Source organism: Carcharhinus amblyrhynchos, chromosome 9 (assembly GCF_965287045.1).
Source record: "Carcharhinus amblyrhynchos chromosome 9, sCarAmb.v2.hapA, whole genome shotgun sequence".
In the NCBI taxonomy this organism is placed as follows: Eukaryota; Metazoa; Chordata; class Chondrichthyes; order Carcharhiniformes; family Carcharhinidae; genus Carcharhinus; species Carcharhinus amblyrhynchos.
The window spans coordinates 72769442-72906387 of NC_137332.1; the positions used below are offsets into that span (position 1 = coordinate 72769442).

General features: G+C 42.9%; 1 protein-coding gene and 1 long non-coding RNA gene across 2 annotated transcripts; both read right to left on the reverse strand.

The window, feature by feature from the left end:
* Positions 1-1230: 1230 nt before the first annotated feature.
* Positions 1231-89656, reverse strand: LOC145347936 (ral guanine nucleotide dissociation stimulator-like 1). Its single transcript, XM_080195924.1, has 32 exons — positions 89529-89656; positions 75963-76076; positions 64631-64839; positions 61538-61615; positions 58305-58379; positions 57878-57949; positions 56662-56736; positions 55785-55859; positions 55350-55421; positions 52631-52705; positions 51757-51831; positions 51322-51393; positions 48722-48796; positions 47841-47915; positions 47414-47485; positions 46465-46539; positions 44351-44434; positions 43686-43763; positions 39279-39472; positions 34818-34951; positions 32118-32333; positions 29901-30004; positions 28865-28949; positions 24702-24791; positions 23249-23335; positions 20518-20550; positions 19824-19945; positions 17473-17562; positions 11852-12041; positions 9955-10356; positions 4659-4773; positions 1231-3938 (listed from the first exon to the last, which is right to left on the reverse strand). Exons 1-32 carry the CDS (start codon positions 89640-89642, stop codon positions 3844-3846), a joined length of 3522 nt encoding a protein of 1173 aa, XP_080052050.1. The 5' UTR covers positions 89643-89656; the 3' UTR covers positions 1231-3843.
* Positions 89657-97765: 8109 nt separating this feature from the next.
* LOC145348413 (uncharacterized) lies at positions 97766-101683 on the reverse strand. The gene is made up of 3 exons (XR_013887936.1): positions 101612-101683; positions 98594-98667; positions 97766-97839 (listed from the first exon to the last, which is right to left on the reverse strand). It is a non-coding gene; the product is annotated as an uncharacterized LOC145348413 (long non-coding RNA).
* Positions 101684-136946: the final 35263 nt, after the last annotated feature.

Below are 136946 nucleotides of genomic sequence, written 5' to 3' on the forward strand. Positions count from 1 at the left end.
TCTAGTTTTACGACCATCTTGTCTTGGCCAGATTAATTCTCCCTTTCCACAGTCTATCAAAATCTTATTCTTTCATCATATCATTTCCCATTATTATATCCATGTTATTTTTGCACACATAAAGCCTCATTGGTGTATACAGATTATTTATCTTTACTAACGTGGTCTCGCTTAGGTAGGTGGATGTGTTTCCTCCTATCACGGTTAGGTAAATCATTTTATTTGTAGTCGGTAAGGGTAGGTCGGTGACAGATATGGATGCTCCCCTGTCCACTAACATCTCACAGTGCCTGTCCCCTATTAGTTCAGACACGAGGAGAATGTGCAAACTCCACACAGACACCGTCCCAAGCCAGGAATCGAACCCAGGTCCCTGGAGTTGTGAAGCAGCAGTGCTAACCACTGTGCTACTATGCTGCCCACAGTATGTTTAGTTCTTTGTGTCATAAGTAAGTTTACATTAACACTGCAGTAAAGATCCCCTCGTCACCATACTCCGGCACCTGTTCAACTGTACTAATGGAGAGTATGACATATCCAATCCACCTAACCAGCATGTCTTTCAGGCCGTGGGAGGAAACCAGAGCATCCAGAAGAAACCTGCACAGACACAATGAGAACGTGCACGTTCCACACAGTGACCCAAGCCAGGAGTCGAACCCAGGACCCTGGTACTGTGAGGCAGCAATGCTAACTAACTGCTATGGATAGTCCGCTAAAAGTCAGTGCTTGCTTAATGTCTCTCTCCCCAAGTAACTTTATGTGCCAGATAGCCATCTTTGTGATTTTTCCCCTACACATGGCAACCCACTTTAAATCTGAACTACCTAGCAGTGATAAAAAGATGGAGCTGGGAAGGAGAGATTGAGAATATACCAAAGGCAACAACAAATCAAAAAGTTAAAGATTTCAGCACGGGATGGGGCAAGATATTAGAAAAATGGGAAATGCCGAAGCTGGCCATTCAGTGTTCACACCACAACTTGTACATGATTAATGCAGAAGGTTAGCCATTTTGCTTTTCAATCGACCACTGGATCATGATCGGCTGTTGCAAAAACATGAGAACACTGCAGTTATCAGTCATTGCCCTTGGTTTCTAGAATAGGACTGTCCATAATGCCAGATGGCATGGTTCACATTAAGGTAAACTCTCAACTGAAGTAGATACATAACATATCTGGTCTTATCAGGTCCTGCCTTCCATTTCAAAAGAAAGAAGCATGAAGGTTTTGAAATTTTAGAAACATTTTATTTAAAACAAATTATGTGAGGAATACAGAAAATATTTAAGTGTGCACTTAGAAAAATATACAAATAACGCAGATGATTTCCTCTAATACCTGTTGCTGGCACAGATGTTGAACCTTTTTAGTGACAAGTGGTCTTGTGTAATTGTGCCTGATTAGTGAATCCTATTTCAGGGCAGCAAGTGATTGATGGGAGGCAACAAGAAAAATACATGGACCTCCAAAAATTAAGTGGTGAGTTCCCTAAAGCCCCCCCTCACCACAACTCATAGGCACGTCAATTCATGCTGGGGGAAGGATACTGGAGCATCATGTGTGGAAGATGCTTGAAATGTTAAAGTGCTTCAGCACTTGCCTTTTCTGGTGGTTAATTTATACATGTGCAAATCTGAATTTGATAGAAACCCAAAGACTGTTAAGACATTCTTGGCATTTGTTGCTACTTTCAAGGGTTTTTTTTGGGGTAAATCTAATGAGTGAACATATATAGTCAGTGCTGTCCTATACCTGAGAAGTGATTACATAAAAATGAAGCGGTCAATGAATTAGTGTCTAATTTATGCTCTGACTACTAAGGTCTGTAGATTCACACAGAAAGGATATTGCTTATTCTTTTAGTATTGTAGGCTAGCCCACAAAATAATGGCAGTTCTAAGTAATTGAATACAAGATAAATGAGGGACAAAAAGAAACAAGTATTCATATCTCAGGTGATCTGGTCCCTTCTGCAGCTTTTAAAGATTTTTTCCCAAAAAGGTTTACATTTACAATTACATATACACAAAATAATAATTCAGTATAAATCTAGTATAAAGCTGAACATCAATTCAAAACAAGTGCAATATCATTGGTAGTACAAACAAAGAACAAAGAACAGTACAGCACAGGAAACAGGCCCTTCTCTGACAACCCTTTTGTTCCTACCGTATGAATAAAATACCTTGGGATTCTCCTTTATCCTGTCTGCCAAGAACATTTTGTGACCTCTTTTTGCCCTTCTAACTTCCCGTTTGAGTTCTTTCCTACTTTCTCTGTATTCCTTCAGCGCTCTGTCTGTTTTCAGTTGCCTGGACCTAACGTACGCCTCTCTTTTCCTTTTGATCAGATCCTCAATTTCCCTGGTTATCCACGGCTCTCGAATCCTACCTTTCCTATCCTTCCTTTTTATAGGCGCGTGCCTGTTCTGCACCCTTATCAACTGTTCCTTAAAAGACTCCCACATGCCCGACGTGGACTTACCCTTGAACAGCCTCTCCCAATCAACGGCCACTAATTCCTGCCTTATCCAGCTATAGTTAACCTTTCCCCAGTTTAGCACCCTACCCCAAAGGATAACACTCATCCTTGTCCATTACTTTCCTGAAGTCAACAGAATCGTGGTCACTATTTGCCACATGTTCCCCTACTGACCTGACCGGGCTCATTTCCCAGTACTAGATCCAGTATAGCCCCCTCTCTAGTTGGGCTATCTACATATTGTTCCAAAGAACTTCCCTGTGTGCATTTTACAAATTTCTCCCCATCCAGACCCTCAGCCCTAAGCACTTTCCAGTCTGTATCAGGGAAATTAAAGTCTCCCACTACAACAATCCTATTTTCTTCTGCACCTATCCAGAATCTCCTTGCATATCCGTTCCTCCACTTCCCGTGGGCTGTTGGGTGGCCTGTAGTATACCCCCAGCATAGTGATTGCACCCTTCCTGTTTCTGAGCTCCACCCGCAGTGACTCATTACATGACCCCTCTAAATTGTCCACCCTCTGCACCGCTGTAATATGCTCCCTAACTAATATTGCTACTCCCCCACCTCTTTTAGCCCCTCCTCTGGTTGGCACAACATCGAGGGCCGAGGGCATTTAACATTTACTGCGCTGTAATGTTCTATGTTCTATGTTCTAATACCCTGGCACCAGGGAGGCAGACTACCATCCTGGAGTCTCATTAATAATAAACTATTCCATAATTTCTTGCAGTTGTCTTCGTTGAAGGCAAGTTGATGCTGTATATTCCAGAAGGTGGATAAGCTGCTGGAAAAATAAAGAGGGAAGGCAGGAAACGTGTGCTGAAGAGCTCAAGGGCCAATCCAACTACTTTCATTGAAGTAGTCATCATTCGGCCAATTAACTAGATGGCAGTTGGTTCACTGGTTACAAAGTGATTGTGGAGGAACCCCAGGCCAGCTCATTTGCAAATAGTCACACAATTCATATATAACAAAAACATTTTCCTCTTCCACCAATTCCAACAAGCATATGATCTTCATCAAGTCTGTAGCTCTCCAACAGACTCTGGTGACAGGATCCAATCTGACAGTCTTCTTTCAAAAGGGCTGATGTACAAAATGTTTCAAAAGCAGACAAGCATGCGTTCAAGTGTTTGGACAATGCTATCCATAGTGTCCAATAATTTAAGTAAAATACTGTCAGGTAATTTATTCACATATATTGCAGGGTTTTTCAGTACTAAGTGGTGTTTTGTTTAAGCTTCGACAGGTATAGCTGTGTGAAAAGTGGCACTCCTTACAGAGTAACCTTGCTTAGTCTATGCGCTGATTTGGGTAGTGTCAAGCATGACCGGATTTGTAGCTTAACCTGTTATCTGCAGGAGTACCGGTTTCTCAGAATAAAGTAAAATTTCCCAGAAGGGTCCAGAGCAGAAAACACATTGGCAGTGTCTGGAATCACAAGCTCTGAAAAGCAAAGGAAATGTATAAGGTTATTTACACATGCATTTTGATAGTGCTGATTGGCTCAGTAGAAAACTAGAAGAAACCCCATTCAATTTTCTTGTTTCATTGCTAAATTGCCAGAGGGCCAAGAAAAGGCAGGTAAAAAGGCTTTCAGTTTCAAAATAATGATTCTTGCATCTTTTCTCCCCCCACAGAATACAAAGCTTGAATTAGAATGAATAAACCAGAATAATGTCGACTATTTGCAACCAACTCCAGCTGTGCATCCTTCAACACAATATTGCTTTCAGAGAATTGGTTGATATTCGTTGCTTTCATTAGGTCCAGGCAATTGTTACTTATTGAGGAATGTAAAGTCAAATTCCTCCAAGTTGGATAGAAAGCAAAATACTGCAGATGCCGTAAGTCTGAAATAGAAACACAAAATGCTGGAAAAAACTCAGCAAGTTCGGCAGAATCTGTGGAGAAAGAAAAAGAGTCAACATCAAGTCTGTATCACTTTAACTCATTTTTCTCTCTCTACAGATGCTGCCAGACCTGCTGAGTTTTTCAAGCACTATTTTTGTTTCTCCAAGTTGGATCCAGCTGAGTGAAACTGGATCTATTCAATAATAGGAATATGGTTTTTCCAAGCTTTTTGGTGAAACATAAAGAAAACACCAATCTGCTGCCAAAAGGTGGCTACTTATCATAAATTGAGATACAATTCCCATCTCTCACCTTCATCTTTTGAGATGATCTGTACGAGCTGATAATCATCCATCAGTTCTGGTTCAAGGTTGTGCTTGGACATGGCTCTCTGGATAATCACAGGTGTCCTATCTCCATTTGTCACCTAAATAGAAAAAATATTTACTTTTCTTTAGGAATAATGAAAAAAGTGCAAGCCCTTAAAAAATGGCTGTTTTCACTCAGTAGATATATAGTGGCATTGTATTGAATACTGTACAAATTACAGAGAAATAATATCCATCTCTACAACTGTAATGTCTTAGGACTGGTATTGCAAAAACTTGCCTTCAATGCACCAAAATCCATTTGTGAGGAAACATGCTTAAATATCTAAGAGAAACAGAGCCCAGTGTTTCACCACAAAGATTCCTGGGCAAACTTACCTATATTTGTAGTTTAAAGCAAATAAATTTGTCCAAAACAAAATCAATTTAAATGCTCCATTCTTTTCCCCTATACCATTTGCTTACTTTTGACATTTATTGCTCATAGAGCTAAAAGCTCAATACTCAATCTGACATATAATATTAGTTCATGTTTATCTAAAAGTGATTCATAAAAATGATTGCGACATTAAGCAACATTTAGTCCCTGAATGGAGTTCAGAAACTTAATATTCACCTCAAATTTTGAATCACTGGACTTGCGTAGGTAAACAGGATATTGAAGTGACCAAAATGTACCGCAGTGTTATTTTTTTAAAAACAACCTCCTTTCGGTTTTTGTTCAGTCCTATGTTACATCTGGAGCTCATTTCTCCCAGCTCAAGTTTGAGCAGTCCAGCAAATGGCTGATCCCATGAGATGAAGTACACTGGCAGATCTGGGTATTTGTTTGAGAGAATTGGGGAGTTTTCCCAATTGAGAGACTGTGCACGCTTTTCTTCTTTTAAGCTGCAGGCCATGGTTTACAAATTCAATTTTTCCAGCCCCTCAGAAACAAAGCTCTTCGTAAACATATAAAAGAGCAACAATGTTACAGTACAAGATCCCATCAATTTGCAGTTGTCGATACCAAGGTTGACTTATCCGAGAATTACAACCTTTTGTATCTCTTAATCTGCAGATTCAGTGGAATCATTAAAGATCCTCCCATTCCGGGATGAATTGCAAGACATTCAAGATATTGTAAATTGACAAACTTGCACTTCTGATTAATGATAATATCCTCTAGCATAAGAAAGGGATGATCTACCATTCATAAGAATGAATTTCATGCTGTCATTTAGTAGCAGAACCCTTGGGGATGGTCAGTTGCCCAAGGGCAAGTCCAGTGACTGGTGCAGACTTTGATCTCACGCACCACTCTGATTAACCTGTCAGGATGCATATCAGTGAAGATGTGCTTGGTCTCCTGAGATTGCTCCATATCTACCTTAGCAGCTCCATCCTCATGACAGACTATCAATTTGAACACTGAAAAGAATTTACTTGTGTCAGTTTCAAACATAGCAATGTTATGTTATGAATTCACAAGCTGGATCTCTGTCAGTTGGCATCACACTTACAGCATAGTCAGAGTGTAATCTGGTGAAGACAGATAGAACAGAGAAACATATGTTTCATACATTCCAAGATTCCTGTTATTCTTGGTGGGATTGGTACCTTATGATAGAAAAGTTTCTGCATACATCTTTGGAATCAGAAAGCCTCTCCCCCATTATGAAAGACTATCACAATATATTCTGAATGCTTCTGTAGAAAATGATTAAACTTGTGTGGATCTTTCTGATGCAGTTGGAGGATGAGAAAGTAGGATCCTGAACCTGTGTCCTCTGTTTGAACAGAGGGGAGCATGATAGGATGAGAGCAAAATTGGCAAATGTAGATTGGGGGTGCAGATCGGCTGGTAGGACGGCTGAAGAACAGTGGAGGATTTTTAAGGAGATCTTTTTCGGTACTCAGCAGAAATATATTCCAATGGTCAAGAAGGACTGTAGGAGAAGGGATAACCAGCCGTGGTTATCGAAGGAAATAAAGGAGAGTATTAAATTAAAAGCTGATGTGTTCAGAGTGGCTAAAAATAGTGGGCGATTAGACGATTGGGAAAGATTTAAAAATCAACAAAGAATGACTAAGTAGGTGATAAAGAAAGGAAAGATAGAGTATGAAGCTAAACTGGCACTAAATATAAAAAATGACAGTAAAAGTTTTTACAAATATATAAAGAAGAGGAGGCTGGCTAGAGTGACTGTTGGACCCTTGGAGGACGAGAGGGGGGATTTAGCGGTGGGCAATGAGGAAATGGCTGAGGCTTTAAATAAGTTTTTTGCCTCGGTCTTCACGGAGGAGGACACGAATAGTTTGCCGGATATTAAAGATAGAAGGATGAGGAGTTGAGGGCCTGAATGCAATTACTATCACTAGAGAGGTAGTGCTTGATAGACTAATGGGACTGAAGGTGGACAAGTCCCCAGGACCGGATGGAATGCATCCCAGGGTCCTGAAAGAAATGGCAGAGGTGATAATGGATGCCTTAGTAATTATTTATCAAAATTCGCGGGACTCCGGGAAAGTGCCGGAAGATTGGAAAATGGCTCATGATACTCAGTTGTTTAAAAAAGGTAGCAGACAAAAGGCAGGGAATTATAGGCTGTTAGTTTAACATCTATGGTTGGAAAAATGCTAGAATCTGTCATCAAAGAAGAAATAGTGAGGCACCTAGAAAATAATGGTTTGATCAAGCAGACGCAGCATGGATTCGTTAAGGGGAAGTCGTGTTTGACGAATTTGTTGGATTTCTATGCGGACGTGACTAGTGTGGTAGACAGAGGGGAACTGGTGGATGTGGTGTTTTTAGATTTCCAAAAGATGTTTGATAATGTGCCCCACAAAAGGTTGCTACAGAAGGTTAAGGTGCACGGAGTTGGGGGTAAGGTGTTAGTGTGGATAGAAGATTGGCTGTCTAATAGGAAGCAGAGAGTTGGTATCAATGGGTGCTATTCTGGTTGGCAGTTGGTGACTAGTGGAGTGCCATAGGGATCGGTGCTGGGGCCTCAACTATTTACCATTTATATAGATGATCAGGAGGAGGGGGCTGAGTGTAGGGTGACAAAATTTGCTGATGACACAAAGATGAGTGGAAAAGCAAATTGCGTGGAGGGTGTGGAAAGTCTGCAGAGGGATCTGGATAGGCTGAGCGAGTGGGCGAGGACCTGGCAGATGGAGTATAATGTTAGCAAGTGTGAGGTTATCCACTTTGGCAGAAATAATAGTAGAAGGGATTATTATTTAAAATGTGAAAAGCTGCAGCATGCTACGGTGCAGAGGGACCTGGGGGTCCTTGTGCACGAGTCGCAAAAACCCAGTCTGCAGGTGCAGCAGGTGATCAAGAAGGCGAATGGAATGTTGGCCTTTATACGGAGGGGGCTAGAATATAAAAGTAGGGAGGTCTTGCTGCAACTGTACAGGGTACTGGTGAGGCCGCAGCTGGAGTACTGTGCGCAGTTTTGGTCGCCGCACTTGTGCAAGGATATATTGGCCTTGGAGGGAGTGCAGAGGAGGTTCACTAGGCTGATAACAGAGATGAGGGGGTTGGCCTATGTAGAGAGACGAAATAGACTGGGTCTGTACTCGTTGGAGTTTAGAAGGCTGAGGGGGGATTTTATAGAGATGAATAAGATAATGAAGGGGATGGATAGGGTAGAGGTAGAAAGATTCTTCCCGCTTAGAAAGGATAACAGGACTAGAGGACCTCAAGATAAGGGGGGGAGCAGTTTAGATCAGAGTTGAGGAGGAACTTCTTCACTCAAAGGGCGGTGAATCTCTGGAATTCTCTGCCCGTTGAAGTGGTGGAGGCTACCTTGCTAAATATATTTAAGTCACGGGTAGATAGGTTTCTGATAGACAGGGGAATTAAGGGTTATGGGGAGAAAGCAGGAAAGTGGAACTGATCCACTTCAGATCAGCCGTGATCTTATTGAATGGCGGGGCAGGCTTGAAGGGCGAGATGGCCTACTCCTGCTCCTATTTCTTATGTTCTTATGTTCTTTCTCAAAGGAAGTAGATTTTAACTAACCCAGTCTCTGTACATTTATGGCAATACTGATTACAAGTCCAATCTAGTAAACCTTAAATGGGGCAATTCCTTTCAGCATTCATGAGGCATGCTGCATTGCAAATTTTCAGTTTGAAACAATAATTTAATTTGTTGACTTTATTCAATCTCAAGTGAAAAATAATTTCTACAATAGCTCAACCAAACTGGGTCAGGAAGACTGCCCTGAACAGCAGCAGAATTGAAATAGTTTCAACTTCTAATGGTTGTCTCGTCTTGGGTGCAATATCAGACACGAGGTATGTCTACAACTAATATGTATAATTAATTGTTTGTACACACCCGAAATGTCTCAGTCCAAATGAAGATGATAGGCTAAATTCCTCCAATCAGATCTGGAGATTGCATATCTGTTTGATATAGTTAATTGCCATCTTCATCGTTTAGGAAAAAATGTGTCAAATGACAGCTGCATGTATCTGTTTGACTAACTTCACTAAATTATTTGAGTGACTAGAGGATTAGTACAAAGATAGGTGAGGTACTTCAGATTTTCAAAAAGATGTTTGCTAAAGTACTGCACAGTACAAGCAACATTGAAGCCACTGGGATGAAAGAAGCAGTGGCAACATGGATACAAAATCGGTTAAGAGATAAAAGCAGTGTGATTAAACAATTATCATTGGTAATTAAATTGTACCCTTTCACCACCTCCATTTTTGCTTTGCTCTCTTCTATTCTCTATCCTTTTAAATTCCATGCAAGCCCCAAAGGAATGCCTGGCAAAAATTAGTCAATTAGCCAACAGGAGGACCAGAGCTACCCATAGTTAGTCATGCGGTAATCAAGTGACTTAGATTTCAATTTGTATCTCTTAACTGCATTGTTGCACAAGGGGTGAGGAAATAGTACAAATTAATCACAGCTCACCCCTTAAATAAACATATTAAAGTGCTACATCTTGTTGTGTTCTGTATTGTTAATGAATAAGGACATTTAAAAAAAGGCTCCAAACTCACACAAAATGCGACAACATTCTATGAAAAAGCTGAAATGGTCAGAGCGCACAGGAATCAAAAGCTTCAGTGACATGGAAAGTAGACAGTGAAGTAGCACTGGTCACAGTCACACAAGTCATCTTGAGTATGACTGTGCGGTAACAAATGGTTCCGAGGCCAGTTTTTGCCCTCAAAGATAAATGTCCTTTTGCATTTCTGTCTATACTGGCAGAAATTAACAACCTTTATACAGCATGAACATGAATAAAGAAAACAATCCACATACTTACCAAAACGCTTTTGTATAGATTTCCATCGTCATTCTCTAGGCTGACCCAGATGATACAGCTGTCTTCATTCGGCTTGTCGAGCATGGGACCTGCATTGTAGGAAGTGACTGAGGCAAAATGGTTGTGAACCATGGTAGGGTTGGGAAGTGGCGGTGATACTGAGGACCATGCTACTGGTAGCCACAATCCTGGCGGCCACGATCCTGGCAGCCGCCATCCTGGTAGCCACAATCCTGGCAGCCGCGATCCTGGTAGCTGTAATACTGCCGGCAGCGATTCCGGCGATGGCGATACTGACGATGCTGGCGATGGTGGCGGCGGCGATACTGGCGGCGGCGATACTCGGAATGTAATTCCCGAGGAGGAGGAGGTGTCCGCAGAAGAGAGGGATTCAGATGATTGCTGAATTATTTTAGAAAAAAATTGCCAATGATTATATTTCAGACAGGTCCTTCTTCCCCGTTACATCTATTTGGACACAAACTTTCTGCCATTCCCTCAGAAGAGGGGGCATTGCGGACACAACAGTTTGGCCTTGAGGAATGCACAATTTCGAGGTAGTTATACTGAAATCCTTGTGATTCTTCCCAGCTAAAAATCAATGCTGATGAATGATACCATCTAATGTCTACTAGTCGCCAAGCCAACATTGGCAGTTATCATTTAGCACATATGTATAAGTGCCCGGTGGGCCATTACATTCAGATATTTAAGCTATGCTTAAATCGTCAAATAGTCCCTTTGGGATTTTGGTTTACACACTGTTGAGCACTCCCATACTCACAGGAATGTTATCCTGCCTGCCTCACCTGGTTCCTCACTTGCAGCACCCACTGACACTGATTGAAATGAAATACATCCAGTGGTGATGCTTTGTGCAGGTGGGGCAAAGCACCAGAAAAGGAGACAAGAAGGCACAGAAAGATAGAAGGGAATTAAAAGCCAAATCACTCTAATGCAGATCTTGAGATGCAGGGTACTGGCAATGCAGTAACATTATTGGAGAGATGGAATACAAGGACTGAAAAAGGAGAATCTATAAAGAGGGAGGGTATTTTAAAACTTCTGAATTACTGAAATTTCCAAGGAACAAGTCATCAACATATTCTACTAAAAGTGACGATCCAGGTCATTGATAATCTCCCAAGAAATATCACTCACCATTGGAGAATATGCTGAAGAATAACTAAAGGTCAAGTGCAGAAAAGAAACAAAGCAGGCAGTCAGGAGGGACTCTGATGTACAAGCAGAGCTGCATTGCTTTGTTGCTATTGGTGGAGTAGTTTGTTAGATTTTGATCCAAAGTGCTGTTTTTGTGGACTACACACTTGAAGTTGTTATGGTCACAACAGCCCGTGTGTTAACTTTACCATAAAAATCAGCCTGCGCTATCAAAGATGTTTCAAACTTAAATTCATGATATTGGTTATTACTGTGACGTGGATCTGCCTCTGTACATATTTAATAAAATCAATGCAAAAGAAGCTCGTATTTCATATGAACAAAATCAGTTTGCATTCCATGCAGTTAATTATAAATCTTCTGGCATCTGATGGCTTTATAAACAACATGGGTTGAATTTTGTTGAGACTGAAGTCTCACCTGCAGATCTGAAACTTTGACCAGTGCTGTAATCTGGGGTTGCATATTGCAGGCAGAAGCCAATTATGAGGCTGTCACCTTAAATACATTCAAATTAAGGACGATAGCTTGTTCCCAAGAGGTGTGTTAGCTCAATCAGATATTATGTGCCCATGAAGAAAGGCATGCTGCGTTTGGGCAGGCAGAACCAGTGATCAGGTTAGGTGTTGGTGAGCACCCTTGTATCCCATTGATAATCAAAGTACAAAGTACAAAGAACTCCCACAATATGTTTTGTGAGAAATGCCTCTGTCACCTTTTTCTGGGGTCCTTCTTGAGCGTAAGCGTACGAAGTGCAGGGCTCTTCACTTTCCAAACTGCTGGAATCTGATGAAACGCTGACCGACTTGATGCTCTCTGCTGAATTCCCACTCTCGGGGGGTTTAGGCTGGTCGGAGCACTTAGTTGAAGTGCCATTCTCATTAACATCTCCTCCTAGAAATAGGCTGCACAAAGGAAAAGGATCGGTCAGTAAAAATACTAAAAGACTATTAAAAGTCATTGCATTCTACAGAAAGAGTTTACAGCTGATTAAAGTGGCACTTGGTTACCCAACAATGGCCCAATACATGGACATATTTTGAAGTAGTGGTACATACTCTTTCCCACCCCATGGTTGATTATGCAACTTATTGAAATAAGAACAGATGAATGGCATGTTGCAGTGGTCACTGCTGCCTCAGCACTGTTGACACTGACAGTGGTGGCAGGGCATACATCAGAGAATTCTGGCCTGAGTTGTCCTTTGAAACCTAGAAAAATTCTTCCAAACAGGGTTGACTTGTATGGTAAAGCTAAAGGTGAACAGTGCGGCCTCAGTGGTCGCCTTCTTTGTCATTAACCACATGGGGTCTACTACATTATAAACCCGCATAAAATCTTCACAACACAGCCCATATTGCCTGTCTGATTTCTTGTGCAGCACTATATGTATCGGAGGGAGAAAAAATGCATTTATGAGGTGAAAAATTGAGGCCACTAATATAAGCATAGCACAATAGGACTGAAAGTACAAGCGTTATGGAAAAACCATGACTTTTGAAGCCAGAAAATAGGGTTGTCTTATATGCAATGTACAGCAAAGGGCTTGTTTTGTCATATTTAAACAACAGATTTTGGATGGAGAGCAAAACAGAATCCAGTCACTGAAGCTGACAAATCTCAGTGTAGAATACCCAGGAATTGCCTGTCACCCTATGTTCTCCATTGGTTCTGCAAGATTGCAGTGTTATCTATATGCAAATTAGTGAACTTCATACTATTAGTCTGTGCAAAAACTCCGGAAAAGTTTATTTGTTGAATGAGTTTTTTTTAATGATAATCTCAATAATTACTGCTAAATATCCTCAGACCCCAAAAAGCTGGTTATTTTTTGCAGAATGTCTGGTTTCGTGTGGGGGGTGGTGGTGGTGGGGAGAGAGGAGTTTGCAGTGTGGATCTGATGCATAATTAATTCCTCACTGAGATGGAGGTAGGAGAATTGCTCCCTGAAGTCCCTGGGCAGTAATTGCTTCCTGCGGAGATCTTCCCTCTTTTGCTGGAAAAATCCATGAGGTTTTTTGTTTTGTGTGTTCAGATGACACGGCAGCCTAGACTTTTCAGTGTATTATTCCAACCCTGCTATTACTCTCTTGTGTGAAAATCTGGTATTAAATATTTAGTGCACAAAATTTCCCAATGTGTACTTAATAAAATTCATCTTTCAGAAAAAAATAAGGGCAAATCACTTACTTGATAGAAACTGCACAAAAAACTTTTACAAGGATGTACACAGGAACTTGCATTTACATCCCATCTTTATGGTGGTTAAATGTTTCAAAGCACTTCATTGTAGTCGGGCAGATGGCAGATAAGATTTCTGGAGGCTCATGGTGGGCACACACAGAACAATTTAGGATGAAGGATCTAACATGCCGAGGAGTCTTTTGCCAATTGTTATGTGGAGGGGAGGATGGAATTCAAAGATGATCAGAAACAAATCAGCAGAATCTCTGTACAGGTCCCCCAGGGCCAGAGAAAATTACAGAGCTAGGTATGGGCAAAGGAACAGAAGGATTCCGGGAAGTAGGATAGGAAACCAGTGGAGGTTGGTGAGGGTATGATTCAAAAGGAATCAGAAAACAAGCAACAGATTTTGAATGAGATAAAGTTCAGGGATCACATAGTACAAGGGGTTAAGGCATCTGAAAAAGTGACAAAAGCATGAATGAGGACTTCAGTGGTAGAGGAGGCACATTTTACATGTAATGTTGGTGACAGTTGTAGTGATGCAAACATGTGTAAATATAAAACTTGGAACAGACTCAAGCCAAATGGTCTCCTTCTGTACCATAAGTGGCTAACTCAAAATGAGCCTTAATGCCTGGTGTCCTCATATTTGCAATTATAAAAACCAGGGCTATATTTCCTTGTATTTAGACAATCAAATGATTTGATCAAAGTTTAAAGGGGAACTGTGAGGTAGACAAAGTAGTATTTTTGTTGGCTGAAGAAGTTCAGACTGCCTAAAAATTAGAGTCAGATCTGTCAGGAGTGAAATTAGGAAACACTTTCATATGGAAAGGAAGACAAAATTTGGAAATCTCATTCAAACAGAGACATAGAAGATAGGAGCAGGAAGAGGCCATTTGGCCCTTCATGCCTGCTCTGCCATTCATCACAATCATGGCTGATCAACCTAATCCTTTTTTCTCCCCAGAAGCTTTGACCCCACTCATCTCAAAATGAGGGTTGATGCTGGATCATGCCAAAGGTGAGGGGGGTGGGGGAGGGAAGAGTTTGATCACAAATCAGCAATGACCTTACTAAACAGCAGAACTCAGGCTCAAGTAGTTAATTGCTTAATTGTAGCGGATCCTATAGTTTAATGTCTAGGAGGTGAAACTGGGTTCTGTGATATTGTGGATCTGAGTTCAACCTGAATTAGCAGTGGATCAGCATGATGGGAGTCACAGTTGAAGTGCAGGATGTAGACAGTCAGATGTAGTCAAGCTTTAAGAGGCTCTCTCTCATCTGTGAACTCATGTCAAATAAGCAATTAGACTGTATAGTCAGTGTCACACTGTGCAAAACATGGCAGTGTACAGGATCCCAAGGACATCAATTAATATCGTTTATGTTGGAGGAAGGATATATGTTGATAAAAAGTCCTCAGCTGCTCTTTGAAGAGTACCATTGGATCCTTCACATTTGAGAGAGTAGATGGGGACCTCCTGTGGAAAAGTCTCATCTGAAACTGCACTTCTGACAGAGCAGCACCTTGTCGAGCATTGCACTGAGAAAAATCAGCGAGATTATACGCTTAAATCTTTTGAATGAAACTTGAATTTAGTTCTCTGACTGGGCTGAGTCAAGGCTAACAAATAAGCCACATGAATGCAATTAATTTTAATAGGAATCAATGCCATCTGCCATTAGACAATCAGAGAAATAAAATTGTCACTATAAGTAGCATGTTCTTACTAGAGCCAGATGAAGCAGAACAAAAATGAGACCCATTCCTAAAAGGTTCCAAATGCAATATTGTGAAAAGCTCAACGACAACAGTTATGGCAGTGTTCTGGCATGATAGGACCAAATAGGCAAAACACAAAACATCTAACTGACAGTTAATGCTGTTGCACAAAACTGTTGGCAAATGTAGTGGGCCATGTTCAGTATGTCATTAGTTAAAGAAAGCAACAGCCAAAATTGTTCAGAACTTCTGAACAGGCACTCACAGCATTAGTCAATAATTTGCTTCAAGGATCTGCAACAGTGGGAATGACTGAATATGCCCACTGGCTGCTCCAATTTTTCATTCCCTGCAGCTTGGTCCATGGAAATAAGTATAAATACCAAAATAGCTGCTGTGTGACACAGATGGCTGGATGCAAACAAAAATGATTTAGCACTACAGGTGCCTGGAGTTGACAATAGGCATTAAGTATTATAGGGGAAGCAAGAAAAGACAGTTTAGAACCTGTGACATCAAATAAAGAGTGTTCATTCTGGTTCTTGGAGCGTGACAACAACTAAGCTACAATAACCAACATAATACAGGCATCAAAAACTCAATAGCCGAATTTGCAGATGACACAAAAATAGGTGTGACAGTAAATTGCAATGAGGAAGAAAGAACCTTAAATGGTTACAGATGGGTTAGGAGAGTGGGCTAAAATGTGGCACATGGAGTTGAATGTGTACAAGTGCGAGGTCGTGCATTTTGGTCAGAAAAACAGGAAGGTAACTTATGACCTAAATGGGGAGAGACTTCAGGATGCTCTGATGCAGAGAGATCTGGGATATCCCATTCATGAATCACAGAAAATTAGCATGCAGGTACAGCAGATAATAAAGAAAGCAAATGGAATGTTGCCATTTATAGCTAAAGGAATAGAATAAAGACAAGGAAGTGTTGTTGCAACTATACAAGGCATTGGTGAAACTGCACCTGGAGTACTCTGCACTGTTTTGGTCTCCTTATTGGAGGAAAGATGTAGTGGCATTGGAGGCAGTTCAGAGGTTGTTCACTAGATCGATTCTAGAGACGAGGGGCTTGCTGAATGAAGAGAGATTAAACAGTTTAGGCCTATACTCTCTGGAATTTAGAAGAATGAGGAGAGGTTGAGAGGAATGAGGGGAGGTCAAGAGGAAGGGCTAGATGGCCTACTCCTGCTCCTATTTCTTATGTTCTTATGTATACAAGATGATAAAAGGTTTGGATAAAGTAGATATGGAAGAGATGCTTCCTCTTGTGGGGCATTCTAGGATGAGAGGTTACAGTCTTAGGATAAGAGGTAGCAAATTTAAAACAGTTGAAGAGAAACTACTTCTCACAAAGGGTTGTGAATCTGTGGAATTTGCTACCCCAAAGTGCAGTGAATGCTGGGACAGTGAGTAAATTTGAGGAGTTAGACAGATTTTTAATTGGCGATGGGTTGAAGGGTGATTGAATGGCGGAGCAGACTCAATGGGCCGAAGAGTCTAATTCTGCTCTGATATCTTATGAACTTATAACATGCAACTAAAGCCAACCCAATTATATAGAAAGATGATATACCAGGCAATCAATATATGTTTCTCTGCCTTGACTTCAATATTCTCTATGACCAAAACAATCACAATTTGCAATACAGACAATTTGCAAGGTACAACACAGTAGGAAGGAATGATTCTCCCTCAACCTCCACATTGTTTAGTCCTTGCCCATGTGGAGATAAATAAAAGATGGTGCTTTACTACGACAGGGACAATCTGAGAACAAAATATCTTTGTAATCTTGATGCACACACACTTGCATGTTAATTTGTACATTTGATCTTCAAACATGAATCACCAGTGATAGAGTTGCAGATTGATTTGTTTTGCTGTTTGCTGATCCGCATAACAGTAAACTTTAAAGAACATGGAATGTAGATTGGATTTGCATTCAAATAATCAACTAAATTCAGTTTTTATTATGTAGGCATACAACTATGCTCAAAGCCGTTTCATTTTAATCCATTTTTGAGATTCCTCCTCTCAGTGCAAATTTGAAAAGGTCTAGCCATTTATACACTGGCTATCATTTGATACATAGGAATTGCTAGGCAAGACTATCTGGTCCAATCAAATGATACAATGATAATGAAGTCATTGATTAGTCATTAGCAATCAGCCTATGTCAATTAATCGACAACAGATATAGGCTCGAGGCGAAAACAACCCCCAACGGTTATCACATTATCTCAAACTAAATTTTATCAACCACCGAATCTTCACACTCCAGTAAAACAATATTGGCCACAAATTAAAATATACATTCATGGTGTAGCTGATGCACATCATGTCTGTCTATTGGTGCTTATTTCAAAGAAAGCAACCAGATGAGATACCTTCTCTGTTTATGATACTTACAGGCTGAGGCATTTCGCTATACGCTTTCTGAGTTTTGGTGATGTGGATCTAACATCAGGAGTTGCCTCTGGCTCACAGGACACACGATAGCTGCAGGATGGCAGATAAACATATTTCACACAAGGTCCATTTAAAAAAAGTGATGTCTTTGCTTAATATTCAATATTCATTAACTTAATATTTTGAAAAACTCATTTGTACAAACAAAATAATTGCACAAATGATTAATTTGCTTCCAAAAGGCACTTATTTTCAGGCAGGAGAACACTGCACTTTGATTAATGATTAACTGCTGGTTCTCGCTACTGGAACTGCAGTCTTTTGTACTGCATGAAATGCAGATGGAAATGAATTTAACTTCATGTGTCAGACATTCTTAGAAGACAGCCACCATTACCATCGTAGCCTTTTTGTGGGACACACTGAAGGGAACAAAATCTTCCAACCTGAACATGAGGTACAGGAAAATAAAGCAATAGTAAGTGCACTAGTTAGCATTAGGCTGCAAAATCGCCAGCAGTTCCTGGCCTTATCTGTATTTTCACATGAAGGTAAAGTCGACATAGTCCCAGATGACCAAAGACTACTTTCCCCTTGGATGGAGAGTATTGAGTGGTGGTGATTTAACCAGAGGATTACCACACCTCGGGCAACAGGCAAGGTTGAGAAGGCAAGGACTTCATTACTGACCTCAGCTAATATCGGAATTGGACCTGATCTGTTGCTGTTGCTCTGCATCACTAACCAGCCATCTAGCCAACTGAGTTAAACTGACCCATGAGTGCACACAGCTGATGGTGGGCAGCTACCCATTGTTAATGCAAGGAGTTGGTCCATCATTCACTGAGTGACTAACACTCATGTGCTAGGAGTACAGATACCAAAATGAGGAGCAGATCTTGTTGACTGGCAATGATGGGAACAGACAAAACATTAAAAGGGCAAAAGTTTGTGCTGCCAATGTTTCGAGTGCAATCTTCCCAAAATCAACCAATCCATTCCAAAAAGGAAAATAGTAAAAGCTTCCCCCACCCACAAAATGGCCATACTCCCAGCTCAAATGAATCATTCCAGGTAATGGCTCAGCAGGTCTGTCTGCAGCCTGAGGTGGTGTAAAAGGTGCAAGAATATTTAAGCTCATTTTTTGTTCATTTACTAAGAAGCCAACTGTTGCAATTCAATGCAACTATATAAAAGCTTTCTACAAGTCCATTTCAATTATTTCAAATCCCAGGAAGAGGATGAGATATTGATTAAACTTTGGGGTTTTTGAGATAATTAATAAAACAGCAGTACATCAAGGAATACTTTGAGGCAAATATTTTGTATAAATTTAAACAAAAAAATCACTTTCCAAAATGCTGGCCAATTGTGTGCGATAAAAGTCAGTGGTGCACAAACATGTTTGAGCAGAAACTTCAGAAAGTAGCACAGTTTACATCTGGACCAGCAGATGTGTTCAAAGTAGAAACTCAAAACATGGTTTCTGAATCAGGGTCTCATTTTTTCCTATAACTATTGGCTTATTCGTTTGGTGCATGTTACTATATACTGATATAAAGACATGAATATGATAGCAGTGTTTGTGCATCTACCCAAAATGATTTGGTTGAGTGAGTGGAAAAACTGGCAAATGGAATTGAACCTGAAGTGCAAGTTGATGCAAGGGAATAGGAAATAAACGGGAGGGGTAGATGAAATGCAATACCTCGGAGTCCATCCCACGGGTCGCTGAAGGTGGCAATACAGATGGTTATGATACAGAAGGCATATGGAATATTTCTGTTATTGGACAAGATATAGATTGCAAAAGCAGGGATGTAATGCTGGAACCCATATAAAACACCAGTTAGGCCACAACTCGAATTATGTACCGTCCTGGCTGCCATGTTACAGGAACAACATAATTCCTCTGGAGTAGAGGAGATTTACAAGAATGTTGTCAGAGCTTGAAAATTGAGGCTATGAGGAAAGTCCAGCTCCCCCTAACGGAGAGGTCAATTACCAGGGGGCACAGATTTAAGGTGATTGATAGATGGACTTCTCCACCCAGAGCATGGTGAGTGTCTGAATTCTTTTTGGTAGAGGCAGATACTTTCAGGTTATAAGCCTGGTACCTTTTTAAATTAGTTAGGCTACGGACCAGTTGCTAAAATGTGGGATTAGAACAGGCGGCTATTTTTTTAAAAAATCTTTGAGCAGGCACAAACAAGATGGGCTGAATGAACTTGTGTGCTGTATGGTTCCCATCACAAAAATATTTATAACAGGGAACTGTCAAGCTCACTAATGGTGGAAGATTATACAATCATTGATGGTTTGATCAGCACATGCTTGCAATACCCTCTTACCTTTCTTTGTCAGTCAAGTATTGTTGACCGTGAAAGCATTTTAAAAACTTCTGGACTGGATTGATGCTGTAATTGTTGCAAGCAGACTGCAACAGTTTAATTTGTGATATTACCTCAAATTCCTAAAAAGAACATGGAAAGAAACATTGGAAGTTGAGATTTAAAGCTACTATAATTGCTGCTGCTTTACCGGAGTCATTGATTTTAGAATAGTGCCAAAACTATTTTAAAACATTTTGTTTGCTAGATTTGATGCATAGTGAAACTGTGCGTGCCTTTTATATGCTCTGTTTGAGACCAGTACTTTCTACTCACCTGACGAAGGGGCAAACCCCAAAAACTTGTGGGTTTACTGTCAAATAAACTGGTTGGACTTTAACCTGGTGTTGTGAGACTTCTTACTCAAATTAACAGCACAGACATAGGCTATTTGGCCCAACTGGTTGTGCGCTGGCATTTATGCCTCTCCTGTCTTCATCAGACTGCAAACATTCTCTTATTCCTTTTCCATGCATTTAGCTTTCTCGGAAAGACAACCATGTCAAGTTCCTCCTTCATCCAATTTTTAGTGACTTTTATGTTTCAGACCTGGAGTTTTGGATTTCTGCTTCCAAACCCAATAACAGAGGCATGCTCCCCATCCCCCCCAAATACAACTGTCGAAGTTTTGCTTGGTGCAATAATTTATACTAACCTTCCGTCTCTTCTCAAAGTTGATCAAACCATTCTATATGAGACAAACAAGAACAGCAAAAATTAATTTGACTTGTCGAACAGTCAGATCACACTACAAGATTGTGAACTTGAAAGGATACTTAGGAGTGAAATCCAAGTCCTGTAAACCTGGCTCCAAATTAAAATGTAGCTGTGTACAACACAAATAAATGCATTGCACTGACAGGTCATTATTTTGCAAAATTATACAGAATCCTCTACTGCAGTCAAATTTGTAAACACCAAGTTTATTATACAAGTAGGCAAGCTAGGGGAGATAGTGGCAAGCGCTGCTGTCTCATAGCAACAGGGACCTGGGTTTAATTCCCGGCTTGGGTCACTGTGGGGAGTCTGCATGTTCTCCCCCTCTCTGCATGGGTCTCCTCCAGGTGCTCTGGTTTTCTCCCAGAGTCTGAAAGACATGCTGGTTAGCTGCTTGGGTCAAGTTAAATTCTCCCTCAGTGGAACCGAACAGGTGCCAGAGTGTGGCGATTGGGGGATTTTCACAGTAACTTTATTGCCGTATTATCGTAAGCCTATTTGTGACATTAATAAACTTAAAGTTTAGAATGCAATGGAAAACAATGTCCAATTAACAGAATCTTACCTGCGCAAATAAAAAGTGTGCAATTTATATAACATTTTTAGGCTACAAAATAAATCGGGCTACACACAACTGGCTGCTTTGTGAATAAGCTGCATGCAAATCACCAAGTGATTGATCCATAGTACAAAGCATCAAATCAAAGCCGTGCATGTACTGTCTTTAATGTGCTTCATTCATTTGTCTCATTAATTCTTTCATTGTCTTTTTGATTCCCATCTCCAAGCAACTTGCACTACAACTGTAATCATAGCAAAGAAAAAATCTCAACATGTTGTAAAGGAGGCTGGCTAGAGTGAATGTTCGACCCTTAGAGGATGAGAGGGGGGACTTAGTGGTGGGAGATGAGGAAATGGCTGAGGCCTTAAATAAGTTTTTTGCCTCGGTCTTCACGGAGGAGGACGCGAATAGTTTGCCGGATATTAAAGATAGAAGGATGGTAGGAGTTAAGGCCTGAATGCGATTACTGTCACTAGAGAGATAGTGCTTGATAGACTAACGGGACTGATGGTGGACAAGTCCCCAGGACTGGATGGAATGCATCCCAAAGTTCTGAAGGAAATGGCAGAGGTGATAGTGGGTGCCTTAGTGATTATTTACCAAAATTTGCTGGATTCCGGGGAAGTGCTGGAAGATTGGAAAACGGCGAATGTTACGCCGCTATTTAAAAAAGGTAGCAGACAAAAGGCAGGGAATTATAGGCCGGTTAGTTTAACGTCTGTAATTGGAAAAATGCTTGAATCTGTCATCAAAGAAGAAATAGCAAGGCACCTGGAAAGGAGTGGTTTGATAGAGCAGACGCAGCACGGATTCGTTAAGGGAAAGTCATGTTTGACGAGTTTATTGGATTTCTATGAGGATGTGACTAGTGAGGTAGACAGAGGGTAACCAGTGGATGTGGTGTTTCAAAAGGCGTTTGATAAGGTGCCTCACAAAAAGTTGCTTCAGAAGGTTAGGGTGCATGGAGTTGGGGGTAAGGTGTTAGCGTGGATAGAGGATTGGTTGTCTAATAGGAGGCAGAGAGTTGGTATCAATGGGTGCTATTCTGATTGGCGGTTGGTGACTAGTGCAGTGCCGCAGGGATCGGTGCTGGGGCCTCAGCTATTTACCATTTATATAGATGATCTGGAGGAGGGGGCTGAGTGTAGGGTGACGAAATTTGCTGATGACATGAAGATGAGTGGAAAAGCAAATTGCGCGGAGGGTGTGGAAAGGCTGCAGAGGGATCTGGATAGGCTGAGCGAGTGGGCAAGGACCTGGCAGATGGAGTACAATGTTAGCAAGTGTGAGGTTATCCACTTTGGCAGAAATAATAGTAGGAGGGATTACTATTTAAAGGGTGAAAAGCTGCAGCATGCTATGGTGCAGAGGGACCTGGGGGTCCTTGTGCATGAGTCACAAAAACCCAGTCTGCAGGTGCAGCAGGTGATCAAAGAGGCAGATGGAATGCTGGCCTTTATAGCGAGGGGGATAGAATATAAAAGCAGGGAGGTCTTGCTGCAACTGTACAGGGCACTGGTGAGGCCGCAGCTGGAGTACAGTGTGCAGTTTTGGTCGCCGCATTTGCGCAAGGATACTTTGGCCTTGGAGAGAGTGCAGAGGAGGTTCACTAGGCTGATACCGGAGATGAAGGGGTTGGACTATGAAGAGAGACTAAATACACTGGGTCTGTACTCGTTGGAGTTTAGAAGGATGAAGGGGGATCTTACAGAGACGTATAAGATAATGAAGGGGATGGATAGGGTAGAGGTAGAGAGATTCTTCCCGCTTAGAAAGGATAGCAGGACTAGAGGGCACAGCCTCAAGATAAGTCGGGGGGAGCAGTTTAGATCAGAGTTGAGGAGGAACTTCTTCACTCAAAGGGTGGTGAATCTCTGGAATTCTCTGCCCGTTGAAGTGGTGGAGGCTACCTCGCTAAATATATTTAAGACACGGGAAGATAGGTTTTTGACAGACAAGGGAATTAAGGGTTATGGGAAGAGAGCGGGAAAGTGGAACTGATCCACTTCAGATCAGCCATGATCTTATTGAATGGCGGGGCAGGCTCGAGGGGCTAGATGGCCTACTCCTGCTCCTATTTCTTATGTTCTTATGTAAAGAGACTTACATCAATATAATCTGGAAGAGCAGTGTCCAACATAATTAGATCAGTTAAGAAAGTCCCCAGGTAGGGCACAGTTCCCTGCATCACACCCTATAAAAGAGGAGCAAAATTGTTTAATCCATTTTAAATGCATGTCACATTTCCTAAACATACTATCCATACTTAAAACCGCTCCCTTTTGTATGTAACTAAATCAGTTTGCAACCTGAACACTTGAGTCTATTTAATTACAGATCATACCATGGGATGGAAAGCTAGAGCTGGATCTCCCATGTTGAGTTGATCAATATCAATCACTTGAAGGTTGGGAATTCTCTCACATATCAGGGGTTATAAATAGATTACCCATTCTTGCTAATGGTGAATATTTAAGTGATAAGTAATTATGTACAAAACAATAATAAAAATGTAAACAGCGTTGGTCAAATACAACATTTGCCAATATTAACCCCAAATTACCACTTAATTGTAAGTGCAGGCAAAACATTATATTATCCTCCATCACTTTAGTTTCTTTTTCTCCTTTGTTACCAGAAATTCATGGCTGGAACTTCTCTTCATATGGTGATCTCGAGGATAACCTTTGGTATCTTATTCTATCAAAAGGCACTGCAGTCCTTAAATAATGATCAGATATGCAGCTTTCCAGAAGGAGCTAATGGTCAGCTATCAGCAGTGCCAACTAGTTGTGTTATTTTATAGCAGAAAGAACACAAGTAACAACTAGAGTAGACCCTACAGCTCCCACCATTCAATAAGTTAATAAGTGACTGTCTTCAACTCCACTTTTTGGCTTGATTCTTATCTCCCTTGATTTCCTGAGTTCAAATCTATTGATCTTCAACCAAGTGTCCACAGCTCTTCCGTGTATAGATTTCCTGCCAAATCCTCAACCTTGCATTTCACTGAGATTCCATCTCATTCTTCCAATCCAGTGCATTGACCTGCAAAATCTTTCACAGGATTATACATCCATCCCCAGAACTAATCCATTCAGCCTAACAGACTTGAGCTGACACTAATTACCTATTTCTGTACGGAATTTAGTTCTTTCTTCCTTATCCTAAAATAGGTGACCAAATGGGAGCCCCAATTTCTACCCTTGTGAACATCAGTATACTCAGCAGTGATTGAGTCAGAATACTGCCTTTACCCTTTAGACCATGACGAAGATTCTGCCCATACTAGCTTTGGATCATCTTAAATGTGGAACAATTTAGATCTCAAATGATACATTGGTTGTCAATACATGATTATATTTATAAACATCAGCACCGTCCCAATAATTATAGCTTTTAAAATGCAACCAGTCAAACAGCAACAGTGGCGTCCTCATTGGAAATAGAAAGGAGAAATGGTTAATAGCCTCATTTAGAGCAAAGAATTACGTAAAGATGAATCACTATTTGAATTCAATCTGAGAACTGTTAAGTCTTGGAATGACTAGATGACACACCATTTGTTTCTGCATCTGTAGCCATTTCTGACCCCGCTTTTGGTTATCTTTCACACGGCTGTCAAGGTTTGCAAACTTTAAAGTTTCTTCCTGAAGATTTAGGAAAAAAATCAATTATGAACTCTGGCCAATGTGACACCAAGTGAGATCTTAACCCCAAAGCCTCGTGTTTTTATAAATTACATAGCAAATCTGAAGGCTTGTGCTAACATGTTGGGCAAATTCCAATTTCAACCTGCGATATTTTGAAGTGAAACTGCAATTTATCCCATATTGAGAACCAAATGAACACAAAAGCTGATCATTAATGCCAGTCTCAGATTAGAACACAAATGAGAACACTTTCTGGGTGATGCACTCGAGACTGGATCGCCTGTCGACGGCAGAATTAATTGCTCTAATTTTGCGGCGTGATGTAATTGAGGGCATTTGAATCGCAAATTCTGTTTGTGATTTTGTTAGAAAGGTCTGTTTCTGATTGCCCTCGAGGTGGTGGCAAGCCATTCTCTTGACAGCTGCTAGGCCATTTCAGAGGGCAGTTGAGTTAACTATATTGCTGTGGATCTGGAGTCACATGTAGGGCAGACAAGATAAGGATAACCAATTTTCTACCCTCAAGGACATTTGTGAATAAGATGGGTTTTTACAACAATCTGATAAATTCAAATCAATAGGCATGAAACTAAATCCCTAGTTTCTGTGGTCGGATTTGAACTCATTTCTTATATTTGCAGGTGCCACAGGCAGAGAGTTGGAGAGAAAGGAAAACCACACCTTCTTTTACAGCTCTAGTTGTCATAAAGCAGGCAAGTTTAAAAGGTCCAGCCACATTGGGAAAGACATGGAGAAGGTAAGTTTGTAAGACAAGTGGGTAGAATTGGGGAGCAGCAGGATGGGGGTTGGGTTGTCGATGGTGGGGCTCAGAGTGAATATTGTACTTTATAGTTATCCAGAAGTTAGAAGTGGTTTTAATTCTGACTTCTTCTGGGAAACGATTATAAGACAGTTGGAACCAAAGTTTGCTATTTATATTGTACTTTTGGATGGCTCCCATTGCAGGGTAATTGCAGTTTGAAATTTTTACCTAGGGTTTCTGGGTGGGGCTGGGGGGTGGGGGAATTCCCCAGCAGACAGTTATGAATCTGTGGCATTCCCTGCCCAGTGAAGCAGTTGGGGCTACCTTGTTGAATGTTTGTCTTTAAGGCAAGCATAGATAGATAGATTTTTGAACAGTAAAGGAATTAAGGATTATGGGGAGGTGGAGCTGAGCCCATAAAAACATGAACCATGATTTTATTGAATGGCAGCTCAGGTTCAAGAGGCCAAATGACCTACTGCTGCTCCTTTTCAAATGTGCTTATGGATCAGGGTGCCTGACAGATTAGTCCTAACAAAAATATTACACAGTCCTCTTCGAATTCAGAAGACAAATGCTTTGACTACCTCCAAAATTGATTAGGAATTAAGCAACAACCCATGCTTGATTATTTTCTGCTCTGTACACAATGAAGCATGTGGGATAATTTGGCACCTCGAAATTTATAATGTAACTAATCACTTTATCAGTTGGAGAAATTAAGCATATTAATCTATGAGCACAAACCATGAGCACAAACATTAGGAGAGTTCGCTGAAATTTTGATTCAAAATAAAGCTTTTCAGAACATTCCTCAAGTTAGAGAGAAGCAGGGAGAAACAAGTCAAGGATGAGGTACAAAGTTGGACTTAAGGCTAGTCAGAAGTGGGGTGTTGGAAGTATCCAATCAAATGTAAAGATTAAAAATTGCAAGGACACTGGGACTAAGTTGATGTGGGACACAAGATGCTGCAAAGAAACAAGTGGTCTTGGTGATGGAGTTCATGTAGGATATAGGTCTAGATAAAACAGAAAGCCAAAGTTTTTCCACTGTCCAGTTCAGTCTGAGCAAAGGAGGGAGCTTACAGCAGGAGTGAGAAACAATGGCTTCCTGATACCCAAGTGATGATAAATATGCCAGGATGTACTATTGTATGTACAGATGACATTGGAGTGCCTTAATATTTTTTAAAACAGCACGAGACAAACTGAACACTTCCTGCAACCCACAAGTTACGAATTTTGGGATTGTACCTTCTTCTTGACTAATATGTTGACCATTCAGCCCAATTATTCAACTGAAAATATGCAGGAAAATATACAGGGAGAAGCAAAATCAGGTTTAGGCCTCCTGCATGTCATTTACTAGGCCAATCAGCTTAATCAAGTAAAAAACAACTTTGGAAGCACTTCAAGATAAAATCTGTATCTAATTTGGGGGGTACAGTCCCCCAGAGATGGACAAATGCTTTATGAGATCACCATTTTCTTCAAAACACAAGTATCAGTGTTGATTGTTACAATATTAGCATAGATTTACTGCCTCCCATCCTATTGGACACTAATTCAAATCAAAGAAGACATGTTTGAAAGGGAGTGCCTGAGAGTGGGGAAATAAAAATGCTCCTCACGGAGCCAAGCACTAAAAACAGGCACGGTGGTGAAAAGGGTAGAAGGAGAAGAATGTAGCTGCAATTCCTAGAAGTGCAACAACATGTGCTTGAGCTGAATCATGTTCTTTTAGAAAAGGCAAAATCCATTCAGATGAACTGAATTATTGTCACACTGCCAAAATCTAGCAAGCCAATAAATAGTCACATCAACTTTGTACAACCACAGCATGGCATTGCAAAATCATGTCAAACACATATTAAAACAGGCAATCCTGTCAAACCCCTCAATTTGACCGAATGCATTTTGGTCCTTCTCAGATACCGAGAGTTAGGTGTTGCAAGCCCTATCCAAAACATGGTGAGTGTGCATTCCTAGTTGGGCTTGTTTTTTTCTGGTGGAGGACTCTGCTATACTTGGCTGTCCACTAGAACTTTCAAAAATATCCTGGCAAAATCATTAACAATCATCCAATATTCTTGATAAGCACATCAGAGAAAAGGAGTTGTTATTCAACTGGTCTTAGCTCTCAATGGGAGGCAGGCAAGGAAGAGATAACAAGAGTTTAGGTCAAATATGTCCCTCAAAAAAACTGGACTAACAAATCCAGAGCCACTGGCTGTCAAGAGGCTTAGGAGAAAGAAAGAAAAGGAAGCTCTTGACAGATACCAAAGGCTCAGTGCTATGAAGAATCTAGGAGGAGTAAAAAAAAAGTGTACAGGTGACCTTAAAAAGAAATTAGGAAAGTAAAGAGAGGGCATCAAGATATTGGTAAGTAAATCAAAGAAACCCAAAGACTTTTTCAGAATACATTAAGAACTAGTGCAGATAAAAGAGCAGGACTCACTCGAAACCACAAGGGTGTGGAATAGTGGGGGTGGATATTCCTATGGTTCTAATAATAGTGGCAGGGTTTGGGAACTCACTGGTATTGACAAGCGATCCTCTAACTACTTGCATGTACACCTATCAAAATTACAGATCAAGAGCTGGAAAGTGGGATTAGACTGATGGCTACAAATCAGCCAGTATGGACACAATGGGACGAGTGGCCCCTTCATCACTGTAAATTTCTATGTGTTAATATTTCAGTAATTCAGTATTCCTGGAGTACGTGGCTCTCTTAAAACAAAATAAAAGCACAATGTTTCCAGATGCTGTGATTGGTGTCTGTTTTGATACAAACTATATGAAATTAGGTCACTATAATTTGAAATATAACAAATAAAGCAATCGGATTACAAATTTGCCCCAGTTCTCATGCAACAACTAATCCTTATTATAGAGGACAAACAAGAAAAACAGGTAAAAATTTAACAAATAAATACTTAAGGGAACCAATCGAATCTGTAACTCTTCCACTTTGGGTTTTAATTACATGCCCTCAGTGCACAAAGCAAAAATCCATTGGCACAAGTCTCACTTTATCCTTCAAGTTCAAATTTCTAAGATATACTTAGGTTGTATTCTTGGCAGCATACCCACATTAAATGTTTATTAAAAAAGTTAGCATCCGACAGGCTTTAAATGCTTAAGCCAAGCCAGACCACCTAGTACACTTATTGCTTCATTGGTTGACAACATTCACATGCAGTCAGCCACTAGTTTAACTCATTATAGATACTATTTATTACTTACTTTAAAACATTGAACAGCTCACTAAAATAGATCCATTGAGCCACATGCAACATCTTACCTTCATTAGCAGGTCTCTACTTGTCACAGAATTATTTTCATTGAAGGATATATCTGAAAGCTCATGAAACATTGATGTACTGTGCCTAGTCAAGAGAATGAGACAAATTACTCATGAGGGAATAGAAGGAGATTAACTAATGGCTGCCAAGGACTCCAACATCTACAAACAGGTAACAAATACAATGGAGGATGATGAGCATTTTGGGAGTTTTACAGAATTTAATGTTAATGAATCGGATTAGCTATCCTTTGGCAAATATTATTGGCAGCAAGAGAAACTGCCAAGAAACTCAAAAATGCAAACAGGATTAAATTGTCTGCAGCACAGAGATAAAAATTACATGTGTATGCTCTCAAGGGTTTATTGCACTTCCTCAGGAGATAAAAGACTGACTTTTCTGTACTTCCAGCATTCTAAATGAAATCAATAAAGAGAAAAATGCTGGAAAATCTCAGCAGGTCTGGCAGCATCTGTAAGGGGAGAAAAGAGCTGACGTTTTGAGTCCAGATGACCCTTTGAATGTTCAGCTCTTTTCAGATTCCAGCATCCACAGGAATTTGCTTTTATCCACCGTCTTATATGGCTGGCACAGCATCATTCTAGGCGAATTGTGGCAGGTTTTATCTAAGAGCAGATCAGTTTGGGAGCACAATAATTTAAAGTTCAAGCTGAACAGCTTTATTAAGAATCGGAATTCCTACAGTGCAGAAGGAGGCCATTCAGCCCATCCAACCTGCACCAATAACAATCTAATCTAGGTCCTAACTCCATGGATTTATCCTGCTAGTCGCACCGGACACCAAGGAGAAAAACCACGCAGCCACAGAATGTGCAAACGCCACAGTCACTCAAGGCCTAAATTGAACCCAGGTCCCTGGCACTAGCCAAAGGAAGATCAATTCTGACAATTAGCTAATTATTAGGAGTGCACAGCAAGTACCTCTGGTAGTCTTACTGACACACGTAGAACTTGCTATCCAGTACTGTATGTTTATCAGAAATATTTCACAGCTACTGTGGAAAAGGAACTTACTTTGATATGAATGCCCAAGTCTTCTTCAACTTGAATATTTGAGTTGACTGCATTGCAGACACAATCGCATACAGAGATGAAAAATTCTTCAAGATCCTACATTCCTGTTGGAAAACAAAGGAGTTCTGTGTAAGTAACAGCAGCTCCCATTTGCTGACAAGAACAGAAGTTCGGCTGTGAAAATAACAGCAGCAAAAACAAATTACAGAAAAACATTGTCACATTTCACGCTCGTTACTCCCTTATTTTTCCTCTACCACACTCTCTTCAGCTGTGGTCAGATGGTGTGTTTCAGAGGAAGAGGGGGAAGGGGGGAAGAGGAGAGGGGAAGGGGGAGTGGGGAAGCGGGGAGGGGAGAGGGGAAGAGGGTATGAGAGGGGGAGGGGAAGAGGGGAGGGAAGAGAAGAAGAGAGGGGAAGCCTCTGCCCATTTTGTTAGGCTGATGAATTGGTGACAAATATTGTAATTTCTAACAAAGAGTAAAAAGGGTAGTACAGGCAGCACAAGATAATCTTTTTAAAAAAACGTATAAATCAGAAAATTGAGTACATTTTTATTGACTAATTTTGACTAAAATAAAACTGTTGATATCCAAGTTAGCTGATCTCAACTAGGATAGCAGCAGCAGTGCCCACCATACACTTGACTCTACAAAAGGAAGCGGGAGAAATTAAATCAGTCATAATTCCTGCTCCCGAGGGCAGGAAACAGGATCTGGGACTGTTGCCAGGTTCCAAAACCACCTGGTTGAGAGGCTGGGTGAGGGTTTGTGAAAATGTGTGATTTTTATGGAAGTACCCACTTGAAAAAGGCATGGAGACAGGGATCCCAGGCAGGCTTTCAAACCTAGAGGGGCATCAGCCTTCCAGCTCGAGGGGAACAGCCAGCTGTTGCCAAGGATAAGTAATAGAAGGTGTTTCAAAATGGAAAAAAAAACAAAAAATCCGATTTCATTATAGATAAAGCAGCAAAGGCCACCAACAGGATGGGACTGCCTCTACAGGGTGGCCTTTGGTTGTGCTAGTACCCAGTTAGGCAGGGAGGACCTGTCTGCCTACCTGGAGTATACATGCGAGACTGCCACTGGGTGTCTGCCAGGCTGCAGCCAATTGAACTGTACCTGTCATGTTGTGAAACTGGAGACCGAGTGGAAAATCTCATTTAACCTCCTGTCAATGATCTTAAAGAGCGCAACCAAGGTGGGCACCCTTGCTGAGCCTCAAACCCACCTTCCCCAAAATGAGCAGGAAAACAGAATACCAAACTGGCACTGATAATTTTAGACCCAGTCTGCCTCTATTGCTGACCTAAAAGAGGACCTGCTCCCAATCTCTTTTAATCCCCCCATCCCCTGCCTCTGCGTGTGATGAACAGCCAATTTGGAAGATGCTGGAGGGAAGTCACTTGGGCATGGGGTCATTCACCAGCAAGAATTGATGGAAAGGAAGAATAAAATATAAACATTAATTACAGCCAGAAGGGGAAGGGATGCAAAGTACAAACTGTAATACTCAACTTCATTGCGGAAATGCAATTAATAACCTGAAATCAGTTTGCATTGTTTCTTCACGTGACTTGTTAATATTCAAATACAAGCATTAGCAGAGGCATGACCTGTTAGGTACATAACACCAACCTCTTCCTCTTTAGACATCCTGCAGCTTTATTAACTATTTGATTTCGTTGAGGAAAAATAAAGCCTAGGTTGAAAACTGGGCAGAGGTCTTGACCCAGAGCTCAACCAACAGTGGCTTTAGATCTTTAAAAACGCAGGGCAGTCACATGGCCGCCATACATTTCATATAATTAAATGATGCCAGATTGTGATATGACTACAGGATCTCTAATGCACAGGAGCTGGCAAACAGCTTCTGTAATAGGTACTGCAAATTAAGAAGGGGCTGCTTACTCAGCTTACTCTGTTATTTGCAGCCAAAGGATACAATGTTCAGCACATACTGGGTTTTGTTTACAAAAGCAAATTATACTGATTTCACCTTCCAAACTCACTGTGGGAATTATGATTGCCATAATTCAACATTCTACAGAAGCAATCAACTTTTCTTTGTCAAAAACCTACCTCACTGCTCCTCCCTCACCCACTATCCATGAGGTTTTCTGTACTTGTTAACACCCAACCCAAATTGCTTGCATGCGGCCTTCCACATCCCTGTGGGATTTTGCCTTTTGCATAGAGATCGATAGACAATGTCATACCTGAGCAATGTGAATCCACTTGTCAATTATTTTAGCCCTCTGCTGTGGTTTCGACTGGAGGTCCTTTAATATGGTACCAATGACACACTTAGTGACGAGATTGAATTGAGTGATGGTAGCCTGGACTGTAGGTGCTAGATGTTTGATTTCCTTTTTGTCCCGTTGGGACCAGATGTATCCCAGGCAATGATGGGGGACCACCTTTTTGAACAGGTACTGATCAAAAATAAAAATGAATACTAAAGATGTTTTTACTACCATAGACCTTTTGAACACTAAAGTGCAAACAAAACTTGCCCAGGTAATGGTCAACCAGCTTCACTGCTTTGTACATTTAAAACTAAAATACAAAGGTTAGACAGTGACAGTGTATAATTCTCACAGATATAGGCATTAGTGGAGTGAAACATGCAGGATCTGTTCAGCTGCCTGCTAACATTGGATGGTGTATATATGAGTGGCTAATCCAATACCACATAATTTGCACCACCACCTGAGACAAATTTCTACCCCATAAGTGAGTGACGGATTATTTTTGACCAGATTATCTACTTTACAAGAGCCTCTCACACACCAATTAAAATATTTGGTAACACTTAATGAGATCTTCAAATTAAAAGGTGAGAGTGAACCACAACAGCTACAACTATATTACTCAATCATATGGAGATGGGATTCAAGACATAGCCAGAAACAAGGGGCAATATTAGGAAGGTTTACTAAAACCTTAGTCAAAGATGTATGTTTTAAGAAAGGCCATAGCAGGAAGAGGCAGAAGAGATTTGGGGAGGAAATGCAAGCATGGAATATAGGCAGAAAATACTAGAGTTGGAGAAGTAGTGAATTTGTGCTGATAGGATACAGTGTCAAGAGTTTTGGAGGAGCTCGTGAAGAGTTTTGGATATGGAAATGAAAGGCATGAACAATGGCTTCAGTGGAAGATTGGTTGTACTATGACCAAAAGCAGGCAGTATTAGAATTGAACTGAATTCTTTGTGCAATGGGGTTAAAAGTGACACTTCTGCATGCTGTAGACAGTTTGTTTTTAATCAGAGATAGTGACTGGGAAAGCATGCAGTTTCTAGTGCCAGCTGAAGATGGACTATGCCTCCATTCTCCTCCATGATCAATGCTGGGAAATTTATGGCTTGTTCATGCACAACTGAATGAACTGCCAGTCTAACAATGCAAGTGACAAGGCGAAAGGTCAAGAAAAATGGCAGAGAGGTAGAGTTAGGCATCAAAGTGCCTGTCGAAGCTAACTCCCATGTCTGCAGATCATATTGCCAGAGGCAGCATGTAGTTGAAGTAGGTGAGTGGGTTCAGGGTGCTAAAGCAGCATGTACTTTATTACCTGGATCCAGTGATGTTTGGAGAGGAGAATAGCTGATCTGGACTAAAGGAAGCCAATTTATAGAATGTGTTACTGTTAAACAGCTGCCCTCTCCCAATATTCTAAAAAAGTAAGATGTCCTGCATAGACTAGGCATTTCAATTAAACAGATTTCTAAAACATTTTATTTTGAGACAACCATAGGTTGCAATTTTAACGTAACTTGTCAAGATGGGATTGGGCAAAAGACTCATTTTACAGCCTATTTGCACCCTCCATTAGCATATGTTAAATTGGTCTCATCATAAATGAGAACATTGAATACAGCAGTTGGGACGTGTACATGACATTGGTAAGGCCATACTTGGAATACTATGTACCATTCTGGTCACCCTATTATTATAGAAAGGATATTATTAAACTAGGAAAAAAGTGTAGAAAAGATTGACTGGGGTGGTACTGGGACATTATGGTTTGAATTACAAGGAGAGGCTGGGACTTTGTTTACCTGGAGCAGAGGAGGCTAAGGGAGATCTTAGCGGTCTATAAAACAGGGGGGCACAGATCAGGTAGATAGTCAACATCTTTTCCCAAAGTTGGGAAGTCTAAAACTAGAGGGCATAGGTTCAAGGTGAGAAGGGAGAGATACAAATGGGTCTAAAGGGGCAATTTCCCTCCCCCTCCCCCAAAGTGTGGTGGGCATCTGGAACGAGTTGCCAGAGGTAGTTACATGGGTAAGACTGGTCGAGTGGGATATGGGCCAAACATGGGCAATTGGGACTAGCTTAATGGTTAAAAGCTGAGTGGCATGGACAAATTGGGCTGAAGGGCCTGTTTCCATGCTGTAACTCTCTAGGTTACTCAAGCGGACTGGTTGCACTTTGACTGCTATACACCATGAAAAATTTGCCAAGCTTTTTCCATGCAAGCCTGACTTGTATCAGTGTTTATCTGAAAACTAAAAAGGAAACTACACTGGTCTGCTCATATTTGTTACCATTTTTATGTCAGCTGTGAACATTGCAGCTTTAATCCTGCAATACCATTACACAATGCAGAGAAGTTTAACAGGAGATGTTAATAATAAAGGGGTTTTCAGTCACCCCCAAGGCTACTTGTTTCACATGACTTTCACCTTCAGAGAAACAAAGTTGAAGTTTTCATTGAAAGATATTCCAATCTTGTTACTGAGGTCACATGTCAAACATGCTCTGGTGTCTTAGACACTGCATTGTGTGTGAACTCAGTTATAGTGACTGCTAATTATGTGAAGAGAAATTGGATCACTGACTGCCATCCAAAACATCACACGCAGCATAGTGGGCAACTGGTCCCTACAGAACGGCCCCAAGTCCACGTTTACTCACAGCATCCATGTATGTCAGCTGCTCTGCAACAATGTCTGACGGGAAGGAGAGGATGTCCTGTTTCTCATCAACTCCCCCTATCTCTACATCCCCTTCCTCTCCCAGTCGGAAAGTGATGGTTCCATAGTTACTATCTGTACAATTGAAAGGAGACATTTATTTTGTGCCCAAAGTTCATGGCACTTAACTAAAATTTCTAAAAACAATACACTTCTCAAATATGCACAATTAGAAATCTAGCACTGGTTTAAAATGTTCTTACAGCTGTATTTTTTCAATCTAGATTCAGTGAAATTAATCTTCAACAATGTTACAGTCAAAGTCTCTTAATGGAGAGCACTTGAGTAGCAAGAAAATATTTATTGATGTGTTCTCATTCAGCAGTCCTGATAGATGGGAAGCTAATCTGTGTCTGAGTAAATCTTCCACCACACTTAGTATGTTCTTATTTCAAAACTTTGTCATAGAGCAAGTCACAGAATGTAATAAAGATACCATTGATAGCAACAGCTAGAAGAAATTGCCAATAGGTCGTAATAAATGCTGCCAGGCAAAAATCAGATCATAGTGCATCTTCCTCTTCAGGTTGCATGATGTATATCTTGCACTTGTGTATTCTGTAATCATAACGCCTCAAATTGGTAGTGCAAGGAGGGGGCAGGAAAAGATTGGGGTTAGAGAAGGAGAGGGAAACATTTCAGAGTCCTTTCCAGAAACACTGAAAGTTCTGGAAAAGCCTTTCTGATACTTTGACAGATACAGGCTTTACAAAAGGTCAAGACTGAAATGGAAAATAAGTATCTGGCACCACAACAAAAAAAAAGACCCTCTTCCAGTCAATGTCAGCACAACACTCAACTCTGATTCATTTTTAAACAAGCTTAGCTTAATTATAAATTCAGAATTCAGAAACAATTTCAAAAAAATGAGAAAGGAAACCCAAATGAATTTCAAAACCACTGGGCATAACTCTGCATGAACCTATGGTCAGCGGATGTTCTGAATTAGTTTACTTAAGAATGCCAGTAATGTGAAAAGCTTTACACAATACACATAAATAAACTAATTCACAACACCACACCATTCGGAAATGATTCTTCCAACCTGGCAGAATACTCAATTGGAGTATATGTGGGTAAAACGGTGTTCCTGTAACAACATGTATTGCATGTTGGTGATTACAATTTGTCAATAGTGTTTTTTTTAAGATCTGGTAATCTTTAAAATATCATTGTACCAAGTTCATTAATTCCATTACAATCCAGTGTATAACTAAACCTTTTTATCTTTCAGAGAGACTGAAAACCTTTATCTTTTGAGTTACCATTGAGTTGTAGAGTAGTTTAACTGGCAGTTATCAAAGTATGTTCATGTAGATGTTTCAAAGTGAAACACAGGTCAACCATTTGGCCAAAGGTGACGGTGCTGGTTCCAACTCTCAAATGGATCCATTAGCTGCAATCTCATTTCTCAGCACTTCTCCGCCCAGCAAATTGTAATAATCCATGCACCAATGGTTTTCTAACTCCTTCAGTGTTTAAACGTTGCACAAAAAGCTGACTGGAGTATTTCCAACATAACAAATAAAACTGATTCTTTTGAATGGAGGTTCGAAGTGAAAGTGGCTCTGGTGCAATGTTAAAAAGACAAATGCTAGAATGCTCAGCAAGACTGGCAGTGTGTGGAGAGACTGCTTCAGATCAATGACTTATCGTCGGAATTAAGATTTTTCAGGGAGGAACAAAAGGAAAGGGTGGCGAGGAGAAATAAACAAAAGATTTTGATGCAATAGCGAGAGTGATAATGTGTAGAATAAAGAAACAAAAGCTGTGTCCAAGTGAGGGATGAATGATATAGCAGTCATCCAATTGCAACATAATCAAAAACAATTCAGCAAAAAAAAGGAGTCACAGGCTATTATCCAAGTTGTGTGTTGAGTGCTATATTGTGTGGAGATGTGTGGAGATCAGGTGTTGTTCCTTAACCTGTATCAGTCTTCATTGGAACATCACAGCATGCTATGGACAGAAAGGTGGGAGCAAGGTGGTGAATTGAAATGACAATTGACAGGATACTCACGGTCATGTTTCTGCAAAGTCATCACCCAGTTTGGCCCTCTCTACTGAGCAGCAAACAGTGTTGGTAGAACACTGATTAATAGGATCACCCTGCCCATGCCTTCCACTGGATCATTTTTTTTTGCCAGCTTGATACCACCACCAAGTACATCTTCCCCTGCCCTCCTCTCTCAGAGTAAAAGTAATATCATTGTTTCACCTGGTAAGAATGGCTGGGGTCTTGGATGTGGAGAAAGGAAAAGGTCAAAGTACAGGTGTAGCATCTCCTGTGAATACACAAAAGTGCTGGACATGTGTTAGTGGTGACTGGAATACTGAAAGGGGAGGGCAGGGGAAGATGTACTTTGTGGTAGTATTAAGCTGGAGCTGGCAAAAAAAATGAGAACGATCCGGAGGAAGGCAAGGGCAAGGTGACCCTATTAATTACTGCTCTGGAAGGAGGGAAAGGGGTGAGAACAAAAAAAAGTGTGAAGTTGACTGGGCACAGTGAAGTGGTCGATCAACCACTCTGGATGGCAATCCTGATTTATGTCAGAAGCACTGATGTGGAAGGTTGCATCAGCAGAACAGATGTAACGGAGTCAAAGAAACTGGGAGAATGGAATGAGTCCTTACAGGAAATTGGAAAATTTTCAGACTGGAGGCCAATTACCAGCAGTGTACCACAGGGATCAGTGTTGGCTCCTCTGCTATTTGTGATCTTTATTAATGACTTTGAGGAGTGGGCTGAGGGTGGGTCAGTAAATTTGCTGATGACACCAAGATTGGTGGAGTAGTGGATGAGGTGGAGGGCTGTTATAGGCTGCAAAGAGACATTGATAGGATGCAGAGCTGGGCCGAAGAATGGCAGATGGAGTTTAATCCTGAGAAGTGTGAGGTGATTCAATTTGGTGGGGTAAATTTGAATGCAGATTACAGGGTCAACGGCAGGATTCTGAGGAATGTGGAAGAACAGAGATCTTGGGGTTCATATCCGTAGATCTCTGAAAGTTGCCACTCAAGTGGATAGAGCCGTGAAGAAGGCCTATAGTGTGTTAGCGTTTATTAACAGGGGTTAGAATTTAAGAATCGTGGGGTTATGCTACAACTGTACAGGACCTTGGTGAGACTGCATTTGGAAAATTGTGTGCAGTTCTGGTCACCTCACTATGAGGATGTGGAAGCATTGGAGAGACTACAGGATGCTATCTGGTTTGGAGGGTAGGTCTTATGAGGAAAGGTTGAGGGAGGTGAGGCTTTTCTCTTTAAAGCAGAGGAGGATGGGAGGCGACTTAAGAGGTTTATAAGATGATGAGGGGGATAGATAGAGTGGACATTTAGAGACTATTTCCTTGAGTGGATGTAACTGTTATTAGGGGGCATAACTATAAAAGGTTCTTGGTGGGAGATATAGGAGGGATGCCCGAGCTAAGTTCTTTACTCAGGGGTTGGGGTGTGGAATGGGACTGCCTGCTGTGATAGTGGAGTTGGACACTTCAGGAACTTGCAAACAGCTATTGGATAGGCACATGGAGCACACCAGAACTCTTGGGAGTGGGATAGCTTGATCTTGGTTTCGGACAAAGCTCAGTACAACATTAAGGGCTAAAGGGCCTGTACCGTGCTGTACTGTTCTATGTTCTATGTAGAAAGCAGTGCAAAAAATGTAGTCAATGTAGTTGTGGCAAATATTAATTGACAGGCTGAATCCAGAAACTGGATTCATCTCTGATTCTTCCTTCCCTTGATTTTTCTCAGAGATGAACCTGGTGAAGGTGAGAGAAGGGTGGAATTCAAAAACAAGGTCCATTAAATTTCCCAGATCATGGCTGGAGCAGTCATCAACATACAGGAAAAATGAGATAAGGGAGGGGCCCCATGTAGGACTGGAAAAATGAATGATCCACTTGGTCCTGCAAAAACAAAAATGCAGTCATAACTAGGACTCACGCAGTTAATTATTTGGAGAAAGTGAATGGAGTTGACGGAGAAGTTGTTCAGAATTAGGACAGGCTTGCTCAGGTATGGTAAGGTAGTGGATGGGTCTCCATTCGAGGAAGGAGCAGAGAGCTCTGATATTGTTCTGGTTTTGGCACAGTGGGAAGGAAAACGGGGTCGTAGAAGGATTGGAGGTCCATAATTCTGATGTTATTTCATGTGTATGGCATAAATAAGTTTTGAAAGATGAAATTAAAATAAGCTTCACACTAGTATTTGCAATCACGATAAAATATTTGCAACCATCACCCACCCACCCCAGTAGAATTTCCTGGCCTTGCTGAAGTCAGTGGACTTTTGAACAGTTCATCCTATTTTCTGGCCCCCAAGACAGTAAAATTCCATTCTACCTCTGTTGTTTTGACAAGCAGTTTTTATCTTTGCAATGCAAAAATTAATATCTTACTGTCAAGCTCCTGTTCTCCTGATTCTTCCTTCTGAAACTGATCAAGGAGGTTCTGTGCCTGTTGCTCAAGCTCAGATCCTGGCATCATCTGCCTCAAGTAGGCAATAACCTTCCAGAGGCGTGTGTAATTTGGAACTTGGCGGAAGTCTTCTGAGCACTGGTCTAGCCAGGCTCGTAGAATTGAGACTGTAGTACTGGAAATAATTATACAAGTGAGTAACTGTCCATCAAGCAAAAATTAAGTTAGTAATCTGCAACTTTAAACTTTGTAGATCAAACCTGTTTTTGAATGTATTCTTCCGACATGGGTCATACCAGCATTTCTTTGTACCTCTCTAGTTAACTGACAGCAAGTGGTGATGAGCCACCTTCTTGAACTGCTGCTGTGTGCTTGCTGATGGTACTCCCATGGTGTCATCAGGCTGCAAGCTGCTGAATTTTAACCCAGTGACACTCCAGGATTGAAGGTACGTCAGGATGTGACATGTCTTTGAACAGAACTTTGAGGGCTGCTGTTTCCAAGGTATTTCTTCTTTGGGGAATTTCACTGATTCAACCTCCTGAGGCTCATCAAACAAAGCCAGACAAACCAAAGGAGACAATTTTTCGAAGAGCTTCTTAAAAAGAGAAAGATGGAGATATTTAAGGGGAAGGATTTATTCAGCTGAGATACACAACAGACCATACTTAGTGGAACATGGAGCTCCAGAAGAATTTTAGGGATTCACAAGGATGAGAGAGAAAGGAGGCCTTGGAGAAATCAGAATTATTCAAAAAATCAAATTCAGGCATTGGTGAAGCAGGAAACATTTGGGTCAGCAAATAGAGATGGACTGAATTCCAGATGAGATTAAGTTTACAAAGGGGAGTTTAAAGTAGGAGTTGTTTTTTTGTAAAGACTAAAGTGAACCATTCTTCTTAAAATAACATACAATTTATACTGAAGTCATCAGTTTTTCATTAGGAAACTCTCCTACAAGTCTGCACTGTTTGCTACATCTGAGTGGAGGTTGGTTTAGCTCAGTTAGCTGGACAGCTGTTTCAATGCCAACAGCACAGGTTCATTTCCCGTACTGGCTGAGGTTATGCACAAAAGCCCCATCTTCTCAATCTTGTCCCTTGCCTTAGGATCTTCAGGTTAAATGTTTGAGAGGGAGAGCAGCCTATAGTCATTTTGGACTATGACACTTTACCTTTTTTGCTCCATTAATTGAAACAGAAGGACATGCCTTTAAAAGTTGCACGCATCTGTTCTCAGTAACTCCATATTGTGTGGACTACACGCATGCACAGACTCTACTAAGACTAACCAATTTCATTCTTATTAAAATGGGGGTGGATGGGGGAGGTGGCAGTGGCTTGCTGTGTCACATGCAGTAATAGTCTTATGCTGTTCGATAATGAGATGACTCATTCTTAGAAATATTTTGCACTGCAGGGACAATTTTTACTTCATCTGTATTCAGTATGATAGCGTTCAGATCACAAATTAAATCCAGGGATAACTGTTCTTTCAAATCAGTCCCAAAACTGGTGGCCTAAATTTTTAAGGATACGGAATCAATTTAAAGTGAAGTACTGGAATTTTTGGAAATATCAGTAAATTCCGTCAGTGAAGTCAGCTGCATGACCTGAACCTTGATAAATGATAGTTTTTAAACATTTGCATAGGAATTCCAGAGTTTAGGGTCAAAACAGCTGAAAGCACAGCAAGACAAAGGAAATCCAAGATGCACAAGAGGATCAGAAATCTCAGTATTAGGTTCAAGAAAAATATCAGAGATAGAGAGGGGAAGAATGCCATGGAAAAGTTACATATATTTCAGGTAGTTACCTTCACTAGAGGAAACAATGGCTTTACAACTGAAATTAGACCACAGGAAGAAACCAGGATGATTTATTGCACCAAGAAATTCTTGCCTGGTATTGCTCAAATCAAGTAGTGTAGGCATTAAAAACACCTAACCAGTAATCCTCAAAAGATATAAGAAAGAAACTCAAAAGATCACAACCATAAAATTTTATTCCAGCAACAAAATACCCAGTTGGGAATAAGTTAGAGCTAAAGAGGCTCTACCCTGCTGACTCATTATGGTATAATTTAATCAGTACCTGCAGCTGAGAAAATTTGGCCCAAAGCACTAATCTGTGATCCCACTGGAATAAAACCCCTGTTCACAACACATAATTAACAAGGGAGTATATTGCCACTGAGTCATCTGAAACTTCTGTTAAGATTCAATTACTCAACAGCATTCCTTTCAGTACCCAGAATGGTCGCTTCTGAAAGCCAACACTGAAAATACTCAAGACTGTGGTGACACTGGAGAAAAATGCAAGGACACAATAGGACTGGAAATAATTGTAATCTTAGGTAATATTTCAAATAATTATACACACAGTATCACAGAACTCTGCATATTTTTCTAAGTAATCATCCAGTGCCCTCTTGAATGCCTCGATTAAACCTGCCTCCACCACCCTGCTAGGCAGTGCATCCCAAATCAATGTGAAGGTGTTTTCTTCCTCACATCACATGCTTCATTTGCAAATCACCAAGTTTGTGGACTTTGTGCACTTTCCTCCAGTTCTGTGTTTTGAGGCATCTGAGTTTTATTGCACTTTCAATGTCAACTCCATCACAAACCTCTGCCTCTCCCTCCTCTTGAAAGACCTTCCTTAAAACACCTGTTTTCAAACATGCTTTTAGTCATTTTTGCAACTTTGTTCAACAGTGTTCCTATGAAGTATCTTGGATGTTTCACCACATTAATGTCATTTAAATACAAATTGTTCTTGGTATTTGCTTAACTAAACACAATGCTCACAGTTCAAAAATCATGGTACTGTGGAAAACAAAGGCAAGAGTTTCATACTGCCCTCACTCTACCCAAAAAGGGTTGTAGAGATCAACTTCCTAAGTAACTGGCCAGCTAGCACATTATCTTAATGTGATTTACGCTTTCCTCAATGAGGAATCAGCAATATTTTGGCCCCTTCCTGTTTCATTATTGTGTATGCACATCCTGGTACAATAAATAGGACTCACATAACATTCATCCAGAACAGATGTAGTCTCCTGTATTAGTTTCCCCAATCTAAAATGAGTTAGTTAGGGGGTTGGAGGATTTCTCCCTCCCTCATGCCTCAGATTTTGATAAACTTTTTTTTTGCTCATTCCAAGAGGTCACAGATCTCTTGGTGGGGTTGGCATGGTAGGTACTGCAACAGTTAGGTTGAGTATAGGGTTTTCTTCTGCGTACCATTTTCAAACATGTACAGAGATTGATGAGTGGTTTCTTTTGTGTCAGTGCATTCCTGTTGGAATTGCTTGCTATTTCATTGCAAGAGAAAGCATTCCTAGAAAACTGTCTTTCCTCCAAACTGACTATTTCTCTTTATAATACAACACAAACATGCTTTTCAATTTGATCACAAGCAGATTTGTTTTTTGCTCCTTGGTCTTTCAGGTCATTCTCACTAACCAAAGTGACAAAAGACAATATTTCCACTCAGAAAAAAAACAAATTAGTGAGCAAGCCATAAACCGAGAAAAGAACCACTGCCTGAGTACAGAAACCAAACTCCAAGTCCACTACTCAATCTTTTTTGATGCCTTTTCTTTCTTTCCTGTTAAATAGCTCAGAGTTTAATTGAAAAGTTGTATTGATCAGAATACCCATGGGTTTAATCCCAGGTCTCAACTCAGTTAACAGATGACTTGGTCCACTGCCATAAAATGACCTCAGCAAAAATCGGTATAGGTCAAATTTTTTTAATATATACAGCGTTCCCACCAATCGCCAATGTATTCTGCAGCATTGTATGTGATACTGCCTACAGTCAAATACCCTTGGCAGGTCTCAACTAACATGATTCAAACAATTGGAAAAAGTACTTGACAGCATTAATTTAGAAACCAGCTGGACAAATGAAAACTTAGTGAGAAGTCTACCAAGGTAGGATACCAGGAACAAGTGACAGTTCAGATGAATGATTTCACCAGATGGGCAATTTATTTTCTATTAGAACATTCACAAGAAGTTTGAAGTATATTGTAGAGAAGCCAAGGTTAAAGAGGGAAACCAACTTAATTATACCCTTAATGCAAGGTCCAAAAATGTCAATCCAAGATAAAGTCACTCAAGACCTTGATATTGTCAGCCAATCAACCCAACTCGAGAGTTTCAGACATTTTGTGCTGATGTATATATTTTTTAAACTCTCTCCACCAGTTTTTCTAATGTGACTGCTATGGTCTGGAATGGTGCTCACTTCACTGCAATGAGATGTCCACATGGGAGAAGTTTCCACATAATCTTACAGAAACTGCTGGCTCTCCAGTAATTTCACTTCATCGCATTCTGAATGAGGCATTTGGTGATTACATATTAGTTCAAAACTTACTTTTTGAGCCCTGCTGTCGGTTCTGGAAAACTTGTCTGGAAAATTTTATCATCGTTTGAAGTGCCAAAGTTTTCGCATCTGCAATTGATCACAAAATAAATCTTTAAAACGTTGCACGCATCTACAGTGGTGGTTAGTTGTTCAAAGCAACCCAAACAATCAATTATGCATTTTGGGACTTGGATCAGCTCATTTTGTTGAACAGGTTGCACTGCAGATGTATCGCTGTAATGGATGGTGATTTCCTTTTTCTCCTTCAACCTTTCGCAGGAAGTTTATAGGGCATTGCCACAAGGCTGGAGGGCCAAGGCAATTAGGACTGGGGATGGGTGCAATGGGGAGAGAGGGGAGAGAAGGTGGGGGGCATCCATTTCCCCAATATTTCATCCTTGCTGCATAGTCCATGAATATTAAACTGAGGCAAACAACTCAAGACTTTGGTCATTAAAATTGCTTACTATTTAATAAACACGTTTTGCACTGACAGTTTTCTCGCATCTCTTGAAATGGTGCAAGTATTATGTGATTGCTGTTGTCAGTTAATACACTGCAATGGAATGTCTTCGAGGAAATTCCTACGTTATCTTACAGGAATGGTCAGCAATTTCCCTTCACATTACATTCCGGATGAAGCAGAATTGAGTCACACATCAAATGCAACTTACTTGCTGATTATTTCGCTCATTCCTGGTGGACTTAGATTTCCATCTTCCTCACAGTTTGGACTGTCATAGTTTCCGTGACTGCAACTGGTTTTAAAGCACAAAATGAACAAGACTTTCATTCACAATTAAATCCAAATCTGAAGATTCAGTATTTCAAGCTTGGCTCAGTGGGTTTTAAATAGATCACGCTCCAAATATATAATTAAACTAACATGGTGATAAAATCTTAATTGTTCAAAATTAAATCACATTTTTCGAAGTAACTGTTACCTTTAGCCCAGAATATCATTTCTAAGTGCTTTCCCACTAACTAGGTTTATCTTCACACCTTTCTAACAAGGTTGTAACTTCTGCAATTCTCAGGTGCTCTGGCGTTATTGCTGTAATTAGGATTGGACAGTTATGGACAAGTTATTCACGTTCCACTTGCACTTGTTCCACTTGTTGTGGACAATTTTGCAGGTTCCACTTGCACTTTAACTATCCTTGGATGTCTGGTAAATCATGAAGACTAGATCATTGTTAAATAGCCAATCTTTCTAATACTTCTCCAACCAAACCCAGTTCATCTAGTGCCTCAATTACCTTCTCTTTCATTTGGACAGCATTTTCTTTGGTATAGACTAATGCAAAGTGCTCATTTAACGGCCATGTCCTTTGCCTCCATGTATAGATTCCCCATTTGATCCCTAAATCACTCTTTTACCATTCACATGCCTGTCAAGGACTGATTCCTCTCTGTTTGTCACCAATTTCTTGCTCTCATTTCCTTTAATCAAAGGAAATTCAAGTCCAGAGACAACATCCCATTCTCTCAACTCTAACAAAAAAAAACTCAAGCTCTAAACGGACCATTCCCAATTCAACCCTCAAACATAAGCTTCCAACTCAACATTTGACCTGGAGCTTCAGTGTATATAGTATTGTCCGTGATATACACTACTCAGATTCAAAGCTTAATTCCACATTATTGCTTATGGGCTGTTTAAAAGCTTTTGCTAATAACTTTGTTTTCTGTTGTATGATGAGTTTAGAGCTTAGGTAAAGAGCTACATAGATCAGAATAATCCTGGGTTTAGGTCTCCAGTGAGTTAATCGAAGTGATCCAGGGAATTAAAATGACCCCAACAATCTTGAAAAGAAAAAATAGGTACCTATGGTTTTTATTCATCTATGAATTATTCATTATTACATGAGAGATGCAATCTGCTAATAAATGATTACATTTGAAAGTGTTTTTTCTTAACACAAAGAATCATCAGTTTGGACTATCAAGGCTTCCCTACCTGCAATTTGCCACAAAGCCCAAGTCAAGTCATTTTAAGCATCTAGACACCATTGCTTGCTCACCATGAAAAAACACTATTTAAAGTTTTGATCAGCTGGTTTTGTTAACGGCCACTCTCCAGGTGCATGACTGCATTAGATGGCGGTTTTTGAAACTTTCACAAGTAGTGTGGCCGGGGATGGGGGTTAGAAATAGTTGAGGTAAACAGAATTCTGGATATTTATGTTGATGCAATTTTATCATGCATACGCCATTGAACATCTTCACGGTTGGACTGTTCTCCTTGGCGTGGCAGCGGCTAAGAGGAGATCGAATAGTTACGTCCAAAATCATGAGGGGGCTGGATAGATTAGATAAGAAACTGTTTCTGTTCATGAAGGGATCAAGAATGAGAGGGCAAGAATTTAAAATGATTTGCAAAAGAAACAAATGTGATGCAAGGAAAGAATATCACACAACGGGTGGTTTGGATCTGGAATACACCATCTGGAATTGTGATGGAGGCAGGTTCAAACGAAGTGTTCAATGATTACATTATAAACAATGTGCAGGGAAATAGGGAAAAGGCAAGACAATGGCACTAAGTCATAATGTTCTCTTGGAGAGCCAGGGCAGTCACAATGGGCTTCTGCTGCAGTAACAACTTTTAGAGGCAATCCAGCAGTTTAACATGATAGATATGGTCTGGAATGGTGTTTGCTGCACTGTTATGGGAGGCCTCCATGAGAAAGTTTCTATCTAATTTTTTTTAAATATAGGGATGGCAACAGTTCACAATCTTGTATTCCAAATGAAGTAGAATTTAGTCACATCAAAATAAACTTACTCTCTGATTAGTGCACTTGGTTCTGGTGAACTTAGATTCCCATCACAGTTTGATTCGTCAAATTTTCCATCGCTACTATTGATTATAAAGCACATGTTAAGTCATTTCAAACAAAGAACTTGCAGCCAGGTCAAATGATTTGAAACAAAAAGCTCTTCAGTCTTGCCACATCTAATTGTGAATAGTGGTGGCCAATTAAACAACTCACTGGAGGAAGTGAGTTCACAATTATCCCCATGCTCAAAAATGGGGACTCCCAGCACATCTGTGTAAAAGACAAAGCAGAGGAAGCATTTGCAATAACCTTTGCCCAGAAGGGGTATAGACAAGCTAGGTAGTCAATATCTTTTCCAAAAGGTATGGGAGTCTAAGGTTTAAGGTGAGAGGGGAGAGATGCAAAAATGTCCAAAGGGGCAGCATTTTCACACAGTGGGTGGTGAAGTGTTTTCTTACTCACAAGCTGCCAGAGGTAGTAGTAGAGGCAGGTAAAATTTTATCTTTTAAAAAGCATTCAGATAGTCCCAAGTAAAGCTTACATTAACACTACAATTAAGTTACTGTGAAATTCCCCTAGCCACCATAGTCTGGCACTTGTTCAGGTCAATGCACCTAACCAGTACATCTTTCAGAATGTGGGAGGAAACCCATGCAGATACAGGGAGAAGGTGCAAACTCCACACAGACAGTGAGTGACCCAAGCCAGGAATCGAACTGGGTGCCTGGTGATGTGAAGCAGCAGCAGTGCTAACCACTGTGCTACCGTGCCAGGACCTCAGTCAGTTCCTTTCATGTGATTGCTATGGTCTAGATGGTGTTTGCTGCATTATTATGTGCCTTTATGAGTAAGTTTCTACATTAGGTACAGGAACTGCTTGCTCCCCAACCATTCACATTTACATTGCTGTGTTCTGAAAGAAGGAATTGCTGTCACACATCAGATTAAGCTTACTTTCTGATTACTGCAATGGTTCCTGGAGAAACACGATTTCCATTTCCCTCACCATTTGGACTGTCACAGTTTCTGCAGGTGCAAATGGTCACAAAGAAAAGTGATTTTAAACAAACGCTTTCATCCACAAGTGGCCATCATTTAAAAAACAGGAGACTCTGGGATACAATATTTCAACCTTTGATCAGCTGGTTTGCACTAACGCATCACCTTTTATTTTGTACCAATGTATTTTTCATTTAGAAATGTCAAGGAATAAGACAAATGCAGAGAGAGTCAGTAATGTGATTGTTGTGGTCTGGAATGGTTTTCACTACACTATTATATGAAGCTGTTCCTACATGATTCTTACAGGAAGCGCCAGCAATTCTCTTTTACACAGATTCTGAATGAAGCAGAGTTTAGTCAGAGATTGGATCAAACTTACTTCTTGACTGAGTTAATTTCTGATGAACATGGCTTACTATCTTCCTTGGAGTTTGGACTGTCAAAGTTTTCATAGCTGTGGTCATAAAGCATATCATTTTATGGAAGTATTTGCATTCAAAATTAAACCTATTAAACACCTCCCACACCCTTAAACTGAAGATGCAGTATTTCAAGCCTTCATCACCTGGGTTTATCAAATATCCTTCATGGCCTGGCAAATTCCTCACTATTATAATCAAGCTGGGGAATCAACCCTAGTTGAATGAAGTGTGCAGGAGGACAAGTCAGGAGGAACACCAGACTGACCTAAGTATATGTCGTAAGCCTGGTGAAACCACAACATAGGACTTTTTGCTGCCCAACAGTATAAAGAGCAAAATGATATACTATGGATCAGAGACAAGCTCTGCAGTCTTACCATATCTAATCGTGAATGGTCGTGGACAATTAAACAGGCGGAGGCGGGTCCACAATTTCCCCCATTCTCAGCGCATCTGTGCAAAGCTGAAGCAGTATTTGCAATAACCTTTGTCCAGAAGTGCTGAGTGGATGATTCATTTTGCCCTCCCCAGTGACCCAAGCATCATCTGTGCCTGTCTTCAGCAAATTTGATTCACTTCATGTAAAGAAACATCTGAAGTCACTGGATACCTCAAAGGTAAGGACCTCAAAAACTTTACACCAATAGAATTGAGGATTTGTGCTTGAGAATTTGTTGTGCCCCTATCCAAGCTGTTCCAATCGAACTACAACACTGGAATCCACCCCATGTGGAAACGTGCCCAGGTAGGTTTTGCACTCAAGCAGCAGCCCAGCAAATCAACCAGCATAACCTGCGCACAATGTTCAGTTTGGATTCAGTCATGGCATCAAACTTACTACTTGACTGAGTTGTTTTCTGAAGAACATGGCTTCCTATCTTCCTCGCAGTTTGGACTGTCAAAGTCTTCACGGCTGTGGTCATAAAGCACGTCATTTTAAGCAAGTATTTGCATCCAAATTAGACCGATTGAACCACCCCCCGCCCCCTGTTAAACTGAAGGTGTCATATTTCAAGCTTTCATTACCTAGGTTTGTCGAACACCCTTCATGGCCTGGCAAATTCCTCACTTTTTTAATCAAGCTGGGGGTCAACCTTGTTGAATGAAGTGTACAAGAGAACAAGGAACACCAGACTGGCCTAAAAATGTGAGCAAGCCTGATGAAACTACAACACAGGGCTATTTGCTGTTGAACAGCATAAACAGCAAGGTGATTGACTGTGGATCAGAGCCAAGCTCTGCAGTCTTGCCATGTCTAATTGTGACTGGTGGTGGACAAGTAAACAACTCACTGGAGAAATGAGTCCACAATTATCCCCACCCCCAGCACATCTGTGCAAAAGACAAAGCTGAAGAACCATTTGCAAAAACCTTTGCCCAGAAGTGCCAAGTGGATGATCCATTTTGGCTTCCCTGGTGACCTAAGCATCATCAATGCCAGTCTTCAGAAAATTTGATTCACTTCATGTAATAAAGAAACATCTGAAGTCATTGGCATCCTCAAAGTAAGGACCCCAAAAACATTGCACCAATAATACTGAAGCTTTGTGCTTGAGAATTTGCTGTCCCAGTCCAACTACAACACTGGTATCTACCCAAAAATGTGGAAATGTGCCCAGGTAGATTCTGCACACTAAATGCAGCCCAGCAAATCACCATCCCATCAGTCTACTTTCAATCAGGGAAGTGATGGAAGGGGCCATCAGCAGTGCTATCACACAGCAGAACCTGCACACAAATGTTCAGTTTGGATTCAGTCAGGCTCACTTAGCATCTGGCCACATCACAACTTTAGTTCAAACAGGCACAAAGAATGAAGATCAAGGGGCAAGGTCAGAGTGATTGCCATCGACATCAAGGAACCGAGGCAATACTGGAATCAATGGGAAATCAGGGGTAAAACTCTCCTCTGGCTGGATTTGCAACCAGCAGAAAGGGGTGATTTCAACCATCACCCCTTGAAATTCAATTGCATCATTGCTGATTCCCAACTACCTCTACCATGGGGGTTACAATTCATCAGAAACAAAACTGGACCAGCCTTATAGATATTGCAGCTATAACAGCAGGTCACAGGCTAAGAATTCCGCAGCGGGTAACTTGCCTCCCGACTCTCCAAAACCTATTCAGGATATACAAGTCACAAGCCGGGAGTGGTATGGAATACTCTCCCCATTGATGAGTGCAGTTCCAATAACACTAGAAGCTCAACACCAAGACAAAACAGCCTGCTTGATTGGTACCATATCTATCACCTTCAATATTTACTTTCTCCATCAGTGACAGCAGTGTACATCAGTGGCAAGATGCACTGCAGCAACTCACCAAGGCCCGCTTCAACAATCTTATTCACCCATGACCTCTACCATCTAGAAGGACAAAGAGTTAAACAGATGGAACACCACCACCTTTCGAGTTTCCTCCAGGTCATTCACCATCCTGACTTGGAAATATATCATCATTCCTTCACTGTTGCTGGGTCAAAGTCCTGGAATTCCCTCTCTAAGAGCATCATGGATGTACGCACACTTCAGGGACAAAAGCAATTCATAGCGGCAGCTCACCACCATCTTCTGGAGGGCCAATAGGGATGGGCAATAAATGCTGGCCCAGCTACTGATGCCCACGTCCAATGTATGGATCAAAAAGTAGCCAATTACTTGCTATCTACACAGGCAAAATGCCCACCACTTGTGGAAATCAGCAGGTAAATCCTGCCTATTCTGGAGGCAACCTCAGCTGCAAGAGATGGTTACTGAGGTGACATCCCAGTGATTGGACAGGCAGCTCTGGTGACCAGGCAACACCATTTATTGGTCAGGTCCATGGCAGCAGGCGACCACCAGCAACATGTTGCCCTGGGTCCAATGCCACTTCAGAACCAGCAGCAGGACTTTGCCATCACCCACAAAACCTCCCCTTTTCTCTCTTTCCTCCCCACGTCCCCTCCCCCCAAACACCCATGAAAAGTTAAAAACTACTTCTAGGAGTAATGCAAACATTAGACAAAAATAAATATTAGTCACAAGTAAAGCTTATATTAACACTGCAATTAAGTTACTGTAAAATTTCCCTCATCACCAGAGTCCGGCACCTGTTCAGGTACATCTAACCAGTACATCTTTCAGAATGTGGAAGAAAACCCACACAGACACAGAGAGAAGGTACAAACTCCACACAGTGACCCAAGCCAGGAATCAAACTGGGTCCTTGGCACTGTGAAGCAGCAGTGCTAACACTGTGCTACCGTGCCAGGACCTCAGTCAGTTCCTTTCATGTGATTGCCATAGTCTAGATGATGTTTGTTGCACTATTACATGTTTTTATGAGCAAGTTCCTACATTATCTACAGGAACTGCTAGCTCCCCAACCATTCACATTTACATTGTGGTGTTCTGAATGAAATGGAATTGCTGTCACACATCAGATTAAACTTACTTTCCGATTACTGTAATGGTTCCTGGAGAAACATGATTTCCGTTTTCCTCACCATTTGGACTGTCACAGTTTCTGCAGGTGCAATTGGTCACAAAGTAAAGTGATTTTAAACAAATGCGTGCATCCACAAGTGGCCATCATTTAAAAAACAGGAGACTCTGGGATTCAATATTTCAACTTTTCATCAGCTGGTTTGCTTTAATGCATCATCTTTTGTTCTGTACGAATGTATTTTTCATTTAGAAATGTTGAGGAATAAGACAAATGCAGAGAGACTCAGTAATGTGACTGTTGTGGTCCGGAATGGTTTTCACTACACTATTATATGAAGCCCTTCCTGAATGATTCTTACAGGTAGAGCCAGCACCCCAGCAATTCCCTTATACACAGATTCTGAATGAAGCAGAGTTTAGTCAGACATTGGATCAAACTTACTTCTCGACTGAGTTAGTTTCTGAAGAACATGACTTTCTATCTTCCTCGCACTTTGGACTGTCAAAGTTTTCGTGGCTGTGGTCATAAAGCAGGTCATTTTAAGCGAGTATTTGCATTCAAAATTCAACCCATTAAACCCCACTCCGTCCCCTTAAGCTAAAGGTGCAGCATTTCAAGCTTTCATCACCGGGGTTTGTCAAACACCATTCATGCCTGGCAAATTCCTCACTTTTATAATCAAGCTAGGGGTCAACCTTGTTGAATGAAGTGTACAAGAGGACAAGGAGCACCAGACTGGCCTAAAAATGTGATGCAAGCCTGGTGAAACTACAACACAGGGCTATTTGCTGCTGAACAGCATAAACAGCAAGGTGATAGACTGTGTATCAGAGCCAAGCTCTGCAGTCTTGCCACATCTAATCATGAATGGTAGTGGACAATTAAACAGGTGGAGGCGGGTCCACAATTTTCCCCATTCTTGGCACATCTGTGCAAAGCTGAAGCAGCATTTGCAATAACCTTTGCCCAGAAGTGCCAAGTGGATGATCCATTTTGGCCTCCCTGATGACCCAAGGAGCATTGATGCCAGTCTTCAGCAAATTTGATTCACTTCATGTGATAAAGAAACATCTGAAGTCACTGGATACCTCAAAGGTAAGGAACCCAACAAGATTACACCAATAGTATTGAGGATTTGTGCTTGAGAATTTGCTGTGCCCCTATTCAAGTTGTTCCAGTGCAACTACAACACTGGAGTCTACCCAACAATGTGGGAATATGCCCAGGTAGGTTCTGCACACAAGCAGCAGCCTAGCAAATCACACAGAATAACCTGCACACATCAGTTTGGATTCAGTCATTGCATCAAACTTACTTCTTGACCGAGTTGGTTTCTGAAGAACATGGCTTCCTATCTTCCTCACACTTCGGACTGTCAAAGTTTTCAGGGCTGTGGTCATAAAGTAGGTAATTTTAAGCAAGCATTTGCATTCAAAATTAAACCCATTACCTCCCCCCCCCCGCCTTTAAACTGAAGGTGCAATCTTTCAAACCTTGATCAGCTGGTTTTGTTGAACAGGGCACACCCTTCATGGCCTGGCAAATTCCTCACTATTATAAATCAAGCTGCGGGACCAACCCTAGTTGAAAGAAGTGTACAAGAGGACAAGCCAAGGCTGATGTAAAAATGCGGTGTTCAACTTGATGAAACTACAACATGGCTATTTGCTGCCCAGCTGCATAAACAGCAAGGTGATAGACTGTGGATCAGACCCAAGCTCTGCCGTCTTGCCACATCTAATTGTGAATGATAGTGGACAATTAAACAACTCACTGGAGGAAGCAAGTCCACATTTATTCCCACTCCCAGCACATCTGTGCAGAAGACAAAGCTGAAGAAGCATTTGCAAAAACCTTTGTCCAGAAGTGCCGAGTGGATGATCCATTTTGGCCTCCCCGGTGACCCAAGCATCATCGATACCAGTCTTCAGCAAATTTGACTCACTTCATGAAATAAAGAAACATCTGAAGTCACTGGATACCTCAAAGATAAGGAACCCAATAACATTACACCAATAGTATTGACGATTTGAGATTGAGAATTTCTGTGCCGCTATCCAAGCTGTTCTAGTCCAACTACAACACTGGAATCTACCCAACAATGTGGAAATATGCCCAGGTAGGTTTTGCACACAAGCAGCAACTCAGCAAACCACACAGCATAACCTGCGCACAACTGTTCAGTTTGGATTCAGTCAAGTCACTTAGCTCCTGGTCACATTACAGCTTTAGTTCAAACAGGCACAAAAGAAATTGAAATCAAGAGGCAAGGTCAGAGTGACTGCCATCAGCATCAAGGAACACAGGCAATATTGGAGTCAATGGGAAATCAGCGGAAAAACTCTCCAGTGACTGCAAATGTACCCAGCAGAAATGAAGATGGTTGCACTTGTTAAGTCTGTCAGTTCACCCCAGAACATGTCTGCATGAGTTCCTCAGGTGAGTGTGTCCTTGGCCAGCCATCTGCAACTGCTTCTTTCAATGACCTTTCCCCATAAAGTCATAAGGTCAGAAGTGGGCATTTTGCTGATGACTGCACATGATTCAGCACCATTTGTGACTTGAATCCAACCTTGAAATTCAATTGTATTATCATTGCTGATTCCCAACTCTCTCTATCCTGGGGTTACAATTCATCAGAAACTAAATTGGACCAGTCTTGTAGATATTGCAGCTCTAACAGCAGGTCAGAGGCTGGGAATTCTGCAACAGGTAACTTGCCTCCTGACTCTTCAAAACCTGTTCAGTTTCTACAGTCACAAGTCAGGAGTGGTATGCAATACTCTTCTCCCCATTGATGACTGCAGTTCCAACAAGAAACTCGACACCATCCAAGACAAAGCAGCCATATCCATCACCTTCAATATTCATTTCCTCCACCAGTGACAGCAGTGTACATCAGCTACAAAATGCACTGCAGGAACTCACCAAGACCTACTTCAACAATCTTGTTAGCCCATGTTCTCTACCACCTAGGAGGACAAAGAGTAAACACATGGAGCGCCACCACCTCCCAGGTTTCCTCCAGGTCATTAACCATCCTGACTTGGAAATATATCACCGTTCCTTCACTGTTGCTGGGTCAAAGTCCTGGCATTGCCTCCCTAACAGCACCATTGATGTACCTACACTTCAGGGACAATAGCAATTCAAGAAGATAACTCACCACCATCTTCTCAAGGCAATTAGGTACAGGCAATAAATGCTGGCCCAGCTAGGAACACCCACATCCCATGTATGGATCAAAAAGTAGTCAATTACTCACTACTTCTGCAGGTATTTTGCTCATGCCAACCATGCTCACCACTTGGGGAAAACACCAGATAAATCCTGGCCTATTCTGGAGGTAACCTCAGCAATGGCCACCAGTAGCACTGAACGTGTGTTTGCTGAAACATCCCAGTGATTGGACAGGCAGTTCTGGAGACCAGGCAACACTATTTATTGGATCAGGTCCATGGCAGCAGGCGACTACCGGCAACATGCTGCCCTGGGTCCAATGCCACTTTAAAACCAGCAGGAGGGCTTTGCTTTCACCCACAAAACCTCCTTCTCCCTCTCCCAAAACACACGGATAAAAAAAGTTAACTGCCTCTAGGAATAATGAAAACATTAGACAAAAAAATTATTTGTCAGAAGTATAGCTTACATAAACACTACAATTAAATTACTGTGAAACTCTGCTAGTCACCATAATCCGGCACCTGTTAAAGTCAACGTACCTCCTAACTTGCACATCTTTCAGAATGTGGGAGGAAACCCACACAGACACAGGGGGAATGTGCAAAGTCCAGTGATCCAAGCCGGAAATTGAACCAGGTTCTTGGCATTGTGAAACAGAAGTGCTAACCACTGTGCGACCGTGCCAGGGTCTCACATTCCTCTCACATGGTTGCTATGGTGTTTGCTGCACTATTACATGCCTTTATGAGCAAGTTCCTACATTATCTACAGGAACTGCTAGCTCTCCAGCCATTTACATTTACGTTGTCATGTTCTGAATGAATTGCTGTCACACATCAGATTAAACTTACTTTATGACCACTGTAATGTTTCCTGGAGAAACCCGATTTCCATTTTCCTCACCATTTGCGCTGTCACAGTTTCTGCAGGTGCAATTGGTCACAAAGAAAAGTGATTTTAAACAAATGCTTGCATCCACAAGTGGCCATCATTTAAAAAACAGGAGATTCTGGGATTCAATATTTCAAACTTTCATCAGCTGGTTTGTTTTAATGCACCATCTTTTGTTCTGTACCAATGTATTTTTTATTTAGCAATATTGAGGAATAAGACAAATGCAGAGAGACTCAGTAATGTGACTGTTGTGGTCTGGAATGGTTTTCACTATGCTATTATTTGAAGCTCTTCCTAAATGATTCTTACAGGTAGAACCAGCACCCCAGCAATTCCCTTTTACACAGATTCTGAATGAAGCAGAGTTTAGTCAGACATTGGATCAAACTTACTTCTCGACTGAGTTAGTTTCTGAAGAACATGACTTTCTATCTTCCTCGCACTTTGGACTGTCAAAGTTTTCATGGCTGTGGTCATAAAGCAGGTATTTGCATTCAAAATTCAACCCATTAAACTGCACCACCCCCCCCCCGCAACCCCCAAGCTGAAGGGGCAATATTTCAAGCCCTCATCACCTGGTGTTGTCGAACACCCTTCATGGCCTGGCAAATTCCTCACTTTTATAAGCAAGCTAGGGGTCAACCCTAGTTGAATGAAGTGTACAAGAGGACAAGGAGTACCAGGCTGGCCTAAAAATGTGACGCAAGCCTGGTGAAACTACAACACAGGGCTATTTGCTGCTGAACAGCATAAACAGCAAGGTGATAGACTGTAGATCAGAGCCAAGCTCTGCAGTCTTGCCACATCTAATCATGAATGGTAGTGGACAATTAAACAGGTGGAGGCGGGTCCACAATTTTCCCCATTCTTGGCACATCTGTGCAAAGCTGAAGCAGCATTTGCAATAACCTTTGCCCAGAAGTGCCAAGTGGATGATCCATTTTGGCCTCCCTGATGACCCAAGGAGCATTGATGCCAGTCTTCAGCAAATTTGATTCACTTCATGTGATAAAGAAACATCTGAAGTCACTGGATACCTCAAAGGTAAGGAACCCAACAAGATTACACCAATAGTATTGAGGATTTGTGCTTGAGAATTTGCTGTGCCCCTTTTCAAGTTGTTCCAGTGCAACTACAACACTGGAGTCTACCCAACAATGTGGGAATATGCCCAGGTAGGTTCTGCACACAAGCAGCAGCCCAGCAAATCACACAGAATAACCTGTGCACAAGTGTTCAGTTTGGATTCAGTCAATGGATCAAACTTACTTCTTGATTGAATTGGTTTCTGAAGAACATGGCTTCCTATCTTCCTCACACTTTGGACTGTCAAAGTTTTCAGGGCTGTGGTCATAAAGTAGGTAATTTTAAGCAAGTATTTGCATTCAAAATTAAACCCATTACCCCCTCCCCCCACTTTTAAACTGAAGGTGCAATCTTTCAAACCTTGATCAGCTGGTTTTGTTGATCAGGGCACACCCTTCATGGCCTGGCAAATTCCTCACTTTTATAAATCAAGTTGCAGGATCAACCCTAGTTGAATGAAGTGTACAAGAGGACAAGCCAGAAGCAATGTCAGGCTGACCTAAAAATGCATCTTCAACTTGGTGAAATGACAACACAGGGGTATTTGCTGCCCAACAGTATAAACAGCAAGGTGATGGACACATCCCATGTATGGATCAAAAAGTAGCCAATCACTTCCTACCTCCACAGGCATTTTGCTCATGCCAACCATGGCCACCACTTGGGGAAGTCACCAGATAGATCCTGGCCTATTCTGGAGGCAACCTCAGCAATGGCCACCAGTAGCACTGAAGAGGTGGTTGCTGAAACATCCTAGTGATTGGACAGGCAGTTCTGGATACCAGGCAACACCATTTATTGGTCAGGCCCATGGCAGCAGGCAACCACCAGCAACATGCTGCCCTGGGTCCAATGCCAGTTCAGGACCAGCAGCAGGACTTTGCCATCACCCAAAAAAACTCCCCTTTTCTCTCTTTCCTCCCCCCAAACACCCACAAAAAAGTTAAAAACTACCTCTAGGAATAATGCAAACATTAGACAAAAATAAATATTTGTCGCAAGTAAAGCTTACATTAACACTGCAATTAAGTTACTGGGGAATTCCCCTCGTCACGTCAATGCACCAAACCAGTACATCTTTCCGAATGTGGGAGGGAACCCACGCAGATACAGGGAGAAGGTACAAACTTCACACTGACAGTGATCCAAGCCAGGAATCAAACTAGGTACCTGGCACTGTGAAGCAGCAGTGCTAACCATTGTGCTAGTGTGCCAGGACCTCAGTCAGTTCCTTTCATGTGATTTTTATGGCTGAGGTGGCATTTGCTGCACTATTACATGTTTTTATGGGCAAGTTCTTACATTATCTACAGGAACTGCTAGCCCCCCAACCATTCACATTTACATTGTAGTGTTCTGAATGAACTGGAATTGCTGTCACACATCAGATTAAACTTACTTTCCGATTACTGCAATGATTCCTGGAGAACCACGATCTCCATTTTCCTCACCATTTGGACTGTCACAGTTTCTGCAGGTGCAATTGGTCACAAAGAAAAGTGATTTTAAACAAACGCTTGAATCCACAAGTGGCCATCATTTAAAAAACAGGAGACTCTGGGATTCAATATTTCAACCTTTCATTAGCTGGTTTGCATCAATGCATCATCTTTTGTTCTGTACCAATGTATTTTTCATTTAGCAATGTCAAGGAATAAGGCAAAAGCAGGGAGAGGCAGTAATGTGATTGTTGTAGTCTGGAATTGTTTTCACTACACTATTATATGAAGCTGTTCCTACATGATTCTTACAGGAAGCACCAGCAATTCCCTTTTACACAGATTCTGAATGAAGCAGAGTTTAGTCTGAGATTGGATCAAACTTACTTCTTGACTGAGTTGGTTTCTGAAGAACATGACTTTTTATCTTCCTCGCACTTTGGACTGTCAAAGTTTTCATGGCTGTGGTCATAAAGCAGGTCATTTTAAGCAAGTATTTGCATTCAAAATTCAACCCATTAAAACCCCCATCCCCCCTTAAACACCACCTGTGTTTTGTCGAACAGGGCACACACTTCATGGTGTGGCAACTTCCTCACTATTATAATCAAGCTGGGGGTCAACCCTAGTTGAATGAAGTGTACAAGAGGACAAGCCAGGAGCAACATCAGGATGACCTAAAAATGTGGCGTCAGCCTGGTGAGACTACAACACAGGGCTATTTGCTGCCCAACAGTATAAGCAGCAGGTGATAGACTGTGGATCAGAGCCAAGCTCTGCCGTCTTGCCACATCTCTTGATGAATGGTGGCGGACAGTTAAGCAACTCACTGGAGAGGTGAGTCCACAATTATCTCCACTCCCAGCACATCTGAGCAAAAGACAAAGCTGAAGCAGTATTTGCAAAAATCTTTGCCCAGAAGTGCCAAGTAGATGATCCGTTTTGGCCTCCATGACCGAAGCATAATCAATGCCTGTTTTCAGCAAATTTGATTCACTTCATGTCATAAAGAAACATCTGAAGTCACTGGATACCTCAAAGCAAGGACCCCAGAAACATTACACCAATAGTATTGAAGATTTCTGCTTGAGAATTTGCTGTCCCAGTCCAACGACAACACTGGTATTTACCCAAAAACATGGAAATGTGCCCAGGTAGGTTCTGCACACAAAATGCAGCCCAGCAAATCACCACCCCATCAGTTTACTTTCAATCAGGGAAGTGATGGAAGGGGCCATCAACAGTGCTATCATACAGCATAACCTGTGCTCAAGTGTTCAGTTTGGATTCAGTCAGGGTCACTTAGCACCTGGCCACATCACAGACACAGAGAATGGAGATCAAGAGACAAGTTCAAAGTGATTGCCATCGACATCAAGGAACCCAGGCAATACTGGAATCAATGGGAAATCAGGGGTAAAACTCTCCCCTGGCTGAAGTTGCAAGCAGCAGAAAGGAAGATGGTTGTGCTTGATAGAGGTCTGTCAATTCAGACCCAGGACATCACTGCGCGAGTTCCTCAGAAGAGTGCGTGTCTTCGGCCCAGCCATCTTCAACTACTTCATTCAATGACCTTCCCTCCATAAGATCAGAAGTGGGCATGTTAGCTGATGACCTTACATGATTCAGCACCATTTGTAACTTGATTTCAACTATCGCCCTTGAAATTCAATTGCATCATCATTGCCGATTCCCAACAATCTCTACCTGGGAGTTACAATTCATCAGAAACTAAATTGGACCAGCCTTATAGATATTGCAGCTATAACAGCAGGTCAGAGGCTGGGAATTCCACAGCAGATACAGGGAGAAGGTGCAAACTCCACACAGACAGTAACCCAAGCTGAATCAAACCAGGGACTGTGAAGCAGCAATGCTAACCATTGTGCTACTGTGCCAGACCTCAGTCACTTCCTTTCATGTAATTGCTATGGTCTAGATGATGTTTGCTGCACTATTACATGCCTTTATGAGCAAGTTCCTACATTATCTGTAGGAACTGCTAGCTCCACAGCCATTCACATTTACATTATGGTGTTCTGAAAGAAGGAATTGTTGTCACACATCAGATTAAGTTCACTTTCCAATTACTGCAATGGTTCCTGCAGATACACGATTTCCATTTTCCTCACCATTTGGACTGTCACAGTTTCTGCAGGTGCAATTGGTCACAAAGAAAAGTGGTTTTAAACAAACGCTTGCATCCACAAGTGGTCTTCATATCAAAAACAGGAGACTCCGGGATTCAATATTTCAACCTTTGATCAGCTGATTTGCATCAATGCATCATCTTTTATTCTGTACTAATGTATTTTTCATTTAGAAATGCCGAGGAATAAGGCAAATGCAGAGAGAGGCAGTAATGTCAGTGTTGTGGTCTGGAATGGTTTTCACTACATTATTATATGAAGCTGTTCCTACATGATTCTTACAGGAAGAGCCAGCAATTCCCTTTTACACAGATTCTGAATGAAATAGAGTTTAGTCAGATATTGGATCAGGCTTACTTCTTGACTGAGTTAGCTTCTGAAGAACGTGGCATTGAAACTAACTCACAGTTTGGCATGTCAAAGTCCTCATCGCTGTAGTCATACAGCACATCAGTTTAAGCATGTATTTGCATTCAAAATTTAACCCATTAAACATTGCTGCCGCGCCCGCCACCACCCCCCCCCCTCCCCCGCGCCTCCGTGACACCTCTTTGAACTGAAGATGCAGTATTTCAAATCTTGATCTGCAGGGTTTATAAAACAAATCACACTCAAGATACTCATAAATGCATGAGATGGTGACTTTTTCTTAAATCTTCGAAATTTCAAATGGAACTTTGTGGTATAACCAGACACTGGAAGTGAACAATGCCTGAAGGGCAAATCATTTTCCAATTACTCGTTGAAGAGTTTTGATGCTGTGTCGATAGTGTTGCACTTTCCTGGATAATTGGTGATGGGCCAGGGGGTATGAATCTTGGCAAAATACTGGGAGTAATCAGGAGTCTAGCCTAATCATTATCCAGTGCTATGCCATATTTGCCAAAAGTGTGGCACTTGGGCAGCTTGGCAAAACCACTGGGCAGCCAATTACAATACCAACTGAGGACCACTTCCTGCCTTGAGGGGCTGCTGCACCAGTTTCTGTTGTCATATAAATGCAGCTTCTAAACCCCACCAATCTCTCAAGTTTCTGGCACCCCCCCAACCCATCATTGAGATGCCCTATCCTCAGCAGCCACTGGAGGAGAGGCTGTTAATTTGCCATCCATCTGATTGGACCAGAAGCTCTTGAGACTAGACTGCATCCTAAATTGGATAGTAGGCCCAGCTGCAGTCTCTTAACTGGTCACTATTGGTAGCGTGCAGCCTTGGGTCCCATTGCCTGAAGGAAGATCAGCTCCCACTTAACAGTCTCAATAAGACTTGATCAGATGTTCATAAAATTTCAATCACAAATTACAGATTTTTTTCCTGTATCAAGCAGTCTCTAATTCAGTTGATATTGTTCAGAATGGCACTTCCATGAGATGCATTCAGAAAGTTGCTGCCACATAATCTTACAAGAATTTCTGTCTCTCCAGCAATTCTGTTTTTGCATTGTTTGGGATGAAGCAGAATTTAACTTACTCTCTGATCACTGCAATTGTTCCTGGAGAAGTACAATTTCCATCTGCAATATAGTTGGGGCTGTGGGGGTTTCCATACCTGCAATTCATCAAAACGCACAAATTAAATCATTTCCAAAAAGCATATGCATCTGGCCATTTAAAATGAACCCTTGCAGACTAAGGATTTGGTATTTAAACCCTTGATAAGCTGATCTGCCACACTCCAGATGGATAACAGCAACTGGGAAGAGACAGAGTGTGCAAGGGAGATGTGGAAGGAAGCGGCAAACTCATTTCTTTAATATTTTATAATTTCTGAATGTGGTTACACATTGGATTGAACTTGCCGTCTGATGACTGCAAGTGCCCCTGGAAAACACTTATGATTTTCCTCATAGTTTAGACTATCACAGTTTCTGCACCAGCAATTGGTCAGGAAAAAAGTTATGAAAACAGTTGCATTGACATTTGGCTGTTATTAAAAGTGTCAGAGTAAACAAATGGAGGTTACAGGAATAGTTCTTAGGGCAGGCCTGATGGGCCAAATGGCCTCCTTCTGCACTGCAGGGATTCTATAATTGTAAGTCACTCTAGATGTATGACTGCAATGAATAATTTCCTTTAAAACCTTCATAGGAAGTTTACAGGACACCAAAAATGAGGCCGCAGCGGGTGCAGCAGAGATGATCCATTTTTTCAATATATTTATCCTTGTTTCATTGTCCAACAGTGCCAGATCAACCTTAACTCCAAGACCTAAATAATCATTCCATTGAAAGTATTGTGACGTTGCAATTTTTAAAATAGAAGCTTTCAAATCTCTAGGAATGATACAAATATTAAAGGCAACTAATAGCTTCTTTAATGTGACTGCTATAGTCAGGAAAAGTGTCCACTTTTGAAGATTCAAAACATTTTAAAAAATTCATTTTACAGGTTGTGAGCATTGCTGGGCCAGCATTTATTGCCCAGCTGTAACTGCCCTCCATTTCAGAGGCCATTTGAAAGTCAACCACAATCGCTGTGGATCCGGAGTCATGTAGGGCTCATCATATAAAGACAGGAGATTTCCTTCCCTAAAGGACATTGATGACCATGAAACCATTGTAGTAAAACCCATCTGGTTCACTAGATCATTCATTCCAGATTTTTACTGAATTCAAATTTCACCATCTGCTGTGGTGGGATTTAAACCAGGATTCCCAGATTTTGTTCTGACTCTCTGGATTACTAACCAGTGATATCCACTGTGCCACTACCTCTCATATTTTATACATGATCCACCACCTCTCCTGCATTCTGATTGAAGCAGACTTGTTAGATTGAACTTACTGTCTGTTTACTGCATTCGTTTCTGAAGAATTTAGAATTCCATTTGAAGGGTCAAAGTTTCTGTACTTGTGATTTCTTACAAAGCATAAATCAAGTCATTTTAAACAAGCACTTGCATCTAGGATTGTCTTCCAACCATGGAAAAGCCCTGAAGACTCAGGATTCAAAACTTCAAGCCTTGGTCTTGTTCATTGAAGCTCTTTCTATTAATTCCTATTTAACATTTTATAGCTTAGTGTTGAACTATTATCTTTGCTCAATATTCACATATGTGCCTTTGCTGCATTCACCTGTTTAACAGTGCCCAAATATTCATGAAAACATGTTTGGGGAAACAGAGGGAAGAGATGAGAAATGTCACCATTTTTAACATAGTGACATTTTCTATCTTAAAATCATAGACTCCACCGGTTAAGGACATTCGGGCTGTTATAGACCTGTGTAAGCTCTTGAAACTGCTATACGTAAACTCCACTCCTTCTACACGGCCATGCAATACTTTCCTTTTCAAGCATATTGTTACTAATACTTCCAACACCCTTGCAGACAGTGCAAACCAGATCACAAGCTCGTAGCTTTCAAGAAAAATCTTCTGTGGTTGTTTTGCCAATTTTAAGCTTTCCTAACCATAGCACATTTGGTAAACTCTTCTTCCCCAAATGCAGTTTGTTTCTCTAAAGTCAGAACACAAAGGTCATCAACTCAGTTGGGGCACACTGGCTAGCACCACTACTGAGTTGTGCGCAGTGACCCCAACTGACCACTTGTGAAGCACAGTAAGTGTGGGGAACAGGACAAGGAGAAACCAGTCTTATCTCTGATGGCACTTAAAAAGTATTTTATGTGCCATTGCTGCAGAATGATTGTGATATCTTGCATATTTCAGTAATAAACAGATTTGACCAACATCTCAGATTTTCTAATCAGGATTAGTTTTAAATATTCAATTTAGAAACTTTACATTGGGCACAACAACAAATTATTTTTTAATCCTCCAACCCTTCCAGACATTTACACATTCAGAATATTACCTGTTGCAGGTAGCTATAACCTACAAACAACAAGTCTCAGGAATGGTAATAAACTTTTAATACAGGTGTCTGGTCATCATGGCAAGCTCTGGTTGGACCACATTTGGAATATTGAAAGCAATTGTGGGCCCTACATCCAAGGAAGGATATACTGACCTTGAGGAGAGGGTCCAGAGGAGGTTCATGAGGATTATTTTGTGAATGAAAAGCTTGATGAATGAGAAACATTTACGACTCTGGGTCTGTACTCAAATGGAACTTATAAGGATGAGGGGGGAATCTCATTGAAACTTACAGAATTCTGAAAGGCCTGAATAGAGTGGATGAGAAGATGTTTCTATTTGTAAGAGACTGGGATCCGAGAGCACAGACTTAGGGCTGACCCTTTAGAACCAAGAAGAAGAGGAATTTCTTCTGCTAGAGGGTGGTGAATCTATGAAATTCGTTACCACAGAAGACCAGGTGTATTTAAGGCAAAGAATGATGGGTTTGGATTGGTAAGGAGATTAAAGGGGAAATGTGGTCGAGGAACATATCAGACATGATTGAAATGTGGGGCTGATTCAGTGGACTTAATGGTCTAATTTTGTTCCCATACCTCATGGTCAGGATGCTCAGTCCATGACCAGTGACTGTTGATATTTCCAGAAGATGAGCTTCAGATTAACAACATGAAAAATAACAACCTGACCAAAAAAATCCTTTCTACCACTGCCATTAAACAAGAGATGCCACTTAATTGTTCTCACCTGTCCAGCAAGAGTTCCAACACACGATCAGCAGTAGTGAAAGCTCTGTATGTTGAGAGGAATATGCTGATATAGCTGAAATCGTTGTTATCAAAAGCTGTAAATACATTTCCTACAAGCTTCCCTAAGGTCCCAGCCTTAATTGTGCGGACTCTACGTGTTTCAAACTGACTGACGGTGTGACCTGGAGGCACCTCGTTTCCTTCCACCTACAAGATGCAAAGATAAAAAAGGTCAATGCCACGCAAAAGTACAGCAACAAGAACATTCATTTCCATAACATTTTGCACTGTAGAGACATTACAAGATGCCTCACAGAAACATTATTAAATGAAATTGAGACCAAGTCTTGAAGAGAAATACTTGATCAGAAATATACATTTTTAAAGAGGAGTCTTTTACCAGTAGAGGTAAGGAAAACATGAGTTTTAGGAAGGAATTCCAGAGTTTAAGGATTTGGCATTTGAAGGCCTGGTCACCAATCACAGAATGAAACAAAATCAGGGATAAACAATAAGAGTGCATGCATTGCAAGGTCGGAAGTGGTTACAATGAAAGGGAGACTGATTTTGTTCAATCTTATTTGACATTGACTGGTCATTTCATGTACTATGGAAACCATTTCATACAAAATAGTTAAAGCCAAAACATTATGTGCATGTGACTAGTTCACTGATAATTGGAGGAATTAGTGTACTGGAGCATGAAAAAATGCAGAGGGTAATCCCCAGTAGATGACAAAAGAGAAAGCTTCCCAACGGAACCAAACAAGAATGTTCCAAGTTCCAAAGCTGTCCAGCTGGAGCAGGACAAAGGGGTTCCACAATTAAACTCATGAGTGGGGAGGAGAAGAAAAAAGCCTCAGTTGGGCAGCAAGGTGTCAGGGAGGGATAATACCTTTGGTGGGGGAACACATCGCGTCCTTTCAGGGCTGTTTGTCCATCCTTTGTCCCCACCTGGCATGCAGCTCTCACCTGTGGGCTCCCCGTAGCTGTTTGCATGCGACAGCAGCCACACCCCGGGCAACGGCCTCGACAAGCCGGTAGCCGACGGGTCTCAACTCTCAGTGAGACAGGGAGATGTCTATCCCAGTATGTGAAGACAGAGTCCGGCGGATTGATCGGAAGAGACCAATGGAAGGTCCAACGGTCAAGAGGCGGTCTGTGCAAGCATCGTGGAACGCGAAGAGCAGGACAAGACACAGAAGACGTCCTGGTCATCCACTGTGCCTAGTCCCACCTCCAGATGTCTTGAGTCTTGTCTTGCCACTGGATCTTGATGGGAATTTGGAAGAGAGAGTGAGGCTGACACTGCACAACTCTCCCTCACTTTAATCAAAATCAAACGCTAGTTTCGACACCACCATCATCATGTTTAACCCTTGAAGTCCTGTAGCGATGGGCAAGCGATGAAGCAGCAGGTATGGATACACTGGGAGCTGTAGTTACAGATCCGCACGCAGGCGGCTCAGGTCTAATGGTCGTTTTCTGCTGACCGAAGCAGCAGTGGAACTCGGCGACTATGTGGGCGGCTGAGCAGTCCTCTTCAGGAACGCACTACTCACCTCTGTAGGATGAGGAAGGGGCTAGAAAAGGTGCCCTAAACATTTCCTGCTTCACTACACGCTGGCCAGTTTATCGCGGCTGGCGGGGATCCCATCTTGAGGTTGAACACACAAAATAAAATACAAGGTGACACCGCTCACCATTGGCTCTCGGGACATGTGCACGCTTTTGGACAACCCTACAGCAGACAGACCAGAGAGATGAACAGCCTTAGTTGCCAGAGAGCTTGCAAGGTACAACATTGACATTGCAGCCCTGAGCGAAACTCGTCTTGCCAACGTAGGTCAGTTGACTGAAACTGGAGGTGGATACACATTTTTCTGGAGTGGTCGCAGCAGTGATGAGCGTTGTGATGCTGGAGTTGGATTCGCCGTGAGGAGTCACCTTGTTTGGAAACTTGATAGTCTACCAAAGGGTGCGAACGACCGGCTTATGACATTACAGCTTCTGCTACAGAACAGAAGTCAAGCCACCCTGATCAGCACCTATGCCCCCACAATGAACAACCCGGACGAGATGAAAGACAAGTTCTACGAAGAACTAGACGCCCTACTATCAGCAGTGAGCAGTACCGACAAGCTGATCTTGCTTGGCGATTTCAATGCAAGAGTAGGGTGTGACTCTGCAATCTGGCAGGGAGTCATTGGGAGGCATGGAGTGGGCAAGTGTAACAGTAACGGCCTACTCTTACTGAAGACCTGTGCAGCACACGACCTCCTCATCACCAACACAACCTTCCGTCTGCCTATCCGTAACAAGGCCTTCTGGATGCACTCCCCCACTCTAAGCATTGGCATCTTATCGACTATGTCATTGTCAGGAGAAAAGACAGGCAGGGTGTCAGACTAACGAAGGCCATGTGTGGTGCTGACTGCTGGACAGATCACAGGCTCATCGTCTCCAAAATGAGGCTCCGCATCAGACGCAAGAGGCGACCACAAGGAAGCAAGGTAATGAAAAGAGTCAACGCGGCCAAGCTAAAGAACCCCAGCATAGCTTCAGCACTGGCTGAAGACTTAGAAATCAAGCTTGCTGACCTACACCTCGCAGGCAGCGCTGGGGACGACTGGGAACACTTCAGGGATGATATCCATACATCTGCACTGAAGATGCTCAGACTGTCTACCCGCAAACAGCACGATTGGTTTGATGAGAATGATGAGGAGATACAGGCTCTACTTGTTGAAAAGCACTATCTTCATAGGGTCTGTCAGAACGACCCATCTTCAGCTGCCAAGAAAAATGCTTTTACCAGTGCTTGCAGGACAGTCCAGAATAAACTGTGTAAAATGTAGGATGCCTGGCTGAGCGCCAAGGGAGATAACATACAGGGATACGCTGACAGAAACGACTTGAAGCATTTCTATGAAGCCCTCAACACTCTCTATGGATCTCAATCTCTCGGGAGTTCCCCCCCTCCTCTGTACAGATGGTACATCTCTCATTACGGAGAAGGCTCAGATCCTGCAGAGATGGGCTGAACACTTTGAAGCCATCCTCAACTACCGTCATCTGTTAACGATAAGGAAATAGACAGGGTTCTCCAGGTTGATATCAACAGTGCCATGGATGACCCACCGGTAGTAGCTGAAGTCTCAAAAGCTGTCAGCCAGCTATCCAGCAGCAAAGCCCCAGGGGCAGATGTCATACCCGCAGAGATCTATAAAGCTGGTCCTGCACTTATCGAGAAGCTCACCGAGTTGTTCCTGTCCTTTTGGAAGCAAGGATCCATTCCTCAGGAACTTAAAGATGCTTCCATCATACACCTCTACAAGAGGAAGGGCAATCGGCAAGTATGCGACAACCACTGAAGAATCTCGCTGCTCTCCATCACAGGGAAAACCCTTGCAAGAGTCGTGCTAAATCGTCTGGTCACTCATTTGGAGCTGGGCCTGCTTCCAGAGTCACAGTGTGGCTTCCACAAAGGTTGTGGGACTACTGACATGATTTTTGCTGCGTGCCAACTTCAGGAGAAGTGTCAGGAGCAGAATCGCGAGCTCTACACAATCTTTGTTGACCTCCACCTGGTAAAATGGCCTGCTGGAACTCTATTTAAGCTCACACCTGTATGAGCTAACCATAGATATCTGGCTTGCTGTACCACATCCAGGAAGGGGAAATTTAAATAAAATTTAAATAAAATAAAAACATACTTTCCATGATTTACAATCATCTCCAGAATCCTTTTCACTTATTACATGCCCTTCATAACCCTTAAGGAAATTAGTTTGGAGGGGTGGGATTGAAGTGATGAGATGGAATGGAATAACAAGTCATCCAACTAACCAGCCACCTGCAAGTTTCAACATTAAATGTCCTTGGTTAGTTCATCTCTCCATTTTCTATCAACTCTTCCTGGCTGGTTTTCAATTCAACAATTAACAAAAGAAGAACAATTCTAAATTTGAAATTTATTCTATATTTACTGCGCACTCCTAGAAGAGCTAGTACTGAAAGCCCTTTGGAGATGTTGTACATGCAGAGAGCAGTACTACTAACTTTCCTCATGGTCAAAACCAACTTTAGCCAGAATCGCACCAATTTCTTCAATTAGTAAATACTTTGCACCACCAGGTTAACCACAGATCAATTTGCCAGGAGTCAGCACATGTTCATTTCTGTAATGTGTACTATTCTGTTGTAAATCAATCTTGTACTTCATGGTGGCCCTGCAATCAGTCACTGTCTCACCGCTTGCGCCTCTCAGAAATGCAGGATCATACAACTTTTATTCCAATGAGCCACTTAGCTCCCAGCTGGTATTTATCCCACAAATGGATGTCAAGTTCTCAGTGGAAGACTAGAGACAATGGTGATGAACAGTCTCACCAACATGGAAAAAGAAACTAATTGAAGAGGATGTTCTGGTCAACGGTGTCAAAGGGTTGAAGATGGGTCAAGAAACAAACTGTGGCAGGGAGAACGAATGCAGTGTCACAGCAGTGTGGAAGCATCACCCGTTTTAAGTACATTCTAACACATGCATTTGAGTGAGTTTGTCAAATTAGAGGATGTTCCAATTGTGCTCTTTCATTTTAACAGGGACACAGTTTATTGCTAGGCATCTCCCTTTGTGACTGTTCTGCTTGCCACCTCCCACCCTGACATTCCCCATGTGCCTTGACACTTGCAGCTCATTTTGCTCCCTTGCTCTCACCATCCATGTCCCAAGCCCTTGCTTACAGTAGCAAAGGGAAGCATTGAGCAGGAGAATCAGGAGTGGCAGTGAGCTGACAGTGGGAAGCAGCAAGGAGGTAATTGAATTGTATTGAGAATCAAGAGTTGAGGATTTTTGAGCCAGTTAGGTTCAAGGCAGCCAATAGGCTTTTGAATGTACGTATTCCCGGTCAGGAACATAACCCACCCTTATTACATGTTTTCTTTTGGGGGATGGGGGGTGGGTGAAGAGCATGGAGGGAATGGTGGCAGTGTCAATGTCATTGGATTACTAATCCAGAGGCCTAGACGCATGCTGTAACGAACATGGGTTCCAATCCCATCAGAGCAGCTGATGGAATTTGAATTCACTTAAATCTAGGAGAGGAAAATCACCAATTGTATAGAAAACAATCTGGTTCATTATGTCCTTTAGGGAAGGAACTCTGCTACCCTCACCAGGTCTGACCTACATGAAACTTCAGGCCCACAGCAATGTGGTTCACTCATGACTATCCTGTCTAGCAAGCCTCTCGGGTCATCCATTTAAAATGGAGCAGAGGTTTGGAGAGTTTGCTTTTGATTTGTCACATGAGCGTACAGTGAAAAATATTATTTCTTGTGCACTACACAGACAAAGCATACTACACAAAGTAGTAAGAAACTTACTGAAACGGGACTGATTGTGGACAAGTCCCCAGGACCGGATGAAATGCATCCCAGGGTTCTGAAGGAAATGGCAGAGGTGATAGTAGATGCCTTAGTGATTATATACCAAACTTCGCTGAATTCCGGGGAAGTGCCGGAAGATTGGAAAACGGCTAATGTTACGCCGCTGTTTAAAAAAGGTAGCAGGCAAAAGGCAGGGAATTATAGGCCGGCTAGTTTAACGTCTGTAGTTGGAAAAATGCTTGAATCCGTCATCAAAGAAGAATTAGTGAGGCACCTAGAAAAGAATGGTTTGATAGAGCAGACGTAGTACAGATTTGTTAAGGGGAAGTCGTGTTTGATGAATTTATTGGATTTCTATGAGGACGTGACTAGTGCGGTAGACAGAGGGGAACTGGTAATCAAAGGGGTGAAAGATTACCAGGGGGTAAACATGGTACAGGAACCAAATGCCATCAGGCTTGAGGAGCTGAATACAGCTGTTGTGAAGTTGTACGAATGAAGTAATAGCATGATGGGAAAATTGGTCGAATATTTGGTACAAAATAAGGAAAACTGACTCCGTATAACCCTAGACATGAATAAGATTGGAGAAGGTCAAGACCTGATAAGACTGACTCCGCATAACCTAGGGCTGTATGACTACGACAAGATAAGGTTAGGGATGAAGGAGTCACCAAGTTTCTTCTGTTCTATCAAAGGACAAGATAAAGGTATGACTGATGAGACAAAGAGTTCTAGGAGGTCAGCAAGTTGTACCATGATTTATGATATTGCTGATGATGCTACTACTGATTGAATTCCTGAATAAACTCTGGTCACACAAACTGATAATGATTTTGTCTAAATACTGAACTGATTCTATATATAAGTGAGGACTTGAAAAGGAATTAGCAAGTCATAACAACGGCTCTCCAAACTCATGTTACTGCCACTACTGCATGCAGTCTTTTGTAAATAAAGACTAGTTATTTGGTCGGAATGAATTTTGTTGAGCCCCTTTCTCTATCACAGTCAAGAAGCAGAAAAATTTCCACTTCAACACCGGGGTAGGCCGAAGTGATTTTCATTTGGCGCACTATTTTCAGGATTACATTGGGAGTTGTAAATGAGGAATAGCTCTATTGTTCATGGCTATTTCAGAGGAGCAGGACCCTGGAGTGCAAGGTAAAATCCAAGTGCTTTAAAGGAAACTACAATGGGATGAGGGAGGAGTTGGCCAAGGTAGACTGGGAGCAATAGCTTTATGATAGGACAAAGGAGGACTTTCAAAGTGCTCAGCAAAAGTATATATCAGTGATAAGGAAGGACTGTAGAAAAAGGGATAATCAGCCATGGATATCAAATGCAAAGAAAATGCATAAAGAGGAGCAAAGACTACTGGGAAACTAGAGGATTGGGAAATCTTTAAAACTCAACAGAAAGACAATGAAAAAAGCTACATAGAGGAGGGTAAACGAGCTCAGAATATAAAAACAGATAACAAAAGTTTCTACAAGGATACAAATGAAAAGGTAAACATTTGCTCTTTAGAAGACAAGAACAAGAATTTAATAATTGGAAATGGCCAAGGCATTGAACATTTTGATGTTTTGTGTCAGTCTTCACAGTGGAAGACAGAAATAACATGCCAAAAATTGATGAAAAAGATTATGACAGGTGAGGACTTAGAAATGGTCATTATCACTAAATAAGCAGTGTTGGGCAAGCTAATGGGGTTAAAGGGAAACAAGTCTCCTGGCCCTGATGGAATACATCCCGGGGTACTGCAAGAGATGGCAGGGAAAAATAGCAAATGCATTTGTGGTAATTTACCAAATTTGCTGACTCTGTTTTCCAATCTACTGGCACTGCCCCAAACGTGATGCCACAGCTTGTAAATAAGAAGTAGACAAAAGGTGGCTACAGGCCAGTTAGTTTAACTTCTGCAGTGAGACAAAATGCTTGAATCAAGGAAGAACTAGCAAGAGATCTGGATAGAAATTGTCCCACCAGGAAGACGCAGCATGGATTTATGAAAGGCAAATCATGTTTGACTAAGTTACTGATTCTTTGAGGACATTAGAAGCACTGTGGAACCAGTGGATGTGGTGTATCTGGATTTCCAGAAGGCATTTGATAAGGTGTCACAGAAAAGGCTGCTACACAAGATAAAGGTGCATGGTATTATGGATACCAAATTAGCATGGATAGAAGATTGGTTAACTAACAGAAAGCAAAGAGTGGGAGTAAATGGTGTTTTTCTGGTTGGCAATCAGTGACTAGTGGTGTGCCTCAGGGATCAGTATAGGGATCACAATTGTTTACAATTTTTATCGATGATTTGGAGTTGGGGACCAAGTGAATGTCTAAGTTCACAGATGACACGAAGATGACTGGTGGAGCAAAGTGTGCAAGAACATCTGCAAAGGGATATAGATACTTTGTGGGTAGGGCATGAAGTACAAATATTGTTAAATATGAAGTCATCCATTTTGGTAGGAATAGCAGCAAAATGGGCTATTACTTAAATGGTAAAAAATTGCAGCATGCTGCTGTGCAGAGGAGCCTGGTGTCCTTGTGCATGAATCACAGTAAGTTGGTTCGCAGGTGCAGCAGATAATAAAAACAAATGGAATTGTGTCCTTCATTGCTGGAGGGAGGGAGGGAGTTTAGAAACGGGGAGGTTATGTTGCAGCTGTATAAGGTGCTGGTGAAGTCACACCTGGAATACTGTGTACAGTTTTGGTTTCCTTACTTAAGGATATAATGGCACTTGAGGGGATGCAGAGGAGATTCATGAGGTTGATTCTGGAGTTGAGGGTTGGGTTGTGATGAGACTGAGACCATACTCACTGGAATGAAGAATGAGGTGGGAATCTTACAAACATAAAATTAAGAGAATTTAAGAGAGAGGCAGAGAAGTTGTTTCCACTGGCAGGGGAAACTAGAACTCAAGGGACATAGTCTCAAAATAAGGGGAAACAGATTTAGGAATGAGTTGAAGAGTAACTTCTTCACCCAAAGTGTTGTGAATCTAATTTACTCTTGTCACATGTATATGAACAGTGAAAAGTGTTGTTTCTTGTGCACTATACAAACAAAACACTTCAGAAAAGGAAGCAAGAGTGCAGGATGTAGTGAAACAGTCATAGCTTGAAAAATCAACTTAATGCAGGGTAAGTCCATTCAATAGTTTGACAGCAACAGGAAAGAAGTTGTTCGGTTGGTATGTGACCTCAGACTTTTGGATCTTTTTCCCGAAGGAAGGTGGTGGAAGAGAGAATGTCCAGGGTGCATGGAGTCCTTAATTATGCTGGCTACTTTGCCAAGGCAGCAGGAAGTGGAGACAGAGTAAACGGGTGGGAGGTCTGGTTTGCGAGATGGATTGGGCTACATTCACAACCTTTTGAAGATCCCTGCCGTCATGGGCAGAGCAGGAGCCATACCAAACTGTCCAGAAAGAATGCTTTCTATAGTGCATCTGTAAAAGTTGGAGAGTGTTGGAGCTGACATACCAAATTTCCTTAGTCTTGAGAAAGTAGAGGCGTTGGTGGGCTTTCTTAATGACAGTGTCGGCATTGGGGGGACCAGGACAGGTTGTTGATGATCTGGATACCTAAAAACATGAAGCTGTCGACCTTTATACTTCATCCCTGTTGATGTAGACGGGGGCATGTTTTCCTTTACGCTCCCTGAAGTAGATGACATTCTCCTTTGTTTTGTTGACATTGAGGTAGAGATTATTGTTGCCGCATCAGTTCAGATTCTCTTTGTGTCCTGTACTTTGTCTCGTCATTGTTTGAGACCCGACTCACTACAGTGGCGTCGTCAGCAAACTTGAAAATTGAATTGAAGGAGAAATTAGTCACAGTTATAGGCATATAACGAATATAGCAGGGGGCTGAGAACACAGCTTTGTGGGGCACCGGTGTTGAGGATGCTTGTGGAGGTGGTGCTGTTGCCTATCCTTACTGATCGTGGTCTGAGAGTTAGTAAGTTCAGAATCCAGTCGCAGAGGGAGGTGCCGAGGCCTAGGCCATGGAGTTCAGAGATGAGTATATTCCTTAGACACTTATGACTGTGCAGCCAAATCCCCCTCCAATTTGATTTTCAAGTTTGCTGAAGACACCACCATAGTGGGTCAGACCTCAAACAATGATGAGACAGAGTACAGGAATGAGTGTTGAAGGCTGAGGTGTAGTCAATAAATAGGAGTCTGAAATAGGTATTCTTGTTATCTCGGTGGAATCTGGTGAAGCAGTTGAGGCTACCTCATTGAAGGTTTGTAAGGCTAAGATAGACAGATTTTAAAATCAGTAAAGGAATCGAGGGTTGTGAATAGGCAGGCAAGGAGAGCTGAGTCCACAAAAGGATCAGCCTTGATCTTATTGAGTGACGGTCAAATTCAAGGAGCCAAATGGCCTACTCCTGCTCCTAGTTCTTATGCTCTTATGTTCTGGAGCTGGCCAGGGTTAGGCAGGTGCTGTTAGTACTATGATGACAATGTCAAAAGGACAATATTAAGTGAGATAATGCATCTAAGGAAGGGGTTAAGCAAACTGCAGCTCCATGCAAATAGAGTTTTCTTTAAAAAAGTCACAAAGTACGGGCTATGGACAAAATAAGCTTCTCAAACAATATGAAGTGACCTGTACGACAAAATCTTTCCAAGTGAGTATTCATCCTCAAGCCTCTGTATTAGTGATCAACTCTATTCAGAAAAATGAGCTGAAACTCCTACATCCCAAGTACCAAATTTGTCACAAGAGTAACTTGGATTTCCATGGTTGTACATTAGATCCAACATCAGCGATCAGGACTGCTGATTCAGCTCCAGGGACCCAGATTCAATTCAGGCCTTGGGTGACAGTATGGAGTTTGCGCATTCTTCCTGTGTTTGTATGGGCTCTCTGGATGCTCCAGTTTCTTCCCATGGTTCAAAGATGTGCAGGTTTGGTGGATTGGCCATGGTAAGTGTGTGGGCTTGCAGGAAAAGGGCAAGGGAAAGGGCCTGGATAAAATGCTCTGTCAGAGTTGATGCAAATGTCATGGGCTAAATGGCTTCTTTCTGCGCTCTAGGGATTCTAAAGAAGATACCGTGTTTGAAAGCATTAAATGCACCACAAAGTAAGAGAACAATCGATAAACAAAATCAGATTGCTCCTTCTATATCAGGTTATAATCCCACATGCCACCACATTAACTCACTACCCTATCAAGTTGCAAAGATCCTAGCTCTGTTCCAGTGTTGGTTCAGTTTTATAAACAGCTGTGCTATTTGGAAATTAAAAACAGCATGGTATCAAACTTATTTGCAAAGAAGTACTGTAAATAAGGATCTGAGCTGAACATCCACAATTGCAATCAGCCATCAAATGTACAAGCTACTTTTGTGGGGGGAAATCCCTCATGGAACACCAGAATTCTCAGTTTCAGGTCAAACTAATGAGGTAACAAAGAAAGTATTTTCTTGGTAAGAAGGGTGAGCATCTCTAGTCCCTGTAAATGCTCAAGTAGTTTTTCCACAATGGTATAGGAATATTTCATGCACACCCATAGAATGACTTGGTCAAGCGCAAGCACTCACTGGATATATCTGAAGTTTGCTTTAGAAGATTAACTAGGAAAGCACATGGCTAAATTTGACCAAGTAATGGGAACAACCAGATTAATCTAGATGAAGCACATTTGCCAAAGATTTAATTTCATCAAATTTAATTGCTAACGTTTGATGCTATATCGCTTCATTTTTGTTTCCACTTCTTTAGTGCTTGATCAGCTATTAACCTCAATACACAGGATTTTAGATAAATGTATTCCTGATGAAATGGACAATTCCCATTCAACCTTTTGAGCATGTAATAAAGCCAGAGTTTAACCCCAATATAAGCATTTAAATATACATGCATTGTTTTGAAAAAAAGGAGGAAAGGTAGAAGGGAAGATTAAGCTATACTCACCCCCGGCCATCTTGGACTCTTGCTGGCCGCTTGTTGTATTTGGATTTTCTTCAAGCTCACATTATAAACAGCCCCGTCTTCTATCTCTTCATCACAGTCTTCAACTGAATTGTGCTGTGGAGAAGTCAAACCAAAAATAGAGTAAATCCCTCTGGAGAAGCTCCTGAAATTTTGTATCCAGAATGCAGACAGTATTATATCTAATTATAGACTCCTGTAGAGTTGAGGAAACTTTGTCTACTTCACATATTGCTCTCAAAACGATATTAAAATATTCACAATGCTCACGGGACTTCCTGAGCACTTTAGCGAGACTTTCCAACATTAATTAAATTAACAAGGGATGCAAATTACCCCTGTTTCAAAGTCTATACTAAAGATCCTTCACACACTTGTCACTCCCCATTGTGCTGTTATTTTCCTGACATCCACAGTGCAGAATGTCTTCACACAGTATAATAGGGGTTTAAAAAGCAGCTTCCAATTTTACTTTACAAACTGCAGAGTTGTATTAATAATCACAATAGTGTTAATTTTGCTCATTGATTCATGAACATTGTAAATGTAGTGCAATGTACAACTTACTAATGAGGAAAAAAACCCTCTATACCTCTTCCCACACATGTCCCAGCATTTTCCTAACAACATCCTGGAAAATCTGGGCACCAATCTTAATATAAAATTTTGGTACCAAACGGATGATACTGAAACAGCAGCATTTCACTGAGCAAACATGTTGCAAATCCTTTGCTTTAGTTTCCCCTTTGGCCATAATAAAATTAAGTCTAATTGATGTTGGCACAGTAGGAATCAATTAAAAACTGAAACCAAACTTTAGCAAGGATCCCATGGGATCACAATGGATTTTTACAGAAGCTCAAGCATGAAAAAAGATCTTGTGGAATATCAAATTGCATTTATGTTTACTAGGCAGCAAAAAAGGACAACACAATATATTTCAGACACTGCATTACAAGACCAACATATTCAGTGACAAGGAAAAACTAACTACAAGAGCTTTGGCTCTGGTTCTCTCAGATCCATTTAAATGAAACATAGAAAAATAACTAACTGTACCACTTTATACTTCCAAGGTAACCACATTCGTTTTTTCTCTTCATGACAATTACTCCAGAGATCCTTGAGCACTTTGAACTGAAGTTTTAGAAATCCTGTCACATACTCCACTGAGTTCCAAAGCTAAGCAGCACAGTAATAAATCCATTTCTGACACAGAATTCAGCTGCAACTCCTCCCACGCTGTGTGTGACGCAACACTTACCTCTATGGATCCCTTGACTTAAACCTTTACTTCCAATATCTCTTCCCCACCCCCCAAAAAAAAAGATTGCAGCCGCTGATATTAGATGTTGTGGACTGAAGGATCAGATTGTGGCAACGTGCACATTATGAAACTTGTGAATAAGAAAAGCAGTCACAAGTTCCAAGACACTACAGTGCCCAAAGACTCTATCCTGTCCATACTTCTTTTGGGTGAGATAAGCACTTCTCAATGCAGAAAGTAGCCCTGCAGCAAGAGGCTGGAAATACGGGGAGAATGGGAGAGAAAAGGAACTTATCTAACAAATCATAGAATGACACAGAAGTTACACTGAAAAGCTTTTCCAGTCACAGCCACTTTTGAATTAACGCAGTTTTACTGTGGAATAAAGACAGACGCAGTTATCACGGGGGATAATCACTGGAGGCATCGAGCCGGCTTAAGAAGCTGTTACCCAATTCCATTTGTTTTTATTTCAGTGATTAAATCCACTTTCAGCACTGGCACAGCTCGTGAAGAATAAGAGACAATGCTCTGTGACTGACTGGTGTCTCAAAAAAACAACATTCCCCACTGTCTGTGTTGTTCTTGGCAGAGCTTCAGAGGCTGGTCTGTGTTGTAGGGAGTGAAAATAGAGGTGACTGCTGCACTCTTTTAACCAGTGCTGTTTTGGACAGAAAAAAAAGTTATCAAAATACAGCGGGGGAGGACTGGGAGGCGCAGAGACCAGTCACATGTTAAAATGACAGACCATTCTGTTTAATTCAAAATAAGGTCGATCAACCCTAAAAATGGAACACTTCAGATGCTGTTGTTCTGGAGACATGGGTTCAAAACTCATTATGGCAACTGTTCGAATTTTAATTTGATTAATAAATCTAGAATGAAAAATCAATAATGGTGACCATGACTACCATCTAGTTCACTAAGGAAACTTGCCATGCTTACCACTGGTCCGCCTACATGTCACCGCAGGCCCACAGCAATGCAGTTCACTCTTAAATGGCTAGCAAGTGATTTAGTTCAAGGGCAATGAGGAACGGGCAAAAATGCTGGCCCTGCCAGTGATGCCCACATCCCAGGACAGAATAAAGAATTCAGCTCAGTATCACCCATCAGATTAAACATCTTCTCCATATGGAAACTCAGGACCAGAGGGAATTATCTAACAGTGAGAGACAGACACGAGGAGAAATTTCTTCTTTCGGAGGGTAGTGAATCTGCGGAATTCTTTATTGCAGAGAGCTGAAAAGGCTGGGTCATTATGTTCAAGACTGAGGTAGATTGTTAAATGGAAAGGGAATCAAGATTTTTGGGGTAAGACAGGAGAATGAAGTTGAGAATTATCATATCAATCATGATTTTATTGAATGCTGGAGCAAACTCAATGGGCCGAATGGCCTACTTCTGCTCCTATAGATGTAAGTACATAATTTACTGCAACATGCATGAGAAATGAGAAGAAGCAAGCTGAGACTAAGCATGAAGCTGTCAGAAATTGTCCAGTCTTATGCATCACGCTACCGCTGCCAGTGAGAATGAAGAATGTGTGCTCAGTCAAAACTCCAGCCACTGCAGCGGGACTGAAGAATCCCAGCCATGGGCGAGGTTGGGAATTTCCAGCCATGAATGGAAAAATTTGTTACAAGATTACAGGTGAGCTGCTTCCCAACTTGCATGTTCTTCTGAGTTAAAATTCTACTAAGAAGCTTGAGACTAAGTCATTATGAGAAATCAGGGGCTAAACTTGTCATTCCACTTTTGATCACCCTGAAGTGGTACCCACCATTACATCTCCAACATCACTCCCCAACCAGCATTCTGGATTACTGTTCCCATCCAACCCAGTTTTCCAAGGCAAGCACAACTTCAAAAACTGACAAAATTGGGCAAAATTTTAAGTTTAGATCCATCTGCCTTGCTCAAATAAACATAGGATTCAATGAAACTGTTCAGAGAAACGGAAGGGACTCTCTCACTCATCAGGCCAACATTCATCCCTCAACCTAACCCAATAAAAATTTAAAAAGGAGACACGTTAAGTAGTCATTCATCGCGATTACTGTATGTGAGATCTTCCTACAAGCAAATTTGTTATCACATTGTGTACAGAGCAACAATGATCGCACTTCAACCAAAGTAGCTCACTATGAAGCATGTTGAGCTGTCCCTGGGATAGTACACATTTCCTAGAATCATAGTTTCCCTACAATGCAGAAGGAGCCTATTCGTCCCATCAAGGCTGCATCGACCAAATCCCACCCAGGCCCTACTCCTGTAACTCCATATATTTACCCTGCTAATCTCCCTGACACTAGGGTCAATTTAGCATGGCCAATCAACCTAACCTGTGGGGAGAATATGCAAACTCCAGTCAGACAGTGACCTGAGGCTGGAATTGAATCCAGGTCCCTGGAGGCAGCAATGCTAATCAGTGTGACACCATGCCACCATGTAAGTGCATATAGTAGTGCAGTGATTAAGCAACTGAATTAGCGATCCTGAGGCCTAGACTAATAACAATCGTTTAAAAATTTGATTTCAATCTTAAAAAGCTGGCATCAGTGTGTCATAAATCCACCAGAAGGTCATAACAACACAATGCTTCACTGGTGTTCTTCAGGGAAGGAAGTCTGTTGTCATTGCCTGATCTGGCCTTTGACATTGTGACTGATTCTGAACTGCCCTCTTAGTTAAGACGCTGAACAAGTTGCTTAGTTATCTTATTACTGCCAAGGACAATTAGGGATGGGCAATAAATGCCAGGAACACCCAGCTCCACATAATGAACACAACAAAACAAATCCAAGTAACCTGTTCAGATTTCATGTTTGAGGATAAACAAAAATACAATGAAAGCACAGCCAAGATGGATTCAAACATCCATGCTGGGCAGTAAAGGCAATAAATGGGGAATATGCTAATAACATATTTCATACACATCTATTGTAAAACAGTGGAGATTCAAGTGTGCTGCCTCTTTAGGGCGGGGGATCTTACACAAATCATTTATAATAAAGCCTTAGAACAATTGGGACCTTGGTTTTCTTAGGTCATTAAAGCGAGGAGGAAGGTGCTGTCTCCACAAAGCAAGTGCCTTTCTCACTATGTGAGAGCTAGAGGGGTGTGAAGTATACATATATGTTGTACATTGAAGTTTGGAGTGCGAACGGCCCTTTAAAAATGCAGGTCGGGTAACCCCAGCTCCTCCCAGTATGGAACCCTGTTGGGCAGTCTTAGACTTGACTGTGAATGAGTGTACACCTCTCATAAAGAGGTCCCACTGTTCAAGTTGCCAGGCCTACCTCGTGATATGTACCCTTAGCTCATAGGGGCATACATAATAACTGAATCTCACTATCCTTATTGCCAGTTATGTTAGAAATTCTGCTATTAAAGTTTGACAGATCCTTCATGCCCCAACTTTCAGTCAGTCTCAGCTTCCTGAATCTTACTCATCTTTCTGTAAATATTATGGTCTCAGATCTGACATCAATCAAAAATCCTCATTTGAATTTTAAAGTTATTTTGTTATTTTACTTTTCTTTTCATGGGCTTGGGTGTCAGAGATTAGGCCAGCATTTATTGTCCATCCCTAATTGGCCTTGAGAAGACAGTGGTGAGCTGCCTTCTTCAACTGCTGCAGGCCATGTGGTGTAGATACAGCCCCAATGTTGTTAGGGAGGGAATTCCAGAATTTGACCTAGTGACAGTGAAGGAATGGGGCTCTATTTCCAAATTAGGATGGTGAGTGGCTTGGTGAGTGCAGGTGGTGGCATTCCTATGTGTCTGCTGTCCTGGACCTTCTAAAGGTAGATGCCACAGATTTGCAAGGTTCCATTGGAGGAGCCTTGTGAGGTGCTGCTGTGCACCTTGTAGATAGTCCACACTGCTGCCACTGTGCATCTATGGAGGAGAGAGTGAATGTTTATGGAAGGGGTAACAATCCAAAGGGTTGTTTTGTCCTGGATAGTGCTGAGCTTCTTGAGTGCTGTTGGAGCTGCACCATCCAGGCAAGGGGAAAGTATTCCATCACACTCCTGACTCGTGCCTTGTAGAAGTTGGACAGGCTTTGTTTGGGGAGTCAGGAGATGAGTTACTCACACAGCATTTCCAGCCTCTGACCTGCTTTTGCAGCCATAGCATTTATGTGGCTAGTCCAAGTCAGTTTCTGGTCAATGGTAACTTCCAGGATGCTGATAATGATTTTAACAGCTGGTTTTGACAAGAAGAATTAAGCCCAATTAATTTTGGTCTCCCAACGTAACTAGGTATCAAAACTTAATTTTACCATTGTGGCTGAAATCAGTAATTATAATTTTATGTGTGCTGCTTTGTTTTATAAGCTCAATCCAGGAAGAAAGGGCCACGTATCATTCACTTTGATGTTCAGGCAAAACACTGCTAGATACAATGCTCTTGTTGATTATATACCATCACATTTCAATCTAGTAAGACAAATTATAGTAAAATAAATTGGCGGTTTTCAACCACTTTGACAATCTGAGTGAAGGAGATTGTGGGAAGTCCATGCTTCAGCAAAAGAACTATTAAGTGGTTGCAATAAATTTCTAAAATAAAGGCTACCAGCTGTCAATACATTCCCTTTGACTTTTACAATGCATGAAGTATTTTGCTCTCTCCTGTTCCTTCCTCTTTCACTCTATTCATCATTCTTTCCATCTGTTCTGCCATGGAGGTAGCAGGCTGTCAACTCTCGCTCAGCTTTCCTTCTTCATAATCACCTTTTAATTAGTTTTAAATCAGTGTGTTTGATATCAATGCTTAGTTTTCTAAATAACTCAGCTTTATGGCATCCTCCTTGATAATCACAGGCTTTCTATAGAGAAGTCCAGAAACCTTGGTCTATGCAGCATTTGGGGAGGGGGTGGTAGTGGGGGCGGGGGTGGGGGGGCGGTGGGGTGATGGTGGAGATGGTGTTCTCACTCGACACTCTTGGCTTCTTCCCACACCACATGGAGTTCATTATCATTTCCTCACTCTCTGAGCTCCTCCTCAATCCTTCCTTCCCATTCATTGCATGGCGCAACAGAAGAAGAGTCATTTTGTAAGTTTGTTTATTAGTGTCATACATAGGCTTACATTAACACTGCAATGGAGTTACTGTGAAAATCCCCTAGTCACCAAGCTCCAGTGCCTATTTGGGTTCACTGAGTGAGAATTTAGCATGGCCAATGCACCTAAGCAGCATGTCTTTCAGACTGCGGGAGGAAACTGGAGCACCCGGAGGAAACCCACGCAGACATGGGAAGAACGTGCAAACACCACACAGACAGTGACCCAAGTCAAGAATCGAACCGAGGTCCCTGGCAGTGTACACCCCAGTGTACACTATGGGTATTTCTGACCTCCAGTATCTCAAAACCCTTTAAATGCTCACAGAGCCAGCAAAATAACATACATAATCCAACACAAGTATACACAGTCATAAATCAAAACTGCTGTGTTTTTTTACAGCAAATTGAATAGATGGAGTAATTAAGCAATCAACGGGGATGGAAGAAATCTTTGAAGCTTAATAATATTCAAAGCAAAACCTGATGGGGGTGTTGAAGTTAAATATGCAGAGGAGAACATCAATTCTGGTGCAATCATTCAGGTAAAAAACTTAGAAAGTATATATGCACAGGAACACTGTTTTCCTTGTTTTGGCAGTCATAATACCACAATATGCTTACAGTGAACAGAAGGATTGCCGAGCAGATGACATGTTATTTTCCTGTATCGGGTCCAGGAAGTAGTTTGAAAATCTGGTTTGAATTTGGAATCTCTTTACTGCAGGGAGAACACGTGGGAGAGCAGATGGAAGGTGGCCAACACATGCAGCACCATCCATCATTAACCCCAAATAAAAGGTGAAAACAGTCCTCTGCAGCTTGTGATTCAGAAGTAATTTCATTTAAAGCATTTTCTTTTGTTTATACAAATTGAAGAGGTGCCAAAACCAGAATAGTCATCTCCACTGACCCCAGCATTTTACATCATGGAGCTCAATTATGTTGTAATAAATACATATAATTGAGGTATATTGTCTTCAAGGTAGATGGAACTTAGACCAGTATTAAATTAAAGTATCCTATTACCTACAACACTACTTAATTTAACATTAAGCAGCAAAGTTTGCAGCAATCTGTATTCCAGCACCCTCAATAAGAACATAAGAACATAAGAACATAAGAACATAAGAAATAGGAGCAGGAGTAGGCCATCTAGCCCTTCGAGCCTGCCCCGCCATTCAATAAGATCATGGCTGATCTGTCGTGGCTCAGTTCCACTTTCCCGCCCTCTCCCCATAACCCTTAATCCCTTCTCTTATCAAAAACCCATCAACCCGCTTCTTAAAAATATTTAGCGAGGCAGCCTCCACCACTTCAACGGGCAGAGAATTCCAGAGATTCACCACCCTTTGAGTGAAGAAGTTCCTCCTCAACTCCGTTCTAAACCGCCTCCCCTTTATCTTGAGGCTGTGCCCCCTAGTCCTACTGTCTTTTTTGAGCGGGAAGAGTCTCTCCACCTCTATCCTATCCATCCCATTCATCATCTTATACGTCTCAATGAGATCTCCCCTCATTCTTCTAAACTCTAACGAGTACAAGCCTAGTTTATTCAGCCTCTCCTCATAGCTCAATCCCCTCAACTCCGGTATCAGCCTAGTAAACCTCCTCTGCACTCCCTCCAAGGCCAAAATATCCTTGCGCAGGTGCGGCGCCCAAAACTGCACACAGTACTCCAGCTGCGGCCTCACCAATGCCCTATACAGCTGCAGCAAGACCTCCCTACTTTTATATTCAATCCCCCTCGCTATGAAGGCCAGCATCCCATTCGCCTTCCTGACCACCTGCTGCACCTGCAAGCTGGGTTTTTGCGACTCATGCACAAGGACCCCGAGGTCCCTCTGCACCGTCGCCTGCTGCAGTTTTTCGCCACGTAAGTAATAGTCCTTCCTACCATTCTTCCTACCAAAGTGGACCACCTCACACTTGCCAACATTAAATTCCATTTGCCATTTCCTGGCCCATTCGCCCAGCCTATCTAGATCCTTCTGCAGACTCTCCACACCCTCCGCACAATTTGCCGTTCCCCCAATCTTGGTGTCATCAGCAAATTTCGACACCCTGCACTCGGTTCCCTCCTCCAGATCATCTATATAAATGGTAAATAGCTGAGGCCCCAGCACCGACCCCTGGGGCACCCCACTAGTCACCATCCGCCAATCCGAATAGCACCCATTGACCCCCACTCTCTGCCTCCTATTTGACAACCAATCCTCTATCCACGCTAACACCCTACCCCCAACTCCATGTCCCCTGACCTTCTGCAATAACCTCTTGTGAGGTACCTTGTCAAACGCCTTCTGAAAATCCAGAAAGACCACATCCACCGGCTCTCCTCTATCCACTGCCCTAGACACATCCTCATAGAACTCCAGTAAATTTGTCAGACACGACTTCCCTTTAATGAAACCGTGTTGCGTCCGCCCTATCAAGCAATTCCCTTCAAGATGCCTCGCAATTTCCTGCTTAATGATGGATTCTAACATTTTACCTACCACAGACGTTAAACTAACCGGCCTATAATTCCCCGCCTTTTGCCTGGCACCCTTCTTAAACAACGGCGTAACATTAGCCGTTTCCCAATCTTCCGGCACTTCCCCAGAATCCAGCGACGTCTGGAAAATAACCAACAAGGCATCCACTATCACCTCCGCCATTTCTTTCAGAACCCTCGGATGCATTCCATCCGGTCCTGGGGACTTGTCCACAATCAGCCCCTCCAGTCTGTCTAGCACCACCTCTCTAGTAACAGTAATGTCATTAAGACCCTCCATTCCTACCACCTTTCCATCGCTAACACCCGGCAAATTATTCACGTCCTCCTCCGTGAAGACAGAAACAAAAAAGTTATTCAAGACCTTCGCCATATTATATATTTGCCCTTTTTCTCCAATATTCTGTCTGCTGCAAATCTCAAGATTTAAACCATTCTATTTGCATTCATGAGACTAGGAGGCCTTTTGAATGTGTTCTAATCAATCAGATCATGACTAATTTCTCTATCAACTCCACCTACCCATCATTTATCCATATTCCTCAATGCCCTGACAAAATAAACATTTACCTATCTCCCTTTCTATCTGGTCTTGGAATTTTGAATTAGCCCAACATTTGTAGTCTGACAAAAGTTTCCATATGTCCAAGACATGTCTATGTCATGTGTACAAACACTGAAGTAACTTGGCTCAAGTTTAAAAATAACATAGGCATTCCCTTAACTGCATCATTAGTGAGCACCACAAAAATTCAACCAGTTCATTCCAGCCTGACCTACCATTCACAGATGCACAGAAAGGTCTGCCGGAGGCCAGGATTCAGCTGTCCTCAGGTCAGCTGCTGGGCCTCTGGGTTTGTTCCTCCCAAGGCTGGTGGAGATACATCAGGATACCTGGGGAGTTGTGGAAGGGCTGTCAGCAACCATGCTGCAACTGCAAGGCTGTTCAGGGAGTCAAACAAAGTGCTGTTGCAGGAGGTGGTGCTGATTCAGCGTGAGACCCAGACCAACACTGCAAGGGTGGCAACTGCAGTGGAAAGTCTGGCTCAGGGGTCTGTCCTCATGGGTGCCAGGGTCCAGGTTATCCTGGAGACACTCTGGGCCAAAGGCAAGTATGTTTCCGTCATCCAGGTGGCACAGGGTTCTTTGGCCGTGGGTGTCGGGGATATGTGGGAGATACTGTTGGCCACGGCTGGGACTCTTGCTGGCATTCTGGAGACGCAGCAGGCAGTGGCTGTGAGACTCGACAACTTAGCCCAGGCTCAGAGGGCTACTGCTGAGAGGCTCCAGAGCCTGGCTTGCTTACAGAATGCTGAAGCAGAGGAACAGGGCTGAGGGATCACAAATCATGGGGCAGACACATCTTGGTCTCCAAGACTGGCAGAGCCAGGTGATGCCAGAGGTTGAAGCTCAGTCCAGCTACCCTGGCATCCCATGGAGTGTCCCTGGAGCCTCTGGGCACCCCAAGGGAGGAAGAAGGGTTCAGCCTATGCTGGGGCCTTACACCCAGGAGATCCCGGATGTCCTGAGACCTTCCAATTCCCCCCTTCCTCACACCAGAACATCTTAAGAGCAGTGAGATGAACAGGGTGGCACGAAACCTTGCCATCCGCAAATCAGCCGGAGCCCTCCAGATCTAGAAGAAGCAGTAGACCACACAAAATTAGAAAGTTATAGTTCACTAGAGGGCACAGGTGATGGTCACCAGTAGTCAGGATTTATTAATCAATAATGTTAAGAACATAATAAACTGTTAATTGCACCTCACAGCTGTGACTAATGTGTTTCTGATTCCCCCCTCATCCCCCACAGAGCTGAGTGTTCCTGAGTCCCAAACATAGAGGTGCTGTCTGCTGAGCCTGAAGACTCAGCCAATGTTTCAGAGTGCCTGCCCTACCTTCCCCAACATCCACCAGATCCTTGGTGCAAGTGCCCCCCCCACCCCCAACATTGGCCAAGATGCATGTGTCCCCAACCCTTATGGCTATGTGACAGTGTGCATTCCAAGTACAGACTTGAGTGGCACCAGGGGCAGGATCCCAGTGTGCACAGCAGCGAGTCGTCATCATCCTCCAGCCTCCAGTCAAGACTCACAACCACTGCCAGTCCAGGCAGATTAATAGGGTTGGAAGATTCTGGGGGACAGGGTAGTGGGATGACAGGAGCATGGGAAGGATGATGTGGTTTGGGGGTCCAGGTGGTTTGGAGGGGGAATAGTGGCTGCACTTGCTCCTGGGGAGTGGTGGACATGTGTTGGTTGCACCCGCTTCACTGCACAGCACCAGCTGCAATCAAGGCTGCCGAGACCTGCCATTGCCGCCTGCCTTGTTTCCTGCGGCTATTCATGTGGTGGGGTGCACACCTGGCCCCTTCGCTGCTCGTCCTCCTCCTCCTTTCCAATTGTGAAAAGAGCAGCAAATGATAACGATGCATGAAGCATGCACAGGGTCACACTGGAGGGCCCCTCAGAACGGTCCAAGCAGTGAAACCGCAGTTTCAGCAAGCCAATGTACCGCTCAACGATGGACCGGGTGGCTGCATGGGCCTTGTTGTAGTGGGTCTCTGCCTTGGTCTGGGGCCTCTGCACAGGCATCATCAGCCATGACCTTAGTGGGTACCCCTTGTCACCCAGTAGACATCCCAAGAGCCTGGGCTGGTCTTCAAAGAGCCCAGGGATGTCTGACTGCCTGAGCACAAAGCTGTCATGAACACTCCCCGGGGGACATCCATTGACCTGCATGATCCTCATTAGATGGTCGCAGACGATTTAGATGTTCAGGGAATGGAATCCCTTCTTGTTCACAAATTGCTGGGGCCCTGTATATGGGGCCTGCAAGGCGATGTGTGTCCCGGTCACTGCTCTCTGGATGGGGAATCCCAGCAATAGAAGCAGAGCCGAGAGCCCAGGTATCCTGCTGTGCACGGCCCACATCAGACCCATATCATGACCCATATCTGTGTCACAGGTGCCTGAAGTGAGCCAGAGTCATTAAACTTTGGGGCAGCCATAACATTCCCATCAACAGGGAACGAGTGGCCGCCCCTCCCCTGAAGTGGCAGGTGTGAGTGCACCTCACAAAGGTGTCTCACGGTGGTCTTGGACAGGCACAGCCGGCAACAGCACATCTCCTTCGAGAGAGCCTGGAAGGAATTGTGGGGCCTGTACCTCCTTAGCCTCAGCATCCTCCATTTTCTGTGCATCCTCTCGGGAGATGCTCACCCACCTCCTGGCCCTGAGCAGCAGCCCCATGTCCTCCTTCCTGAGGGTCTGGTGGTGGCTGCTCTTGTGGTTGTCTCTCCATACCCACCACCTCTAAGCTGCCTGTTCCTCCTCCTCCTCTACCCCTGGATCCACCATAATGGCCAGCTCTAAATTGAGCAAACTGCGATCCATCTACACAGTGGGGTTTGGAAAGAGCATGGAATGACTGGCAACACCACACAATCCATGGTGCCACGAGTGGCCCGATTAGTATTGTGTGAGATTTCCATCATGCCAAATGCTGGCACAGATTATGCAGGTCGGTGTGCAACTGTGGGCAATGTGTACCCTTGAGCCATTGCTACATGTGCAACTGCAACATCTGTTTGCAGGCATGTGTTGCTGGTCCGTGTCACAGGGCAGGGACAGACTGTAAATCAGCACCAGATGTGAGCCCAGTGACAGCAGATTCCATGCAGTCCATGTCTGAACCTCTGGAGCAGCAGCTGCTTCATCTGGTTAGGCCTCAGTCAGCACATGGTACACTTGTCCCCGACCCTGTAATACCAGCACTTAGTACAACCCCTGACCACACCCCACGGCAAGATAATGTCACTGCAAAGTGCCCTGGAGGGGAGGGCTGAGCAGAACTCTTTCATGGAACCTCGCTCAGAGAGCTCTGATAAAATAGAAGCGTTCTGTGCCCCCCCCACCCCAGATATCACTGGTCAATGGGCCAACACTTGAAGACAGCAGAACGAAGGCCACCAGGCATCTCCAGGGCCTGCCTGCAACATCCCTCATGCTCCGTTAGCAGCAGTTACCTCCTCACACCAGTTCAAGGCTGCCACGCCAGGTTGAGACTTTTATATACCTACTCTGATTCGCGCCAAAGTGACATCACGCCAAAGAGGTGGGAGATGGAAATGTGGCTGGAGATTGCCATGTCGATCCCGATAATGGCATGCTGGGGTATGGTAAGACATGCAAATCAGCGGCACACCAGTTTTCCGTGCGGTCCCTGTGGTGCCATTTCTTTCCGGTTGGGAGATGCAAGTGAGTCGTAAACGCTCATGGGAAACCTGTGAAATGGCCTACACGCGCATCTCCCAACCCGACTGACCAGAAAATTTAAGGGTTGTGATGGGAGAATCACCCCCAAAGTTTCCTGGGTTTCTCTCACCCTTCTTAAATGATAAATAACGGAGTGACATTCCTATTTTACAATCTAACCACATAATTCCACAATATAGAGCATGTTGGAAATTATATCCAGGATGCCTGCAATTATCCCACCAGTTCCTTAAAATTACCCAGTAGGACTACCGAACTGAAATTCTAGTATTTTCTCCATTATTATTTTACTCCTTATATTAGATTCAATAGGTTTCCCACTTTGATGTACTTATAGGTTTCTCTGTACTATTGATATTTTATCAGCATCTTTTATGAAAACTGATAGAATACCCCTCAACAAATCTATAATTTCCTTCTAGCTCCATTGTCTACTCACCCATTTGCGTCTGCTTTTAACACTCCCAGATTGGGAGAGATTTGTCAACTGTTGCCTGTGGTTGCGCTTCGATTTTGGCAACGATAGGTTTAAATAACCAAATTCGTTGCTCATAGTGTCAGGTTCTTCCAATGGTGGGGGGCCTCCACTGATGCAGCGGCAGAGCTTACTGCAGAAAGTCTTGCCCATTCTCTCTTCAGCCTTCACTGTCTAAATGAATTGATAAGACATTTCTCATGTCATGATGATGAAGAAAATCAAATATTACGTATGAACATAATGAACTTTTCAATAAGTCCTGTGATTTTAAAAATAGACACAAAAGTCAACGATGGCTGAGGATGTAAATTCAATCACTGGCTAAATTGCTGGTGTATGATACAAAGAGAGAAACAATGGATTCACACTCTGTTTTAAGACAAGGACACATCAAAAGCATAAAAGTCATAGACACTAACTACTATCTCTTGCGGAGATCATAGAAGATGATTATCATCTCAGCAGGAGTGATATCCTGTCATTAATGTCCCAGACCAGTTTGCGGATTTTCACCTTCCAGGAAGATATGAAGATTGGGATAAAAACTAGCTAAAAATCAGTTAGTGTGGACTAGTGCTGGACATGTCAGAGTGTCACACTTGCCAGTCTTTTTGTTCCACGTTTTATTACTTTGAAAGAAGACAATTGCAAATTTCACAACATTAGAGTGTTTCAAAGGAGAAATGAATTTGAGGCCTTTGAAGTATAGTCACTGTGATAATACAGGGAAGTAGGGAAATCAATTTGCACACAACAAGCTCCCACAAACAGCAATGTGTTGATGACCAGATAATCTGTTTAAGTAGTGTTGCCTGAGAATAAATAAATGTTGGTCAGAACACCACTAAAACCTGCCTTACTCTTTTCTTAGAATAATACCATGGAATCAAATGACTGCTGGAGTGGGCAGATGAAGCTTGGTTTAAATGTCTCTTCTGAAAGATGGTGCGTCTGGCAGCGCAGCACATGCCCAGTACTGGACACATGTGTCAGCCCAGATTATGTGCACAAATCTCAGCAACCTACAAATGTCAGATTGAGTGGCAAGACTGACACCTACTTCTTGCAGCATTGTCATGGTGCAGCACTAATATTATTATTTTACTCCTTATATTAGATTCAATAGGTTTCCCACTTTGATGTACTTATAGGTTTCTCTGTACTATTGATATTTTATCAGCATCTAATATGAAAACTGATAGAATACCCCTCAACAAATCTATAATTTCCTTCTAGCTCCATTGTCTACTCACCCATTTGCGTCTGCTTTTAACACTCCCAGATTGGGAGAGATTTGTCAACTGTTCCCTGTGGTTGCGCTTCGATTTTGGCAACGATAGGTTTAAATAACCAAATTCGTTGCTCATAGTGTCAGGTTCTTCCAATGGTGGGGGGCCTCCACTGATGCAGCGGCAGAGCTTACTGCAGAAAGTCTTGTCCATTCTCTCTTCAGCCTTCTCTGTCTAAATGAATTGATAAGACATTTCTCATGTCATGATGATGAAGAAAATCAAATATTACGTATGAACATAATGAACTTTTCAATAAGTCCTGTGATTTTAAAAATAGACACAAAAGTCAACGATGGCTGAGGATGTAAATTCAATCACTGGCTAAATTGCTGGTGTATGATACAAAGAGAAAAACAATGGATTCACACTCTGTTTTAAGACAAGGACACATCAAAAGCATAAAAGTCATAGACACTAACTACTATCTCTTGCGGAGATCATAGAAGATGATTATCATCTCAGCAGGAGTGATATCCTGTCATTAATGTCCCAGACCAGTTTGCGGATTTTCACCTTCCAGGAAGATATGAAGATTGGGATAAAAACTAGCTAAAAATCAGTTAGTGTGGACTAGTGCTGGACATGTCAGAGTGTCACACTTGCCAGTCTTTTTGTTCCACGTTTTATTACTTTGAAAGAAGACAATTGCAAATTTCACAACATTAGAGTGTTTCAAAGGAGAAATGAATTTGAGGCCTTTGAAGTACAGTCACTGTGATAATACAGGGAAGTAGGGAAATCAATTTGCACACAACAAGCTCCCACAAACAGCAATGTGATGATGACCAGATAATCTGTTTAAGTAGTGTTGCCTGAGAATAAATAAATGTTGGTCAGAACACCACTAAAACCTGCCTTACTCTTTTCTTAGAATAATACCATGGAATCAAATGACTGCTGGAGTGGGCAGATGAAGCTTGGTTTAAATGTCTCTTCTGAAAGATGGTGCGTCTGGCAGCGCAGCACATGCCCAGTACTGGACACATGTGTCAGCCCAGATTATGTGCACAAATCTCAGCAACCTACAAATGTCAGATTGAGTGGCAAGACTGACACCTACTTCTTGCAGCGTTGTCATGGTGCAGCACTAATAATGTGGAGTTGCCGGCGTTGGACTGGGTAAACACAGTAAGAAGTCTCACAACACCAGGCTAAAGTCCAACAGATTTATTTGATAGCAAATGCCATTAGCTTTCGGAGCGCTGCTCCTTCGTCAGGTGAATGGGGAGTTCTGATCACAAACAGGGCATATAAAGCCACACACTCAGTTTACAGAATACTGATTAGGATGCAATTCTTTACAACTAATCAAGTCTTAAAGGAGCAGACAATGTGAGTGGAGATAGCATTAAGCATAGCTTAAAGAGATTTAGCATAGGTTGAAGAGATAGGTTAAAGATCTCTCTTTTAAAGACACTAAAACATAATACTCCAAAGGTGGCCTCACCAACACCCGAGAGTGGGATTGAGGAACTTAGCAGTCATGATTGAATGGTAGCGTAGACTTGATGTGCCAAACAGCCGAATTCTGCTCCCATATCTTATGGCCTTAAAGGTCAGCAAGAAGGAGACATCAGTCTGAACCTGGAAATGGGATGATAGGGGTGGTGTGATTGAATAGCCAGAATGGGGAGGGGTTCTCCAGGAAGGGCTGGGCCTGGCTGCTGGGATGGGTAGCTCATTGGCCACAATGAGATTTTGGCCCTGTCCCTCACATAAAATATGAGCTGCAGCTGAGGAAGAAAACCACTTAATAGTTTATCAATTGATCTCAAGTGGTCTAAAGGATGGCAAGGTACCTGCCAACGATCCTACCACCATGGTAACATACCAGTGGAGTCAAGTAGACAACGGTCACAAGCATCCCCTGCCAACTGACTCAATGTAATTGTGTCTACTCCCTGCCAACCTGCTCCCTGTGACGAGGGATTGTAAAATTCCGGCCGATTTTTCGAAAAGTTTTTCTAAGAAACAATGATTCCGAGTGATCTTTGCCTCGTGTCATTGATCTCACTACGGTCTGACGACTGCAGTATAAATCTGTGACCATGAAATGTGTTTCAACCATGACAACATAAATGAAGAAATGAAAATAGTTATTTACCTTTCTGCTTCTAAAAAGCAGCACGGACGTGGATTGCTTCCACGTGTGACTTGAAAGATGATGTGCAGTCAAATCTAAGATATAAATGAGACAAACATCAGACTGGAGTCAAACCTAAATTAAACATGGAAGGCGGAAGATAGCAGTCAGACATAAATCGATGTGAAAAGCTGACTTCATGTACATTGCCTGTTTAATGTTCACTTTGTCTGAATAAGAAAATTTCAACTTTAATGTGACGAGTGAGCCAGCCTGGGATATAATCCATTTGGCACCTCAGTACATTGCCCAAAATAGAACCTCAAAACGTCAAGAAGTGTGATTTGACTGATATGCTGAGGATGATAATGAACTGGTTGTGGGTGGTCACCATTTTGGTCATTCAGCACTAGGCGCATTTGCTTTGTGTGGCAATATCTTAAACTCCCACACATTGTCACAACACAGCTTGCTGGATCGCTTGCACCTAGTTATTGCATACCGGTAAGTTAAACCTCTACCTGTGGGGTGAAAGATTGAAGTTGACTATCAATGTGAATATGGCATGTTCTGGCTGACAAGCTGCAAGTGGAGTGGTGATGGGGGAGGTGGGGGGCTGCGTGGGGTGGGGGTGGGGTGCTGGGTTTGACTTATTCACCTGCCGACGTGGGGTGACATCAATGACAGCAGCAGGAGCAGAGACTCCTGCCACTAGCAAACAACGTCCTACCTCCCACTGGAGGGAAACATACAGCTGGGAGGCTGGATAATCTCGTCAATGATTGGGGCTGAAAACGGGGTTGTCTTCCACACCCGGTCAATTTAAACACTGTGATCTGTGGTAAAATATTTTAGTTCTGACAGTGTAGTAACCAAATGAGGATAAACAATCACCTGTTTTCTTTCAAAACACCTGCACAAAACTTGGATTATTTTATACAAGCAGAATTCAAAGATAATATCCAATCAAATCTAAAATATAAAGGAGAACACATCAGATTTACATCAAAATTAAATTAAAAACTACAGGTTGAAGACTACATCCAAACTTAAATACTGGGTGATAAATGTCACAGTTTTCATATGCCACCATTTTTTTGCTCTTTCAGTGTCTGCTAAGTCTTCCTCAGAAACATAATACTTTAATTTGTGCAGTCAACATTTTTCAATATATTTATTCAAATTCAATCTCCCCTCACCCAATTGTGTTGCCTCTCTGTGGCCCTTCATTCTCTCCACATGCTTCTGAGATTTATCACAGTTCTCTTTACTCTGGTGTACAAAAAAAATCTTTCTTTATCTTTACTTTTTACCTTCTCAGCCAGCTAGCATGGGCTTCTAAAATGTCACATTCATGCCATTCCCTCAAGATCTGAATGCCCTCTTAAATTGTCACAGGAGAAACCAACACATGTCGGCCGAGACAACCTGGGATTGAATCCTTCAGATACCTCAGTGGGCCACTCAAAATGGGATTTTTGATTTCTATAGCACCTTGCACAACTGGAAGGATGTCCAAAGAGCCTCATACCAGAAGTCCTTCATTGGCTTTCATGCAGGAAATGCTATTGACAATTTGCAGTCAGCGAGTTCCCACAAGCAGTTTGAAAAAATTACCAGATAATCTACTTTAATGTTGTTTGTGGCATGCATGTTAGCAGCAATACCAGGGAGAAGTCCAGTGTTCTTCATCAAATAGTACCATGGAATCTTACAGCCAATCAGGCAGGCAGACAGGAGCTCAGGTTAACATTTGAAAAATGGCACTTCTGACAATGTGACACCTGCTCGGTACCGAACACCTTTGTCAGCCTAGATTTTCTGCTCAGATGACTATAATCCAGTCAGAGAGCTGCTATTGATGCAAGTCTGAAGTTACTTCTGGCAGCATTGTCATGGTGCAGCAATCATGGATGGGAATGGAAGCAGAAAAGGCCAGAAGGCAAAGAAGCTCACCATTGCCTTCTGCCTCTTCAGGAATTGTTTTTTCTCCTGCCCCTTTTTCCACAATTCACTGTGGTGGCTTTAGAATTACACACAAGTAGTTACATACATGCTAAATTAGTGCAAAGTTAACTGATAAATCCAGGTGAATTCAACCATTTATTAATTGTGATAATAAATGCTTAAATCTATCATGTGCCACCCAGTGTAACAATTTTAAGTTCATATACACTGTGGAGTATATATGTAAGTTTGTATGTCACTGCGGCAATAGGAGAGAGTTGCATTCATTGACTTATTTGGCTTTTGACAATTATAATAGTAATCCAGGTAGCATTGCATGTCATTGTCTAGTAAATGGTAAGGTCCTTTAAGAGGACTTTTTCACAGAGTTCCTGACTGGTATAATCAATGATGGAGACTCCCCACAAGTGAAGTATTCCACCAGCATTTACAATATATGGTTATTAAAGTATACTCCTTTCAGTGTTTGCAAGGAGCTTTTGTAAAAGTAATAATTCTTTAATATACTTTGTACATTGTGCTGGTGTAATATTCAGACTGACTATTACATCACTAAACAATTCAGCTATGACAGTATAGCGAACAATTGAGGATAGCTAATCACCTGTCTGCTTAAAAACAACGGCACGGAATTACTCCCACAAGTTGAATTCTATGATGATATACAGTCAAATCTAAAGGGTAAATGAGAACAGCATCAGATTGGAGCCAATCCTAAATTAAACATAAGATGTGGAAAAAACATGGAAACATAGAAACTAGAAGCAAGAGTAGGCCATTCAGCCCTTTAAGCCTGCTCCAGCATTCATTTTGATCATGGCTGATCACAGAATTCAATATCCTGATTCTCTCCTTGCCCGCCATATGCCTTGATCCTGTTAGCACCAAGAGCTACCCAATTTCTTCTTGAAAACACACAACATTTTGGCCTCAATGACATTCTGCGGTAGTGAATTCCACACATTCACCACCCTGTGGGTGAAGAAATTTCTCCTCACCTTAGTTCTAACCGGCTTACCCCTTATCCTCAATCTATAACCCGTACTTCTGGACTCCCCCACCGTTGGGAACATTCTTCCTGAATCTACCCTGTCTAACCCTGTTAGAATTTTGTAAGTTTCTATGACATCCCCTCTCACTCTTCTAAAATCCGGTGAATATAATCCTAACCAACTTAATCTCTCCTCAGATGACAGATCTGCCAACCCAGGAATCAGCCTGGTGAAGTTTTTCTGTACTCCCTCTATAGAAAGGACATCCTTCCTCATTTAAGGATACTAAAACTGTGCAGAATACTCCAGAGGTGGTATCACCAACACCCGAGTGTGGGATTGAGGAACTTAGCAGTCATGATTGAATGGTAGCATAGACTTGATGTGCCAAAGAGCCTAATTCTGCTCCCATATCTTATAGTCTTAAAGGTAAGTGAGAAGGAGACATCAGTCTGAACCTGGAAGGGGGATGATTGGGGGTGGTGTGATTGAGTGGCCAGAATAGGAACGGGTTCTCCAGGAAGGGGTGGGCCTTGCTGCTGGGATGGGTTGCTCATTGGCCACAATGAGATTTTGGCCCTGTCCCTCACATAAAATATGAGCTGCGGCTGAGGAAGAAAACCACTTAATAGTTTATCAATTGATCTCAAGTGGTCTAAAAGAGGGCGAGGTACCTGCCTGCCAACGGTCCTAACACCATGGTAACATACCAGCGGAGTCAAGTAGACAACGGACACAAGCATCCCCTGCCAATTGACTCAACGTAATTGTGTCTACTGCCTGCCAACCTGTTCCCTGTGACGAGGGATTGTAAAATTCCAGCTGATTTTTCGAAAAGTTTTTCTAAGAAGCAATGATTCCAAGTGATCTTTGCCTCGTGTCATTGATCTCACTACGGTCTGATGACTGCAGCATAAATCTGTAACCGTGAAATGTGTTTCAACCATGACAACATAAATGAAGAAGTGAAAATAGTTAATCACCTTTCTGCTTCTAAAAAGCAGCACGGATGTGGATTGCTTCCACTTGTGATTTGAAAGATGATTTGCAGTCAAATCTAAGATATAAATGAGACAAACATCAGACTGGAGTCAAGCCTAAATTAAACATGGAAGGTAGAAGATGACAGTCAGACATAAATAAATGCGAAAAGCAGACTTCATGTCCATTGCCTGTTTAATGTTCGCTTTGTCTGAATAAGAAAATTTCAACTTTAATGTTGAGCCAGCCTGGGATATAATCCATGAGGCACCTCAGTACATCACCCAAAGTAGAACTTCAGAAAATCAAAATGTGTGATTTGACTTACGTGCTGAGGATGATAATGAACTGGTTGTGGGTGGTCACCATTTTGGTCATTCAGCACTAGGCGTATTTGCTTTGTGTGGCAATATCTTAAACTCCCACACATTGTCAAAACACAGCCCATATCGTTTGCTGGATCGCTTGCACCAAGTTATTGCAAACCGGTAAGTTAAACCTCTATCTGTGGGGTGAAAGATTGAGGTTGCCTATCAATGTGAATATGGCATGTTGTGGCTGAAAAGCTGCAGCTGAAGTGGTGATAGGGGAGGTGGGGGGCTGCGTGGGGTGGGGGTGGGGTGTTGGGTTTGACTTATTCACCTGCCGACGTGGGGTGACATCAATGACAGCAGCAGGAGCAGAGACTCCTGCCACTAGCAAACAACGTCCTACCTCCCGCTGGCGGGAAACATACAGCAGGGAGGCCGGATAATCTCGTCAATGATTGGGGCTGAAAACGGGGTTGTCTTACACACCCAGTCAATTTAAACACTGTGATCTGTGGTAAAATATTTTAGTTCTGACAATATAGTGACCAACTGAGGATAAACAATCACCTGTTTTCTTTCAAAACACCTGCACAAAACTTGGATTATTTTATACAAGTAGACTTTGAAGATGATATCCAGTCAAATCTAAAATATAAAGGAGAACACATCAGATTTACATCAAAATTAAATTAAAAACTACTGGTTGAAGACTGCATGCAAACTTAAATACTGGGTGATAAATGCCACAGTTTTCATCTGCCACCATTTTTTTGCCCTTTCAGGGTCTGCTAAGAAACGTAATACTTTAATTTGTGCAGTCAACATTTTTCAATGCATTTATTCAAATTCAATCTCCCTTCACCCAATTGTGTTGCCTCTCTGGGGCGCTCCATGGTCTCCACGTGCTTCTGAGATTTTGCACAGTTCTCTTTACTCTGGTGTACAAAAAAAATCTTTCTTTCGCTTTACTTTTTACGCTCTCAGCCAGCTAGCATGGCCTTCAATAATGTCACATTCATGCCATTCCCTCAGGAATTGAATACCCTGTTAAATTGTCACAGGAGAAACCAACACATGTCGGCCGAGACAACCTGGGATTGAATCCTTCAGATACCTCAGTGGGCCACTCAAAATGGGATTTTTGATTTATATAGCACCTCGCACAACTGGAAGGATGTCCAAAGAGCTTCATACCAGAAGTAGAGAATTGGCCTTAATGAGTGATTCTAAAATTGCAGCCGATTTTTCGAAAATTTTTCCTAAGAAGCAATGATTCCAAGTGATCTTTGCCTCGTGTCACTGATCTCACTACGCTCTGACGACTGCAGCATAAATCTGTAACCATGAATTGTGTTTCAACCATGACAACATAAATGAAGAAGTGAAAATAGTTAATCACCTTTCTGCTTCTAAGCAGCAGCACGGACGTGGATTGCTTGCAAGTGTGACTTCAAAGATGACGTGCAGTCAAATCTAAGATATAAATGAGACAAATATCAGACTCGAGTCAAACCTAAATTGAACATCGAAGGTAGAAGATGGCAGTTAGACTTAAGTAGATGCCAAAAGCACACTTCATGTCCATTGCGTTTTTAATGTTCATATTGTTTCAATAAGAAAATTTCAACTTTAACATGACCACTGAGCCAGCCGGGATATAATCCATCAGGTACCTCAATACATCATCCAAAATAGAACCTCAAAGGATATCCCAAAACATTTCTCACTTTCCAGACGCTTCATTGGTTGCCGTCTATTACAGAAAAGACACCATACAATTTGCATACAGCAATTGTCACACGCAGCGATGTGATACTGAATAAATCTTCTATTTTAGTAAACTTGTTTCGAGATAGATATTGGCCAGAACAGGAGTGATAACTCTGCTATTGTTTTTTGAATAGTGTCATGGGATCATATGACCACCTAAGGGACAGAGACTTGATAAAGTGTTTCATCCTGAAGGTGGCACCTCTGACAGAAGAAACATTTTCAATTTGCCCCATTGCCAATTGCCACAATGCAGACAGGATCACTCTCACTGGCATTCATGTTTCCATTTCTCCCACATCTGAATTTGGCCTAACATTCCAACTTTGACAAATTCTGTTCAACTCTGAGTGATTTCAAAATACCTGAAAGCGCTTCACGCAAAACCTGCGTGATGCTCCCGCAGTGGTTGTTCTTTCACTCCACTTGAAATAACACTTTCCCAATAACTCTAAAAAATACTGTGAAAGAAAAAGGCAAGAAATACGCTAAACAGCATAAAGATCAACAGTGTTCGCAACACGTTGACCCAAGCGGAAGTGAAGTGCACAGCTGTTTTTGTTGACTATTCGTCATACCTGGAAAAGCTTCCATGGTTATGGAATTTTGCTGTTATAGTCAGAGTATTGTGAGGTCTGATCAATTTTAAAGGAAAACCTTGTTAAGAATCAAAGTCTGTTTGAACAGTTAAGGCTCACGTAATATTTCACTTGTGGAACCCTTCATCACTAACAACAGTTGTGGGGGGGGGTGGTGATTGTCAGTTGGTGGGAGGTTTGGTAAATTGGGCTCCGTGCTATGAGTGCGTGCAGCTTTATCTGTCCCCATGTCACTGCTATTTTACTAGCAGTGCAGGAAGATGTTGGGAGGATCACCCACTCATCCGCAGGTTAGTTATGACCTCAGCCTCTTCCCCCATTATCGCTCAGATTTTACCTGTGGCAGGAAAGGCCGGAGCCATGTCTACAGATTTCACTGGTTGGGCTGGTGGGCTGTCCAGAGATGGGGTGCCACAATTTACAGGACTCCTGTTGCCAATTCAGAGGTTTTCGCAAAGGTCATCTTACCTTTGCTTTCCTCCAATCGCTCTGCTGTGTCCACACCATCGAATACTTCCACACCCATTCAATTGGCTGGCCTCTCTGGGGCTTGGTAAGATTCCACACTTGCCTTAAATCCTTGCCTTCATTTCTGAATGCCTACTTCAGGACTGGCAGCGGTTCCACCTGTAGCGCTGCTGTGTTTTAATTGTCCTGCAGTCTTGGAGACGAGACTACTGCCCCTGATGCGGGTCCACAGCATGGTAATAGTCATTAGTCATTAAATGGCTGCCAAGTGAGCTGGCCAAGCAGGGGCATACCTTGTCCCTGAATTTATACTGAGTGGAAAACTGACTAGGCCATTTCCGAGGGCAGTAAGACTCAACCACACTGCTTTGGACCTGTAGGCCAGTCCATGAAAGGATGGCAGATTGGTTGCCCATTGGTCACAAAGAGACTTGGGCCCTGTCCCTCACATAAAATATGAGCAGCAGCTGAGGAAGATAACCTCTTAAGAGCTTATCAATTTAGCTCAATTAGTCTAAAGGAGGTCGAGGTACTTGTCAACTATCCTACCACCATGCTAACATACCAGTGGAGCCAAATAGATAATGGACACTAGCATCCCCTGCCAACTGACTCAATATCATTGTGTCCACTGCCTGCCAACCTGTTCCTGTGATGAAGGATTTTAAAATTCTGGCTTATTTTTCCAAGAGTATTCTTTTCAAAGCATTGATCTGACAAAGGTCTGCAGCATAAATCTGTAACCATGAAATGTGTTCCAACCATGACAAAATAAATGAACAAGGGAGAATAGTTAATCACATTTCTGCTTCTAAGCAGCAGCACAGAAGCTGGATTGCTTCCAAGTGTGACTTCTAAGATGATATGCAGTCAAATCTAAGATATAAGTAAGACAAACATCAGGCCTAAATTAAAACATGGAAGGTAGAAGACTGCAGTCAGACTTAAATAGATGGCAAAAGCAGACTTCATGTCCATTGCCTTTTCAATGTTCACTTTGTTTCAATAAGAAATTTTGAACTTTAACGTGATCACTGAGCTAGCCTGGGATAGAAACCATCAGGCATTCAATACATCACCCAAAATAGAACCTCAAAGGATATCCCAAAACACTTCACACTTTCCAGGTGCTTCATTGGTTGCCATCACGGCTATTAGACAGAAAAGACACCATACAGTTTGCATACAGCAATTGTCATAGAACCCAATGTGATACTGAATAAATCATCTATTTTGATCAACTTGTTTTGAGATCAATATTGGCCAGAACAGGAGTGATAACTCTGTTATTGTTTTTTGAATAGCATCATGGATCTTATGACCACCTAAGGAACAGAGACTTGATAAAGTGTTTCATCCTGAAAGTGGCACCTCTGACAGAAGAAACATTTTCCATTTGCCCCAAATCAGACACAAAAGTGGCCAATTTATTTTTGGTTGTGCGGAGCCATTGCCAATTGCCACAATGCAGACAGGATCACTCTCACTGGCATTCATGTTTCCATTTCTCCCACATCTGCATTTGGCCTAACATTCTAACTTTGACAAATTCTGCTCAACTCACAGTGATTTCAAAATACCTGAAAGTGCTTCACGCAAAACCTGCGTGATGCTCCTGCAGTGGTTGTTCTTTCACTCCACTTCAAATAATGCTTTCCCAACAACTCTAAAAACTACTGAGAAAGAAAAAAGCAAGAAATCACTAAGCAGCACTAAGGTCGACAGTGTTCGCAACACATTGACCCAAATGGAAATGAAGGTGCATATCTGGTATTGTTGACTATGTCGTCATAGCTGGAAAAGCATCCATCGTTACGGAATTTTGCTGTAATAGTCAGAGTATTGTGAGGTCCCATCAATTTTAAAGGAAAACATTATTAAGAATCAAAGTCTGTTTCAACAGTTAAGGCTGATGGAATATTTCACTTCTAGAAGCCTTCATCGCTAAGAACATCGGCGGGGGGGTTGATGTGGTGATTGTCAGTTGGTGGGAGGTTTGGTAAATTGGGCTCCGTGCTTTGAGTGCCTGCGGCCACTTATCTGTCCCCACATCACCGCTATTATACCAGCAGTGCGGGAAGATGTTGGGAGGATCACCCGCAGGTTTGTTGTGACCTCAGCCTCTTCCCCCATTATCGCTTAGATTTTACCTGTGGAAGGAAAGGCCGAAGCCAAGTCTACAGATTTCACTGGTTGGGCTGGTGGGCTGTCCAGAGGTGGGGTGCCACCATTTACAGGACTCCTGTTGCCAATTCAGAGGTTCCCACAAAGGCCATCTTCCACTTGCTTTTCCCCAATCGCTCTGCTGTGTCCATACCATCAAATACTTCCACACCCATGCAATTGTCTGGCGTCTCAGGGGCTTGGTAAGATCCCACACTTGCCTTAAATCCCTGTCTTCATTTCTGAATGCCTACTTCAGAAATGGCTGCAGTCCCACTAGTAGCGCTGCTGTGTTTTAATTGTCCTGCAGTCTTGGAAACGAGACTACCGCCCCTGGTGCGGGCCCACAGCATGCTAACAACTACCCAATAGTTATTAAATGGCTGCCAAGTGAGCTGGCCAAGCAGGGGCATACCTTGTCCCTGAATTTATACTGAGTGGAAAACTGACTAGGCCATTTCAGAGGGCAGGAGGACTCAACCACACTGCTGTGGACCTGTAGGCCATTCCATGAAAGAACGGCAGTTTGGTTGCCCATTAGTCACAAAGAGACTTGGGCCCTGTCCCTCACATAAAATATGAGCAGCAGCTGAGGAAAATAACCTCTTAAGAGGTTATCAATTTAGCTCAAGTGGTCAAAAGGAGGTCAAGGTACTTGCCAACTATCCTACCACCATGGTAACATACCAGTGGAGTCAAATAGACAATGGACACTAGCATCCCCTGCCAACTGACTGAATATAGTTGTGTCCACTGCCTGCCAACCTGTTCCTGTGATGAAGGATTTTAAAATTCTGGTCCAATTCCCGATGAGTAATTTCTTAAAAGCATTGATCTGACAAAGGTCTGCAGCATAAATCTGTAAGCATGAAATGTGTTCCAACCATGACAAAATAAATGAACAAGTGAGAATAGTTAATCACCTTTCTGCTTCGAAGCTGCAGCACGGAAGTTATTTGCTTCCAAGTGTGATCTAAGATATAAATAAGACAAACATCAGGCCTAAATTAAAACATGGAAGGTAGAAGACTGCAGTCAGACTTAACTAGATGGCAAAAGCTGACTTCATGTCCATTGCCTTTTTAATGCTCACGTTGTCTCAATGAGAAAATTTGAAAATTAACGTGATCACTGAGCTAGCCTGGGATATAATCCATCAGGCACTTCAATGCATCACCCAAAATAGAACCTCAAAGGATATCCCAAAACACTTCCCACTTTCCAGGTGCTTCATTGGTTGCCATCATTGCGAATAGATAGAAAAGACACCATACATTTTGCATACAGCAATTGTCATACACAGCGATGTGATACCGAATAAATCATCTATTTTGATAAACTTGTTTTGAGATCGATATTGGCCAGAACAGGAGTGCTAACTCTGCTATTGTTTTTTGAATAGTATCATGGCCACCTAAGGGACAGAGACTTGATAAAGTGTTTCATCCTGAAGGTGGCACCTCTGACAGAAGAAACATTTTCCTTTTGCCCCAATTCAGACACAAAAGTGGCCAATTTATTTTTGGTTGAGAGGAGTCACTACCAATTGCCACAATGCAGACAGGATCACTCTCACTGGCATTCATGTTTCCATTTCTCCCACATCTGAATTTGACCTAACATTCCAACTTTGTCAAATTCCGCTCAACTCTGAGTGATTTCAAAATACCTGAAAGCGTTTCACGCAAAACCTGCGTGACGCTCCCGCAGTGGTTGTTCTTTCACTCCATTTCAAATAACGCTTTTCCAATAACTCTAAAAACTACTGAGAAAGAAAAAGGCAAGAAATACACTAAACAGCACTAAGATCGACAGTGTTCGCAACACATTGACCCAAGCGGAAATGAAGGTGCATATCTGTTTTTGTTGACCATGTCGTCATAGCTGGAAAAGCTTCCATGGTTACGGAATTTTCCTGTAATAGTCAGAGTATTGTGAGGTCTGATCAATTTTACAGGAAAACATTGTTAAGAATCAAAGTCTGTTTGAACAGTAAAGGCTGATGGAATATTTCACTTGAGGAACCCTTCATCGCCAGCAACAGTGGCGGGGGGGTTGTGATTGTCAGTTGGTAGGAGCATTGGTAAATTGGGCTCCATGCTATGAGTGCCTGCGGCCACTTATCTGTCCCCACATCACCGCTATTTTACCAGCAGTGCGGGAAGATGTTGGGAGGATCATCCACTCATCCACAGGTTATTTGTGACCTCAGCCTCTTCCCCCATTATCGCTCAGATTTTACCTGTGGCAGGAAAGGCCGGAGCCATGTCTACAGATTTCACTGGTTGGGCTGGTGGGCTGTCCAGAGATGGGGTGCCACAATTTACAGGACTCCTGTTGCCAACGTTGAGGTTCCCGCAAAGGTCATCTTACCCTTGCTTTTCCCCAATCGCTCTGCTGTGTCCACACCATCAAATACTTCCACACCCATGCAATTGGCTGCCCTCTCTGGGGCTTGGTAAGACCCTAGACTTGCCTTAAATCCCTGCCTTCATTGCTGAATGCCTACTTCAGGACTGGCTGTGGTCCCACTGGTAGCGCTGCTGGGATTTAATTGTCCTGCAATCTTGGAGACGAGACAACACCCCTGATGCGGGTCCACAGCATGCTAACCACTACCCAATAGTTGTTAAATGGCTGCCAACTGAGCTGGCCAAGCAGGGGCAGACCTTGTCCCCAAATCTTACACTGAGTGGTAAACTGACTAGGCCATTTCAGAGGGCAGTAAGACTCAACCACACTGCTGTGGACCTGTAGGCCAGCCCATGAAAGGACGGCAGATTGGTTGCCCATTGGCCACAAAGTGACTTGAGCCATGTCCCTCACATAAAATATGAGCAGCAGCAGAGGAAAATAACCTCTTAAGAGGTTATGAATTTAGCTCAAGTGGTCTAAAGGAGGTCGCGGTACTTGCCAACAATCCTGCCACAAAGCTAACATACCAGTGGAGCCAAAGAGACAGTGGAGACAAGCATCCCCTGCCAACTGACTCAATATCATTGTGTCCACTGCCTGCCAACCTGTTCCTGTGATGAAGGATTTTACAATTCTGGTCTATTTTTCCAAGAGTATTCTTTTCAAAGCACTGATCTGACAAAGGTCTGCAGCATAAATCTGTAACCATGAAATGTGTTCCAACCATGACAACATAAATGAACAAGTGAGAATAGTTAATCACCTTTCCGCTTCTAAGCAGCAGCACGGAAGTTGGATTGCTTCCAAGTGTGACTTCTAAGATGATATGCAGTCAAATCTAAGATGTAAATTAGACAAACATCAGGCCTAAATTAAAACATGGAAGGTAGAAGACTGCAATCAGACTTAAGTAGATGCCAAAAGCAGACTTCATGTCCATTGCCTTTTTAATGTTCACTTTGTCTGAATAAGAATATTTAAACTTTAACAAGATCACTGAGCCAGCCTGGGATATCATCCATCAGGCACTTCAATACATCACCCAAAATAGAACCTCAAAGGATATCTCAAAACACTTCCCACTTTCCACGTGCTTCATTGGTTGCCATCGCTGTTATTAGATACAAAAGACACCGTACAATTTGCATACAGCAATTGTCAGGCACAGCGATGTGACACCGAATATATCATCTATTTTAATAAACTTGTTTTGAGGTAGATATTGGCCAGAACAGGAGTGCTAACTCTGCTATTGTTTTTTGAATAGTATCATGGAATCTTATGACCACCTAAGGGACAGAGACTTGATAAAGTGTTTCATCCTGAAGGTGGCACCCCTGACAGAAGAAACATTTTCTATTTGCCCCAATTCAGACACAAAATTGGCCAATTTATTTTTGGTTGTGAGGAGCCATTGCCAATTGCCACAATGCAGACAGGATCACTCTCACTGGCATGCATGTTTCCATTTCTTCCAAAACTGAATTTGGCCTAACATTTCAACTTTGACAAATACTGCTCAACTCTGAGTGATTTCAAAATACCTGAAAGCGCTTCACGCAAACCCTGCGTGATGCTCCCGCAGTGGTTGTTCTTTCATTTCGCTTCAAATAACGCTTTCCCAATAACTCTAAAAACTACTGAGAAAGGAAAAGGCAAGAAATACGCTAAACAGCACTAAGATCAACAGTGTTCGCAACACATTGACCCAAGCGGAAATGAAGTGCATATCTGTTTTTGTTGACTATGTCGTCATAGCTGGAAAAGCTTCCATGGTTATGGAATTTTCCTGTAATAGTCAGAGTATTGTAAGGTCTGATCAATTTTACAGGAAAACATTGTTAAGAATCAAAGTCTGTTTGAACAGTTAAGGCTGATGGAATATTTCACTTGAGGAACCCTTCATCGCCAGCAACAGTGGCGGGGGGGTTGTGATTGTCAGTTGGTAGGTGGTTTGGTAAATTGGTCTCCATGCTATGAGTGCGTGCAGCCATTTATTTGTCTCCACATCACTGCCATTTTTCCAGCAGTGCGGGAAGATGTTGGGAGGATCACCCACTCATCCACAGGTTAGTTATGACCTCAGCCTCTTCCCCCATTATCGCTCAGATTTTACCTGTGGCAGGAAAGGCCGGAGCCATGTCTACAGATTTCACTGGTTGGGCTAGTGGGCTGTCCTGAGATGGGGTGCCACAATTTACAGGACTCCTGTTGCCAGTTTAGAGGTTCCCGCAAAGGTCATCTTACCCTTGCTTTTCCCCAAACGCTCTGAACACCATCAAATACTTCCACACCCATGCAATTGGCTGGCCTCGCTGGGTCTGGCTGCAGTCCCTCTGGTAGCGCTGCTGGGATTTAATTGTCCTGCAGTCTTGGAGACGAGACTACCACCCCAATGCGGGTCCACAGCTTGCTAACAACTACCCAATAGTTGTTCAATGGCTGCCAAGTGAGCTGGCCAAGCAGGGGCAGATCTTGTCTCCGAATCTTACACTGTGGAAAACTGACTAGGCCATTTCAGAGGGCAGTAAGACTCAACCACACTGCTGTGGACCTGTAGGCCAGCCCATGAAAGGACGGCAGATTGGTTGCCCATTGACCACAGAGATTTGGGCCCTATCCCTCACATAAAATATGAGCAGCAGCTGAGGAAGATAACCTCTTAAGAGATTATCAATTTAGCTCAAGTGGTCTAAAGGAGGTCGCGGTACTTGCCAACGATCTTGCCACAAAGCTAACATACAAGTGGTGCCAAAGAGACAATGGAGACAAGCATCCCCTGCCAACTGACTCAATATCAATGTGTCCACTGCCTGCCAACCTGTTCCTGTGATGAAGGATTTTACATTCTGGTCTATATTTCCAAGAGTATTTTCTTAAATACATTGATCTGACAAAAGTCTGCAGCATAAATCTGTAACCATGAAATGTGTTCCAACCATGACAACATAAATGAACAAGTGAGAATAGTTAATCACCTTTCTGCTTCTAAGCAGCAGCACGGAAGTTGGATTGCTTCCAAGTGTGACTTCTAAGATGATATGCAGTCAAATCTAAGATGTAAATAAGACAAACATCAGGCCTAAATTAAAACATGGAAGGTAGAAGAATGCAGTCAGACTTAAATAGATGCCAAAACAGACTTCATGTCCATTGCCTATTCAATGTTCACTTTGTCTCAGCAAGTAAATTTGAACTTTAACGTGACCACTAAGCCAGCCTGGGATATAATCTATTAGGCACCTCAATACATCACCAAAAATTGAACCTCAAAGGATAACTCAAAACACTTCCCACTTTCCAGGTGCTTCATTGGTTTCCATAACTGTTATTAGATAGAAAAGACACCATACAATTTGCATACAGTGATTGTCAAACACAGCGATGTGATACCGAACATGTCATTATTTTAATAAACTTGTTTTGATATCGATATTGGCCAGAACAGGAGTGATAACTCTGCTATTGTTTTTTGAATAGTATCATGGGATCTTATGACCACCTAAGGGACAAAGACGAGATAAAGTGTTTCATCCTGAAGGTGACACCTCTGACAGAAGAAACATTTTCCATTTGCCCCAATTCAGACACAAAAGTGGCCAATTTATTTTTGGTTGTGGGGAGCCATTGCCAATTGCCACAATGCAGACAGGATCACTCTCACTGGCATTCATGTTTCCATTTCTTCCACATCTGAATTTGACCTAACATTCCAACTTTGACAAATTCTGCACAACTCTGAGTGATTTCAAAATACCTGAAAGCGCTTCACGCAAAACCTGCGTGACACTCCTGCAGTGGTTGTTCTTTCACTCCACTTCAAATAACGCTTTTCCAATAACTCTAAAAACTACTGAGAAAGAAAAAGGCAAGAAATACACTAAACAGCACTAAGATCGACAGTGTTCGCAACACATTGACCCAAGCGGAAATGAAAGTGCATATCTGTTTTTGTTGACTACGTCGTCATAGCTGGGAAAGCTTCCATGGTTACGGAATTTTCCTGTAATAGTCAGAATATTGTGAGGTCTCATCAATTTTAAAGGAAAAAAATGTTAAGAATCAAAGTCTGTTTCAACAGTTAAGGCTGGTGGAATATTTCACTTGTGGAATCCTTCATCGCTAACAACAGTAGTCGGGGGCGTTGTGATTGTCAGTTGGTGGGTGGTTTGGTAAATTGGGCTCCATGCTACGAGTGCGTGCGGCCACTTATTTGTCCCCACATCACCGCTATTATACCAGCAGTGCGGGAAGATGTTGGGAGGATCACCCACTCATCTGCAGGTTAGTTATGACCTCAGCCTCTTCCCCCATTATCGCTCAGATTTTACCTGTGGCAGGAAAGGCCGGAGCCATGTCTACAGATTTCACTGGTTGGGCTGGTGGGCGGTCCAGAGGTGGGGTGCCACAATTTACAGGACTCCTGTTGCCAGTTTAGAGGTTCCTGCAAAGGTCATCATACCCTTGCTTTTCCCCAATCGCTCTGCTGTGTCCACACCATCAAATACTTCCACACCCATTCAATTAGTTAGCCTTGCTGGGGCTTGGTAAGATCCCAGACTTGCCTTACATCCCTGCCTTCATTGCCGAATGCCTACTTCAGACTGGCTGCGGTCCCACTGGTAGCGCTGCTGAGATTTAGTTCTCTTGCAGTCTTAGAGACGAGACAACACCCCTGATGCGGGCCCACAGCTTGCTAACAACTACCCAATAGTTGTTAAATGGCTGCCAACTGAGCTGGCCAAGCAGGGGCAGACCTTGTCCCCAAATCTTACACTGAGTGGAAAACTGACTAGGCCATTTCAAAGGACAGTAAGACTCAACCACACTGCTGTGGACCTGTAGGCCAGCCCGTGAAAGGACGGCAGATTGGTTGCCCATTGGCCACAAAGAGACTTTAGCCCTGTCCCTCACATAAAATATGAGCAGCAGCTGAGGAAAATAACCTCTTAAGAGGTTATCAATTTAGCTCAAGTGGTCTAAAGGAGGTCGTGGTACTTGCCAACGATCCTGCCACAAAGCTAACATACCAGTGGAGCCAAAGAGACAATGGAGACAAGCATCCCCTGCCAACTGACTCAATATCATTGTGTCCAGTGCCTGCCAACCTGTTCCTGTGATGAAGGATTTTACAATTCTGGTCTCTTTTTCTAAGAGTATTCTTTTCAAAGCATTGATCTGACAAAGGTCTGCAGCATAAATCTGTAACCATGAAATGTGTTCCAACCATGACAACATAAATGAACAAGTGAGAATAGTTAATCACCTTTCTGCTTCTAAGCAGCAGCACGGAAGTTGGATTGCTTCCAAGTGTGACTTCTAAGATGATATGCAGTCAAATCTAAGATGTAAATAAGACAAACATCAGGCCTAAATTAAAACATGGAAGGTAGAAAACTGCAGTCAGGCTTAAATAGATGCCAAAAGCAGACTTCATGTCCATTGCCTTTTTAATGTTCACTTTGTCTCAATAACAAAATTTGAAAATTAACGTGATCACTGAGCCAGCCTGGGATATAATCCATCAGGCACTTCAATGCGTCACCTAAAATAGAACCTCAAAGGATATCTCAAAACACTTCCCAATTTCCTGGTGCTTCATTGGTTGCCATCACTGTTACTAGATACAAAAGACACCATACAATTTGCATACAGCAATTGTCAGACACAGCGATATGATACCGAATATATCATCTATTTTAATAAACTTGTTTTGAGATCGATATTGGCCAGAACAGGAGTGCTAACTCTGCTATTGTTTTTTGAATAGTATCATGGAATCTTATGACCACCTAAGGGGCAAAGACTTGATAAAGTGTTTCATCCTGAAGGTGACACCTCTGACAGAAGAAACATTTTCCATTTGCCCCAATTCAGACACAAAAGTGGCCAATTTATTTTTGGTTGTGGGGAGTCATTACCAATTGCCACAATGCAGACAGGATCACTCTCACTGGCATTCATGTTTCCATTTCTCCCACGTCTGAATTTGACCTAACATTCCAACTTTGTCAAATTCTGCTCCACTCTGAGTGATTTCAAAATACCTGAAAGCGCTTCACACAATACATGCGTGACGCTCCCGCAGTGGTTGTTCTTTCACTCCACTTCAAATAACGCTTTTCCAATAACTCTAAAAACTACTGAGAAAGAAAAAGGCAAGAAATACGCTAAACAGCACTAAGATCGACAGTGTTCACAACACATTGACCCAAGCGGAAATGAAGTGCATATCTGTTTTTGTTGACTATGTCATCATAGCTGGAAAAGCTTCCATGGTTACAGAATTTTCCTGTAATAGTCAGAGTATTGTGAGGTCTGATCAATTTTACAGGAAAACATTGTTAAGAATCAAAGTCTGTTTGAACAGTTAAGGCTGACGGAATATTTCACTTGTGGAAGCCTTCATCGCTAACAACAAGTAGTGGGGGGGTGGTGATTGTCAGTTGGTGGGTGGTTTGGTAAATTGGGCTCCATGCTATGAGTGTGTGCGGCCACTTATCTGTCCCCACGTCACTGCTATTTTACCAGCAGTGGGGGAAGGTGTTGGGAGGATCACCCACTCATCCACAGGTTAGTTATGACCTCAGCCTCTTCCCCCATTATCGCTCAGATTTTACCTGTGGCAGGAAAGGCCGGAGCCATGTCTACAGATTTCACTGGTTGGGCTGGTGGGCTGTCCAGAGGTGGGGTGCCACATTTTACAGGACTCCTGTTGCCAGTTTAGAGGTTCCCGCAAAGGTCATCTTACCCTTGCTTTTCCCCAAACGCTCTGCTGTGTCCACACCATCAAATACTTCCACACCCATTCAATTCGCTGGCCTCTCTGGGGCCTGCTAAGAACCCAGGCTTGCCTTAAATCCCTGCCTTCATGAATGCCTACTTCAGGACTGGCTGTGGTCCCACTGGTAGTGCTGCTGGGATTTAATTGTCCTGCAGTCTTGGAGATGAGACTACCACCCCTGATGCGGGTCCACAGCATGCTAACAACTACCCAATAGTTGTTAAATGGCCAACAAGTGAGCTGGCCAAGCAGGGGCAAACCTTGTCCCTGAATCTTACACTGAGTGGAAAACTGACTAGACCATTTCATAGTCAACCACACTGCTGTGGACCTGTAGGCCAGCCCATGAAAGGATGGCAGATTGGTTGCCCATTGGTCACAAAGAGACTTTGGCCCTGTCCCTCACATAAAATATGAGCAGCAGCTGAGGAAGACATCCTCTTAAGAGGTGATCAATTTAGTTCAATTAGTCTAAAGGAGGGCGCGGTACTTGCCAACTATCCTTCCACCATGCTAACATACCAGTGGAGCCAAATAGATAATGGACACTAGCATCTCCTGCCAACTGACTCAATATAGTTGTGTCCAATGCCTGCCAACCTATTCCTGTGATGAAGGTTTTTAAAATTCTGGTCGATATTTCCAAGAGCATTTTCTTAAATACATTGATCTGACAAAGGTCTGCAGCATAAATCTGTAACCATGAAATGAATTCCAACCATGACAACATAAATGAACAAGTGAGAATAGTTAATCACCTTTCTGCTTCTAAGCAGCAGCACGGAAGTTGGATTGCTTCCAAGTGTGACTTCTAAGATGATATGCAGTCAAATCTAAGATATAAATAAGACAAACATCAGGCCTAAATTAAAACACGGAAGGTAGAAGACCGCAGTCAGACTTAAATAGATGCCAAAGCAGACTTCATGTCCATTGCCTTTTTAATGTTCACTTTGTCTCAATAAGAATGTTTAAACTTTAACAAGATCACTGAGCCAGCCTGGGATATCATCCATCAGGCACTTCAATACATCACCCAAAATAGAACCTCAAAGGATACCCCAAAACACTTTCCCACTTTCCAGGTGCTTCATTCGTTGCCATCATTGCTATTAGATAGAAAAGACACCATACAGTTTGCATGCAGCAATTGTCACACACAGCGATGTGATACCGACTAAATCATCTATTTTAATAAACTTTTTTTGAGATTGATATTGGCCAGAACAGGAGTGATAACTCTGCTATTGTTTTTTGAATAGTATCATGGGATCTTACGACCACCTAAGGGACAGAGACTTGATAAAGTGTTTCATCCTGAAAGTGGCACCTCTGACAGAAGAAACATTTTCCATTTGCCCCAATTCAGACACAAAAGTGGCCAATTTATTTTTGGTTGTGGGGAGCCATTACCAATTGCCACAATGCAGACAGAATCACTCTCACTGGCATTCATGTTTCCATTTCTCCCACATCTGAATTTGACCTAACATTCCAACTTTGACAAATTCTGCACAACTCTGAGTGATTTCAAAATACCTGAAAGCTCTTCACGCAAAACCTGCGTGACGCTCCCGCAGTGGTTGTTCTTTCACTCCACTTCAAATAACGCTTTTCCAATAACTCTAAAAACTACTGAGAAAGAAAAAGGCAAGCAATACGCTAAACAGCACTAAGATCGACAGTGTTCGCAACACATTGACCCAAGCGGAAATGAAGTGCATATCTGTTTTTGTTGACTATGTCGTCATAGCTGGAAAAGCTTCCATGGTTGCGGAATCTGTTTTTGTTGACTGTGTCGTCATAGCTGGAGAAACTTCCATGGTTACGGAATTTTCCTATTATAGTCAGAGTATTGTGAGGTCTCATCAATTTTAAAGGAAAACATTGTTAAGAATCAAAGTCAGTTTGAACAGTTAAGGCTGATGGAATATTTCACTTGTGGAATCCTTCATCGCTAACAACAGTAGTCGGGGGGGTTGTGATTGTCAGTTGGTGGGTGGTTTGGTAAATTGGGCTCCATGCTATGAGTGCGTGCGGCCACTTTTCTGTCCCCACGTCACTGCTATTTTACCAGCAGTGGGGGAAGGTGTTGGGAGGATCACCCACTCATCTGCAGGTTAGTTATGACCTCAGCCTCTTCCCCCATTATCGCTCAGATTTTACCTGTGGCAGGAAAGGCCGGAGCCATGTCTACAGATTTCACTGGTTGGGCTGGTGGGCTGTCCAGAGATGGGGTGCCACAATTTACAGGACTCCTGTTGCCAGTTTAGAGGTTCCTGCAAAGGTCATCTTACCCTTGCTTTTCCCCAATCGCTCTGCTGTGTCCACACCATCAAATACTTCCATACCCATTCAATTAGTTAGCCATGCTGGGGCTTGGTAAGATCCCAGACATGCCTTACATCCCTGCCTTCATTGCCGAATGCCTACTTCAGACTGGCTGCGGTCCCACTGGTAGCGCTGCTGAGATTTAGTTCTCCTGCAGTCTTAGAGACGAGACAACACCCCTGATGCGGGCCCACAGCTTGCTAACAACTACCCAATAGTTGTTAAATGGCTGCCAACTGAGCTGGCCAAGCAGGGGCAGACCTTGTCCCCAAATCTTACACTGAGTGGTAAACTGACTAGGCCATTTCAAAGGACAGTAAGACTCAACCACACTGCTGTGGACCTGTAGGCCAGCCCATGAAAGGACGGCAGATTGGTTGCCCATTGGCCACAAAGAAACTTTAGCCCTGTCCCTCACATAAAATATGAGCAGCAGCTGAGGAAAATAACCTCTTAAGAGGTTATCAATTTAGCTCAAGTGGTCTAAAGGAGGTCGCGGTACTTGCCAACGATCCTGCCACAAAGCTAACATACCAGTGGAGCCAAAGAGACAATGGAGACAAGCATCCCCTGCCAACTGACTCAATATCATTGTGTCCAGTGCCTGCCAACCTGTTCCTGTGATGAAGGATTTTACAATTCCGGTCTATTTTTCTAAGAGTATTCTTTTCAAAGCATTGATCTGACAAAGGTCTGCAGCATAAATCTGTAACCATGAAATGTGTTCCAACCATGACAACATAAATGAACAAGTGAGAATAGTTAATCACCTTTCTGCTTCTAAGCAGCAGCACGGAAGTTGGATTGCTTCCAAGTGTGACTTCTAAGATGATATGCAGTCAAATCTAAGATGTAAATTAGACAAACATCAGGCCTAAATTAAAACATGGAAGGTAGAAAACTGCAGTCAGACTTAAATAGATGCCAAAAGCAGACTTCATGTCCATTGCCTTTTGAATGTTCACTTTGTCTCAATAACAAAATTTGAAAATTAACGTGATCACTGAGCCAGCCTGGGATATAATCCATCAGGCACTTTAATGCGTCACCCAAAATAGAACCTCAAAGGATATCTCATAACACTTCCCAATTTCCTGGTGCTTCATTGGTTGCCATCACTGTTACTAGATACAAAAGACACCATACAATTTGCATACAGCAATTGTCAGACACAGTGATATGATACCGAATATATCATCTATTTTAATAAACTTGTTTTGAGATCGATATTGGCCAGAACAGGAGTGCTAACTCTGCTATTGTTTTTTGAATAGTATCATGGAATCTTATGACCACCTAAGGGGCAAAGACTTGATAAAGTGTTTCATCCTGAAGGTGACACCTCTGACAGAAGAAACATTTTCCATTTGCCCCAATTCAGACACAAAAGTGGCCAATTTATTTTTGGTTGTGGGGAGTCATTACCAATTGCCACAATGCAGACAGGATCACTCTCACTGGCATTCATGTTTCCATTTCTCCCACATCTGAATTTGACCTAACATTCCAACTTTGTCAAATTCTGCTCCACTCTGAGTGATTTCAAAATACCTGAAAGCGCTTCACGCAATACATGCGTGACGCTCCCGCAGTGGTTGTTCTTTCACTCCATTTCAAATAACGCTTTTCCAATAACTCTAAAAACTACTGAGAAAGAAAAAGGCAAGCAATACGCTAAACAGCACTAAGATCGACAGTGTTCGCAACACATTGACCCAAGCGGAAATGAAGTGCATATCTGTTTTTGTTGACTATGTCGTCATAGCTGGAAAAGCTTCCATGGTTATGGAATTTTCCTGTAATAGTCAGAGTATTGTGAGGTCTGATCAATTTTATAGGAAAACATTGTAAAGAATCAAAGTCTGTTTGAACAGTAAAGGCTGATGGAATATTTCACTTGTGGAAGCCTTCATCGCTAACAACAAGTAGTGGGGGGGTGGTGATTGTCAGTTGGTGGGTGGTTTGGCAAATTGGGCTCCATGCTATGAGTGCGTGCGGCCACTTATCTGTCCCCACATCACTGCTATTTTACCAGCAGTGGGGGAAGGTGTTGGGAGGATCACCCACTCATCTGCAGGTTAGTTATGACCTCAGCCTCTTCCCCCATTATCGCTCAGATTTTACCTGTGGCAGGAAAGGCCGGAGCCATGTCTACAGATTTCACTGGTTGGGCTGGTGGGCTGTCCAGAGATGGGGTGCCACGATTTACAGGACTCCTGTTGCCAGTTTAGAGGTTCCCGCAAAGGTCATCTTACCCTTGCTTTTCCCCAAACGCTCTGCTGTGTCCACACCATCAAATACTTCCACACCCATTCAATTCGCTGGCCTATCTGGGGCCTGCTAAGATCCCAGGCTTGCCTTAAATCCCTGCCTTCATGAATGCCTACTTCAGGACTGGCTGTGGTCCCACTGGTAGTGCTGCTGGGATTTAATTGTCCTGCAGTCTTGGAGATGAGACTACCACCCCTGATGCGGGTCCACAGCATGCTAACAACTACCCAATAGTTGTTAAATGGCCAACAAGTGAGCTGGCCAAGCAGGGGCAAACCTTGTCCCTGAATCTTACACTGAGTGGAAAACTGACTAGACCATTTCATAGTCAACCACACTGCTGTGGACCTGTAGGCCAGCCCATGAAAGGATGGCAGATTGGTTGCCCATTGGTCACAAAGAGACTTTGGCCCTGTCCCTCACATAAAATATGAGCAGCAGCTGAGGAAGACATCCTCTTAAGAGGTGATCAATTTAGTTCAATTAGTCTAAAGGAAGGCGCGGTACTTGCCAACTATCCTTCCACCATGCTAACATACCAGTGGAGTCAAATAGATAATGGACACTAGCATCTCCTGCCAACTGACTCAATATAGTTGTGTCCAATGCCTGCCAACCTATTCCTGTGATGAAGGTTTTTAAAATTCTGGTCGATATTTCCAAGAGCATTTTCTTAAATACATTGATCTGACAAAGGTCTGCAGCATAAATCTGTAACCATGAAATGAATTCCAACCATGACAACATAAATGAACAAGTGAGAATAGTTAATCACCTTTCTGCTTCTAAGCAGCAGCACGGAAGTTGGATTGCTTCCAAGTGTGACTTCTAAGATGATATGCAGTCAAATCTAAGATATAAATAAGACAAACATCAGGCCTAAATTAAAACACGGAAGGTAGAAGACCGCAGTCAAACTTAAATAGATGCCAAAAGCAGACTTCATGTCCATTGCCTTTTTAATGTTCACTTTGTCTCAATAAGAATGTTTAAACTTTAACAAGATCACTGAGCCAGCCTGGGATATCATCCATCAGGCACTTCAATACATCATCCAAAATAGAACCTCAAAGGATACCCCAAAACACTTTCCCACTTTCCAGGTGCTTCATTCGTTGCCATCATTGCTATTAGATAGAAAAGACACCATACAGTTTGCATGCAGCAATTGTCACACACAGCGATGTGATACCGACTAAATCATCTATTTTAATAAACTTTTTTTGAGATTGATATTGGCCAGAACAGGAGTGATAACTCTGCTATTGTTTTTTGAATAGTATCATGGGATCTTACGACCACCTAAGGGACAGAGACTTGATAAAGTGTTTCATCCTGAAGGTGGCACCCCTGACAGAAGAAACATTTTCCATTTGCCCCAATTCAGACACAAAAGTGGCCAATTTATTTTTGGTTGTGGGGAGCCATTACCAATTGCCACAATGCAGACAGGATCACTCTCACTGGCATTCATGTTTCCATTTCTCCCACATCTGAATTTGACCTAACATTCCAACTTTGACAAATTCTGCTCCACTCTGAGTGATTTCAAAATACCTGAAAGCTCTTCACGCAAAACCTGCGTGACGCTCCCGCAGTGGTTGTTCTTTCACTCCACTTCAATTAACGCTTTTCCAATAACTCTAAAAACTACTGAGAAAGAAAAAGGCAAGCAATACGCTAAACAGCACTAAGATCGACAGTGTTCGCAACACATTGACCCAAGCGGAAATGAAGTGCATATCTGTTTTTGTTGACTATGTCGTCATAGCTGGAAAAGCTTCCATGGTTACGGAATTTTCCTATTATAGTCAGAGTATTGTGAGGTCTCATCAATTTTAAAGGAAAACATTGTTAAGAATCAAAGTCAGTTTGAACAGTTAAGGCTGACGGAATATTTCACTTGTGGAATCCTTCATCGCTAACAACAGTAGTCGGGGGGGGTTGTGATTGTCAGTTGGTGGGTGGTTTGGTAAATTGGGCTCCATGCTATGAGTGCGTGCGGCCACTTATTTGTCCCCACATCACCGCTATTTTACCAGCAGTGTGGGAAGATGTTGGGAGGATCACCCACTCATCCGCAGGTCAGTTGTGACCTCAGCCTCTTCCCCCATTATCGCTCAGATTTTACCTGTGGCAGGAAAGGCCGAAGCCATGTCTACAGATTTCACTGGATGGGCCGGTTGGCTGTCCAGAGGTGGGGTGCCACCCTTTACAGGACTCCTGTTACCAATTTAGAGGTTCTCCCAACCCTCGCTTTTCCCCAATTGCTTTGCTGTGTTCACACCATCAAATACTTCCACACCTATTCAATTCGCTGCCCTCTCTGGGGCTTGGTTATATCCCAGACTTGCCTTAAATCCCTGCCTTCATTTCTGAATGCCTACTTCAGGACTGGCTGCAGTCCCACTAGTGGTGCTGCAGGGATTTATTTGTCTTGCAGTCTTGGAGACGAGACTACCATCCCTGATGTAGGCCCACAGCATGCCAATAACTACCCAATAGTTGTTAAATGGCTGCCAAGTGAGCTGGCCAAGCGGGGGCAGACCTTGTCCCCGAATCTTACACTGAGTGAAAAACTGGTTAGTCCATTTCAGAGGGCAGTAAGAGTCAACCACACTGCTGTGGATCTGTAGGCCAGATCATGAAAGGACAGCAGATTTTCTTCCCTTAGTGAACCAAATGGGCTAAGCCTACTGTGATACTTATAAATAAACGTAAAACTATATCCCAGCACAATCACGGTGCTTAGCAACCCTACACTCAGCACAGATGCTGCCTGATCATAACACCAGAAAATATAGGAGCAGAATTAGGCCATTTGGCCCATCAAGTCTGCTCTGTCATTCAAGCATGGCTGATATGTTTCTCACTCTCATTCTCCTGCCTTTTCTCTGTAACCTTTGATACTCTTACCAGTGAAGAACCACTTATCTATGTTTTAAAAACGCTCAATGATGTGGCCTCCAAAGCCTTCTGTGGCAATGAATTCCATAGATTGACCACCTGCTGCTGAAGAAATTCCTCTTCATCTTGGTTCTAAAGAGTTGTCCCTTTATTATGAGACTGTGCCCTCAGATCGTAGTCTCTCCTACTAATGGAAACATTCTCCCCACGTCCACTCTATCCAGGCCTTTCACTATTCTCTATGTTTCAAGGAGGTCGCCCTTCATCCTTCCAAACTCCATTGAGTACAGGCCCAGACACTGAAATGCTCCTTAAATGTCAAGCCTTTCATTCCTGGGATGTATTTCATGAACCCCTGCTCCTCTCCAAGGTCAGCACATCCTTCCTTAGATACAGGGCCCAAAATTGTTCACAATATTTCAAATGTGGTCTGACCAGAGCCCTGTAAAGCTTCAGCAGTACATCCCTTATTTTGCATTCTAGTTCTCTCAAAATGAAGGCTAACATTGCATTTGCTGTCCTAACTACCAACTCAACCTGCAACTCAAGCTTGAGAGAACCCTGGACTAGGGGTCCCAAGTCCCTTTGAACTCTGATTTCTGAATTTTCTCCACATTTAGAAAATAGTCTAGCCTCCATTCTTCCTACCAAGGTGCATAGCCTCATACTTTCCCACTTTGTATTCCATCTGCAACTACTTTGCCCACTCTCCTAATCTGTCCAAGTCCTTCTGCAACCTCCCCACTTCCTCAATACTACCTGTTCCTCTGCCTATCTTTGTATCATCTGCAAACATGGCCACAGTGTCGTCAGTTCCTTTTTCAAATCTTTGCTGTATAAAGAGAAAAATTGTGAACCAACACTGACTGCTATAGAACTCCACCAATCATCAGCTGTCATCTTGAAAAGGACCCCTTTATCCCCACTCTCTGTCTCCTACAAGATGATCATAGGGTTAGATAGGGTGGACAGTGAGAGCCTTTTCCTCAGATGGTGATGGCTAACACGAGGGGACATAGCTTTAAATTGAGGGGTGATAAATATAGGACAGATGTCAGAGGTAAATTCTTTACTCAGAGGGTAGTAAGGGCTTGGAATGCCCTGCCTACAGCAGTAGTGGACTCACCAACTTTAAGGGCATTCAAATGGTCAATGGATAGACATATGGATAATATTGGAATAGTTTAGGTTTGAGGATCATTAGATTGGTTCCACTGGTCGGTGCAACATCGAGGGCCGAAGGGCCTGTACTGTGCTGTAATGTTCTATGTTCTACTTGTTAACCAATCTTCTATCTATGCCAGCACCATGCCTCGAACACCATGGATTCTTATCTTATTCAGCAGCCTCCTGTATGGCACCTTATCAAATGCCCCTGGAAATCCAAATGGATAACATCCACTGGTTCTCCTTTGTCTAGCCTGCACATTACCTCCTCAACAAATTCTAATAGATTTATTAGATATGACCTCCCCTTAATGAAACCGTGTTGACTTTGTGGTATTTTACAATGCACTTCCAAGTATTTCGAAATTTCACCCTTAATAATGGACTCCAAAATCTTACTAACAACTGAGGTCAGGCTAACTGGCCTTTAACTTCCCATCATTTGCTTCCCTTCGTCCTTAAACAGGGGTGTTACATTAGCTATTTTCCAGTCCTCGGGGACTCTTCCTGACCAACAGTTTTATTTGATAGCACAAGCTTTTGGGGTCTGGCTCCTTCTTCACTCATCTGAAGAAGGAGCAACACTCTGAAAGCTTGTGCTACCAAATAAACCTGTTGGACTTTAACCTGGCATTGTGAGACTTCTAACTGTGCTTACCCCAAACCAACGCTGGCATCATCACTTTCCCTGACCCCAGTGATTCCCGATAGATCACTGCTAATGTCTTCACCATCTCTTCAGCAATCAATTTGAGAGCTCTGGTATGCATGATTTAGCCACCTTCAGACCCTTCAGCCTCCCTAGCACCTTCTCCTTAGTAATGGCCACTATATTCATCTCTGGCTCCTGATTCTCTTGGGAGTATTTCCACTGTTTTCACCTTGTTTAAGGCACTTTCCTTTCTTGCGCCATACACTCTGCAGTCATTGACCCATTTTGTTGCAGGGAGGAAACCACTTGTGCTGCCAACACCCACTTTTTCTCCCCAGGTCTCTGGCTACACAATTGGCAGAACCCTATAACATAGGCGCTGAAAGAAGTCCGTACACATACTATGCATCCACATCAGTAGGCAACATTTAAAAAAAAATCAGAACAAAGAAAGTTACAGCACAGGAATAGGCCCTTTGGCCCTCCAAGCCTGCATCGACCATGTTTCCCGACTCAACTAAAACCCCCTACCCTTCTGGAGACCATATCCCTCCAGTACCATCCTATTCATGTATTTGTCAAGGCACCCTTTGGGAGTCACTATTGTATCCACTTCCACTTCCTCCCCCTGCAGGGAGTTCCAGGCACCCAACACCCTCCGTGTAAAAATCTGTCTTGTACATGTCCTTTAAACCTTATCCCTCGCACCTTAAACCTATGTCCCTTCGTAATTGATTCTTCCATCCTGGGAAAAAGCTTCTGACTATCCACACTGCCCGTAACTCTCATAATCACGTAGACTTGTAGAGAAGGTAATTTTTTACACGGAAAAGGAAAAGCTTGTCGACATAGTTATTTGGTTCCCCATAAATTTGTTGGCAGGTCTGGGGAGATGGTGATGTAGTGGTTTTATCACTGGAGTATTAATCCAGACACGCAGGGTAACGTTCCAGAGACCTCTTCAGCAATCTCTTCAGTGATTGTTCTTTGTTCTTTGAGATTGTGAAGGCATTAGCAGTGATCTTTTGGGAATCACTGGAGTCAGGGAAAGTGATGATGCCAGCATTGGGCTGGGGTAAGCACAGTTAGGAGTCTCTCAATGCTAGGTTAACGTCCAACGGGTTTATTTGGTACCATCACCATTGGCAGATGGTGGAATTTGAATCCAAGAAAAATCGGGAATTTAAATAATGGCCATGAAAGCATTAGCCCATCTGGGAAGAAAATCTGCCATCCTTTCATGATCTGGCCTACATGTCTACAGCAATGTGGTTGACTCTTACTGCCCCCTGCAATGGCCTAGCCAGTTCAAGAGCAATTTGTTGGTGTTCCCATCCCATGAAAAAATAGACAGAATTGAGCTCAATTGATAGCACCCAGTCCTCAGTCAGAATTTGTTGGCTCAGCTCTGCATCTGGTTTGGCTAAATAATTTGTCTGACAATAGTTTCTTAAAAGATTATTTAATAGTGTCACAAATAGGCTTACCTTAACACTGCAAATAAAGTTACTGTGAAAATAGTTGGCGCCTGTTCGGGTTCACTGACGGAGAATTCAGCATGGACAATGCACCTAACCAGCGCATCTTTCGGACCGTGGCCAACCATCCAAGGCTAGAATTGAATCGGGTTCCTGGTGCTGTGAGACAGCAATGCTAATCACTGTGCCACCTTGCAATATGAGCACAGGAACACAGGAATTAAGAGCAGAAGTAAACAAATTCAGCCCTTCAAGCCTGCTCCGCCATTCAATCAGGTCATAGCTGATCTCTCCCTGGTCTCAAATCCACCCCCCCATTTGTCCCCCATTGTGGGGTGCAATAACATTTGCTACTGATTATTTACAGGGCATACAGCCCAAACCTGACAACCTCTTGGTGACGGTAAAACATTTTTAGTGTTATGTGGTTTTGTCTAGGTGATTCCCCAGGATGCACATCAGCTGCGTTCTGTACCCTTTGGCCTGTGATGCCCTGGGGGCCAAGACCTGGAGGACCCCAGCCGACTTACAGATGACACTGATGTAGCCGTGCCACACTGTTCCTCCCATTGCCTGTGAGATGCCCCGGTGTCAGGAAGTGGGTTTGGAAGGCCTGATGAAGACCTTACAACATAAGTGTGAAGCTTCCACCTTTACCTCACAGGGAGGTTTCAGAGGTAAGCGCTCCACGGTGTTCATTGCTCAAGGGGGGGACTAGAGACAATGCAGGGGACCCAGATAAGTTCAACTCCGGGCTGAAGATGGGGTTCCAGGATCATCATTTTTTGGGGAGGTGTCCACAGGAGTCATTTGCAGGCCTTACCTTCCCTTCATGTTGGGGCACCCCTTGTTTTAAAGGGGTTATGAACACTGGTATGCTGACTTCACTTCCCATGTCCTCCTTCCTGGGTTCCTGTCATATCGCAGCTGAGGAAGTGCCTGACCTCAGTGGGACTGTCTACGAGGGTTTGAAAACAAGAGGCTCAGCACTGGGGGCAACTGTGCATTACCCTGGTGGGGTCCCATAAAAGGCCAGGCTGCAAGGGCAGAATGGGCAAGTCAGTAATGGGCTGCAAATCCCCACATGAGGCCTGAAGGGCCTTGCGCTCACGGGAGGGTGATTGCAGTGTGATTGGAAGCCACACTCAGGCAGGGGTGTGAGGACAAAGGGGAGAAGATGTCTGGCAGTCCAAAAACCTATTGTCCCGGTGCTTGCGTGTAACGGTACTCTCAATGGATCATGGAAGGCTGCTCAGTCCTGCATCCCTTGTGACCTGGGGAAACAGGGTGCACTCTGGGAATGCGCTGGATAAACTAACTGCTGGTCTCATGATTCAGCTGCGCCTCATCTGCCACAAGAGGCAGACACTCGGCTGAACAGCCATCCCGGGGCCTCCCCTTACTAGTGGTTATGACAATAAATTCTGTGCAGCCAAACAGCACAGCCTTTTAGTGGAGGGCACCTTTTAATGCGTGTCCCAAGCATTGAGCTGACATGCCCAGAAAAGCTGCATCATCACATGGATAACACCGAATTGAACCCCTCTGCAAGGGGATGTCTATCATTACGCACCCCAATCGAGGTCACGACTGGGTGCATTGGCGAACTCCCCCACCAGGAAGCGAACACAGGACACTGTGCAGGTACCTGTCAGATAATGTGATGCCAGGTTTCTTTGGCGGGGCTTGGGGTCTGGGACAATGTGGGAATTTGATGGATCTACACGCTGCATCCTGCTGAAGTTGACAGGGACCAATGTGGAGATGTGCCTACAGTATCCGAGTGGGGGGTGCGAGGGATGGCATTGAGGTACCTACTGAGTGTGCTGCCATTGGGTCGTAGGCCCAGAGGAAGTGAGGGATGAGAGTCAGGGTTTCCTCACAAATTCGTAGAGCTCACTGTGGTTTTCTCTTCTTTTCTAGTCTGAAGGATCATGGAGCCTATTGAGTTGGCTATCCTACTTATTGCCACTGAAGGCAGTTCAGAGGAGGTTCACCAGATTGATTCCAGGGATGAAAGGGCTGCCATGCAAGAACCGGCTGAATCACTTAGGCTTGTAATCGCTGGAGTTCGGAAGAATGAGGGGGATCTAATTGGCAGATATAAAATGATATTGATATAAAATGATAATGATTTCACATCTGTCTTTACCCATGAGAATGAGGAGGTAGTTATGGAACCTGGGGAGAGAGACTATGAGACTCCAGAGAAAATTATCATAGGGAGTGACAAGGTATCGCGCAAAGCTCCAGGTCCTGATGAATTGCATCCTAGGCTATTGTGGGAGGCAAGGGAGGAAATTGCAGGGGCTCTGACCCAAATTTTCAATTCTTCCCTGGCCACCAGGGAGGTGCCAAAGGACTGAAGAACAGCTAATGTGGTGCCACTATTTAAAAAAGGTTGTAGAGACGAGCCAGGGAATTAAAGACCAGTGAGTCTCACGTCTGTGGTTGGGAAACTACTGGAGAAGATTCTGGAGGAGAGAATCTATCTCCATTTGGAGAGGCAATGTTTGCTCAGGGATAGACAGCATGGTTTTGTCAGAGGGAGGTCATGCTGAACAAATTTGATTGAATTTTTTGAGCATGTAACCAAGTGTGTGGATTAGGGTAGTGCAGTTGATGTAGCTTACATGGATTTAATCAAAACCTTTGACAAAGTCTCACATGGGAAACTGATTAAGAAGGCAAATGCACATGGGATACACAGTGATCTGATAAGGTGGATTCAAAATTGGCTTAGCGGTAGGAGACAGGGGGTGATGACAGATGGCTACTTTAGTGACATACCACAGGAATCCATGCTGTGCCCCCTATTGTTCGTCATTTATATAAATGGCATAGATGACTATGTAGGGGGGTAGGATCTGTAAGTTTGCTGATGACACCAAGATTAGCCAGATGGTTAAGAGTGAGGTTGAGTGTCTAGGGTACAGGAAGATATAGACAAGATGGTCAAATGGGCAGATGGAATTTAACCCTGAAAAGTGTGAGGTGACACACTTTGGAAAGTGTAATTTGACAAGGAAGGAAATGTCTTACACCAGCAAGTTCTGAAGAACAAAGGGACCTTGGCGTGTTTGTCCATAGATCTCTGAAGGTAGAAAGGCAGGTAGATAGGGTGGTGAAAAAGGCTCGTCTTTATCAATTGGGGTATAGAATACAAAAGCAGAAAAGTCAAGATGGAGTTGTATCGAACTTTGGTGAGGCCACAGCTAGAGTACAATGTGCAATTGTGGTCACCACATTATAGGAAGGACATGAATACAACGGAGGGGGTGCAGAGGAGATTCACCAGGATGCTATCTGGGGTGGAACATTTAAATTATGAAGAGAGGTTGGATAGGCTTGGGTTGTTTTCATTGGTGCAGAGAAGACTGAAGGGCAACCTGATTGAAGTGTTCAAGATTATGAGGGACATGGACAGGATACACAAGGAGCAGCTGTTCCCCTTAGTTGATGGGTCAATTGCAATGAGACATGAATTAAAAGTGAGGGGTGGAAGGTTTAGGGGAGATTTACGAAAAAACTTTTTTACTCAGAAGGTGGTGATGGTCTGGAATGCACTGCCTGGGAGGGTGGTGGAGGTGAGATGCCTCACATCCTTTAAAAAGTTCCTGGATGAGTACTTGGCATGCCAATGTGGAGTGTCATAAGCGTAGACAAGGGTCATGGCTGGAAGAGGGAACTCACAATGTTAAAATGGTGGCGTGGGCTCGTTGGGCCGAAGGGCCTGTTTCCCGCATTGTGTTGTTCTTTGTTCTTTATAACATTCAAGGCTGTGGGCCTTGCTAGCAATGGGATTAGGTGGACAGGTCAGGGCATTTCATGCGTCGCTGAAAATTCGAAGGGTCGAAGGAGCTCTTGTGCACTGCAGTATTCTGTGATTCTGTGATAAAGTGGAGATTGATCAAATGTGCCCCCTTGTGGGCAGTCTAGAACAAGAGGTTATAGATATAGAGTGAGGGGAGGTAGGTCCAAAACTGAGATGAGGAGAAACTCTTTCTCTCAGAAGGTTGTGAATCTGTGGAAATTACTGCTCCAGAGTGCAGTGGAGGCAGAATCAGTCAACAGACCAAGAAAGAGATAGATATGTTTCTGATGAAAAGCGGGATTAAGGGCTATGGGGAGCAGGCAGGAAAGTGAAGTTGAGACCAGGATAAGGTCAGCAACGATCATGTTAAATGGCGGAGTGGGCTCGATTAGCTGAATTGCCGACTCCTTCTCCTAATTCCAATGTTTCTTTGTTTGTGGTTGGAATGTGAAATGAGAGTGAAGATGATTTGCTGATACCTGATTCGAAATTCAAAGGAAGTAGAAGCACCTTCTTATCCTGTCTGTGCTCACTCCCTTAGGCATTCATATGATGAGCAGCACAGTGGCACAGTGGTTAGCGCCAGGGACTTGTGTTCAATCCTGGCCTTAGGCGACTGCCTGCGTGAAGTCTGCAGATTCTCCCTGTGTCTGTGTGGGTTTCTTCCGGGCGCTCAGATTTCCTGCCACACTCCAAAGATGTGAGGATTAGGTGGATTGGCCGTGCTAAATTGCCACTTAGTGTCCCGAGATGCGTAGGTTAGATGAGATTAGCCATGGGAAATGTGTGGGATTGGGCGGGGCAGAGGGCCTGGGAAAGGTACTCTGTCAGAAAGTCAGTGTGGATTCGAAGGGCCGAATAGCCTCCTTCTGCACAGTAGGGATTCTATAATTCTGTGATAATCAAGAGGAGGAGCTTGCAGGTAATAAATCCCTCTTTGTCCTTCTTTTACACCTGCCCCTTTCTTACCTCCTTGCTGCTGATGGCTGCAGCCCAAGCTCCCAACTGCTGCTCGGTACAGCAAAGTCCTGTTCTGTCATTTCATACAGCCTCCCTGTCCCACACTTCCCTCAAATAGACTCCCTGTCAAGAGATATGCAGTGCCTACTTAAAGAGGCAGGCCAGGTTAAAAAAAAATGACACTCCACAAAGCTTTCTGCATTTTTATTTAATTGTAAAATGTTCTATATATACACACACACATATATATATAATTCTACATTTGCAGAGGTGAAGAGATAGATTTAATAGATCTTATGGTCTCGATAAATAAAAAAGGACACTTACATTAGAACAGGGCATTTTTTAAAAAAGTTGTTATCTAAAATCAATATCACCATTTCGAAAGGAAATTGGGTGAATGCTTGAAGGAGAAACCTTTGCAATGTTGAGGAGAAAGAGCAGGTTAAGTGGACCTAATTGGATATCTTTCAAAGCCCCAGCACAGGCACAATGGGCCAAATATCCACCCCTGTGCTATCTCAGTCTATAATTTACCAATAGTAAAAATAGGAGCAGCAAAGAGGATATTGATTTCTTAGCTTCAGTTTCATTCTTTTAGAAGCTATGATGCATTCACCAATTATCCAACTAAGATCTGTTAACCAATGTTCATATTTAAAACAGTTCATGTTTCTAAATTAGGTAATGGTGACACACACACACACACACACACACACACACACACACACACACACACACACACACACACACACACACACACACATGAATGCACAATGCTCACAAATACAGGCACACACACACATATAATTGATCATTCTGAGTTTTTGGCTACATTCCTTTGTAAAAATAAGTATTGTTTAAATAATCAATTACATCCCAAAAGTATTAGGTCATTTAAATAAACATTTAAATAAATGGGATTAGGTGGGTGGCCAGGTGTCTCACGTGTGTCGGTGCAGACTCGATGGGTCGAAGGGCCTCTTCTGCACTGTATGATTCTTTGACTCTATGAAAATGTAGTGCAGGAATTAATTTCTATTTCTCGCAATCATAATTGGTAGTCAGACAAACCAAGAAACCTCCTTGCTGAAGTTAGTTAGGAAATCACATAAGATATATATATTAGATTTATGATTGCTGGGACATAATTGCTGCTTGTACTAATAAAAATGACCACACAATAACAGTGGGGGAGAAAACACCTTTGAATCGCTGACTGATCTAGGCTGAATGTGTCTTCAGATAATTAGAAAGGTTGTTTCCATGACTTGAAAAGCTTTTGGCAGTACAATGTGAAACTCACTTTCCAAGTAGCTCAGACTCATCCCCTCTGTACCATATTAACATTGTTGCTGTACATGAATTCACACTCTAGCTTGGCTGTACTTTGTGTCAACATGGGGAAGCAGCAGGAAAATGCTGCTCCTAATTGCTTCAGGAAGGATACACAGGGAGCAATATTTCACCTTCCCGAGGCTAGGGGAGGCTTTTCTCCATCACGCCTTTGGTTCAAAATCAAGAATCCATGAATGAGTTGTTTTTTTGAATGGATAGTATTGCTGTGTCTCAGCAAATCATTTCCCAATCAGAAAGACACCAGGATATCCTATACAGAATGTTGCAGGATGCAAATGATTTCCTATGGGAAAGATTGGAAATGTTCATCAACAGTAATGCAGCCTGTTCTTCTCCAACTCTAATCAAGCCATGCTACTTTTAATTTCCACATTAGCTGCTATAAAACTTGCACACATAAAATCCCTACACTACAGAAGGAGGCCACTTGGCCCATCGAGTCAGCACTGACCACAATCCCACCCAGGACCTAATCCACTAATCTCACTATTTAACCTACAAATCCCCCTGACACTAACGGTCAATTTGGCATGGCCAATCAAACTAAACAGCACATCTTTGGACTGTGAGAGGAAACCGAAGCACCCAGGGAAAACCCATGCAGGCATGGGGAGAACATGCAAACTCCACACAGACTATGACCCGTAGCTGGAATTGAACTTGGTCCCTGGCGCTGCAAGGCAGCAATGCTAAGCACTTGCCATCCACACATGCAAAAGCTTCAATGGTAGACTTTCTAGCCAATGTTTCTTTGAGAGGAAAGGTATCGTGGACTGGTTCATGAAGTTGCAGCTCACAGTATTAATATTGCTATCTGTCCTGATTCTTGTTTTAAAAGCCCACTGAAATTTTACCAGTTAGCGAGGTGTGGGGGATGGAGGTGTGAGGATCAGTAAAATGCTGATTGAGAAAGTTTCCCATTGGTAGGATTGCGAGCAGCTTGTTATCCGAATAAGCAATGGACAATTTAAGGGTGATTGTTCCTGGTTGCCTGTATTTGGTCAATGGCAGAGCAGCCCCATGACCACTACGGGAGGCTGCCAATTACATGGAAGCTCTGTGGCACAGGCAGAGGGCTGCCAGCAGCCAATCACATCCTGTCAGCCCAACACTGCCGCCAAAGGGGTCCCCCCTCCACCCACCCTGTACTGTGTGTCCTACCTGCTTCACAATTTATTGAATGCCCACCTTCATAGGGTGCCTCAAAATGGAAGTGCCCTCATGTTGTCCTTGCTGCCTCAGTAGTGGCACCTCTTTGAGTGCAGCCAAGGCTCCAGAGCTGCCTGCCCTCTGATGGGGCTGGCGATGCAGAATGCTGTCCCACTGTCTCTAATTGGCTGCCAGCCCAGCATGTTGGCTTAATCGCCCCTTCCTGGCAATATCGCATCCCACTTCTTACCCAAGTGCCACCCAAAAACTACCCGAGTGAGACCTCCAGGGCTTGGGCAAGTTCTTACCAAATCTTCTTTCAAAAACTTGTCAAAACAGTTTGCCAACTCCAAGGGACTAGGTGGTTAAATGTTACTAATGGACCTTCGTGTTTCCCAGTCTGCAGCGCTGTCTGTAACCGCAATGGAACATCCTGAAGAAGGACGATTTGTTATTTCTTTAATCGACGTAAGGGTATATGTACTACGCACTGATGAATAACAGAATAATTAAATGCCTCATTCATAATGTCGATTAAATTATTATTGATTTTGACTCCCAGTGTGTAAATTTTCGACTCCCAGTATGGGAATTCACATTTGGGGCAGCATGGTGGCCGTGGTTGGCACTGATACCTCACAGCTGCAGGGACCCGGGTTCAATTCCTGGCTTGGGTCACTGTCTGCGTGGGTTTCCTCCAGGTGCTCCGGCTTCCTCCTGCAATCCAAAGATGTGCGGGGTAGGTTGATTGGCCAGGCTAAATTGTGGAGATAGGGCCTGACATGAGATTCTTGTCGGTGAAGACTTGATGGGCTGAATGGCCTCCTTCTGCACTGTAGGGTTTCTATAACTTCTACAAATGGCCTAGCACTGTTATATCAACATTACTTCAATACATTGACATGAGGAACAGTTGTAAATGAATGGAACTCAAGGTGGAGGATAAACAATCCAAAACTTGTTGCTTTTGAGTAGTGTTTTTAGTTAACAACACACAGAGTTAATGAGATTTTGCAACAATCAAACACCTACCAGATAAACCCATCAGCCTGTCAGGCATTATTCTGAATGACCATGAAATATCCGCTTACAACAAGTTTGACTCTGAGTGCAGTTATATTGTTTATCCAGAACTCTGCAGAATTCAGTTTGCATCTGGCAGATGAACAATGTGTTGACATTCAAAATACTTGCACTCGCAGAGGGAGAAGGCGGGAGTTGATCAATCTATCAACTCTTCCATCATTCCCCAGACTCACTGAGAGAGAAAACAAGAAACAGTTCCTGTGCAGAACACATCTGTGGGAAGGATTTCTCTCCTGAGGAAAGAGGCCGGAGTATCAGTAAGGGAAAATTTACTATGCTGAAAGCAGTTAATGAGAGAATGTGTTCCCAGAGGAAAAGAAAGCAAGGGGGAAAGTGGTAGATTGAGAGTTATGTGCTGCAAGGTTCAGGTCAAAATCCTGAAACTCTCCCTGACCTAATTAATAGCACCTTCACCACAAGGATTATAACAGTTCAGGAAGACAGCTCACCATCACCTTCTCAAAGGCAATTAGGGATGACCAATAAATGCTGGTTTTGTCCTCAGCACCGATATCTGAGAATGAATCTTTTACAGAAAGTGCAAATTGGGAAACTTACAATGATGGAACCAAAGGCAATATGGTGTATGTGTCCCAATAATGTACCTTTGCTGTGCTTACCCTGACTTCATTGCCACAGGTCAAAGTCTGAGCCAAGTGGGGAGGGAATTTGTTACCTCTTCCCCGCCCACGAAAGCGGGAAAACAGGGGGGAGGGAGAGGCTAAAATTTCATTAGTCTGAATCCTCACTGCAGCCTGCTGTGAAAGGGCCCATTTCCAGTTTATATGGAGATGGGTTGGATGGGGGTGGTGGGGTGGGGGGAGGGTGGGAGTTAATGGTAGAGGTGGTGAATGATTAACTTGCTCTGGAGAAGCAGCTCAGTTAATTCAAACTGATAGTAAGGTTCCTGCCTCAAATTTTTGTCAGACTTTTAGAGTCCAATTTTTGCTAATTAGGTTTTGGATGAAGTTTGATTTCTGGTTCCCTCAAGCAAACTTGCATTCACTCTCCAGGATCCAAAATCCCTCCTTTCACTCAATCTGAAGACCGTTCTGAATCTCTGTTTTCCTCCTACTGGCTGCTGTCTACCCGACACAGGTAACTAGCCTCTCAACCTGGCTGATTATCTGTGCTATGCTTTTAAGGCACCAATTCCTGATAAGGGATTGTGTAAACGCATTGTGGGTTCATTTATTGAGACTAGGTACATGAGAATAGATATACCCAGGTATAAAGCCTGAAGACACATCAGCAGCAGAGCTGTCTGGGTTGTGCTCTGCACTAAGCAAAAGTGTAACTAAAACTAGATCATACGATGCACTTCTTTCTAGTGATGCCATGATCCAATCCCATAAAGGGATCCACAACAGTCAGCCAGGCAATGGAGAAAACTATTCAAATGAGATCCTGATGAGAATTCGACACTTGTCTGCATTTCTGTTTCTCACAGCCACTAGAAACCTTCATCCTCCACCCCTACCACACATTGCAGATAATGGGTGGATCGCGTGAAATTCCTGGGTGCATGATACGAGACAGGACGGGATGCATTTAACTCTGCAGGAGGTGAATTGTCAGCTTCCCAGGTGCGGGAAGAAAGTTGGGAACTAAATGGGCAGCAGATTAAAGGTGGAACATGGTTCAGCAAGCGCCACATCAAGGTTCTGGTTGTGGGGCTGGAAGTATATGAGGCTTCTGCCATGTGGAGGCAGCCAATTAGATATTCAGAATCGAAACCAGTGGTGTGGTGAGCGGAGCCGGGAGGCTGATGACCCTGCTGTTACCTCAATGGGTCAAAGGTCCAGGGTCCATATTTTTAAGACACACAGACAGGCCGACAGTGCCTACAATTCAGCAGCACCAGTCTGGCTGCCTGAGTTGATATTTTGACAGTTCAAATTCTGCTGCAACCATAAAATGAGCAAGATAAAAGGTTGCCTAATGTCAGGGAGTGCTTGAAGACTGATGGTGATCTCAACATATTGACCCACCCTAAGGAGAAGGTGGACAGTCTGGCCAGAAAGTAGGATAGATTCTCAGCTGCAGATGGTGAGGCCGGACTGCCAAGCCAACAAACAGCAGACACTGTGACACTGCATTGGGACATGGGATTGTGCATTATCTCAAGTTAATTCTTTGTGTTCTCCAATACAGGTCCTTGTAGATCAGCCACAGTCTGCCGCAAGCCAGAACTCCACCTCTGTGGATGTTGACACAGAGCAGGTGGAGGTTGAACCATTACATCTTTCCCTCATACCCTTCAGCAGTGCAAAGACAATCACCTTGTTGGGAATGCATTCTCAATTAGGCTCAGTGTCACAAACTAGGGAACACTTCAGAGATACGTCACAGCAGCTGATAGAGGATTTGACAGTCAGGGTTGCTGACAGTTGGAGGAGTATGTGGGACTAGGCCTATGCTGAGCCCCATGTAGGGGATGAACCCTATTAGAGACGCATGGCCAGACAATGAAAATCTGGCACTGATGTTGAAGGTTACACACAGCCTTGAGTGAAAGGTAGAATAGGCCATCTAAGGCATGAGGTCTGTCATATCTCCAGCACACGTGGCTTCCACCATGGAGAGCCAGGTCCAGCAGTACAATCAGTGACTGCTGGATATATGCTCAGACCAGCATCCTGTCACTCTGGCAATGGGCTCTACACAATGGTGATAACCCAAGATGCAGAATGGAGCAGTCTGATCTCCATCCAGATATGTGCATGTTCAAAGCAAAAGCAAAAGTGGATCATATTTCTCTTCTGGTGCTGTCATACCGCTATCCCATAAAAGCATTTTACAACACACAGCACCACATCAGGACATGTATGTGATCCTTCTACCTGAGGAAGATATGGAGCTGGATCCAATAGCTCTGGCTACCTGGCTCTCAGGGTCCGTGATGAATCACACAAAATCACTGGCCCTTTTGGACATGATATTAATGAACTCCCTCATGCTGCTACGTGTGGTTGGTTTGTGAGTGGGAATGCCATTCTGCAGCCAGAATAGAAACACATGCAACAGCTTAAAGGGCCAGGATCCATCATTGATTCATATATGGATGGCAAGAGACAAGGGAGGCAGTTCTCCCAGAAGTGCTGAATTAGTGGCAAAGCTGTTCTAGACCACACCAGTTGTGACAATTCAGCTTCTCACCTGAATCTCCGCAGTCTGTACTAAAGAGGCCCCCCATCGTGAATCTCATTAAAATCCCAGGGGAGGGGGGCCTTTTCACGCTGGAGTTTGACAGTTCTGGAACTCTGCAAATGCGCAGTGGTCCTGATCAGTCAGTCTCACCGTTTGCTGGCTAGCTCAATCGCTGGCCAGCCTGGGACCACCACAGTGCTGCTCCTTCAGCCCGATCGCAGCTCCCACAACAATTTCTGGGCCAGCCCTGACACCAAACCCCACCCCCCCACCCCTCCCCACCACCCCCCCATCCCAGAGCGCCCCAATGCCCAGGCCCCATCCCCCAGCAGTGGTGATCCCCTCATCCCCCTCACCCCAGCAGAACCTCCCCCTGCTGACCACCTGGGGTCAGACCCCCCTGGAGGCAGGCCCCCCCCCATCCTTCCCTGGCAGACCACACCCCCTCCCTGACAGATCAACCACCCCCCCACAGCCCACCCCAATCTCTGCCCTCCCTCCATCCCAGACCGGTCCCAATTCAGAATAGCAGCAGAACTCCCTACCACCATCAATTGCCCCTAGGCCCCACCCACAATAGGCCCACCCCCTTGGCACTGCCCCTGGGCATGGGCACTTGCCCCTAGGGCAGTGCAAGGGGCACAGACTGGCACTGCCAAGGTTGCCATACCCAGGGAGCACCAGCCCCCCATTGCCCGACCCCCTGGGGCCCCGTTTGCCCTCCTCATTCCGGTGGGCTCTCCCACTAATTCCCCGAATGAGGAGAGCGAGTCTGAACTCCGCCAGAATGAAGAACTCCCAGCTGGGTGGGGGATTCGATCGGGACCTGAAAGATCCCGATAATTAATTAACTAAATAGATTTTAAAAGGATTTCAATTACTTAGCTGCCTTCCCTCTGGTTTCCAGGGTGCTCTGACCGGTGAGTGTTCGCCGGCTCTGGGAGATGTGCATGCATTCCCGGTGAATGCACAAATCCCCGTTCAAGGCCACAGGCGCAGACGCACATCTCCCAACTGGACCAGTCAGAAAAGTGATGGGTGCAGATGGGAGAATCACAACCAAAGTATCCATCATTTGAACTCTGCCGAGAGCAGGTTTTTGCATTTTGTATCAGGTCTCCAACACTGGAATCACATGGGGAGGTGAGAGTGAAGGGGAAATGAAGGGGCAGAGGCAGATCATGGAGGAAAACCATGAACTGAGGGCAGTGTTTTTCCCCTGCATTGGCCAATTAGTGACCAGAGAGTGTCCTGGATACCCAAGTTGGGATGGTGGGGAGGGGGGTGGGGGGGTGGGGGGTGGGTGGTGCGTGGGGACGAGTGTGGGGGCGGTGGGGGAGACACACAAAGCTGAAGGCCTTCAGCATGGAAGAAGCGGTAGCCTGCATTGCAGGTGAGGTCACCTCCATCTTGTGACCACCATCTCAGCCATTTCACAAGAATCTCAAATAAAAAAGGGCTAAGCTGCCAGGCCACGATTACGGTGGGAAAACTCTACCACAGGGTATCTTGTGGCCACAGCTGGATCTAGGTCGGTCGGTGTCTGTGATCCACCCCACCCGACCCTCCAGACTGCTGCCTGGAGACTGCTGCTGTGCTGTGGTTACTGTGAAGTGCCTCCAGGCTGCTTGAAATATTCTAATCAGAGTCTGGTAATTGGCCATACTTGGCCTTGTACTCATTTCAGTTGCTGCCCCACTGCTTGTATCTCTGTTTCCCCCTGATACGGTCTCCAGGAAAATTGCTAAAAGGTGACAAACCAACAGTCAGTGACAGACAATGACTTTTGCTCTTTCCCCATATTGAGGTGAAATATTTGCTCTTACTCTCTCAGATATATGTGCAATATAATCAGTTCACAGAATCCCTACAGTACAGAAGGAGGCCATTCGGCCCATCGAGCCTGCACTGACAACAATCCAACCCAGATCCTAACCCCATAACCCTACATATTTACCTTGCTAATCTCCCTGACACTGAAGGGCAATTTAAAGTGGCCAATCCACCTAACCTACACATCTTTGGACTGTGGGAGGAAACAGGAGCAACCGGAGGAAACCCATGCAGACATGGGGAGAATGTGTAAACTCCACACTGACAGTCACCCGAGGTCGGAATTGAACCCAGGTTCCTGGTGCTGTGAGACCTTTGAAGAGTGAGGTTCAGGTCAGGCTGAATAAGAATGATTATCATAAAACACTCATACTTCCTTTGGCATATTGGAATTGCCTGAGGTTATATTGCCAAGACTTTAGAAAATGAGTGGCCCTCATTGAAATGTAGAAAGTTCTTCAGGGACTTCACAAATAGATGCTGGGAGGATATTTTCCCTGGCTAAGGGGATTCGAGTACGGTTTACAGGCTCAGGTGGTGGGCAGCAGACAAGATTTGCCATTGACTGTTGACAGGGTCTTCCAGTCCCACCAATTCTACAGCATTTTGCACGGCTCGCACCTTTCTTTCCCCACTGGGGGAATCAGCCGAGGGTGGGAGGGGGAGTCAACATCATCTGGACCGGATGATCCCGGAAGAAGGGTTGGAAAATTCAGGGTGTGGAGGTGCCGGCGTTGGACTGGGGTAAGCACAGTAAGAAGTCTCACAACACCAGGTTAAAGTCCAACAGGTTTATTTGGCAACACAAGCTTTCAGAGCGGTGCTCCTTCATCAGGTGAGTGGGAGTTGTAACTCCAAAAGCTGGTGCTGCCAAATAAACCTGTTGGACTTTAACCTGGAAAATTCAGCCCAGGATAAAGGGTCAGCTGTTTAGATCTGGGATGAGGAGCAATGTCTTCACTTAAACAATGTGAATGCTTGGCATTCATTAGCCCAGCGAGCTGTGATTGTGTCATTGTTAAGGGTACGCAGGAGAGAGGTTGAAAGATACAAAGGAAACAACAGCATATGGAGATAATTCAGGAAGATGTTGCGAAGTTAAAAGATCAGCCACCTTATTTGACTGAATGGTGGAGATGACTCGAGCAGCTCAATCGTTCAATCCTGCCCTAATTTCAGAACCATAGAAAAGTTATGGTGCAGGAAAAGGCCATTCATCCCATGTGTCTGTGCCAGCCACAAAAATATATTTTTTTAAACACCCAGCTACTCATTTTAATCCCATTTTCCAGCACCTGCTCTGTCGTCTTTGCAGGTTCCAGCACTTCAGATGCAGATCCAAGCACCTTTTAAATGAGTTGAGTATTTCAGCCTCAACCATCAATTTAGGCTGTGA

What these genes read in the sequence shown, in the direction of transcription:
- LOC145347936 (XM_080195924.1), bottom strand. Translation starts at nt 89,642, where the DNA reads ATGAGCAACGAATTTGGTTATTTAAACCTATCGTTGCCAAAATCGAAG. An exon ending in TACAGATGCAGAAACAAATG is followed by an intron (nt 23,336 to 24,701) that starts GTGTGTCATCTA and finishes CCTCTTTTATAG; the next exon opens with GGTGTGATGCAGGGAACTGT. An exon ending in TACTTGACTGACAAAGAAAG is followed by an intron (nt 17,563 to 19,823) that starts GTAAGAGGGTAT and finishes GCCATCCTGCAG; the next exon opens with CTATCGTGTGTCCTGTGAGC.